The following is a 144179-nucleotide window of genomic DNA, read 5'->3' on the forward strand; positions in this document are numbered from 1 at the left end:
TTATTACTTACAACAGTAAAACACTATTCATATTTCGTGCTCATCTCTCCTGTCTACGCCACAACTCGGATAAGAATCAGAACATGTTTGTATACCTCACCATACAGGGATTGGAAGTATTTATGTCTCTTGATGACGTATCTGGTGGACTCCTGATAGTGTTCACATTGTTTCTTCTCAGCGTCCTGTTTCCGGGTGTAACAGCCATAGAGTAGAGTGGTGTAGAGTGCATTGGTTTTGAGTAAAGTGGTGAAGTGTATCAGTGTAGAGTGTAGTGATGCAGAGTAGAGTGAAGTGGTGCAGAGCAGAGTCGAGTGCAATGGTGCTAAGTGCAGTGGCATAGAGTAGATTGTTTCAGAGTACTGCACGGTAGAGAAGAGTAACTTAGAGTAGAGTAACGTACAATGCAGAGTAGATTGGAGTGGTATAGAGTGGATTGCCATAGACTGCACTGGTGTAGAGTGGAGTGGTACAGAGTAGAGCGTATTGGCGTAGAGTGCAGTGGCATAGAGTGCAGTGTTGCACAGTAGAGTGGCATAGAGTGGAGTGGTGCAGAGTGGAGTAATGTAGAATGCAGTGGCAAAAAAGGCTGTGTTGCGTAGTAGAATAGTGTGGGGGTAGAGTGCATTGGCATAGAGTAGTGGAGAAGTGTAGAGAGGCGTAGATGGAGTTGTGCCGAGTAGAGTGCAGTGACGCAATGTGGAGTGGCATGAAGTGGAGTAGCATACTGTGTAGTGTTGCAGAGGAGAGTGGAGCGGTGCAGAGTAGAGTGCAATGACAGTGTGGAGTGGTGCAGAGTAGACTTCAGTGTTGTGTAGTGGTGCAGAGTAGAGAGGAGTGGGGTAAAGTATGCATGGTATGGTAGCATTACAGACAACACATCTTCAATTGAAATGACCAATACATTTGCACAGACATACAGGTTTAAAAATATACGTATACAGTGCACAAACGATAATGTGTGAAAATGTTATCCCTAGTGTGGTGATTAATTTTGATCATATTAAAATATTTGTTTATATTGCACTTCAGAATTGCCAAAAATTTGCTTCATTTGTGCTTTTCTAATTCTGATATATCTTCACAGTTCATTTACAGACATTTAAATTTGGTTGTGTGTCCCCCCCCCCCCCCCCCCCAATAGCTAGCATGATTGTTATACAAATCCTCTCACTTTAAAGTCAGAGAAAGAAAAGTAAACACCAAGCTCCCTAGAAGACAGCACCTGACATTTGATGCTGCCTTTGAATGCGCAGCAAATGTGACAAGATAAGAGCAGGATTTAAAGGCCTGGAATGGTGGAAGAATACAGTAAATGGGCTTTGGAGAAGGGACAAACTCAAGCTGACTCAAGCTGGACAGTCTAAAACCAACAGAGCCAGCAAATAGAAAGCAAGCAAATGTGAGTTACAAACCACGAGGCCAATAGTGAGCAATGATGTCTCCAAGATGTGGTTAGCAAACCAGATGGAAATGTAGTTCCCTAAAAGTGAGCAGTGGAAGTAAGAAATCAGCTAAAACACAGGGATGGTGAAGAGGATATGTGTTGTAATGTGGCACTTGCTTTTAGCAGTGTTTATGCTCCTCTGTGTATGACATACTCTGTGTTCTATTTCATTGTGGTGCTGCGTTTGTGGATCCCACCAACGGCAGTTTGTAATGTGGCTGGCGAAGCTGGGACCACGATCTCTGTGCTCTGACTTCCGATGATTAAAGCTGTACCTCAACGCTTCCTGTGTCCGAGTCATCATCACATTTTTGGCGACGCTTGCCAGCCACGTGTGGTGACTTTATCAGAGCACTACAGGGTGTCCCTTGTGAAATTAGAGGCTGTGGATTTGCCGAGGCGATGGGGGTGCTCACACTGCTGTCCTAAGGTGAGAAGCTGACCCGGCTACTGCGTACCCCTTGCGCTCCCTCCGACCACCCTGAAGTTTCATACCGTGCTTTTCCTGCCTCCTACGGTGCTCTGACACCCATTTGAAATTGAAGAAGGACCTCCGTTCGAACTCGCCCTGCAGAGGACTGAGGTTGTTTCCGGCCTAAAAGAGCCCGTCATCTCAACCCACTATTAGACTTCATTATTGTGTGGCAGTGAAAATGTGCCACTGCTGGTGAAAGTACCCGTTGGCCTTAGTGATCCCTTCACAGCCATCGGGAGCGTCGAACACTCACGTGCTGCTTGCAACGGTCGCCAACCATTGGGAGCGTCGAATGCTCACACGCTGCCTGCAACGCTTACAGTCTAAGTCATTCTCTCCCATGCCTAACCTGTTTGCAATTGTCTTCTCTAACGGCAGCTTCCTCTACCACTGCTTGCTCTCTGCGGTCTTGCGCACTCCTGCCTTGGGTCACATGATCGATTAGAGGAAAGTGCCTCTGTCGAGTGAAGTCTGCTTTCGGCTGCTCACCCCCTGCTAGCCAAGCTTGTATTTGCACCCATTTTTAGTAAAGCAGCTCCATTGTTTTCCAGGATTTTTGTTAAAGTAGCTCCATAGTTTTTCAAGACTTATGGCGCTTTTACAGTTTGAGCCCTATCAACATGGCTGTGTCCTCAATAGTCATTCCACCGCCTTTCCTTTCTCAACCAGGCCAACCATCAATGCTTTGGGAGGAATAGATTGACTTATTTGATAATTACATTATAGCCCTGGATGGTCTTGATTTCTCATCTGAAAGGAAGAAAGCTTTGTTACTAGGCACTATTGGTAAAGAGGCTCATCGCATCTTCAAGTACTCGCTCCAAATGTTAGGTAATGACAATCAGCCAGTTGAGGACGTTTTTATGGAAGCCAAACTTCGCCTTGAGAAGAGGTTTGCCAAAGAAGAGAATACTGTTGTGTCCCGTTACAAGTTCTACACAAGGCCGCTAAAACCTGGCGAGACTCTTGCTGAATTTATTTCGGAACTAAGGAAGCTGTCGATAAAGTGCAAATTCGGTCAGATGACAGATGAACTTATCGGGGACTAACTTATAGTTCATTGTCACAGCAAGAAAACTCAAGAACGTCTTTGGGCTGCGAAGAACCCCTCCTTGAAGGATGCCATTTCTATCACAAAAGTTGTTGAGGATTCTGAACGCTGCATGAAAGAAATGAGTAAGGTGAAGAGCTCTGAAAGAGATGTTGCAGCCATTGGGAAAAAGAAGAACCCAGCAAAGCTTTCAGCAACTAGTCTAATCTCAGGCCACAGAAGTCGTCCAAGTCCAAGGGGTGCTCTAGGTGTGGCAGCTCTTATCACTCCAGTGATTCAAAGTGGTGCTTCGCTTCTAAACAAGACTGCAGGAAATGTGGGCGCAGAGGCCACTATGCCCGCATGTGTAGAGACTTCAGTAAATTCAGGGTTGCAGTTACTGAGGATTTCTGTATCAACGGAGACTGTGAGGACTGTGTCTTAATGGTCGTGCCGGACAACAATGGTTCTGAGAGGAAGAGCCGTCCCAAAGCGTCCTTTGTTATCCTGGGCAAACAAGTTGAATTGCTGGTTGACAGTGGTTCCTTGTATACCATTGTGCGGAAGTGGATGTGGGAGAAGGAGTGGCCCCAGGTTCCACTTTTGCCAAAGGACATTGACCCTAGGGGTTACCAAGGGGAGAGGATTGTCGTTCTAGGCTACTTTTCTGCTCCCATTGTGTTTAACTCCAGGCATGTTTAAGGGAAGTTCTTATGTGGCAGAAGATGGCCCGCCCATCTTGGGTTGGAGTTACCAGTTGGATCTTCACCTAGTTATCGATCCACATGCCCTCGATCATGTCTTGTGTGTGCCTGATGTGACTGCCACAGATAAAATCCTGGCAGAAATGGATGATGTTTTCAACAAGAACCTTGGTGTTTTGAAAGGGTACACTCATAAAATTGTATTACAGGAGGGCACCATTCTGATGAAACACAAGTTGCGAAGGGTTCCTGTTGTTGTCAGGGATGACGTTATGAAATTGTTGAATGACATGCTTGAGGAAGGGGTAATTGAACCTGTCGGAGCATCGGAGTGGGTCTCTCCGGTTGTTATCATAAAGAAAAGTAATGGCAAGCTCAGGTTCTGTGTGGACCTTCAGAGCTTAAATCAACATGTGGTTGCCAACACTTTTCTCCTCCCTAACATCAACGAACTGTGGCTTTTGGTGAAGGGTGGTAAGTACTTTTCAAAACTTGATCTAAAAAGTGCTTACCACCAGATCAAACTTCATGATGACTCAAAAAGTCTCACAGCCTTCATAACCATGTAATTTACCTTTTGTTTTATGAGGTTACCTTTTGGGCTGTCCTCCGCTGCCAGCGTCTTTCAGCGGATCATGTCTGAGGTTTCAGGGGCTTGGATAACGTAAACATTTTCCAAGCTGACATCCTGGTATTTGGTGGGTCGGTTGTGGAACACAACAATTCGTTGAAGGAGGTTCTGGGCAGGCTGAGGGAGGTTGGCCTTATGCTCAGGAAGGAAAAGTGTAAGTTTCTTGTGGAGATTGAGTACCTGGGACATACTGTTATATGGCTGTTAGGGTTATTCTCAACATCGCTAAGTTAGCATGAGCTCTGCTGCCTTTTTCCACTGTCTGTATATGATGACATCCCCCTTTATATTCTATGGTATTGTAACAATGCTAACTGTGTTAGGTTTATGCATTTTGCTGCTGGCAGTGGCTTGTATACTGCATTACTGAGGACAATAGTTAAAATAAACATTTTGAACTATACAGTGACTCTGACAATCCTTATTGTGGACAAGTACGAGTGAGTGAGCAAAAGGGTATGTCTTGCTACCGCGATTCCTGAGAGAGTCAGGAGTGTTGTGTTCTGGGTTGTCTAATCATTTGTAGCTTTGTGATAATGTCGGAGAACGAATTAAACACTATAGCTAGTCGGTTTGCGGATTTTGGGTACTAAGGTTGTAGGAAGGTACAACCCCTATACACCGAGGACCCTTTTTCCTGCGCACAGTTCTGTGTATGTGCAGAATCCCCACAACAATACCATCTCTGGGCTGGGTGTCCATCCAAAGTTGGATCTCTTGGAGGCCATTAGAAGTACCCCCGTCTCGTGTGACAAAGACCAGTTGAGGTCCTTCATGGGCCTGATCGAGTATTACTCAAAATTTGTTAAGGGCTTTGCTAATAAGACTGAAGCTCTCAGGACCCTGCTGAGGAAGGGGTGTTCCTTTGTTTGGGGTGATGCCCAGCAAAAAGCTTTTGATCTCATTAGGAAGGATATTTGCAAAGCCAACGTCCTTGCTCCCTTCGATATACTTCTCAAAACCTTCTTGACTGTTGATGCAAGTGCTTGCGGTCTTGGTGCTGTGCTTTCCCAAATGCACATGAGTGGTGAAAGAACTGTGGCTTTCGCCTCGCGCTCTCTGTGCGACTGCAAGAGCAATTATTCGCTCATTGAGCGTGAGGCTCTGGCAGCTGCTTGGTCTGTTGAGCACTTCAGGACCATTTTGTAGGGCGTTGACTTCTGTATTCGCACAGACCACAAACCTTTGGTCAAGGTACTGAGCCCTGGAGGTGCTGGTAAGGGTTCTGCGAGGCTTGCCAGACTTGCTTCTAGGCTCCTGGAATATCGGTACAGTGTCTCACACATTCCTGAGTGGAAGAATGCTCAGGCCGATTGCTTGTCTCGTTAATCTCTAAAGGTCACGGGCGAGGTTGGCTCTGGAGTGTCTGGAGAGTTTGATGGTGCTGTGGCCTCTTTGTGCGATGTTGAGGAGTGTGTTGCCTCTGTCTTCTCTTCTGAAGATTGGAGTAATTTTATGGATCTGGATGTTACCCTTAAATATGTTGAAAAAATATTGGTTCAGGGTGAGCGTAGGGAGAGCACTCTGGCTCCCTCTGTACGACCGTATGTGAAGATCTTGGATGAGCTGAGCATGAGTGGGGCGAAAGTTCTTATGAGGGACGATAAGTTTGTGCCACCTGAGGGCTTGAGGCCTAGGATTATTGGGCTTGCACATGAAGGGCACCTCGGTCAGACCTTGACAAAAAAAAGTGTGTGTGAGGATTTCTGGTGGCCTGGTATGGACGAACAACTCACTTCTTGGGTTGTTGGGTGTGAGGTGTGCAGGGAGAGCGAAAAGAGGCTCAAGACGGGGTGTCATGCCACCCGGGATCATATTGAAGCACCTGGTGTTCCTTGGAGTACTGTTTGTCTAGATTTCATTGGGCCCATGCATGGTGTGGAGGAAAAATTGAGGAATGCCTTGGTTTTGATTGACGTTCATTTTAAGTGGCTCGTTCTCAAGTTTATGTCCGATGTCACCACGAAAAGCACCATTGAGCAGCTAAATGCTATTTTCGACGAGGAGTGTCTTCCCTGCACTCTGGTCACGGATAATGGTACTCAGCTGGTTTCGCATGAGATGAGGGATTTCCTGGCTAAGTGTGGGATTGTTCATCACCGCACGGCGCTTTACAACCCCCAAGCCAATGGCATGGTGGAGGGTGCCAACCGGCTGGTCAAGGGTACCATTTCCATGTCCATTCAGTGTGGTAAGGATGTCAGTGTGATGGTCTGCGAGATGGTTTGGGCTCATCATACAACTGTCAATTGTGCCACTGGGTTTACCACATTTGAAAGAATGCATGGAAGTAAGCCAGGCACCAACCTTCTCCCTGCTTGGCTGGCCTCTTCCAAGCGTACAGCCATTCAGGTGGAGAAGGACAAGTGTGACAGTGGTGGTGTTCATGCTGGTGATTGGGTCAAGGTGAGGAATGGCAGACCTTGCAAAGGCTTGTCTAAGTTTTGGGGCCCTTTTAGGACACAATTATGTACTTCTTGAGAATGGCAACAAGTGGAACAAGTGCAAGGTTGCTTTGTATCATAGAGGGGAGGGTGTGGATCCTTTGGTCTGCGAACCTAGCTCTGTACATTCGGGCAAACATCTAAATGGTTTTATGTTGATGAGTGATGCAGAGTTGTCCTCCGCTGGGTTCCAGGCCAGAAGGGAGACGGGTTCTGGGTATGCCTCCAGTTCTCTTGCCTCTGATCTGCCTTCTGATGTTGGCGTCAGTGTTCCCTGTCCTCCCAGGTTTCGCAGACCTCTTTGTTATTTGGAGGATTTTGTTCAGACTTGATTTCTGTTTCTTTTCTTCTGTTCTGGTGCTTCCTTCTTCTTTTTATCTCTTTTTGTACCTTACTTTCTCTTGTTTGCTTTCTTCTTCTCTCATTTTTTTGTGGGTAGAAGGGAGGCGGGGTGTTGTAATGTGGCACTTGTTTTTAGCAGTGCTTTATGCTCCTCTGTGTATGACATACTCTGTGTATTATTTCATTGTGGTGCTGCCAACGGCAGTTTGTAATGTGGCTGGCGAAGGTGGGATCCCGTTCTCTGTACTCTGACTACCGATGATTAAAGCTGTGCTTCAACGCATCCTGTGTCCGAGTCATCACCACACTGTGCTTCAGGGGAGTATATAATTGGGACAAGAAAGGCCATGCCAATAAGCACGCATACGAGAGTGGCAATATTAAAGTCTTATATTAAAGTCAATATTTTGCAACCTGCGCTGTCTGGTAAATTCGACCTATAGGAACAGTAGGACACCGGTTTCTCCTTCCCGAGTCAATTTAGGTCGTTAGCTTACTGAGCATGCGCAGAGCCTTCGCACATGCTCCTTTTTTCGCGTCACTTATGTATTTTAAATGGTGCCGGTATCGTTTATGAGCACGTTAGCATACTTGAAATTGGCTAAACGTTTACATTATTTAATGGGTCTTGGTCCGTGTTTACGAAGTAATTTTTAATTTTACAGAGCCTGGGGGAAAACCACTTGAAATAATCATGTTTCAATATGGCCGCCAAGTTCGTGTCTGTCTAGGAAGACAATGCGCGCACTTTGGTCCGTTGTCTCTTTCTCAAGCCTAGTTCATGCAAGCGAGGCGCCGGTTTGACCTTCCTAGAAGCAGTGGTGGGCCCGACTAAGAAGATGGCAGCAGCAGCCGGGCTCCAGCAGCAGGTACATAACGGCCACGTAGAGACGGTCGATTAGTTTCTCTTTCAAGCTGAGGGTCTCCTGAACTAAGCATTTCTCGGAGAAGGGCTGGTAAAGCAAAAATGCAAGCCGTCCAATACAGGCAAAGGTGACCTGCTAGAAGGAGTCTGTCATGAGTGACCCCCGCGTTTGCTAGTGGTGTGTTTGCAGGAGATTATCTAATAAGTATGACTAGTTACGTGAAAGTACTTCACTGGCGCTCTGTTGGCGAAAGACCTACCGCCACTAAGTGAGCGGCCTCCATGGAGCCAAGTTCTTAGAAATTATTGGTTGGGCTCGAGTCACGAGACCCATTATTGAGTGTAGATTGGAAAGAATTGCAGCTGAGCAACATGGTGCTCTTGTTCACTTAGGAAATATCAGCACTGTTGTTAGTCGTGAGGGTGGACGTATTTTTAATGTCATTGCCAAATCTATTCTTTTGCCTTCTCTGCACACATTCTGAATTCTCTTACTACTCTTTCTGCTTCCTGCCTCTTCTACTCACCAGTGGTGGCGGCTGGTTCTCTGTGAATGTGTTGGATTGTAATACGTCATGCCAACATACCCCATTTTAAAGTTAACAATTGTTTACTTTAGCTGTCCCTTTCCTAAAATTGCTTCTTTTTCAGTGTTGGCTAATAGGGAAAATAAATTCCCCAGATTCTTATTCTCACTGCCGCCTTTCCAGGGATTTAAGTGGGATGAAATAACTGGGGTGGGGGGGGGGGGGGGGGGCTTTGGGCGTGGCTTCAAAACATGCCAAAATCTGTGCTTATCATAGTGTGCCACCCGACTATTAGTTTTGCTGCTTCTGACATTGCATCCAGATATTTAATACAAGTAACATTACACCCACAAAAATCCTGAACTATTGGCTTGTCAATGGTTGTTAGTTGCACAAGATAAAAAGACAACTATGGCTTCATTGTATTGTAATAATTTTGAAAATGCTTCATTTCTGACATGAGACTGAAAGCACTTTAACAAGGCTCTTCGAAGTTCCATCAAAGGCAGCGAAGGGTGGTACTGCTGCAGAGTTAAGATTTTTTTTTCTACCCTGAGGGTGAGGGTAAAAATGTAGAGCCCGATAGGGACCTGTCTCCGCACCTGTTTTTTAGAACGGAGCTGACCACTGGCAGGACCCGGCCCACTTAACGCCCTGCTCCCTTTCTTTTTCGAAATGTTGGCATGTTTGTAATATTTGTGTCAAATTCTAGTGAGTGAGTTTGAAACAATTGGGTGATATAGTGTATTTTAATGCAGTTTCCACATAAATTTGCTTAAAAAAAGATAGATCAGAAATTCCCGTCATTAAATATTCCAATGGGTGTGCCAAGGAAGCATGACTCTCCCCAGGTGCCATCCAAGAATGCAGTATTGTAGGATCTGAAAATAAAGAATTATCTAAAGATGTGACGCAAGACAATGGGCTACTTTGAAACTGTTTCAGCTTCTGATTTTCGGCCTTTATTCTTGAAAGCAATCAAAGGTTAATCACGTCATTGGTCAATTGGCAGAGTCTGCGCTTCAAAAGCAGATGTTAGGATCCCAGTGCTAGTGGGCACATTCCTCTAAAACACGAGTTTAGAAAATCTTTACTACTCGCCACAGTGAGAGCCCTCGGGCGTGTTGCCCTATGCCAGAGCACCACCTGTTACCTCCACACCTGCTGTCATGCTGTGTAGCAGCTGCGTGAACTGAACGAGTCAGAATTTAGAAAATGAAAGCCTCACTGCTGGTACCTTGCTTCATTTGCAGAGCCTAGGCTTGGGGTACTATAACCAGCCCCGTAGCCTAAATATTGCTGGGTCTCAAGCCCTAGCTCCCCAAAGAAGTTGGTACCTGTGGTACCCTTGTTGGAAAGGATTCACTTGCCTAGAGTTACTAGGTCACAGGGAATCAACTTCTAGTTGTCACATATGGCCAGCCACAGTAGATATGGGTGAGCGCTTTGGATCTGCTTACACGAGGCTAACCGATTACAGGAGATCTATTGACAATAGGTGGTCTGATTGTAGAATGTGTGACATGCTTTCATCATGTTGACTGGACAAGAGTGAATTCCGGTAGCAGGCAGGGTTTGCCATTACAGCCATTGTAAGTGTCCCTTTCACGACCCAGCAGTTGGGGTGCTTCTTACATGGATGTCATATCCTTAAGTAATGGAAATGCTTAGTGTTGCTGTGGACGAATTTGACATGTTTTGTGCAGATTTTGTGAAGGATAAATTGGAGTGCGTTTGTAACAGCTAAAATAAATTCACTGATAAAGTACTAGAAAGACAAGTGTAAAAGGTGTAATAATATTTTTGTTAAAAAATAGAAAGGGATGTCGTGTTATTTTTATTCAGATTTACATTTTTTATGGAGTGGCATTTTGTAGGTGTACATATTTTTGTCCCTAGAACTGTTATTTCACTGTGACCCTAGACTATTATCAGAAATGGAATTAATTTGAGTTTCCTATATTCATCGTCAAGACTGTCAGGTAGATGTTTCGGGTTGCTCAGGATTTCAAAGGTTTGTCGAATTTAAAGAAGTCTGTGGTAAGCCAGAGGAACATTGGCCGATTGATTCCGAATTTAAATTGCTACTGATGGTTTCCAGCTAGCTTCATGTCTGTAATAGTGTAGTCCAAACATAGACCCTCCAGATCTGTAGCAGCCTCGTGCAGTACAGTGACGTGGACGTGGGTTGATGGCTACCTGCCTACTATCCAATGCCTGAAAGAATAATATGCAGAAGTATATGTTCTGCAGCAAATGACCTATTTCGAACCCTCTTTCTCCCAGTATATTTCTTACAGAGTATGGTCGCTTGCTGTGAAGTCCGTAAAAAATAGAGACCCTAGGAATAGCAAGACCGAACAGTCAGTTAAAATGGGCAGGAGGAAGTCTCGTGCCAGACAGAACAAACCAGTATAGTTTTGCATGTAAACGAGATAGAAAAGAACAGGACAAAGCCACGTTGTCCATTTGTGAAAGAACATGAAGAGGACTAGGTAAAAATGCATGTTGCGATGTGGTGTATGTAATTGTTTTGTGTGTGTGTATGTATGTATGTATGTATGTATGTATATATATATATATATATATATATATATATATATATATATATATATATATATATATATATATATATATATATATATAATTTCATTAGAATCTGGTCAAACAAATAGGTTCATGTCCCAGCAAAGGTGGTTAAGTAAGCAAGAGTCGGTATGTTACAAGAGGACAGGTAAATACAGGTTACAGGCAATAATTAGCATGTTTAGTGCACAAGCCAGAATGTATTAAATATTCTAGTCTATTTTCAACTAAGTGAGACTCCCAATTTGGGTTGTCCATAGTGTGTAATCGCCAAACGCACCTAAGCATGGTCACAGTACTTATAAAATAGGCATCATGTTCCATGGGGCCCAAATGACTCTGGGTCAGGAGTGAGGGAAGGGGGAAACAGTGGAAGTGGTAAAAGTAACACTCACAAAAAAAGGGAATAATCAAGGTGTCTCAGGGTGCGTATGTCCTAAATAGTAAGAGGGAGGTTGGAGGAGGTGTAGATAATCGGGCATTAGCGGGCTGTGCGTCCAGAGCCCCAAGGGGTGGATTCTCCACATCGGGGGGGAGTGGGAAGAGGTAGGATGTAGGGGGCACAGGGGAAGGCATGCAGCACAACATGGGGTGGTGCCATAACTCAGAAGTCGAGGGGTCTGGTCTCTTCAGTGGGCATTCGCTTCCTCTCTTGCTCCAGGGTCTCCATCTTGGTTGCCCTCTTGTTGTGAGTCCGTGTCTCCTTCTGGATGTTCCCAGCTCTCCTGCACCTCTGTCCACAGACCAGCTATAGGGCGTCTCTTCTCCTCTTCTTCCCCCCCCCCCCCCCCCCTCCTATATGTATGTAATTGTGAGAAAATCTGGGGAGATGAAGTCTATTCTCTGGACTGTATGCTGCTTCAGTGGTATATTTGCATGCTGTCAAAATGAAGAGGTGAAAAGGAGCGGTGTAGCTGGCTTGCACTTCAGTGGGTCCTGAATGCCATTGTAAAAATCGATTTAGAAAGAAAAGCAGGTTAATAGTAGTGGGCTGAACTGTGGAAGGATTCTTTGAGGAGAATAAATATTCCAGTTAGATGTGGAAAAGGTCTTCGGGTGCTATGCTAATAAAAAATGTGACGATGGCCGCTTGCACACACAATGGGGTTTGAATGTTGTAAAGGGAGAGGGCAGTACATATGCAAGATTGAGCATAAAGTGTTGAAAGATATGATTGAAATGTACATGAGCTCTTAAAAGAAGACAGTAAAACTTTGTGTTTCTGATGCATGCATACACGCACCTAGTAGTGCCCCTCATGCTGTGCAGTCAGTACTTGACCACACTTCGACTGGTCCCTTGGTGTTTTCTTTGAAGAAGAGGCATGTGTTGCATCAAGGATCACTGGAAATGGCAGGTTGTACTTCCTTTGGTGTTTTTTCCCACCTCAGTGCTTTAGTTAGTATTTTTCTCTCTCTTAAAGAAGAGACAAATTTGCCACCTGTTTGTGGTCCATATGCGTGGGATTCCTTTAACTTGTTTCTAGAAGACGTGCACTATTATTTACAAATGATTAATTGGTCAAGATGAATGCCGTTTAGCAGTCTAGGTTTTGCTTATCATTCTATGAAAGCAAGTGCTTGAGTTTGAGGGGGGTGCTCTTGGTTAGTGACCTCCCCCAAAGACCATAGTAGGCAGCTTTTGGATTAACGAAAATAATATGCCAGAGATTGTACCGGGCACAAGATTCCCTAAATTGGGTGTTGCCTCAGATGATGGCCGCAGATAGTTGAAGGTTTCTTTCTGTCAACCGAAGACAAGGGCGTTGCACTCTATCATTTGGGAATATTATTTTCTGTTAATCTTATGCAGGGTATCAAACTGCTTTGGCAAAGAAGTCTGACCATATTCTATGTGGTATTTTATTGCCTTGACATGGTGACATTTTAGCTCACACATGGATTTGAAGACTCCACGCATAACTTAATGGCAAATGAAGATATTTGTTACTACTATTGAAACTGGTTGAGTGGTGCAGGGAGCTTTATCCTGCAGTAAAGCTTGAGGCATAACACTTGCACTTTCATTTTGACTTCTGGTGATGTTTTATCAAATGAAGTGCTCACACTTGTAAAACATCAATATCATTTGTGGTTTGCATTTCGTCATGGAAAAAAACAAAACGTATTTCATCACATCTAGATTTTTTTGTTATTTTGGTTATTGATTTTTAAAATTGATCAAATTCGGCATACCAGCAAGCATCTCATATAAAAAGAAAATACAATTCGAATAAGGTTGGTTATGTTTTTTCCTCAAGATGTAATCCAGTAGCACACTGTAACTAAATCATGGTTCAATTGAATTGGAACAAAAAGCCTACCATACCTAAATACAATCATAAGTAAAGGAAATCTTAGGAAAGAAAACGTTGTAAACTGCTGACTCGGGACCATCATGGCACGACCATACAGTTTCTGAAACCTCCCTCTAGGTTTTTTAATAATGGGTGCCTCTAAAACATATGTTTGTATCCAGTAATCTTGCATTGAGATTTGCTATTTTATGAGCTGTTTAGGGCTCATAAGCTCAATAGTATACAATTGTGTACTGCATAGCTAAGCAAATCGTGTATCGCATGTCTATAAAAAGTATCACTGTAAGGATTTCAGGGAGATGGGAAGTTGGTTAGTAATTGAGGATTGCGACCACTGTGTCTAACTTCATACAAGGCCTACATAAAAGAAGTCATTATTTAAAGTTTTACAAAGAGATGTATTTTATTTTCAGGTGCGCAACTTCAGCACCAGCATGGCCATGAATGCTGCAAAATTGATCCGGGTATGTATGTTTTAAAATCGTTTTATCAGTTTAATTCATTTTTCTTTCAAAATGACAGTTTAACCATATTTAGTCTTGATGTTTTAATAGTACTATAAGTGCTCACTTATTTAAATGATCTGAAAACTGGTAGCTGAACATTCGGTGTATCAATCGCTATATTACTGTTAGGATGCTAATGTTGGTACTGCCCTGAACAAACCTATTTTGTATATCACCTTTGGTAAGAAAGGTCTAAAATGCTTAGCGGCATATATGTAACCCCCCCCCCCCCCCCCCCCCCAGACAGACGAGAACTTTATTGCCGGTAAATTACGGAGATGTCAGCACTTCCCATAATCACACTGCTAAGGTAGTACAAAAATTCAATTTAGATCTTACTGTACCTACAGTAAACTAAATTGTGATGTGAACAATACAGGTGGATGGCGAACTTAATATGCTGCTGAGGTCGTAAGATACTCCATCACTAATTTAGTCAACTCATTTTTCAGGAGATTGGTTGCCTATGAGCAACAGTGTATTTCAAAAAACAGCAAAAAGGACTCTATTGCTGCTCACTTTTTAAGAACCTACAGAAACTGTCGAGCTGGATGTTGTAAAACAGAATTACTGACTTTAGAGAATCTTCCAAGAAGGAAAAGTATGCAGTTGCCATCAGCTAAAGATTCAACACGCCTAAGAATTATGCGAAATTGAACTCACTGTCCTCATCTTCAAGCTTTGACTCTTCTTTAGCCTATTGCCTACAGAAGGACATGCTCTGTTGGCGTGTTATCCTCGATTTTATTTTTGAAGCTCCTCTGATCATTCCCCTGAAAGAATCATTATTTCATAAATTATAAACTGCTTGCAAACATTTTGGAATCCTCGCTAACAAGCAAACCGACTGCAACTTGCAGCCTGGCAGCCAATTGGGATTTCATTACAAGATGGGAGGCTACCATTATCCATCACCTTTTATTTGCCACTGCTGAACAGCAGCCCCTTCAAAGAACTTAAATAAATAACAATCCAGAACTGGAATTTTAATAGTCAATAAAAGCCTCCTGCATAGAATGCTCATCCTCTTTTAAATGCTGCGCCTGTTCAGATGAGTACTTTATTCACTTTACTAATATCACCGTGAAACAGTTTGTAGTAGGAAGCTTTCAGTGTATTTGGGTTTAAGCTTCTAATTTTCAGAAGCGGTATGCGTGAGTATGGCTCGTTTTTGTGACTTTGTTGGGAAGTGAACTGATTAGATGTTGTGATAGGCTGGTAGTAGTTTAATAAGAAGCAGAGACTCGTTAAGGTTTTCTTTGACTTTAGTCGTTTTTTTTTCTTTTAGAATTTACGATCGTATTGCTTGTTTTGAATGGTTTTGATTAAGCGAAAGCAAAGCAGGAGTCTTGTGCAGGTTTACCGTTGGATGCACGAGAATCCTGTCGGGGGCGGTGGATGTTGCATGCTTTCTGTCAGATAGTGAACAAACGCATTTCTGCTTGTGTCTCCCTGAGGGGAGCAGGCAGGATTGCTTGAGGGAGCACAAGCTCAGGACTCCATGCCGATGGCGTGACGAGTAATGTGAGGTCACTCTATCGGTGGGGTCCGAAGAAAAGATTGGATTGGCCGCCGTAATCTCTTGAGAGCGACAACCACATTGGATTGGGCTAAAACGGCTTGGTAATAACTAGGAAATGGAAAAAAGACACGCTGATGTTTAAAAATAACAATCGGCTGTGTGAAGAGGACAATTTCGTCGGAGCAGTTAGTTCTGGTTGTGGAGTTAATAGGAAAGTGCATTTTTTGTGTGCGATTTAGGAGAGAATGTCTACTGAGGAAGCTAGTGTGAGTCAGCAGGGTGGTTGAAGAGAGAGTTAGTTAAGAAAGTTTGAGGAGATTGATTCAGTGTGAGATGAAGATTTCTATTGGGGAAGTAGTGAAGATTGTTATGGATAAGAAGAGAAAGGAAGTAAGATCTGAAGATGTTTGGTAAATTTTAGAGGAGTAGGAGGATTTGAGGAGATAGAAGACCGACAAAAAGGGCTAGAAAGACTAAGCATTTGGAAAAGTAAATATGGTTTAAACTACATTAGAAAAAGTGGTGCCCTTGGCGGCACATTAGATTATTCAGATATGGATATTGATGACCAAATAGACAAGATAGGGGAGAAAATGTATGATGAGTTCATTTTTGATGTACAACAGGATGACTATTTAAATGACTATCTTAAGAATGACCAAGCCTCTTCATCCAAGGCTGTGATAAAAGATCCTCTAGGTGAGGAAATGTTTAGTCCATACAAATTAAGGCATCCAAGGAGTGCAGACTGGTGGCCGCTGGATCATGTTGCTAAATTTATTAAGCAATGGATTCGGAAGCCTTTAGAATGAGGTAAGGAAGGTTAAGAGCTGAATGCTCAAGGCCACATATAGATAATAAGGTCTGTTTCACCCTGAATCTAATTTGATATTGTATTTATTTAAAATGGGGAGAGATCCACGGAAGGCCTTGAAAGGTCTTTGAAGCAATGTCAGGACCGTCTGTTAGATATTTTGGGCCCATTGGCGAAAATAATGGACATGGTGGAAGAGGCGTATATTAATGGTGAGCAGGTTTATTTTCAACTGTTAAGAGGATGGAGCCAAAGGCCGATGGTCTTTTTGGGGAATACTAATTCAGGTCTGTTGGCAGAGAGAAGGAAGTCTGTATTGATGAAAATCAGCCCAAAATTAGGAGATATAGCTTACAAAGAGCCCAGTGAGGAGGCAAAAGGATTATTATTTGGTGAAGTATTGGTTAAGAGTCTTGGCAAGCATGTATCTACTTTTACTGTGCTGGAAAAGGCAGAAATATGAGGAAAGTTTTCAGAGGTGTTTTTGGTAGGGCCAGTAGATGGGGGGACTGTATGCTGGCCGGGGATTTCAGAGGTCCCAGTATAACTATGTGTACAGAGGAATTACAAGAGGTTTCCAGGGGACCTTGGGCTTCTTCTCACAAAGAGGTAGATATCCCAGAGACAGAGGAGGTCGAGGAAGAAGGCAGTCGGGTCCAGGATCCCAAGGTGAGTATGCGGAAAACTTATGGTTCTTCCCTATAAAAAGTCGAAGGACACTTGAGGTTATTTCAAGAGGAATGGAAGAAAATAACAAGGGATCCTTGGGTGTTAAATGTGGTACAAGGTTTCGAAATAGATTTGTACAACAATCATTTCAGGTAGTGGAACCAAAGGATTTTTTTTTATTGCAAGCACAGGTAGTAATTGCGGATTTAGAGGTAAAGGAGGTGTTAAAAAAAAAAAAAGGAGCAATTTGTTTGATAGAGGATCATTTGAAAGGGTTCATAAGCACTTTGTTTTTTAGTAGAGAAGAAAGACCAGGGTTGGAGACCAGTGATAAACTTAAAGTTTGATCCGGTCATTGCTTTTCAGACATTTCAAGATTGAAGGCATTCATCTTTTTTAAGAGACGTTACAGTCCAAGGATCGGTTGGTGAAGTTGGATTTGAAGGATGCCTACTTCACTGTTCCGATGAAGGAAAGCAGTCAGAAATGTTTTCAGTTCAGGTGCAGAAACCAATTATATCAGTTTTTGTTTCTCCCTCTTGGTTTGTTTTCTGCACCATGGTGCTTCACAACATTGATGCGTGTAGTTGTGGCTTTTTTCAGAGAAAGAGATTACCGTATGATTGTGTATTTAGACTATCTTATTGATGTCACAGGACTCAGTGGAGTTGATGAGGCAGCTCAAAGCAGTAGTAGCGATGTTGGAGAGTTTGGGATTCTTGATAAACCAAGCAAAGTCCATTTTAATTTCCTCTCAGTTCGGAGTTTCTAGGGATCACAATAGATACGGTTGGAGAGGTGTTGAGGTTACCGGAGAAGAAGGTAAAAATGATAGAGAGGTGTTGAGTCTTGCGGAAGATGTCTTTGACCTTGAGGGATTTAGCAAGGATTCTAGGTTTTTCTTCCTCGATACAGGCAATTTTTCCAGGGCCTTTGCATTATCGTGCCTTGCAAAGAGTAAATGCAAAAAGATCTATTGCTGGACAGAATGCAGAACAATGTCATACATTCACCCCAGTACAGAGATCTGGGCCTAAATCCATCGTTTTTTTGCTCACCATGCTATTCCAGTTTGGACCCAGCCATATGCAAATCAGTCTTGACCCTGTGCCCAATGGGAACAGTCCAGCCCGAACTGCCAAGCCAGGTCCTCCCTGGACTGGAAACAAGCATCCTAGGACCAGTTTCGGGGTTTCACCCCTCTTCAGCTAGGATAGCTTGATTCCAGTGGCATGGCGAGCACGGGACTCGCGTCTGCCTTTACTCTTTTCACCCCGAGTGGGACGGGTATGCTCAGACTCATTGTGAAGAGGTTTATGGTATGGGGACAGAGTTGAGTGTGGATGCGAAGGAAGAATTGGAATGGTAGTTGCACAATTTGGAGGTTTGGAATGGAAGGGCAATATTTGGTTGTATTCCGGATGCTGTTTTGAGACAGATGCCAGTCTATTAGGATGGGGAATGTCGTTTACGGCTCCAGGAGACAGGTGGTGCATGGTCAAGAGAAGGACCTTCGTATAAATTGTCTGGAACTGACTGTGGGGTTGTATGCCTTGAAGAGTCTCTAGGAGAAGTTAGTGTCAGACAGTGCTGATGAAAATGGACAACATATCACAGTAGCTTATATAAACCGGCTAGGGGTTTGCAGATAGACTCATCGGGATGTGGCAAATCAGTTGTGGATGTTCTGTTTGGAGAAGAAGATAGCTTTGAGAGCGGAGTACCTTCCTGTGGTATGGAATGTGGTTGCAGATTACAATTCCAGGCATGTGAAGGATTACAGCAATTGGATGCTGGGGAGAGAGTATTTCAAAAGGATTCAGGATATTTTGGGTCCTTTGTAAGTAGACCTGTTTGCAACAAGATTGACCATCCAGTTGAAGCATTACAGTTGGTTACCAGATCCAGGGGCTGCAGCGATAGACTCCTTTCAGCAGACTTGGTTGAATATGGAAGGTTATACTTTCCCACCTTTTGCAATGATACAGAGGGTAATACTGAAGGTGAGGAGAGAAGGATGTCAGTTGGTTTTGGTAAAGCCTTTTTTGGTGTCGCAGGCATGGTTTTCATTGGTGTTAGAATTGGCATGCGAGATTCCTTTTTTGATGGAAGCAGAAGTTATGCTGGTAAACAAGCTAGGAGAGTTTCATCCTTTGATTTAAAGTGGAATGTTGGACCTTCTTGTTTTTGAAGGTGTCAGGGGAATCCAGTGCATTCGAGGAACTTTTGCAAGAAGCTGCAGAGTTACTCAAGGAATTTTGGGCACCTGGTACTCGGATAAGCTATAGGGGCTGTGGAGATTTTTGGGTACATTGGTTCATGGAAAGGAGTTTGGATCCCGTGGAGGCTCCTGTAGTGGAGATAGTACATTTTTTTAGTGGATCAGTTCAATAAGGGATTAAGCTATAAAACTATCAATTGTTAGAGGTTGGCTATTACAGCAGGACATGTTTTTGTTGGAGGAAGATCAGTGGGTAGCAATGTTTTGGTTTGTAGAGTATTGAAGCGTATGAGATTGAAGAGCCCTAGAGCATGGTATGATGTGTTGTGGGATGTATATTTGGTTTTGAAGTTGTTTAGGTCTCGCGAGCCAAAGGCTCGAAGAGACATTTTATATGTGGGATTTTCAAAGTGCTACCCACAGTTTTGGCTGGACTAAACCTTGAGTGCACGATCACATGCACGTGCACAGCTGCTCCCACTCCCCCCTCCCTTCTAGCTTTCTTTCACTTTAGCCGCTTTGCTCCTCTGCTCCTTCCATTCCCCCCTCCCTTCTCACCCAGCCCTTTGATGCTCTGCTCCATTCGCTGCTCTAGGAGTGACCTGTAGAAAGGGGCCATCTGTTTGTATTTAAAGTCGCCACGCGCGCTTGTTTATATTGCTCTACTCTCACTCCCCTGCCTCTCTCGCCCTCGTTTTCCGAAGCCAGGGCGCATTTCATTTGGAAATAAATTCCAGTCGCCACGCGCGCTTTTATTTTATGTGCGCAAGTGCGTGCTTTCCCGTTCCTTTTGCTCGCGCACGGCGTCTATGATGATCTCAGCTGCTGTTTGTTTCTCCACCACCCCTCATGCCGTGTCTTGTCTGCCTTCTGACCCCTACACAGTGGGATTTCCCCCATCTCTATCAACCCCACTCCGTGTCTTTTCACTTCCCAGCGCTCCTTTTCTCCCCCCTTCCTTGACCCAGCTCACTTTCTTAGCCTTCCCTTCCTCCTGCTCGGTGTCCCCTCTCCCCCGTCTCCTGTCGCTTCCTCCCCCAGCTCTCCCCTCTCCACACTCCCCTTACCTCTAACCTCTCTTCACTTCAGCCACTGGAGCAGAAATTCATTAGCAGCCGCCCTAGTAATGTCCGGCTTCCGAAAATAATTACAACCTTTTTTGAGGCACTGCTCACATACGATTCCTTCTCTCACTTTCGCTCCCTCTGCTTCTGTCTGTCTCTCTTCCTGTCTCTCTCCCTCTCCCTTACCCTCCCTTTCTATCTTGTCTGTCGCTTTTTCTCTCTGATACACAAACACAGGGACTCGGTGTATCTTTGTTACGTTCTCTCTTACCTATCTTTCTCTCTAACGCACACACGTCCTCACTCTCACTTTGTCTTTTTCTCTCTGACACATACTCTCTTCTTTCTCTCCTTGATACATGCACTCAAATTTTCACGTTCTTGCTTTTTCTCACTGACACACACTCCTGTTCTCTCTCTGAAACGCACTCTCTTTAACAAACATGCTCTCTCTCTGTTACTCCCTCACACTTTCTAATTCTCTCTGCCCCTCCTTTTCTCCCTTCTATTTTTCTGTCTCGCTCTCCTTCTGTATATACCTGTTGTCCCACTGAGTTGGAAAGCCTTCTGTGTACTCTGCAGCTGCTGGAGCAGAAATTCATTAGCAGCCGCCCTGGTAATGCCCGGCTTCCGAAATAATTACAACCTTTTTTGAGCCACTGCTCACATACGATTCCTTCTCTCACTTTCTCTCCCTCTGCTTCTGTCTCTTTCTCTCCCTGTCTCTCTTTTTCTGTCTTTCTCTCTTCCCCTTACCCTCCCTTTCTATCTTGTCTCTGTCGCTTTTTCTCTCTGATACACAAACACAGGGACTCGGTGTATCTTTGTTAGGTTCTCTCTTACCTAACTTTCTCTCTAACGCACACACACGTCCTCACTCTGTCTTTTTCTCTCTGACAGATACTGTCTTTTCTTTCTCTCCTTGATACATGCACTCGAATTTTCATGTTCTTGCTTTTTCTCACTGACACACACTCCTGTTCTCTCTCTGAAACGCACTCTCTTTAACAAACATGCTCTCTCTCTCTGTTACTCCCTCACTCTCTCTAATTCTCTGTCCCTTTCTCCTTTTCTCCCTTCTATTTTTCTGTCTCGCTCTCCTTCTGTATATACCTGTTGTCCCACTGAGTTGGAAAGCCTTCTGTGTACTCTGCAGCTTTTCAGAAATCTGGAGATGCGGGAGGGAGCAAAATAAAGACACTGCATATTTTTTTATTTTTATGTTTACATGGGAAGGAACATTAGTGAATGTGCTAACACCATTGCATATATTTGTTACATATTAACAGCGCATATATTTGTTCATACATTACCAGAACGTACCTCTTTTTGAACACGCAATTTTAATTCCTAGAGTTGTATGAATTTGACTGTTTCCTGTCTATAACAAGTATTTGCAATGCACTAGGCCTCACATTTTAGAAACTTTGACCCATTGCTATTGTAAATGGCAATGCCTTTTATTACTGCCGGTTCTTAAAAAAATAAATAAAAGACATTGTTATTTAAAATGCCAATAGCTCAAACTATCGCAATTGCGAGACCTATTGCATTGCAAATGCTTGTTTTGATTGGCCAATGAATAAGTATTTGAGTAATAAGAACCTTTCAGTTAAACTAACAACTCGTTTGTGTTTGATATCATGTAGAAGAGTATCAGATGTCAAGTGTTTGGAAGTTAATAGGAATTTCTGTCCATATGGTGTTTTTGCAATTTAGAAGAGAATGAAGACCATGTCAACTTTGATATTTTATCCAAAATATGAGGCATGCAATAAGTTGTGCGTGGTGGATTGTCTAGAGGAGTATGAGTGTAGAATAGCGAAAAATAAGAGGGATGGTGAACATCGGTTGTTATCTTTTTAAGCCTTACAAAGCAGTAACTACAGCGACAGTTTCAAGGTGGGTGAGATATGCAATGGAGCAAGCGGGAGTGAATATGGACAAATTCAAAGCTCATTCGATCAGAGGGGCTATAGCGAGCAAGTGTTGGAAGTTTGGAAAATATTTTAAAAGCAGCAGATTGGTCTAATGTGGACACTTTTGCAAAACATTATTTTAGACCAATTGAGCATATGTCTGAAGTGGTTTTTAAAGGGGTTTCTATATGCATAATGGTAGCCTCTGGTCTTGTAATGAAATGACGATTCTCAGATTAATATGACTAGAGAATCAGGATTTCATTAAAGACGCAGAGGCTAACATCATCCCGCCCTCCGTGCCCTTTTTTAAGAAGTATAATGGCATTTTGTGTAAGTTTAAAAAAAAAATAAGAAAAAGGGACAAGGGAAATTTATGTGAATAATTATTTGGTATTGCAATTCTTTATTCGTACTGAAGTGACAGGATTGATTTTTTTTTTGTTGATTTTTTTTGTTTTTAAATAAGGTGTTTTTTGATTTCAGAGTCTGGGATGTAGAGCAGTCAGGTTTTCATGGAGAAGGAGAGTTGAAGAAGATTGAAGAGTAACTTAGCAGAATCGCTTTTAAAAGAGGATGAGTTTTCTATGCAGGAGGCATTTATTGACTATTATAGTTCAGTTCTGGATTGTTATTTATTGAAGTTCTTTAAAGGGGCTGCTGTTCAGGAGTGGCAAATAAAAGGTTTTGCATAATGTTAGTCTCCGCGTCTTAAGTTAAATCCTGATTCTCTTGTCATGTTAATCTGAGAATCGTCATTCTTCTGCATGTCAGTGTGTTTCTGCTGTGGATGAATTATCCAGAATGATCATCCACCAGTTCTCTAGATGCATAGTCTGATCATGCTATCTCTTTATTCAGTTTTCGCAGAGAAAAACAATCAATGTAACATACCTCCTCAACTATCGAGGACATGTGAGCAAAACATATAACAATCCTTGCTTAAGTCTTCCCAAGGTCTGGACCATAGCACAACACAAACGGAACATCCAGTCTTTCTCCTTTCTTTTTTCACAGTAATATCAAAACGCCACAGTATCTTGTGGCTCAAGCTCTCCATTAGCAATGTACCTCCCGCTTTTCCTCACTCTTCCCTCATCTCCCTCCAGGGATGTTCTAAATCGTTTTCAGTGCAGATTGGAAGGCTCATCTGAGAGGCTGGAATCATCACAAGTTTGTGGGAAACAATTCGGGCTAATTAGCTTACAGTGCTCCTGGCACAATAGCTGCCTTTATTGAGGTTGTCTTGCCTATAGTAACTTGCTGCTTTAGACCTTGTTGCTATTGCGAAATCCACCATTTCATTAAAAATTAAAAATCTGGCCAAGTTGTTTATGCCTGAGATGTTCAACCAAAGCCAAAAATCTGTCCTTTTAGCATACCTCAAATAGACATTCTCAAGAACTAGTGGTATATTAAAGAAATTTAAAGTACTACTGCACAGGTTTGTGGAAAACTATCACAATGTAGTATACGAGTTGGATAAGTTTGTTGGGCAAGTTTTTAAACATAAAAGCTCTTAAGACTTTTACTTCTCCCCAACAGTCATGTGAACTTTCACTTCTTTAATAAGGTACCTGTGATCCAGAAGAATAACTCCCAGATGTTGTACAGGTGGGGTATTATGAATCTAACTACAGTGGATGATATAACAATCGTCTCACTGTGGAGTCGATCCCTAAAACATCAATTTAATTCACTGGTAGAAGAAAGTAAATGCCTATGCTCTACTGTAAGATCATACCTATCTACTAGGTTTCATTATTTGCGTGCTCGGCGCATCTGCTTGTGACCGGTTTTAATTGATCAGGTCTTGTCTTAGTCAGCACCAGATTAATTCAGTTGCGCTGGTTACAGCACTATTGAAGAAAAACTGTTCTGTCTTTTTTTTTTTTTTGGATCAAAGAAGCTTCTCACTAATGCCATAATTTGCTTATCCTTCTGAACTCCTATAAAGGCGTGCGATCAATTTTTGATGGTTGGTTTAAGCTAATAGATTGTTACACCTCCTCCACAACCCACCCCTTGAGGCTGCAAGCAGGTTTCAGTCCAGTGGTGGAATTGAACAGGTCCTCACATCTGTTCTTGTTGGCCTAAAGATGGAGATGTACGCTGCTGAGTACTGATTTTGTTAAATCTGACACCAGCCTTCATCACAACCAAATTTTGTTGCTTGATTCAGTAGCTGACTTGCTCTACTTTGCCGGATTGTCACTTCAGTGGCGTACGGTTTAGTGAGGAGTGATACAAGACTGAAACATTTTATCTCTTTTACCTAAGCCCTGTTTATGATCTCCAACTACAGTTACCTTTCCTTTTTGTTTTTGCATTATATAACGGCACAGCTTACATCCAGTTTATCTTGTTACTTAATATAAACCACCACTTGGAAGCCACCTAGATTTGCAGCATGTAAGTTTCTGCTTGTGTCAGAATAGCTCAAACCTTAACCCAAATATTTTAGTAGTCTGGGTTTTCCCTGGGACCTAAATTGAGGACATCACACTTATCAATGTTTGCCCAGTTGGCTACCTGTCTCAAGCATTGCTTCTTTAGAGTGGTATGCCTATCTACTCGTACACATTTCCCACTATTCCGTATCAACAAATATAAAAGGTGTATTCTGTCTCAGGAGCTCCAGCTTTCTACAGCGCCTCAGCTACAAGTCAGTTATCAAAGTATATTCAGTAAGCTGCTGTTTTCTTGCAGCCCTACAATTTGTGGAAAACCACACATATCCCAGCAGGAAGAAAGTGACCTGAACTTGTTGCTTACTGTCGATCCACAGTCACCTCACTTTTAGAAAAGCACTAAAGACCTTTTTATTCTGTTTATATTTTCTCTCTGCATCAATGTTTTTGTCGCTCTTCGTTTATCCAGTGTAAGATTTCCTTGTTCATTTAGCTCCAAGAGGCATTTAAAGCACTTTATAACAGTAAAAGCATCATATACAAAACAGTGTGTTTTTTTTTATCAAGTAAAAGTCCCTTCTCTCACTCCAACATTTCTCTAATTAACCTGCCTTCTGATGTCTTAAGAGATACGCATATTAACACAGTTTCAGACTGGATAGAACTTTTAAAAGAAGCAAGTGTTTGGCATGTTTGTAACGACCATGTTACTGTTATTGTATCTACACTACCTAATCTGTTAGACCTGGTCAACTCTGGTATTCAGTATTGGTCTAGTGTAATTAATTTGTCAACCATCAAAACCAGTCCAAGGTTCCTGTGAGATTACCTATAGCTAAGCATAAGATCGCTATCTTTTGATAAAACTACTGTCTATTCTGAGCTTTTGCTTACAATTACTCAAGCTAAGTGGTTGTTATCTGGTCAGCATTTGCATACCAAGAACTTCTGCTTGCACCTAATTCCACCTTGTAATTCCTGGATGAAGGGCCTCCGAGTAACTGATCAACCTTTTTCTAGAAGAATATATTAGTTGTAGTGCTTGTTGCAGTGAAAGGACCCCGCCCATTCAACTTTTATTACCGGTATCAAGATGTAAATTCTTCTTAATTTGAATAATTGTGCCTCGGTTGTTTTTAACTAAGTTCTTCTTGTCCTAAATCCTAAAGGCAGTTCAAACTCATTTCACTAAATATGTATGCAGTGCTTGGTAGTAGTTTTGATGCTTGCTGTATATCGACCCCACGCCTTAAGCACTGTACGGAGTAATTTTGTTAATAAACCGTATCTATTGTGAGGCACGCTTAGATTCTTCAAAACTTGTTCAACTATTTGTGAGTTTGAATTTCTCTTGGGATAGTCATAGTTTTCAAACCTCACTAACCCACACACGTCTATAAGTAACCAGTTTCCATCCATGCCCATCCTCCAATGCTAAACCTTTGAATGTCAAGAGTATACTTAGCGGGATCATACACATCCCAGCATGAAGAGACCTCAGGATGGTAAGAATGTAAACATTTTAATGCTTCATTTTTCTTCCTATCTTGATAGGAATTATAAATTGTAGGTATAACCCGGTTGAGATTGCTTAATCGTGGCTTCCTATGTCCCCCGTTGAGATTGCTTAATCGTGGCTTCCTAAATCTTGTTTTAATCAAAGATCATTCTGCAGAATGTGAAGCATTCATTAAAAAAAAATCTTGAATCTGTCAATGTTTGGGCTTACATTTTTGCTTAGGTACATTTGTTCTACACATCTCGTTATTCAGCGAAAGACACGAATGTGCCTAAATCGACATTTATTATTTTCTAAGCTATATCTTAATGTGACTGATTCGTTTTCTGAAATGCAGTTAGCGGTCCAGCTAATTATTTATCATTCGGGTAGACTCTGGTACTTCTTACCTATGTAGGTAAGTAAGACTGAGGTTGGCAAGGAAGTATATTTAAGCATTTGGACAAGGTGTGTTGCCTCTTTGAAATTTTGTGTTATAAGTAAAGTTGTAATCAGGTTGGTAATAAGAGGCACACACTAGGCATGTTAGTGAAAGTGTTTTCTTGTCTAAAGTTTACAGCCCGGAAGACATGCTGAACAACTTGAGATTCTCAATTGTACCCACTTATATCCTATTTATATATTGTTTGTATGCCTAATGTTTGCTTTTAAATACTGTTAGGTAAGTAACTTCAACAGCTTGCATTTTCTCCACTACTTATTTTTAGGTTATGCCTGAGATAGCGCACATTCTTTCACTTGTGAGACATTTTGTTAGCTTACAGGGTGCCTTGCCATTGGTTGGCTTCATTGTCGCTCTACTTTCCTTGCTTTTGTTTGGTCAGCACTTGCCGGCTTCACTTCCTCTTTGGTCATGCTCCACCAGAGGGCCAGACACACAAAGTACTGCTTCCTTTCCAAGTGAGTGTCCTCCCATTTCTTGCGCTTGCATGGCGGGGTTACTGTTTAGGTCTCGTGCCTAGGATTGCAGTGCGCAGCTTCTCTCGCGCAGCGAGAGACCTCTTGTAGGGGGTTTCGAAACGGACCTAGGAATCGCACACGCTCGTGCGTGTGCTTTTCCTTTTGGCCTACGCTATTGGCCTTTGCGTGTCTTTTTTTATAATAGACAGCACGAAATTGGCCAAAGGCGGTCGCATTGCTCTGCCCATGGCTTGTTGGTGTCTATTACGTGCACCGCTGCCATGTGGTTTCAATTATCGTGCCCAGACACGGCGTAATAAATGAAACCACATGGCTCGCTGTGGCGCGCGCACCACTCGCGGGCTCAGTCTGCTCCCCCTCTCGCAATTAACTTGCAGGGCCGTGCTTGTATTTCAGTGCTTATTTTGTTTCTGCGGCAGCACATGATTTTAAACTTCAGCCGCCCTGGTCCCCCTCAAATGTACATTGTGCCCCCCCTACAAAATATAGGGGGACTAAGTCCCCCAGTCGCAAAACGCGAGGGAAATGAGAAGAATTGAGGCACGATAAAACACCTATACTGGGTTATGTACAAGGCGGAAACTTTACGAACAGTACAACCAGTGGAAATATATGTGTAAGAACTGTTAAATAATACCAAGTACACATCATAGGCCAAAGAAGAATTGTTTAGTTTACACCGAGTTCCAATACATGCAACCTTCATGCGCACCACTCCGATCAAGCCATGCTCACCACACCCCGACCTGGACGACCAAACACACGTGGGGTGGTGCTTGTCACACTGTCCGTAACTCCCTTTTTGTCTATCCTTGCGACCCTCACCGTGCTCGCGGCTCCTCAGCGGTGTACGAGCTAAGCAGCAGCAAACAGTTTCCCACGGCGTGAGCCACTTAAGACAACGACCTGGTGTCTTATGAGCCCATCCCCCAAGGGGCAGGCAAGACCCAATCACAGACAGGGCGCGCGATCCCAAGTGCGAGCTTGAAGAGTTTTTGTGGAGCGCCGCAAGACTTGTGGAAGCCAGGAGCTAACCAGAAATAGAAAATACGGTTGCACTACACTTTTTTTGCAGTTTTATATAGTGTACATTTTTAGGCACAGGGAAATGGAGTGCTTTTCACAGAATTGCAGGATGTTTGAGCCTCCTGCCAGACTCGAATTTTGAAGAGAAGGCTCAGTGTTCCTGGCCGTTCGGGAGAGGCGTGGCAGGTAGAGAAGAGAAATTTGGTACATTACAGAAAGATTTCCTGAATTTGCAACAGAGTATGGATTTCACAGCTCTCTGCATAGCTCATTCACTATAACAAATGCCACAGCCCCAGCCCAATCATCAGGACCAACTGCCCCAGGATTATGCTGTGAAATGGTGGGCGCCACTCCATGTAAAAGCTGATTTGCATCTTCAGTTTAGCTGTCTTCATCTCAATTGTTTGACCCTGCAGTCAAAATCAAACTAGCACCCACCCAAACACTAATTTGTGCAAAAGTAAATCTAGAGCTTCAAGTGGACCGGGTCCTGAAAGTGCTCAGCACCAGCAGGTCTGAAAAGCAGGTGCCGAGACAGGTCACTATCCAGCTCTCCATTTTTGCCCTCACCGTCAATGTGAAAAAATAGAAAAGGAATTCTGCCGCACTAACACCCTCCACTGCCACTGATGTAACTTCATAAATACTCCTTATGTTGCTTTCACAGTCTAAACACATCACAACTTGCAGCATTTTCAATGTTATGTACAACGAAGCCATAGTTGTTGCTTATTTACCTTTTAAGAAGGGTGGTGCTCTGTAGTTGGCGTCGCCTCATGTGGGCTTCCGCATGGACACGGGTGGGGTATGTGGGTGCGACGACACTGATCGCTATTAGAAAAATCCTCAATGTGGGTGCCTCGGAGGGTGCGCAGCGGCCCTATGCTGTTTTTTTCAAGGTTTACGGAGGGATAATTCACTGCATGTTTCCCCAAGTAAATCACCACGGTATTGGCATATTGCAACTACCGCTTTAGGTCAGGAAGCAGGGGAAGTGTTCTATGGCAGATTAGGCATTACAAGCATAAGTGCCCATAATAGTAATGCAGTTCACTGTCAGTGCCTTTTGCTGCGCTCATGTAATGTCACTGAAGTTGTGGCAGGCTGGCTGTGCAGTATTGCCGTGAACTGGAAGTTAAATTTTTGTACTGCGGTATTGTTGTGCACTGAACTTGTTTGCATCATAAGCTCTCTGCACTATTATGCAGTGAACTAAAGTCACATGTGAAACAATGTAATACACTGAAGATGTCGCTGCCGCTACCTACTTGTACAGTAATGCAGCGCGCTGGAAGTGTTTTGAGGTCTAGGCGGTCTGTGCATTAAAGCAGTGCACTGAAGGCACCTGTAAGTTAATGTTGTGCACCGAAGTTTAACGGCGCCATGTGCTGCCTATACAGTCATGAGAGTGCATAGAGGTAGCTATGTCAGACACTCTGTATGCAGTATGGCAGTTCACTGTGGGCCTGTGCTGCAGTAATGTAGTACACCGAAATTGCTTGTGCACGAATGCAGGTGCACTTATGTAATGTATGCCCTAAGCTGTCTGTGCAGTAAAAGCACTGAAGGTGCTTGTGAAATTGTGCTGTGCACCAAAGTTGCCTGTGCAGTAAAAGTGCACCCGAAGTATCTGGGTCATACACTCCATGTGCTGTGTTGCGGTTCACTGCCTGTGCTGCAGTAATGGAGTACATTGATGCTGGGGTGCTGTGCACTGAGCTGTCTGTGCAGTAATGCAGAATACTGAAGGTGCCTGTGGGTTGTGCTGTGCACCGCAGTTGTCTGTGTCCTACACTGTCTAGGCAGTAATGAAGTGCACTGGAGGTATCCATGCCACAAACTGCGGGTGCAGTTATTACTGCTGTGCACTTTCAGTGACTTTTCTACAGTAATTGGTGCTCTGAAGATGCCTGTGCCTGGCACTCTGTGTAGTAAGGCAGTGCAGCGTTGGAGCCTGTGCTACACCAACATGGTCTGTGCATTAATGGAGGGCTCTGATGTTGTCGGTGCCCTAGGCCAAGACCACGGAGAATATTCAACTTCTTGGCTGCGTAGCTGCAGTTAATTTGCTGCATTTACCACTTAATCCATCATCTGTTATATAACTTTCAGACTTGACTAAAAAGAAATGTGTTTAGCTCAAACGGATTAGAGTTTCTACAAACGTGGTGGGATACGTGTTTCCACACAGTGGAAGGCCCTTAACAAAGGTCCCCGTTCAGTACCTTCTTGCTGAATTTGGGTGTTAAGCCGGTACTAATGAGGTGAAACCTTTGCCTATGCAGTGCTGACAAGTGTAATAAATATGACCATATAATGACGTAATACTATCACAAAACGTGCCCCGTTATGCTGCATAATTAGCTCTTTCTTGCCAGATAAATTGGTCAACCCTGCTGTAGTCCTTCCCTGTCCCACAATTCCAGAGGGCATCTCCTAAATCTCGGAGTCTCGGCCCTCAAAGGCGAGGTTTCAAGCTCCAGCAGTGTTGGCATAGGTCAACTGCTGAAAAACCTTTTCAAGCGTGGCCTTTCCGCGGGATTTCGTGTTTCAGGGAAGGGAGGCCAAGAGGATCTACTTGGCTGGATGGGAACCGTTCAGATTGCACAGGGTACTGCCGTACATTATCCTCTCAGAGCGCAGCTACTGTGATGTCCGATTTATCGGTGCCATATGTCTTCCCTCTTCAGGAGGGGCCCGTTAGCACCTCAGATCTAGAGGCATAGTAGAATGTGCGTGTTAGGGTGAGGTGGGAATTGAGTGGGTTCGGCTTCAAGGCAAAAAGTTCTGAGTTTCTGAAGAAGTAGGGGATTGGTACGGAAGCTCTTCAAGGTCACCTGGGCTCGCTGTGAAGCCCTGGTGCAACCCAGGCATGTTCCCAGGCCCAAAACAGATCTTTCCTCTACAGGAAATTAGATTATTTAGAGAATCATCAGACTCTTGTATGCTCCTAGTAAAACTGCAGTATGCAGGCACTACTGGTAGGGGAAACTAGGCCCGCTCCTCCTTCGAACAGCACACAACTCTTGTAGGAATTGGGGGACATATCCACTGGGTGCAGGGTGTGTACACAATCCTTGGGGATGAGGACATGTCCTTCTAGTTAGAAGCGTGTTACACACACTTCTCCCAAGGGAGCTGAGGCTAGCTATTTTGCAAGTATGCAGTGTATAAGTCTTGCACATGGGGAGTTGAGGCCTATATGTTTATACCTATGGCTGCACTCACTGCTCCTGTGGGGGACTTTTTTGTATACTCTGGTATACGGTGTGCACGCACCCCTTGCAGGAGCAGTAGGCCCAGTGTTTCTCGATCTATGCCTTTCCTGTTCAGCTCCGTTCATTGAGGTCCAGCTGGGCAGTTATTTAAGCAAGCATTTGCAATGCAATAGGTCTCGCAAAATCAACGCAAGTTTGTGCTATTGGCATTGTAAATGACAATGCCTTTTATTTATGTTTTGGTTTATAAATCATAAATAAGACATTGTCATTTACAATGCCAATAGCTTAAACTCTCGCAAATGCGAGACCTATTGCATTGCAAATGCTTTCTTTTTGAGCAGGCATTCCATAAGAGTGCATGTGTTTGCAGGCCATCTCCCATCCTGCTTTCCCTCTTCTCCCAATCCCCTTGTCTGCAGCTTTTTACATTTTTGTTTAATGTTTCATGAAATTGGGCCGAAGGCATTGATGCGCTTTTTATAAGAACTAGATTGTGACACTGTGCATTGTAACCTACTGGGTTCGTCAATGTTCAAAGGTTTTTTTTTTTGGTGAGCACTATGAAGCTGCCAGCACTGGCTGCTTCTTGCGCCTTTTTTAAAAATGTTTATTGCTGGTGAGGGACGAGGCAGAAACTATCTACACCCTCCATGTTTTACTCCCTCCAAGGTGTCTCCTGCCAGCAATTTGAAACAAGCATTGGCATAGCCAATAGGTCTTGCCTTTGGGGCCTTATAAGTGTTTAGGCAGAGCTTTTGACTTTGCCAATGTGTTTAAGCTGTGCTGTAAAGAAGTGTGGCTGCTGTGCAGCATGCTGAAAAGTTGTAATAAAGTGCAAGAAGCATTTTTGTTTCCTTATATTTGACCAAGAAGGCATTATGTCCAACAGAACGACCATATTAAAAAATGTATGTACAATAACAAATGTCCTCTTTTTTCTTTTGTTCTTGCAATGCTTGTTAAAGTTTTTTTTTTTGAGGGGGCATAAACAATTGGAGGATGAAGGTTGTGAACTAGTACCTGTATTATAACAGTAGCAGCGGCCAGACGCTAGGGTAGAATCAACAGATGGCAGATTCCGAGAGCAGGCTGAGGTGGTGTTTAGTGATGTTGAGGTGTTGACTGGTGCTGAGGCGATGCTGAGGTGATGCTGAATGATACTTGGGTGTTGCTGGGTGATGATGATGAGGATGTGGTGGTGTACTATTGCAAAGGCGATGCTGAGTGATACTGATGTGATACTGATGTGGTGCCGAATGATGTGGTGGGGCCGTGAGTGATGCTGATGTGGTGCCGAGTGATGCTGTGTTTGGGCCGTGAGTGATGCTGTGTTTGGGCCGTGAGTGATGCTGTGTTTGGGCCGTGAGTGATGCTGTGTTTGGGCCGTGAGTGATGCTGTGTTTGGGCCGTGAGTGATGCTGTGTTTGGGCCGTGAGTGATGCTGTGTTTGGGCCGTGAGTGATGCTGTGTTTGGGCCGTGAGTGATGCTGTGTTTGGGCCGTGAGTGATGCTGTGTTTGGGCCGTGAGTGATGCTGTGTTTGGGCCGTGAGTGATGCTGTGGTGTTGCTCGGAGATGCTGTGGTGTTGCTCGGAGATGCTGTGGTGTTGCTCGGAGATGCTGTGGTGTTGCTCGGAGATGCTGTGGTGTTGCTCGGAGATGCTGTGGTGTTGCTCGGAGATGCTGTGGTGTTGCTCGGAGATGCTGTGGTGTTGCTCGGAGATGCTGTGGTGTTGCTCGGAGATGCTGTGGTGTTGCTCGGAGATGCTGTGGTGTTGCTCGGAGATGCTGTGGTGTTGCTCGGAGATGCTGTGGTGTTGCTCGGAGATGCTGTGGTGTTGCTCGGAGATGCTGTGGTGTTGCTCGGAGATGCTGTGGTGTTGCTCGGAGATGCTGTGGTGTTGCTCGGAGATGCTGTGGTGTTGCTCGGAGATGCTGTGGTGTTGCTCGGAGATGCTGTGGTGTTGCTCGGAGATGCTGTGGTGTTGCTCGGAGATGCTGTGGTGTTGCTCGGAGAGGCACAGTCGGTGGGAGAGGGGGAGAGGCACAGTCGGTGGGAGAGGGGGAGAGGCACAGTCGGTGGGAGAGGGGGAGAGGCACAGTCGGTGGGAGAGGGGGAGAGGCACAGTCGGTGGGAGAGGGGGAGAGGCACAGTCGGTGGGAGAGGGGGAGAGGCACAGTCGGTGGGAGAGGGGGAGAGGCACAGTCGGTGGGAGAGGGGGAGAGGCACAGTCGGTGGGAGAGGGGGAGAGGCACAGTCGGTGGGAGAGGGGGAGAGGCACAGTCGGTGGGAGAGGGGGAGAGGCACAGTCGGTGGGAGAGGGGGAGAGGCACAGTCGGTGGGAGAGGGGGAGAGGCACAGTCGGTGGGAGAGGGGGAGAGTCGAGTCGGTGGGAGAGGGGGAGAGTCGAGTCGGTGGGAGAGGGGGAGAGTCGAGTCGGTGGGAGAGGGGGAGAGTCGAGTCGGTAGTCGGTGGGAGAGGGGGAGAGTCGAGTCGGTAGTCGGTGGGAGAGGGGGAAGAGGTAGGTATATAGAGGCAAATGAAAAGGAAGCTATCGACTTCAGGAATGTGAAAGAAAGCTCTTGTATCATGAAAGCTGATGACCCATGACGAGAGAGGAAAGCCATATGGCGCCTCTGCTCATAAGCGCGCGCACATGCACGCAAGCTGTAGGCTGGCCATGGTAGCATTTTCTGAAGCCCTTACTAAAAGTCTTGCCAGACTAGCGCTTGCGCTGGGTCAGGCGAGACCTAAATAAAAGGTGGCTGGAAAATGTTGAGGAAGCAGCAACAAAATGGCAAAGAGTGGCCGAATCAGTGGCAGTCCACAGATGCCAGGACCACGCTTAATTTTTTTTTTTTTTTTTTTTATTATAAAATAAAGGTGGGGAGGACAAGGAAGCGTGCAAGGAACATGATGTACACCATAATGTGGGTAAACGCAAGTCAAAATATAGGCCACTCATATTAGCAATGGAAGGATTCAATTAGTCCTTTCAGAAAAAATGGAAAGCATCAATGCTCTAAAGTGAGAAACAAGAAATAAGCCAGGGAATAAGGAGCAGGGACAGGACAAGAACGACATGTGATCAAGAGCAAGGGGCTGGTTCAAATACCATTCTAGGTATATCCTATTGTAGAAAAACTGGTCTTCAGCAATATACTATGTTAATAACTAAAACGTCATAACACTTACTGTTCAGCCACAGCCTGACACTATTCAAAGTCAGACACAACCAGGCGCTCTGGTAATCAACAAAAGCCAGTCACATCTCCAATACCTTGAAAGAATGGCATTCACTCCCCAGCAGAATCCACTTTGTTTGCATTATGATCTATAAGGCACTCTATCTGAGTGAACACGAAAATCTTCTCTAAACAGGGGGTGTGGCACTACTAGGATGCCCCCTGACCACTCTAAATCCAAAGGACTTGAAGTTAACCAAGTAGACTTTGTATGCATATTGACTAAGACTCAGGAACTACATCCCCTTGTACTTTAGACTCGCTACTTAGATGTTGCATTTCAAGAAGGATCTCCAACCCCACCGCATCACAATGTTTCTACCAATCAGGAACCTTTTACCTATTCCACTTTGCCCCACTTTCATGTTGTGCATCTAATACACGGAGTTCATTTTAAAGGTACCTGCATGCATCTAACATCATGGAGCAACATGCATGCATGCATCTAACCTCATGGAGCAACATGCATTGTTGTATGTGTAGCACTTTGTTGCCCACTGGATCATGCTTCATATACGCAAATACAATAAATGCATAAAAGGAAGTACTTCACACGTAAACTCCCTGGAGTGGAGCCTGTGGGTTGGGAAGATTTCTATAGGGAAAAGAAGTAGAGAATCACATAGGATTCAGTGTGGGAAGAAAGTAACTAGACCCTACTGAGGGGATAAGGCTATGTGTCTGTGAATGGGATTTTAACTGGTAAAAAATAACTCTTATGAGACCGGATTAGTGAGATTTAACAGAGAAAAGAAGTAATATTGTACCTGGGAAAAGATGGTGTACTACAGGAACTGTGGAAGTGAAAACAGGGTTGGGGGCCAAAAGAGTTGCTCTAGGAATGATAATAGACAGGAGCATGAATGACTCTGAAAAGGGTACGGCCATGTCAGGAAATTATCTCTCAAGAGAGACATTTATGGTAAAAGCCAGTCGAAGGTGGTGAAATGACGAAACCTCTACTAAAATCAACTTTTGGGAACCTCGGAGGTGAAAGGTAAAAACATGGCAACTTTATAGACAAGACGTCGTCGCGTGGGACTCTCGGGCTAAAAAGGCTGGCTACTGGGTTGAAAGGGAGGGCAATGCGTGAGAACCTACGAGATGAGAGGATGATGTTGGACAGATTGCCTTTGGGGGGGAAATACCTGGGATAGGGCAAGCATATCGTTCAGATGTTCTTTAAGCGGCTACTTTTAATTTTTTATTCGAATGCATTTGGAGCTAGCTTGAAATGCCATAGAGAATGTTAGTTTTTTTTTTGTAAACCATACTTAAAAGGAAACAGTCAGCAAACAATTTTACCTCAGTTAGCCACATATATGGCCTCTACAAAAAAAAAGAGGTAAGTGAAGTTTCTGGGGTTGCAGGTAAAGCTACTCTGGAGTCACATGTACTCTATAATGAACGTGTGCAAGTGTACAAACATTCCGTGTAACTGATGCCGAGCTACCGTTGCCGACTGAGGATTGAAGAAAAGCACTCTCCCATACCCTGTCGCAGTTCGGTGCTACATTCAGTCCACTGTCCACTGCTTGAAGTTTCTGTACTTACAAATCAGTTTTGCCAGATTTCTCCCAGCTCTTAATCCAATCGGCAGGAAGCACCACCACTGTCCTCTTCCCCTCTCTAGCCCTCGCTCCGGCCTATGCAGAGAGTTGCACGTCACTTAGGGTCAGAGGGGAAAATGTGCCACACGCAGACAGGTAGGTTTCCGTCTAGTGCGCACTGTATGAAAAGATTAGAGAGGCTCAGTGTGTGCTTGATCATTCTGCTCTTTTATCCGTAGCTTCCTAAGGCGTTTGACTTCGTAATTCTAAAACTGGAGCTGCGTTTTTTTTTTGTTTGCCATGGGCAAGTCTTATTAGTCATTACGCACGATCTAAATTCTTTCCTACTTGACCCTCATATCTATGGTTACATGGAGATGACGTCTTTTACCCAGAGAATAATACCAGCCATATCTTCACGTTATAACATTCAGCAGAGGATTTGGTTTAGCAGTTGGAGCGCCCAATCAGACGATGTGGCTTAACCGTTAGAGCGCCCAACCAACATTGAACCTGGGAACCAGGTTCGAGTCTGGCTGTGGGCCATTATCCTGTGATTCGTGGCAAATCACTTAATCTCCCGAGTGTTTGTAATGCAACTAGTCTTCATGTAAAGCGCCCGGATACCGTCGGGTCGGGTGCGCTATATAAAACAGCAATACTTAATAAAAAAAAAGCGCTAACACGATTTGACTGCCGATCGGCATCGCCTGAGTGACCAAATTCCAAAGAACTGGCTCACGGAGGACATCAAAGCGGCCCTGCAGCCTTGAAAGTGATCGCGATCCAAACATCAAAGCGGCCGTGGGGCCGCGAGAGTGAGGCGCGCCCGCGCACATGCACTGTACCTCAAGCCTGGCCATGGTAGCACTTTTTTGAGCCCTCACAAAGTCTCGCCAGACCAGCGCATGCGCTGGGTCAGGCGAGACTTAAGTAAAGGCCCTCAAAAATAAGGAAGGAACTTCATCAGTAACTCCATCTCCAGTGCAATACCAAATCTCAAAAAAATAATTTATATTCTGGAAAACACGGTGTTAAAACTGCAAATGTTTCAATAACTACATCCTCAGTATGACTTACAAACTCGTCATAACACTGACATTTAGGCCATTTGCACAATTAATTTTAAAATACTTTAAGTAATTTATTTAAGGAGAACGTGATTTTACACTTCTCTTCTGAAATCAATTGCCTCGTTAATTTGCGAGATCGTCTAATTTATGGGGGCTACAGCAGGTTATTTTGCTGTCAATTCAGAATTGCTGAAGACACGCCGATATAAGTCACAACAAATTTATATTAAAGTCAAGATGCAGAATGCACTCATTAAAATGTTCGAAATCTAAAGAGGTGAAAATCATGCACTACGTTTAGTCATTGCCTCTTTGCAAGAGCTCTCCACTTCTCGACCCTCCAAGCACAGTAGCACTGTTACTCCAAAAATGACAGGTGTGAGAGGAAGGGACATCACACAAACTGTCCCGCAAGGTTATTAAGGGGAGGGACATCGGAAACTAAGACCATCATGACCAGCCATTAAACGTTTTTTTCATTTTTTCTTTTTTTTTTTAAATTGAGGTTGCAAGATATTCAAACCAGCAACTAATCTCCTTTTGAAAATTGAAGATGTAACGGTAATTTTAATTTAACATATTCATTCATCCTTAATGTTAATGCTGCACTACAAGACCTGAAGCTGTTTGTAATTGTATTAATTTATAATAAAAGAAATAGAAAATAGATTACATTAACATAAGCTAAAGTAATACTTACTCTAAACATCAAAATACGGATTTAATCGAATGGTTGTAAGCAGCAACAAGAAGGTAGAGACTGCTACTTGCTAATGAGAAGGGGGAAGAAGGACTTGAGGACAGACCTGGGCGGGCTCAGCTGCCTCGTCTCTCTTCTTAGGCCTTCGGTCTGGCTGGCATGCTGAACTTGGCACAGCACATTGCTTTCTGCCCATGGTGACTGAGGTGCCACAGATGACGATGAAATCAGACAAGCTTCTGCATGGAAGCAACTTAAATCCAACGAAACACATAACCCCAAAGACTGCATGAAATGCGAGAACTTACAAGGTTTGTGGGTTCGATTTTATGCATTTATTAAGAACATAACTTGCGCACACTTCAAAGTGTTTTGTTGAAAATAACATTCTGTCAAGCAATGAAAAAGCTAGGGACATAGTTTGAAAAAAGGTTCTGTATAAGGTATACATGACAGAAAACGATGGTGTACTTCTGCATAACACTATTGCTAGTAGAACAAGCGGCCGCGAAAGTGAAAGCGATCGCGATCAAAGCGGCCTTGCGGCCGTGAAAATAATCATGGTAAAGCGCGGCCGAGCACTTGCACTGTAGCTCTAGGCTGGCCTGGTAGCACTTTTTGGAGCCCTCTCAATAAGTCTCGCCAGACCAGCGCATGCGCTGGGTCAGGCGAGACCTAAAAAGGGCATTGAGCATTATTTTTCTTTGAAAACTTTCACCATGCTGCACAGCAGCGAAACTAAAAACTTTAAAAAAGCCAATAGCTTGCATAGGCGATACCTGTTGGCTTTGTCAATGTTTCTCCTTGGTCTTGGATGAATGAAAAATAAAGTTTCTTTATAGAGAGAACAATATATACAGGTTGTGCAGATCTGCGCTGATGCAGGCTGTTGGGACTAGTATTTTTATCATGCCTTTTTTCTATTCCAACTGTGTTTGTTCCTTCTACACAGCCTCCAATCGCAGTCTTTGGCCTGGAAGGTCGCTATGCAACTGCTCTTTATTCTGCTGCTTCAAAAGAAAAGAAACTGGACCAAGTGGAGAAAGATCTCACCAGAGTATCGGTGAGTAGCTAAATCATTACAAATACTCCTTAGTTCAGCTTGTGTGATGGTTGTAATGCAGACAAAATAATTTCCACTCATTTCTGGAGCTATGGGCAATGTCTCTTATTTTTTTCAGTTTTTTGTTCTCCTTATCTGTCTTCTTGCATCCCAGCTGGGTGTTCTTTTCAAGTAATGTAAAAAAAAATTGAAACCCATCACCATGATTTCCCAAACTTGTGATTTTCAGGGATCCAACAAAAGTAAATTGCTTCCATGTATATCTTGGTCCTGCTCCGAATCAGGTTCCACAAAACCTCGCTGATTTCTTGGCTGGACAATTGTTTGCTTGATTTTCTTACATTGTTTTTAAACTGGTTAAGATTCTGCTACAGTAAGTGTGCAGTCATTTAGGGATTTCAGCCTTTGTAAATAATGAAATGAAGACAACCTGCACTTTTGATTCATCCATCCTCAAAGGACAGCAATAAAATATTAGATTACATGTAGATTATCCACTTTGGTCAAAGTTTTACTACAATTATAGGAAGATAAAAGCTGGGAAGTAAAACATGAAAGAAGTTGGATTTGACACATTAAAAAAAAACTGCTAACTTCAAGAGGCAAAAGAAAGTCACTTAGTGAGCGTTTCAGCACCATGTGTTTATTTAGATTGTACCATCGTTATATGCATATACTGACAACCATTTTTCTTCTACTTCTTTAAGGCTTTAGTAAATGAATCCAAAATGTTTGCTATCATTACCAATCCCCATGTGAAGCGTGTACTCAAGCAGAAGAGTCTAAATGACGTTTTAGCAAAAGAGAAACTTGCACCCATCACTGTCAACTTTGTCAGTAAGTATGGTTTTTGAAGTTTGCTGCAAAATCATTTAATATTTTTTCACAGGCATGCCCACAAATAAATACAGTAAGCCTAGTCTACTGATTATTTATAAATTGTTTTAAAGTGAAGTGGTGTTGTAGAAAGTTAAATCATTTTTCTCCTAAGCTCTGTGGGATGAAAATCAATGTACTGCTGAAAAGATGTGACCACCAGCCTATTTTTGCTCTTCTCTTTTGCTTTGTGCCTTTTCTTCAATGATCTCTGCATCTTTGATTCCACCAAGAGTGTTATGCATTTCCTGTTTGCTCCTTCAACAGATCAATAAGTGTGCTCTGAGCAGGGAATGCACCCAAAGTGTACCCCGATCCAAAATCAAGTCACCGTCTTTGATTGCATCAAGAATGTTACAAATGTTTAGTTTGCTCCTTCTGCAGAGCGTAAGGGTGCTCTGAGCAGGAGCTGTACCCAAAGTATAGGGTAGCTCCTGCCACCTCATTGGGTCTCTGAATGCTGAATTACTGGTGCAAGGGTGACAGGACTTTTTATCAGGAAATTTAATTTAGTCCCTCAGTTGCGTTATTGCAGGTCTATTTTGTGTTTGTGTCCTTGTGTTGTGTGTGGCATCACAATAATTGCAGCATTAGATGGAAATTTACCTTCAGGAAAGGTGAAAAGTTTGTAGTCCACCGGGGGAATTGGGAGAAACCACATTTGCGGGGCCTGAGGAGCTGACTTGGGCAGAAAAACTGGCTAAAAGCAGGTTGGGCTGACTACCGAGAGATTGCTTGTTCCAGTGCATGCTCATGTACACACCTGTGTGGCTCTCTCTCTCTGTGTTATGCAAGGATCCACCTGCAAATTTGCTTTGTCTCCAGTGCACATCCTCCCGATCATATGCTGCTGTCCAAACACTAACTGGAAATGTTTTTTGGATATGGCACCCCTTGTGTATGTTCTGACTTCTTACCAGTTGCCCCAGTTTAAGATAAATGCTCAACCTCTGGTGCTGGTAAGTTGAATGCATCCGGGTGTCTTGAGGAACCTTTACAGCACAGTCTGGGCATATCTGACCTGGACTTTGTGGTGCTCGTACTCTGAAAGCTGAGACCAAACCTAAGATATTGTAGTAACCTTTGTGGTGTGTGTCCTGCCTAAAAGACTAGTTGCAGGATTGACTGAGAGGAGAGGACCTTCCATGACCTGTAGATCAAGCACAAGGCTATCCTGACTGAAACCTGAGTAGAAGATGATTTAAGTAAGGGAGCCTGCAGGAACTCTCGAGGACCTGCAGCCCTGCTTGCTGTGCCTGAACTGAATGCATTGCCTGGCCCTGCAGATGTGCCAGGATCAATGCTAGTGTATTGTCTATTGCCTCTTGAAATGACCAACCGTGTGGGAGCCAGTATCACTCTTTACTAATCCACAGAAAAACATAAGTTCCATCCCTTTCACCTTAGGGTCTTGTTGTGATTTAATTGGCGGAGACTTACCACCAGGACTCCAGAATCTAAACTCCAGAGAAATCTAAGTTTAAAGATTTTAAATTCTTATGGATCCTACACGTGTGCTCCCACAGTTTCACATCCAATCCAGCAGATTGAGAATTTCAGTGTTTAAAAGTTCAGAATATGAGAGGATGAATATGGAGAAGAACACAATAATTGCGGCGCAATTTATGGAGATGTCTAGTGCAGCTGTAGCAGTATCTTGACTTGCAAATTGTTGATCCCAAGACCGTGATAGCGGATGTAGATCTATTGGTAGTTAACAGGAGGGTAGGTTATAAGGGAAATGGTCCATAATATACCAAACCAAGTTCAGTAACTTGACCCGAATCCTTCCTGAATGGCTGTGATAATTCTGAGGGCTCCTAGCAGGGCCAGAGCCCATCGGGAATGAATCATAAAGCTGTTGAGAGTGCTCTAAATAAGTAAAGGCAATATTGCTATACTTGTGCTAAAGGACCACTTTAAGCATATAGCAAACTACACTCCATGGCTATTCAATCTACTTCTCCTCATATAGGGAATTGCCTCAGTACCCCTGTGGAAGCAGAGATTGTGTCCTCTGTCTAGAATGTGGACCCTGAGACTGTCTCACAGGTACCTACTATACCTAACTATGTTTACATCAATGACCAGAGGATCATGGTCAATCACTTGTTTGCAGACCCCAAGAAATACTTCCATGGGGTGAAGCTGTTGAAAAGGGGGCAGTAGAGAACATTTTAAGTAGTCCCTTGCAGGTGTGAGAATAACAGATCGGAAACCAAGTGGCTAACGGAGTTTTTGAGGGACACCCTCAGTATGGGCTGTCTGCTCATGGACTAATCTCTTGGAGTTGAGTATGTTCACTTCTCAGAAGACTGAGACCCCTAAGATGGAACTCCCCAAGACAGTACTAACAAGCTCAAACCCTATCGTACACTAATAGATCACAAGTGTGCACCTCATAGATACCTGCCACTTCAGGGATGGAATCTGAGCATCCTTTTGGTGACCAGGTGCTATGGCCAGGGAAACTGCCAGTTCCTAGGAGTTGATAACCATTGAATCAGCCCAGGTGGAATGATTTCCGCAAGTCTCAGTGTGTCCCACTTTGGAGAGAATGCTGTGGAAGGAAGATGAAGCCCACAGGTGGGGAGTCTGGTAGTATCTAGAAGCTTTTCTTTTTTTTATATTCAATCCGTGTTCCGCGATCCTCCTTAGCACTTCATATAACAATTCATCATGATCTTCAAAAGACCTACCCACAACCATAATGTCGTCCTGGAAACACTACCTTTTCCCTGTAAAGTATTCTGCATAATCCTCTGGAACACCGCAGAGGCTGACCCTAATGGCGTTCAACAATAACAAAAGGCCCCTAGCGGTGTAACAAAGTAAGTCCGAGGACGTGATTCCGGATGCAAATTCACTTTGCGATAGGCCGCAGACATGTCTAAAACGCAAAATATTTTTCCACCTCCCATCACACATCTCTGCAATATTTGGAAGTGGCTGACGGTCGACCCATATATTCTTGTTCAAGTCCCTCAAGTCTATGCAAAGACGGATTTTGTTGCCTTCCTTAGGAGCAACCCCTATTGGAGCGAGCCATTCAGAAGACTCAGTGGGTTCAATGGTCTTACCTACTAACTAGTTATCAAGTTCCTTCTGAAGCGGCTCCCTCATTAACCGGGGTATGGACCGAACTTTATGTACTACTGGGATAACACCCTTCTTCAAAATGATGCGATGAGTGAACTTCTTCAGCATACCTAATTCATCTGTAAACACGTGGGAAGGATAACCTTAACTTTTCCCATTCTAAATCGATGTTGCGTACAGGCAACTCTCACTCATGCATAGTTTCCACCACCATCACAGGCTCCTTTCCATTAGGATCAAGAATTATGTTTAAATCTTTTTGGTGGCGCCACCCCAAAAGGTTAGAACCATCTTCCGTTGCGTACACTCTGCCATGTACACTATTACCTTTGAAGAACATATTCATCCATTCCCTCAATGTTAATTGTCTTGCCACCATAACCCACTGCTTTTATATCAGGTTGCTGTAACTTACTCATGTCTTTTTTCTTAACACAAAATTCTCAAACATCTCGAAATTAGTGTGAATAAACTACCTGAATCTACTAGCATCTTGACCTTAGTACCTAAAGTAATATTACAATGAGGCTTTTATAGTTTTCCTGCACTTTCCAATTGTATACTCGTACTTTAATTGCTTTGCACCCTGAAATCTTGGTTAAAACTTTCATATTAATCAATAGATGGCACAATTTCCTCTTGATCTTCTACAAAGTTCTCTACTACTTTCACACTTTAATTATGTACCTTCGATATGCACACCTTAGCTAAGTGTCCCTTCCTCCCACATGACCTACATGTCATGTTTCTTGCCCCGCTTGCAAAGCTAGAAGCAATATGCCCAGGACAACCACACCTGTAACACATAATTTTTCTTCTTTCGCCTACTCTATCTGTATTTGGCTCTGCTACTTTAATAGGCTTTTTCATCTTCACTTCTTGTACGTCAAGTGCAACAACCTTTTTTTTTTTTTTTTTTTTTTTTTTTTTTTTTCTGGAGATTTCACTCAATTTCCCCATATCAATCTCCTTCATCCAAACCGTAGTGTTCTCCCTGCTCCTTGCAATCTGTACTGCCTCGTCCAACGTAGGATCCAAAGATAGAAGTCTCTTTAACTTTCTTGTCTCTGGTACTTCTTACAATTCGGTCACGAATTGGAGATTCCATCAAACCTTGGAAGTTACATGTTACTGCCAGACCTCGTAACGTTGCAACATAAGTCATTATGTCCTCATCATGAGCTTGTGAGCGGCAAAAAAAATGATGCCTTTCAAAAACCACAAGGAGTTTGGGCGTAAAATGTTTCTCTAACATTTGCAATGACATATCATAAATATTTACAGGTTGACCATTACCAACTCCCAAAGATACTTCAGGAAGGTCATTATATATTCTCCTTCCTTCAGTTCCTAAGTGATGCAACAATATTTCTTGCCTTCTCAATGGACCATACTTGTCCCCACCAATAGCCATCAAATACGTGAAAAATATATTATTCAACCTCTTCCAAGGAATACTTGGTGCCCCTGGGACAGCCAAAAAACAGGGTGGGGCAGTCATGCTCTGTTCTGCCATACCTACAATGAATATAATAAACTTAAAATAACTCTGTAGACATAGTTTTCCATCAGTTGTGGTAGATTTCTCTTTTGCACATCAAACCTCTTATTTCCACACTTTGCTCCTTAATGAGTCCTCTTTCTATGTATATTGTTCTAGCTGGGCTAGTCACATGTCCCAGTGACATCTGCTCAGCCGTATCGAGGAAACCGGACACACGTGATGGTGAAGGAGCAGGACAAACGCTATTCGGTAAGCCTTTGGTGTATTTCTTCTTTTTCCACTGTAATTGGCGTATCCCGCTGTAATTAGCAGCCACCAGCACGCCACGTTAAATTATGGCAGAAATTTAGGAGAAAGCACTCTCAGAGCCCAAGTGTTAAACTGCCATGTTGTCCTGACAAGTGTACGCACTTGCCAGACCTTACCCTTCCCTTTCTATGCACATCAGACACCCCTATGGTAGGCCCAAGGTACCCCCTGGGCAGGGTGCAGTGTATGTGAAAGGTAGTACAGGTACTGAGGTGTGTACCATGTCCTGACAGTAGTGAAATACTTTCCATTTCATTTTTCACTGTTGAAAGGCCATCTTGTCCATAGGACAGAATGGGGAGGCTGTGTAATGTTTCCAGCCTATCTTCCCAAAGGCTTAAGATGGAGAGGTGATGTTTAGTGTGTCTGAAGTCACAATTCAATAACACATCTTTTTGTGAAGGTGGTTTTTGCATTGTGTTTAGCAACCACTTTTTTAACAGTGGCTGGGTTTTTGTGCTCTGACATTTCCTTGTCTCTGCCTGGTTGTGGATTGACTGTCTGGATCTGAAAGTGATAGGATCTGGGAAATGCCTTGACCCAGGGGAGGAGGCGAGACAGCAACAGGCTGATCTGCATCTGGAGTGTAGGGGGGGGGGAGTAGCCCCTGGAGGTGAAGAGGCCTGGGCTGCCGCCATTAGACAATGGCGCCATCCCCTGCTGAGTGATTAAGGATCCAGACCCCCACTATCAAAGGAATAAGGCGTCACTGGCAGGGAGACACCCAGAACTGATTTAGACAGGGCTCAGTGCCCCCCTGAACACACAGACTTCAAAGACATTTAAGGGTATAACTAGGAGAGCCGAAAACCCCTGGACTTTGGAATGGAACTGAACAGGAGTGGACCTGTTCAAGACTGTTAAGGACTGAAATTACTTTGTGGTCAAGAGGAACCTCTGCCAAGGAAGAAACCGCTGAATAGACTGTAGGAAAGGACTGTCCCTTGCTGTGTGTTCTGGGGCTGCCAGTGCTTTCCATGCCACTGGAATCAATCTATCCTGGCTGCAGAGGGGTGAAACCCCGAAACCGGTCCGAGGATGCTTGTTTCCATTCCAGGGAGGACCTTGCCTGGCAGTTCGGGCTGGACTGTTCCTATTGGGCATAGGGTCCAGACTGATTTGCATATCACTGGGTCCAAACTGGAATGGCATGGTGAGCAAAAAAACTATGGATTTAGGCCCAGATCTCTGTACTGGGGGGAATGTATGACATTGTTCTGCATTCTGTCCATCAATAGTTCTTTTTGCATTGAAGCCTGGCTGCTCGTGCCAAGCTACCAAGGGGGTGAGCAGGGGTTATCTGAGAAGGTATCCTTCCTTTTCCTGACGTAGAGGCGAGGGTCCCTACTTGACCTAAGGTACCTACCTCAGCCAAATAGCGATCCCGGTTCTAACAGGGTCGTATTAAAGCCACATGGGCTATAATGAAAGAGCACTTACTGGTTACTAGGAGAGTTAGAAAATACTAGTCTTCAAGTCGAGTAGTCCTCATGGCGGACAAACGTTTTTTCCCTACACTGTATTAAAGATCTTCAGGAATGTCTGTTATCTAATAGACATTGGAAATGCCAGGGGTGGGGGCATATTTTGCTTTATGTGAATCTGAAATGCCAGGGGTGGGGGCATATTTTGATTTATGTGAATCTGTTATGCTATGTTTCTCAACAGAAGACCTGCCAGCAATGCAGATGGCCATTGCTCATGTCTCTCCCTCTGAAAAGGATCCTGATCCATTGTTTTAACTATCATTCAGGTTGACTCCGACTACATCCATGATATCTCAGTCGGTTTACCTGTAAAGAGCAAAGTCTACAAGACATCAGAAAAGGTTCGGTATTGCATCAAAGCCAAGATGTTAGTCAGTGGAATAAGAAACATCTTCTAAAGTCCATATACTAGCCTGGTTGTGCTAGATCTACATAAAGGTCAATAGATCTGGGTCTCAGTTAAGTTATCACAACAGACACTGCCCCTGTTTCACGAGATGTCGTGCTGTTGGATACACAAGGAACAACTAAGTTCTTAATCTTCAGCTTCCCCATGGCTCTAGCAGATTGTACTGACTCCCTGGAGCCAAAGATAAGATAGCTGTTTCATCCCCAGGTAGCCTTTACCACTTTTGTTGGATGTCCTTTAGTTTAATGATTTCCCCAGCTAGACTCCAGAGACTGATGGTCAAGGCAATAGCTGAGCTGGAGCGCTTCTGTGACAACATAGCTCTGCTGAAAGACAGATGAAAAGTGTTCCCGGGAGTACTCCAAAGGGTGTTAGAAGTGCTGCTTAAGACCACAGGGACTTTCAAAGCAACCAAGTGCCTCTTAGGACAGTCTCCTGTACTAAAATAATTTTGTACACTGTTGATTGTGAAGATTCGTACCTGAAACCCAGGCTGTGCTGCATTAGGTTTTCTAGACTGCCTAGCACTCAAAGGGTACTGAGGGCATTTGCGCCCAACCTCCGTTACAAAAATTGTCCTGCGAGCTGACCTGACCTTGAGAAAACACTCTTTGAAAGTCCTCTCGACTGCTGCTTGTCTGCAGTCATTTTAGTTCCTGAAGCAGGTGCTTTACATAGAACGTTTACTGCAAGCTCTTGGTGATGGCTATCCGTTTATAGTCTGGGCACCTACATTTATGCGGTAGTGGAGGACCAAATTATGTGGCAAGGTTAAATGTATTATATGGCAAGAAACTAAATTATGCTACATAATGCGACACATTTTGTGATCGTATTATTTTGACATTTTTACGTATGTGAACACCATTTGGGAAAAAGTTTCACCTTTATTACCAGTTGAACACCCAAATACATCAGTAAACATCTAAAATGTGACCAGTCAACCTTTATGAAAGGCCTTTCATTGTGCAGCTAAATGTGTTGCTGCGTTTTAGTAACTTTTTATTTGTTTTGAGCTAGAAACATGTTTTTTGTGAATCTGTAGATTATGCGTCGGGTGATGGGTTATGTGGCTAATGCAGCAAATCCATAATTAAGCAGCAGACCTGCATAATTCCAGTGACACTGTATTTAGTGGAGCGCTTCTGACAAGGTAGGAGGAGCCATTCTGGCTAAACTATAGAATGAAGAATTGCATTTATAGGGCTACCCTGCCTTTTGGAGTTTCTTAGGGAGTAGGTAAAAATTAGACATTTTCAGAGCTACCTTGAGGATGTGGGTGATGCTCTAAGCCTGGATGGAAGGGAATTCCAGAATATACAACATAGAAAGCTCTAGCCCCTTAACTTTTTAGCTTGCATCTGAAGATTGTTATGGCTTCATCTTGGCTATGTAGATTGAGTCTGTCTGTATTGAAAAATGTAGCTAGTTAAATGAATCCTGAACTAGGTGATGGTAACACAGGCCTGTTTGAATATAATCCAGTCATTTACTGGAAGCCGATGCAGAAAGATGGCATCCTTCAATACTTAGTCATGTAGCTTGACACCAACTACTGTGTGTACAGGAGCAATTTTGGGCTCCTGTGACCGCATTATGATGTTGGGTGGTAGACCCGGGAACAGTCCGTTACAATAATGGAGCAAAAATAATTGTACCCACTACTACTGGTTTATGATTGGTGACAGTAAGGATGGAGAGGTTTTACTTTAGCCAGATGATGGAAGCATTTGCCCATCAATTTACCAATCAAAGCCACATATTTTGATCGAAATTGAAAACCAAAAGTTTTACGGAGGTGTACGTTTTTGGGGTTGGGCCGGCTGAACGAGATATCCAGTTCCTAGATCCTCAGGAGCCGTATGTTAACTAGTTTTGTAATGCGCAGCGTGTATCAGACTGTGTCTTGCCGCTGATAGCTGAGGTAGAGTAGAAAGAAGCACAATTATCTGTTAAAAAGCCAGGTCTTACGAAGTTTTCTGATTGCTTGTGAAGGTGTGGATCTAATGTGGAGAGGCAGCGTATTCCAGAGTCTAGTAGCTCCGGTGAAGAAGCTGCTGCCGCCCCAATTGGTTTTCTTGAATCTAAAAAGTCACTTTGTAGGTTCCTAAAGATCTGAGGTTCCTATGGGGAGGGGGGGTTACCAAGAGATGACCGATTTATTTAGGAATTTGGGGCCAAAGCCATGTAGGGCCTTAAGTGAGACAGGGTTTTAAATTTGATTCGATTCCTGATGGTGAGCCAGTGTAGTTCCTTGATAGCAGAAGATCCTGAAGGGTGTTTAGGGAGATCAAGCAGTACTCTGGCGGCTCAGTTTTGGAGGACCTGCAGTTTATTAATGTATTGTTTCTGTAGGTTGATTTATACAACATTGCAATAATCAATTTTGGATAAAATGAGGAAGGACAACTGATTTTCTAGACTTGGAGTAGGTAAGGAAATACTTTTTTGATGGTTCTTAAGGTATTATAGGAGGCAGATAAGGTGGCATTAATCTGTTTAGAGATTTAGTTTATCATCCAGAATCACTCCCAAACTTAACTTTGCGAATTGGCACTGGTGGTGGGCCCATCTCTGAAGGCCAGCAATCAGGAGTCCAAAAGTGGGGATTATTTCCGAAGAAGATAACCTCCTTCTCAGAATTTAGCCTTTAGACAGTGCCCGTCTATCCAAGTGCTGATTTCTTCCAGTTGTGAAGCTGGGAGCTTGTGGGATTGCAGCAAATACCACAATCTGTGTCAACTGCGTGGGAAGTGAGTGAGAGGCCAAATGACTGGATCAGCGGAGCGAGTTCAGCTACATATATATTAAAAGGGGTGGGGCTGAGCGAGGACCCCAGCGCAACCCCCGCATGGTAGCGAGAATGTTTTGGAGCTGAGGTTGTCTAGCCTCACTGTATTTTCCCTGTCCTTTAGGAATGATCTGAGTAGGTCTAGAGCTAAGCCCTTTATGCCAATATTCTCTAGCTGATTGCATAATGTCAAGTGATCTACAGTATCGAAGGCTGCAGATAGGCCCAGCAGGATCAGTGCTGCGTTGCCTCCTTCATCAAGCAAAAGCTTTAAGTTCACCAGTGGCTTTGATGAGCACTGTCTCTGTACTGTCATCTGATCTGAAAACCAAACTGTGTTGGGTCTCACCGATCATACTCTCTGATGAAATGTGTGAGTTCAGTAGTTATGGTTTTTAATGATTTTGGGGAAAAAAAGGAAGTCTTGAGATGGGTCGGTAGCTAGACGGGACGTCGAGTCTAGATTGTTTTTTGTAAGAGAGGAATAATAGCAGCTTTCTTCCAAGACGTGCGAAAGGAGCCTGACCGGGACTTGGAATTAAAGATGTTCGTCTCAACTTTAATTTGTTTATAACCTGAAAGATCTCCCTAGTGGAGTTCTTTGAGTATTCTATTTGGGACGTAAAGTACACTTTTTTTCTTTAGTCAAGAGTTTTGTATTTGGACAGAGCACATCTGTACAGTTCCTTCTTGTGGGCTTCATAGTTGTCTCCAATTCCTCTCTTGCTGTCTACAGTTTTGTTTTTCTAGACGTAGAGCCTATGAATACCAGGGCTCCGAGGGTTTTCTCCAATTTTGTTTAATGGCTTTAGGAGGAGCTAGTTGTGAGAATGCAGCATCTAGCAAATTGGTGTAGTTCTGGGCAGCCTTTCCCGGATCTGGGGAGGAGGGAGGCAGATTTTCTAAAAGCTGAATCTGAAGTTGGCTGAAGTTTAAGTTCTTCCATGCTCTATAGGAGATAGGGCCCTTTTGCTTCTTGATAACTGAAATATATTCGAGGATTTCTAGCTCTAAGAGAATGATGGAATGGTCGGACCATGCGAGGGGTAGGACGTCTAGTCTAGTGAGCGAGTCATTGTTGCTAAAGATGGTGTCCAGTGTGTGGCCTGCTATATGGGTGTGATTCTGCATAGTTGAGTGAGCCCAAAATCATTCATAGTTTCCTAGAGGTCCCTGGTGTCTTTCTACTCCGTTAGGGCTAGATGGAAGTTTAGATCTCCCAGAATTGTGATGTCTGACTTGGATGTCACCCTCTAGGAGAGTGCTAATGGAATTGCAAAACCTACTTTTTGGTCTGGGTGGGTGATAAATAAGCAGCCCTCAAGGATTTATTTTGGGTCAGTTCGAGCCAGAAAGATAGGGCTTCAGTTTCATTAGACATGGTTGTTAATCGAGCCCTGAGAATAATTTAGAGTCCGCCTCCTCTTTTTAGGGGTCGGTCTAGTCTGAAAAGGGTATACCATGGGGTGACTGAGGTAATTGCATCCGGGATGGAGGTACCATAGGCCCATGTTTCGGTGACAAATGTCTCTTTGGTCGGTTTTGATAAAGATAGCCATTTCCATGACATGTTTAACCAGGGACCGGGCATTGACGAGTGCACAACAGTATGAGGGGAGGGGTAGGATTGAGGTGCGTTTTGAGCAAGGTGTGGAGAGGCTTAGCGGGGTAGAGGGGGCTACCAAAGAGAATCTGCATTACTTGCAGCTAGCAGTATTTCCTAACCAAAGGGAGTGCATATTGAAACCGGGACAAACGTTGGTGGATCCTCTGAGGACAAGTAACTCCTTACCTGAGTATCTGATGTGTATTGGTATCTACATTAAAACCGGCAGATGTTCGGACGCAGACAGGCTTGCCTTTGACGTGTGTCCGCACTACACCTAGATTTTAATATCCCTCCATAGGAGGGTGGGCGTGTCTACACGCCAGTGCCGTAGCACGAGTAAGAGATTCCAAACATACTGATGGGGAAGTAAACGGGGGGCAAATCCAGGGCCCAGCAACCTCGCTTTCCTTGCGCAGACTCCAAAGTTATTGGGAAATCAAGATAAACGGAAAGAAAGTTATGAGGAAAATAAACCATAACACTATAAAAAAGTTGAGGGCACTGACCCTTCAAAGATGGCGCCCAACTTGATGGTAGGGAGCCAGGCAACTCCATGAAACCAGCCCCTAGAGCCCAGCACACAGGAAGCCTATAAGAAAATTAAAGAAGGTGAGGTAGGCAACACCGCCTCACAAATGCCCTGCCGACCTCCTGAGAAACCCATCTTCCAGTAGCACACATTCTGCATTTAGAGAACTTAAGTTTGGAGTTGCCAGACGAGGGGAAAGGAATTGGGAATTTTGGTGAAAATTAGCACCTCAGTGGCATTTTTTCATGTTATGGTGAAGCTTCCACTGTTAACAAACTATTACTTTCTGTGTTAACCTTGTTCTAATCTGCAAGTGATGTGTGTTCTTGTAGCCTACTGAGTTGTTGGAAAGTGAATAATTAGAATTAAATGTAATTCGGAAATTGCAGTCAGGCTTCATTTGATTTTCAGTACATTGTATGGGCTAATTTTTTAGAGTAGCTCATTGTGCATATCACCTTACTTTGGGAGCTATGGAGGCTGGCTTGGTGCTTTGACAGCCATCCAGGCTTGTTTGACAGCTATTCAAACAGATAAAAGGAAGCGAAGGCTCTCTTGGGATTAAGGTCAATCTATGTAAAACTGAAAATATTCAAACACCCACAGTCAACAAGCAAACAGTTTCAAAATTCACATATACATTACTCTCTGAACCCAAAACAACTGTAATGCACATAAAGGGCAGGGAACTCAAGTCCATATTAAAAAATGTTAATTTATTAATGTACATTGCAATTAAAAACAAAGAAAAAAAGGAATTTTATAATAAAAACATGATTTATAAAATACATCAATCTAAAAAATCAACAAATAAGAACATTGAGAGACAAAACAAAGGTGCAAAGTAATCAATACATCAAGATACCGTTGCCCCAAAAAATCACTAAATGGTAATTTCATCAGTCCATTATGTTATAATATCATTGGACTTAGAAGGGCTCCTTGAATGCAACCAAATAAAGCGTTGGCGCGTTTCAGTGGCGATAAATTATTAGGACACAACCTTCATCAGGACATTAAAGAGATTTGTCTCTTACAGATAAAATGCAATTCACGGATCCTATTGATAGTACCAACGACTACACTGGATTGTTGAGCCCTATTGGGATCCTATAACGATACAGCGATGATACCGTTATTTACAAGCACTTTCTATTAAACATCAATCTATATTTATTCGTTTGCGGTCCCTCCACATCTGTTGGAACCCTGCTGTGTTCAATATTTTCACTGTCTTCAATATCGCGGCACAATCTGTAATGGGATCTACCTCATTTGTATTATATTTTCCAATGTGAATCGTGGCCAGTTGAATTATACTGGTCCTATGTGTCGCGACTACAGTCCTGGTATCTGGAAATATATACCTTTTGCTGTTAGATCGCGTGCGTCCATCACCGTAGTGTCTTTTGCTTCAAATTCGATAGCCGGGGGCGCCTGCCGCTGTTTTGGACCAAAACACCCACGGAGTAACTACCTTATGCCATGTAGCAGTTTCTCTCAGTCATGGAAAGAGTATTAATTTTCAGACATGTACAAAATCAAAAATGATATACCTACTGATCTGATTGCTTAGATCTTAAAGTGGGCCTCGGTATTCAGCTGCACACCTCAAAGGAGTGATGCTGGCAATCTTATGGGATATGAAGCTCTGGAATGAAGCCCTGCTACACAATCTTGCGTTTACATCTGCTATTACTGAGTGTTATGCAAGTAGGTCTTCCAGTATCCTTAGTTTAACAGAATTACTAACAAGATTAGGGTCTAGTTAGATTTCAAGTTAATGTTCTGTGGGTAAAACAAACTATGGAAAGGTTTTGAATCTATTGTTCACAAAACAGTGTTCTCATTTCTATTTTTTAAATGTTATTTGCTCTGATTTTGACTGTTCTTTTAATGTTTATTAGTAGTCTAATTCATTAAGTGATTCTATTTGAAGTGCACAATATATAGATGCTTAGACTAAGCCTTTGGTTTTACCATTATTGGTGTTGGAGGTTCCTTGTATAATTATCTGCAGTGTCTAACTGGTGGTTAGAATGTCTTGTTCAGATATGCTTACTTTCAAATGAGTGGCAGTATGACAAGATATACCTGTGAGTTTCCTTTTCTCAATCACTAGAGTTGGTTGTCTTATGTCATAGACCTGGGCTCCCACTCTCTTGGGCTAAGGAATATAGCCACGATGTGTCCAGCTCCTGGAGAAGGATTGTAGAGTAATGATTCTATACAAATTGACAGGTATTAGTGCCAGAAGTTTCTCCTCAACAAGATGAATGAAAGTAGCAAACATTACTAAAAATAATTAGATAAGCTACAAAGGCAGTATATGGTCTTTTGTGCTTAGTTACTCCAAGGAACTTGGGAGCAAGCTTGTAAAAAGCATGCAAGTTTCTAGACGACTTTAATAAGCGGTATAAAAATTACTACTACAAATGTGAACATTTATGCGTACTAGTGTATATAGGCTCTCTAACCGGTACAGTCCAAGTCTGGAAGCTGTGTACAAATCACTACTATAAAGGTGGACAATCCTGCATACTATTATAAAACCTATATAACTACACAATTGCGCTGAACTTAGTAAAGAACCTGTAAAACAGTATGCATCATAATGCACATATAGTAGTGATTTGTACACCACTGATTGTCTTGTCTAGCAACTTTCGTGATCTTTACAGGTATAGGTTCCTCATATTACCGTATCAATTTCTGAAGAATACTATGTAATTCTCTTTCCTGCTGTAGACCCATTCTTAAATGAGCATCTTTAGGGCTCAAAATATCGACAAACTGTTTAGAATACAAGCTAGAGCCTTCATTGAGGAATAACATCAATGATAGGTCAAATATTTTGAAAACAGTCAGATGTTTACACTTATGCGTTGACTTCGTGCACACTTTCACAGGTTCACTTGTGTAAGTCTCCATCACATACACGTGCTTCTAGGAGAAACGCTGTTATATAGTTTAAGATTATCCATGCCCCTACAACTAGCCTGTGTTTTTGTTTTGAATACTCTTTTTAAAGCCGCATCCAAAATGGCTGCTTAGAATTGTTGAAATAGCACACGAACAAAGGCTGAAACAGGGTAGTCCTGTCTCATTTTGAGACTCCGCTCAAAGAAGTAATGCACCTCCACCGCCAGTTGCTGGACCTTTCAGCCTCAGGCCTTTGAGCCTGAGATCCGACCATCGCAAAGGGATATGTTTTACTCTTGGGTCTCAAAGGGGGTTCCCTCCAAAATGATGGTCTGTTTTCGAGCGACTCAACTGAAGTGGTCTCTGTTGCTTCCAACTGTTGATCTCAACAGAAAGCTCCTTTAAAATATGTTGCCACGTGAGATTTGGATACTCCGATATATACTTTTGTATCATCCAGTAGATCGCATTTTTACTTCAGAGTTAGTGAACAGCTGAAATGAGAGCGCCAAAACCATGTTGAGCAAACATGGCAAAAGAGAGGAGCCCTGAGGGACAACACGTTTTGCAGAGACTGGAGATGAAAAATAGGGTTTGTCTAGTTCATTTAGCTCCAGTTTCTGGGAGATAAGTTCTTATCTCGAGCCCCTGGTCCCCGCGCCCGCCACGACGACCGCCGCCACTACGATGCCAGCACACTGCACGCTCTCAACTCCGGACAGACCTACACCTGCTTCAAGGCCACCCCAAAACACACACACGGTACCTTCACCTGCCGGAACTGCAGCTACACCAGCATCAGCCGCCGAACCACCCGCCAAGAAAGACCTCCACCACCTCCGATGCATCCTACTGAACACCCGCTCTGCCCACAAACACGCCGTCGAGCTCTGGGACATGCTCGACACATCATCCCCGGACGTCTCCTTCCTGACAGACTTGGATGAACGACTCCTCCGCACCCGACATAGCCATCCCAGACGGCTACAAGATCACCCGCAGAGACCGCACCAACGGAGTCGGAGGAGGAATCTCCATCGTCCACAAGAACAGCATCAGGGCCTCGACCAGCACCGACGACACTCTGCACCACCGAACACATGCATTTCCAGATCCACACAGACCCCAACTCCACCCTCGGAGGTACCCTCGTCTACAGACCCCCCCCCCCCGGACCCCGACCCCAGTTCAGCGACTCCATCGCTGACTTAATCAGCACGCACGCCCTTACCTCCACTGACTACATCCTCCTCGGAGACCTGAACTTTCACCTGGAGAACAGCAACTAGACCACCCTGATCGATAACCTCGGACTGAGGCAACTCGTCACAACGCCTACCCACTCCGCTGGCCACACGCTCGACCCAGTCTTCTCCTCAATCCCCCAAATCTCCTTCAGCCCCACCACCGAACTCCTCTGGATCGACCACCGCTGCATCCACTTCCCCTTCCAGAAGCCCACCGCACCCAACAGATACCCAGCTGTTGCTGCTGGAGAAAATTCACCGAAGACCAACTACACGCAAACTTCGCTCTCAGCCCACCCACCGAACCCTCCAACACAGATGACACTGTCCACAGCCTTAGACGCTGGATCGACGACTGCGCCAATACCCTTGCCCTGCCGAAGGCCCTCCACACACACAGACACCAGTGAGAGGGCCAGCTGGTTCACCCCAGAACTCCTAGCCTCCAAGCGAGCCTGCCGGAAACTAGAGAAGAAATGGCACAGCGAACAGACTCCGGACAGCCACGCAGCCCACAAGGACGCAACCACCATCACCTCATCAGGACTGCCAAGAGGATCTCCTTCAAAGACCGCCTCAACAACAATGCACACACTAGCAAGGAGCTTTTCAACATCATGAAGGAACTCTCCAACCCCAGCTCCAACGACATCCCACCGTCGCAAGCCCTGTGCGACTTCCTCGCCACTTTTTTCCACCGCAAGATAGCAGACCTCCACGACACAGCTTCAACACCCAGACAACCCCAACAGACAGCAACACAACAATCTCCGCACACCATCGACCACGACCCCCTACTAGCCTGGGCCAGCGTGAGCATCGATGACACCATCAAGACCATGAGCACAATCCACTCCGGCTCCCCGTCAGACCCATTCCCACACCACATCTTCAACAAAGCCAGCAGCTCCAGCGCACACCACCTGCGCAACGTCCTCAATCTCCCTCGGGACCACGACTTTCCCAGAGAGCTGGAAACACGCAGAGATCAACGCCCTACTCAAAAAAAACCAAGGCAGACCCTAGAGACCTCAACAACTTCCGGCCCATCTCTGCTCCCGTTCCCGGCCAAGGTCATCGAAGATCGTCAACAGACAGCTAACCAGATAGCTCGAAGAAAACCGAATGCTGGACCCCTCCCAGTCAGGGTTCCACAGCTCCGAGACCGCCCTCATCGCAGACATCAGGACCCTGCTGGACAATGGTGAGACCGCAGCCCTCATCCTCCTGGACCTCTCCGCAGTCTTCGATACGTCTGCCACCGCACACTACGCGCACGCCTCCACACCATAGAGATCTGAGACAAGGCTCTGGAATGGACCACCACCTTCCCCTCCGGCAGAACCCAAAGCGTCCGCCTCCCCCATTCCGATCCGAAGCCTCCGAGATCTGCGGCGTACCCCAGGAATCTTCCCTCAGCCCAACACTGTTCAACATTTACATGGCCCCGCTCACACACGTCGCCCGACAGCACAACCTCAACATAATCTCCTACACCAACGACACTCAACTGATCCTCTCCCTCACCAAGGACCCCATCACTGCCAAAACCAACCTCCTCGAAGGAATGAAGGCCGTCGCCGACTGGATGAAGATCAGCCGACTGAAGCTGAACACTGACAAAACGGAGGTCCTCATCCTCTGCTCCAACCCTTCAGCCTGGGACGACTGTGGAAATATGGATTTTTCTGGTCAGTTATGTCCCCTATCTTGGACCCCAACGGTTCTATGTGCATGTCGCAAGTACATGTATGCTCCCTCCAGTTCCAGTAATAATGACGCAAACACATGTGCGTCCATCGTCAACATGTCCTCTGTCAGATCCGCCATAAATGGGCTGGATATTCCATTCCTAAATATGAAAGGCTACCGGCTTTATATGGTTCACTTATGCCATTTTACAGTTCAGGCAAAAAGGCCCTGATTCTGTCATCGAACTCCTTTTGCCTTCTGTCTCTGAAAGCTCCAGTTCAAGCCTGCATCCGTGACCATGAACTTTGTCTCATTCTCTGCGCGGCTCACGAAGCCTGACATCAGCCTATTCTCTGCCAAGAACTGTGTTTCACCTTCGAATTATCTGCTTCCCCCTCAGCCGATGCATTCCTGCCTAGTAGCTTAAGTAAACATTCTTCCAGTTACCAAGCAAAAAGGCCCATCTTCTCTGTCCTCATGCAAGTAATTCATAGCCCTGTTACCATGGAATATTCCTACCCCCTCGCATTCAGTGTAGACACCTAGACGCTTGTACACGCACGCACAGTCAGTATAGAATAGATTCTGTCCGAGAGTCCTTCTTTTGTGGATAACATAGTTCTTTAAACATAGGATGTAGATATGATTTGGGATTAGGTTGACTTGACCCCCCAGACTTCTTGTCTCCACACGTAGAGCTAAATGTCAAGTCCTCGTCACCCCCTAGTTATACGTCAATTATACGTCAGACTGCTGCGCGCGCATCAATGCCAAGTATTATCTTATAGATCCACCTATGTATTACATCATAGCCAATCATGTTCCTTTTTACTCATTATTACACCCATTTTCGGCTACGCACACCAAAACGTCAATGTCCTTATCAATTGTTACGCCTACTGTATTCACTTCATTATGATGTATATATTATAAAAGTTACTGCTTGTCAATAAAGTATGTACTTCACTTCCTGAACTCCCGTGGTGATGGAACTTGAAGCATCCGATTATAATCGCTTATTGGAATAAAGCCCATTCTGAAACTCTAATATCACGGATTCTGCCTCTCATTTCATTGAGCTATTTTATTATGTTCCTGTATCAAATTCAGTCCCGGTAAAGGAGAAATATTTACCACATGATGGCGCCCGAACAGGGACACTTTCTCATCTCCCGCGCCGGCGGTGCGTTGCAGGCCCGGTCTCCTGCCACAGCTGGACGGACAATAACGCGTACCAGCAGGATTTCCTGTATCTCCCTCCGGTCAAGCGGGGGCGACTGAGACTGCAATCAACACCCAGACGAGGCGGTGAGAAGTGCGAAGTATCCCGACCAGAGCCTAGCTGAGAGAGCAAGATCCGAGGTATACAGAGACCCACCAGTACGACGTCAAGCCCAGTGTCCGACGAATCGAGTTGAGTCCAGTCCAAATCCGAGTCAAGTTCAAGTTACTGAGGCCTTCCGTTTCCGAAGCTACCCGGTGAGTACCATTACTGGGGAGGCATTTTCTGACGTGCACATAGGTTGTGCCGGTCAAGACGGGTTTGGGTACACAAATCCGGTCTGCACTGTTTTAGCAGTGTATCTGTACTGTTTAGCAGTATATCAAGTATTCCGAAGTGTCTAGTTATTGTCTAGTTATTGTCGAGAATTAAGCTTGGTGATTAGTCATGCAGACGATCATCATTGTTGTTCCAGTTAAAGGTTTAATGTTAAATGTTTGAAGTGTTTAAGTATATCGTGGTATGAATGACTGTTCATTATCGTGTTTATTGTATTAAGTCTGTTCAAATTCAAGTATCAGGTCAAAATCAAGTATAAGGTCAGTTCTCAATATGCCGCTCTTTTCGAAATTAAGACAGATCACTACCAGAAAAGGGGTTCTCGAAGAAGCCGTCCCTATCCCTCCTAGGGACACCCCAGGGCATTTTATGTATCATAAACATGGATTAGACGCCATATTATTTCTTGATCTATGGGTAGACTATACCAAGGGATTACCAGAAAGTCAGAGGTGGCCCACAGCGGGGACCTGGGATGCAGAGTGCATCATGAAAGTCGAGGAAGAGTTATGGAAAAGGAAAGTCAGACAGTCACAGAAAGACGCCGTTGAATTATGGCGTAAAGAATCACATAGACGAACAGAAAAAGCACGTAGACCGGAAGAAAAGAGTAAAGAGAATTCCACTAAAGTTCGAGAAAATCTATTAATTGAGGAAGGTATCCGAGTAAAATCAGAACAAGTAGACAGACAAAGAAATACCCTTATGAATGGTATGTATCCCCTTCTGGCCGAAGGATTACCTAAGGCTACTCCGGAAACGCCAAAAGACTTGCCAACCCCATTGTTCCCAATAAAGGTACATCCTAAGGGGCATCCTAGAACCGCAGAAGATGTTTTTCTTTCCTCTTATTTAGATGACGCAGCTCCCGAGTATGCCAATTCCGCCCCACGTAGACCACCTACCAGGGAGGTTCAACGCCAAGATCCAGTACCCATATCCCTACGGCAACAAATCGAGTCACAATTTTCTGCAAGCACATCTGTTTCTGTATCCGTTCCTACAGCTACTTCTATGGCTGTGTCCACACCTGTAGTTGCTGTGTCACGTTCAACGAATCCTTTTACACCCGACGCCCCAGATGGAGCCGCGGGAGGAGCTGCCAATGTCTTTTCTACACCACCCAGAATAAATAAGCTTACTTTTCAAGAGTCAGCGCATTCACGTACACCCAAACTCCTTAGTGCCCGTGCGCTTAAAGAACTTCTTATAGATTGTAGATATGACCCGGTGCCTGGAAAAGAGGACGAAATGACCCTAGCATCATTGCGTATCAGACGAGCCGCAGTGTATTTAGCAAAGTTACCAGGAATGACTGCGCATCTAGATAATCTATATCATTTTGTCCAAACAGGGCGAGATCCAGAATGTATTTACAGAGCTAGGGAATACCAGAAAGTAGAGATACAGGGGGAACTGTTACGTTTCCTCATAAACTGTGTGATCAGAAATCAAGACCGACCGGGGGTAGACCCGGAAGCCATGAGAATTCTTACAAGATGGAGCCAGAATATATCAGAAAGGAGAAATATTTACCACATGATGGCGCCCGAATAGCCATGAGAAGGGAGACATGATAAACAAAATTGTATAATAGCCATGTGCCGAAAGATCCGTAAAGAAATAGAACGCCTACACGAAGAGAGATTAGAGACAGACGAGTTCGAACAAAACGAGGAAGAAGGGCCAGGACTGCTCACAGGACAGTCAGACACCATAGCCTATGTAGGTAGAGGAAGATCTTGTAATAGGAATCAGACCAGATATCATACTGACTCAATGCATCCGACGTGTCCAGATAATAGCAGGAATTTTCAAATGCCTATGATTAATATAAGGTCTAACGAGCATTCGTTCCAAACCGCCGACAAACTACTCCAAGAACGAAGGGGTTATCATTTCCTCGATTCTATGGATGAACAAGATTTAGCCAGGGCAGCTGTCCATTGGGTGGACAGTCCCGGAAAATATAGTGATGATACAGTAGTACGCGCATTTTTGAATCTTACCCCAGATGAACAAAGGTTAGCTGGGATTTATATGATCCAACAACTCATTATACTGTATCGGAGTCAGCACTCGGACCCTGGTCCCTTGCCTGACATACTGACTGAATTACTTATGAATAAATGGAGAGGTCCAGGTACTGAATTAATTAAAGAAATTCTAGAATCAAGAAAGCAGTATATTCTTTTCGTGTGTTCAGAACATGTTCCATTGTCCGCCAAGGAAAGAACTACGTACCACATAGATAGACAGAATCCCTTACGAGAAGTGCACCCAATAAAGGGTGAGGACAATGAGTTTAAACGCGTATTTGTATATACGCCTATATCGAAAATAGAATTATTAGAAATGAAGAAAGTAGTACCCAGTCATGACAAGGACCCAGCGGGGTTTCACCGAGAAATTAAAGACATGTTACTCATGGGAGAGTATACCTACCCCGACATTATGACAATATTAAAGGTGTTGATGCCTGCTGGCATTTATGAGAAACTCAAAGAAAAAGAGTGGGAGGTAGGTGATCAAAAGATAGAATGGTCAGCATTAGAAGCAGAAGAAAGGGCCCGAGGTCCAGGTTCGGGGCTTGGGGACAAAACTAAGGCATTACCAGGACTACTAGTACAGGTACTGCCACGATTATTAACTACGAAAAAGGAAGATTGGGGTACAATTTCAGCCTGTAAACAGAAGCAAGATGAAGACACTAGTGATTACTATGCCCGTTTCGAAAAATGTTTTGGTATAAATAGTGGCATAAAAGCAAGTAGCGAATCATACCCACATCTGTTTGTAACAAAATTAGTAGAAAATGCTCTGCCTCCAGTAAAGAATAGAGTATTAAAATTCGAGAGTACCTGGCAAGGTAACACTCCAACACAAATGTTACAAATGTTACAGTACCAGCACAATAGAATTAAAGAGGAACAAGAACATGAACACAGACGCATGAAAGACACAAAAATGAAAATGCTAGTTTCCCAGACGGTCCCAGCCGAAGGACATAAAAAGGGTATGACACATTCCGATTCAGCAGGACCTGTAAAAGGGACATGCAATTATTGTAAAAAGCCAGGCCATTACGTACACGATTGTCCAGTTCTAAAACATAATATCGCCATAGGTAAAACACAAGAAAGATCACGGCCACTAAGACAAGACCAGAATGAACAAGGAGCTATACAGCATGTCCAGGCAATGCCAGCCGCACAACAGCCAATACAGTTTGTACCAGCTGCACCCCCATTACCTGTTGCTGCCACACAAACAACAACACGACAAATGTATCAGACCGCACAGTATGAATATCCCGAGTATCAGCGTTACGCATGAACTAGCCTAGAGAGGGAAGTTGACTTACCCCTTATCGAGATTCCTGTGGATCAAGAAGGACCTTATGTACATAGTAAATTATTAGGTCAAGATAGAAAATTTTTACTCGATACAGGGGCAAGTCGAACAACTATAAAACGTAGTGAAGTTCCAGGGGCACCCCTCTCAGGCTCACAAAATATTTCCCTTGGTTTTTCAGGCAAACCTATTGTTAATGAAGTGTCACAGCCTCTGCCACTCACGATAGGACCTCTGACCCGAACTACAGATTTACTGCTTACTAAATCATGTCCAGAAAATCTATTAGGAATAAAAACGTTAAAAGCCCTAGGAGCTATAATATGTTGTTCTCCGGAAGGAGTAAGATTGTTTTTACGTGATTTTAAAGGTCACTATGTATCTAGAGACATGGATCCCCGACTACAGACTTTACCTACACGTCTATGGGCACAAGGCCCTACTGATGTTGGTTGCATGAATATTACACCATATCGAGTCACACTAAAGGCAGGAGTGGTGCTACCACGAATGCGACAATACAAGTTACCACCAGATGCTGTAGTGGCTTTACTACAAATCATTGACGAGCTCATTGCCCAAGGAGTAGTTGTGGAAACAGACTCCAATATATGTAATTCACCGATAATACCGATTCTTAAACGAACAGATCCGAAGGCCCCGCCAGTATATCGATTGGTTATTGACCTGCGCGAGTTAAACAAATGTATTGTGCCACAATTCCCTGTGGTCCCAGATATCTCGTCATTACTGACAGCTATTGATTCCGAAGCGACATTCTTCACTGTAATCGATCTCAAGAATGCCTTTTTCAGCGTCCCAATAGATCCGGAAAGCCAATATTTGTTCGGATTTAGTTTAAATGGACGTAGCTTTAAATTCTCACGCGCACCTCAAGGATTTACAGAAAGCCCCAGCATCTATAGCCAAGCATTGAAACGAGAACTTGACAGTATCCACATGCCAGTTAACACGGCTCTGTTTCAATACGTCGATGATCTGCTGATCACCGCAAGAAGCGAAGCTGAATGTGAAAAAGCGTCACTGACAGTTTTACAATTTCTAGCCGAAAAAGGACACAAGGTTTCCCCTTCTAAGCTGCAATTCTGTGTCCAGCGAGTTGTTTATCTTGGACACTCGCTGGACAAGGAGGGAAGGCAGCTTACACCCGACCGCATTCAGTTGATAGTTAACATGCCAACACCTAAGACACAAAAGGAGGTGCGGGCTTTCATAGGCCTCACTTCATATTGTAGACAGTGGATCCCGCAATATGCATTCCTAGCAAAACCACTCATTCAGTTGACAACCCAGGAGGCAGCCACATCGACTATTCTCCCTTGGACTCAGGAACATACACAAGCTTTTGAAAGCCTAAAGAAAGCTTTATGTCAAGCACCAGTTTTAGCAACACCATGTTACAGAAAACAGTTTACACTCTTTGTTACAGAACGCGAAGGTACTGCCTTGTCAGTACTCACACAGGAACAAGCAGGAGCACACAAACCATGTGCTTATTTTTCTAGTACATTAGATCCAGTAGCTCAGGCTTTGCCTGCGTGCCTGAAATCAGTAGCAGCGACAGCTTTAGCAATCAGACAAAGCGATGCCATAGTGTTAGGACATCCATTGACAGTTCAAGTACCACACGCAGTAGAGGTTCTTGTAAATAGAACACAAACACAACACTTGACCGTAGCACGACTTACAGGGTATGAACTGACACTGTTTCAGCCGCATATAGAAATAAGACGCTGTAACACATTGAATCCTGCCACACTTTTGCCAGTAATCGGAACAGACCCACTAATCCATGACTGTATTGAAGTCATTACTGTAACGACAAAACCCAGACAAGACTTGACCGATGTTCCATTGTCAGAACCAGACTTAACATTTTATGTCGATGGTTCATGCATGAGAACAAGTACAGGAGAGTTAGTAGCCGCTTATGCAGTCACAACCGATACTGAAGTTATTGAAACTAATCGTATAAATACTTTGTCAGCTCAAGCCGCAGAGCTCATCGCTCTGACACAAGCCTGTATTCAAGCCACGAATAAAAAAGTCAACATATACACTGATTCACGTTATGCATTCGGAGTTGTACATGACTTCGGCGTGCTGTGGCGAGAGAGAGGTTATTTAACTTCCCACGGTGCCCACATTCAGCACGGACCCCTCATTCATGCATTATTAGATGCAATACATCTACCCACTGCAATATCAATTATGAAATGTAAAGCCCATACAAAAGTTACTGATACCATTTCCCAAGGCAATGATCTAGCCGACAGAACAGCTAAACTGACTGCTCAAATTCAAACCCCCGATATGACAAAGACAATAGTCCCGACACCGACACATTGTATGACAGTTAAAGATCCTACTCTTGACGTAATTGACATACAGACACATGCTACACCAGACGAAATAAAGAAATGGACTGAATTAGGAGGGATCCAAACGGACCAGGGATGGATGATGAAGGAAAGGTCTGTGTGGTTCCTCCCTGATTCAATGGTCCAAGTCGTAATCAACACTATACATAGTCCAGCACATCTAGGAGAAAAAGCTATGCTAGATAGCATTCAACACATTTGGTTTAATAAGCATTTACGAGCAGCAGCCAAACAAAAGGTCCGTACCTGTATGATCTGTTGCCAGTTCAACCCGGGAAAAAGTGTTCCCGTAGAACAGGGTGGATTTCAGCCTCCTGATCACCCTTTTGAAGTCCTACAGATGGATTATATCCAGATGGAACGATGTCGAGGATTCAAATATGTTCTCGTGGTTGTCTGCGCTCTGTCCCGTTGGACAGAGGCGTACCCAGTTTCAGATTACACTGCCCCGACTACTGCCAAACAGTTGGTTCGAGAATTCTTCCCACGATACGGTTTACCACGTGTTGTCTACTCAGATAACGGCCAGCCGTTCTCATCCGAATTAATGAAACACGTTTCACTTCTGTTAGGTTATCAGTGGAAATTCCACTGTGTCCGACATCCCGAGGCAGCAGGTCTCGTAGAAAGACATAACCAGACACTGAAAATCAGACTGTCCAAAATATGCAGAGAGAAAGGTGTCCACTGGATAGTAGCATTACCAGTTGCACTCTTTTACATGAGAATGGTAGCACACTCTAGAACAGGGCTATCCCCGTATGAGGTGATCTTCGGTAGACCACCGAATATGTGGGGGACGCCTATACCACGCAAAATAACTGATATTGACTGTAATATGCTGGCAGATTACTTGGCTTCCTTGATGTCTGCACTACAATCTTCTCGTTCACAGGTAGCTGCAGCCTTTCCCGACAACACTGAGGCGAAACCCCATGACGTTGTTCCGGGTAATCTTGTCTTTGTGAGAAATTTCGACAGAAAAAATCAACTGGAGCCCAGGTGGAAAGCACCCAAGTTGGTCCTGTTGACCACAAGAACAGCCGTGAAGATCGAGGGCCGCAAGGGTTGGCTTCATTCAAGTCACATAAAAAAATTTCATGGACTACCTTCAGATATAGACACTGTGCCCTGCACTCCCTCACAGACTGATTCAAAACTTCCTTTGGTGGAAAAAACGGAAAGCGAACTTTACAAACTAAAGCTTAGGCCCACCAAGTCGAGCAATTTGATTGTTTAAGTCCTCTCCAAGGTGAAGCGGTTGAATTGTCTCTGACATGTATCCCCTGGACCTAAGTAGAGGAAATACCGGAAAAATGTTGAAACGACAGGCGTATTGTAAATCACTGCGTAGCCACTGCATAGTGACATTATTAATCTTGTTTTTATTGAGTCTTTTAATAACTATTACAAGTATGTTGTTGCACATATATTACCCTATTTCTAGACATGTTTATAATGTTGCTGCTGAACATTCTTTTAGTGACTTACCTCCGCATGAATTGTCTTATAGACTTGCGCTGCGCAATAACACTTTCATTAGTATGTTACACCATTCCCATCAGACTAGTAACGCCACCAATTGTTGGGTGTGTGGCCGACTCCCTCCCTATCAGAATTATGAAGGAGTCCTGCCATTCTTTCCGCACCCATTTACACATAATGGCTCCTGTGGAGCATGGTTCAGTTTAATTAATTCCATAGACTCAGACACAGCAGTTTACCAAGACCATTGGATATGGGGAAACCTGAACCTAGTTTTACTCAAAGTCTGCTACCCTGACAAGGAGGGTCGCCCCAAAAGAACAGGAACTGATCTAGAAAATGAAGTATATGGATTAGGTAATTTTACACCTAATCTCATGATTCTAAATGTCGTATCCGAAGTTGAGCTAGTCTTACCCACCATGTCAGTATTCCCAGCAAAGGGTGAATTGTGTGTAAGAAAGGTTGGTTCTATACATATGGGCCATAGTAAATGCACTACTACAGTAGAATTCAGTGATCAAGGCAAATCTTCATTCAGAACTTCTCGCCACTCCTACTTTATATGTGGTCAGACTGCATATATGCGTCTACCTCTAGATTGGGATGGTACCTGCTACATAGCATTCCTTTTGCCACCTGTTTTCCTAGCTCCTCCTGATTATTACAGAAATATTCATTTAGTACACAATAGAGAACGGAGAGATCTCCCCATTGTCGATTACACTGAGACGGCATGGGACAAGTATGTAGATTTCAATAAAGGCATCTTTCCCTATATAGGTACTGTTACTAATAGTAAGCTAATACGTAGATTAACTAGAACCCTTGAAGCAGTAGTGAATGAAACTATTTCCGCCTTAGGCAATTTAACAGAAGAACAGTCTGCTATGCGGATTGTTGTGCTTCAAAATCGTCTTGTCCTTGACGTCATCCTGGCTGATAGGGGCGGAGCTTGTAGGGTCATCGGATCAAGTTGCTGCATATTCATACCAGAAAATTCGCCATCCGTATATAAAGCCATCACTCGCCTTCATAAGATAGTAAGCCAGATACACCAGAACCCAGGCACTTGGACTTGGTCCAGTTGGTTTTGGAATACGGTATCAGCCTGGGGATGGAGAGTTCTATCCTTCCTAGGTATAAGCCTTCTCATACTATTCAGTTGCTGTCTATGTCTGCAATGTGGACCAGCAATTTGTGGTCTGTGTGCCACATCGTGCATTCCACATCAAGATTTTCATTCAAGATCCCGGAAGAAGAAAGAAGAACAAATGATGCTATATGAACAGATAAATGGATTGATGAAGATTGATATCTCGTGAAGGGCAAGAAGGGGACAAGGAGGGAATGTGGAAATATGGATTTTTCTGGTCAGTTATGTCCCCTATCTTGGACCCCAACGGTTCTATGTGCATGTCGCAAGTACATGTATGCTCCCTCCAGTTCCAGTAATAATGACGCAAACACATGTGCGTCCATCGTCAACATGTCCTCTGTCAGATCCGCCATAAATGGGCTGGATATTCCATTCCTAAATATGAAAGGCTACCGGCTTTATATGGTTCACTTATGCCATTTTACAGTTCAGGCAAAAAGGCCCTGATTCTGTCATCGAACTCCTTTTGCCTTCTGTCTCTGAAAGCTCCAGTTCAAGCCTGCATCCGTGACCATGAACTTTGTCTCATTCTCTGCGCGGCTCACGAAGCCTGACATCAGCCTATTCTCTGCCAAGAACTGTATTTCACCTTCGAATTATCTGCTTCCCCCTCAGCCGATGCATTCCTGCCTAGTAGCTTAAGTAAACATTCTTCCAGTTACCAAGCAAAAAGGCCCATCTTCTCTGTCCTCATGCAAGTAATTCATAGCCCTGTTACCATGGAATATTCCTACCCCCTCGCATTCAGTGTAGACACCTAGACGCTTGTACACGCACGCACAGTCAGTATAGAATAGATTCTGTCCGAGAGTCCTTCTTTTGTGGATAACATAGTTCTTTAAACATAGGATGTAGATATGATTTGGGATTAGGTTGACTTGACCCCCCAGACTTCTTGTCTCCACACGTAGAGCTAAATGTCAAGTCCTCGTCACCCCCTAGTTATACGTCAATTATACGTCAGACTGCTGCGCGCGCATCAATGCCAAGTATTATCTTATAGATCCACCTATGTATTACATCATAGCCAATCATGTTCCTTTTTACTCATTATTACACCCATTTTCGGCTACGCACACCAAAACGTCAATGTCCTTATCAATTGTTACGCCTACTGTATTCACTTCATTATGATGTATTATAAAAGTTACTGCTTGTCAATAAAGTATGTACTTCACTTCCTGAACTCCCGTGGTGATGGAACTTGAAGCATCCGATTATAATCGCTTATTGGAATAAAGCCCATTCTGAAACTCTAATATCACGGATTCTGCCTCTCATTTCATTGAGCTATTTTATTATGTTCCTGTATCAAATTCAGTCCCGGTAAAGGAGAAATATTTACCACACGACTCCTGGTGGCCAACGGCACTGGGGGCAGCCCCGACACCCACCGACCACGTACGCAACCTGGGAATCCTTCTCGACTCAACGTTATCAATGACCAAGCAAGTCAACGCAATCTCCTCCTCCTGCTTCAACACCCTCCGCATGCTCCGTAAGATCTACAGGTGGATCCCGACAGATACAAGAAGAAGTCACCCATGCCCTCGTCAGCAGCAGACTCCTACCAAAACGCCCTCTACGCAGGAGCCCCAACAAAGCTCATCAAACGACTGCAACGCATCCAAAACGCCTCTGCATGATTGATCCTCGACATACCACGCCACGGCCACATCATCCCCACGTGAGAAACCTGCACTGGCTCCCAGTCAACAAGAGTGTATCCTTCAAGCTCCTCATCCACGCACACAAGGCACTCCACAAGACCGGCCCAGCCTACCTCAACAGACTACTTTCCTTCTACATCCCCAACCGCCAGCTTCGCTCTGCCGACCTCGCACTCGCCACTGTCCCACGCAACCGAAGAACAACCACCAGCGGGATATCCTTCTCCCATCTCGCCGTCAAGACCTGGAACACCCTCCCACTGAGCCTAAGACAGACCCAAGACCTGCTGACCATCAGGAAGCTACTCAAGACCATGGCTGTTTGATCAGTAGCGCCCCTCCCAGCGCCTTGAGAACCTCCCGGGTATGTAGTGCGCTCTACAAATGTTTGATTTCCTATATCATCTCCAGTTCATTTGTCATCTCATGTGGTATCCCCCAGCAGAGCTCTAGTTTAAAAATGACGTGACCCATCTGGTGGCTACCTGCCCAACCAGTCCAACAACCACCAGCAACTGTTGAAGAGTTTAGTGGTTCACTGTTAATTATGTAGGCAGGTGTAGTGTAACCAGGAGACATCCACCCCCAGATCTTCCCACATTAGGGAATCCTCTCTAAATCCTTGCAGCATACTCTGTGTACCATGCCGTGGTCTCATTCCTAATTGGAAAATGTAGACACTTAAAGGTATTTAAATGTTGTTGACGCTGTATTACTACCAATTTTTAAAAGATTTCTGCCAGGACGGGCATGTTGTGATAGGCCTAAAGTGAGGGAGAACTGTAGCATGGAAGTTAGTTTATTTTTTATTTTTTTAGATAGGGCATGATGATTCCAGCATTGGGCGTGAACTAATTTATCCAAGCATGACCATCTGACAGCGGGTAGGGAGAACCCCATTGCTTTTTTCATTAGCAGTCTCTTGCCTAAGGAGTGGAACTGTGCAGCCATTAAATATCTGTCCCAGTTGTCGGAGCTTGTTTGGGATGCATTTTATGGTTTACACCACAGTAGACCTCTCAAGTGGCCGATAACCGTAAGAGGATCACCACATGCTTCTGTGCAAGTCTATTCTTGTTTGTTAGACGTTCCTCTAAAGCACAAATATAATTCCTTCCCTCACATCTAACTGCACAGTCTAGATGCTTCAGAAAAAGCTGTCAACTTGGTTTGGGCATTAAGCCCTTATAAGTGTCTGGGATAGTTCAACCCCGTTAAAATAATAGAAAGTGGTGTTGTCAAGTGTGTTTATAACCCAAAAAAATCTCTAATTTAGGGCTATTTCTTAATATAATTTAGTATGCCTCACTTTTAAAACAAATTGCCTCATACCCCCGCAAATGATTAACAAAGATTTAGGGAAATCAGTAATAGGGAGCTTCTAATTCTATGCACCATCACATTTTTAGAGCTTTGCTGAATGGTAGAAGGGTAGATAAAGTAATTTCCAGAGCCACGGTATTAAAATCTGGTGGAGCAAATATGGCATTGCCAACCTGGATTTGATCCCTTTCAGTAGTAAATTGCCTGCCAAACATGGCCAGCATTGGTTGTTCAACAAATAATCTTTCAGTTAATTGTTGTCGCCATCTCTTTATAATTTAAACCTGTAAGAGAAGGTATTTTAAATTCAGTTTGATTCCTTACTGGTAGTACAGGGTTGTCAGCAGGTGATTTGAGGGGTGTATTGGCTGGGAGTTTGATTCCCTCTTGGCTTTCCCAAAAATAAGTTGTGTAATAGTCTTTCGAAACCGCAGCAGATGCTAAATTTGAAGTGCTGAAAAGGCCACAAAAACGTCACTGCCGTAGCCCAACTAGGACTTGGTGTTTAAGAGCTCCCAGTGGAATTTGTTTCTTTATGTTCTAAATGCAGCAGATTTCATTGTGTTAGACTTTAAATAAAAATATCTTCTACCTCTGCTCTTATTTGGATATTCTTCTTATAAATAATGGTCACTTCTGTGGCAACATTTTCCTAGGATGAAAAAGTTTAGGGCAGGGCATGGTTTTTGCTTACTGGCATTTAGCAGATGTTGTGGGTTAGAAGGTAAACTTTGGCCTTTGATTCATTGAGCTTATGATTGATTTTGCTCATCAGGTCCACATCCAGTTTGAGTTATGCCTATAAGCACATAAAGCTGTGTGGCAACAATGTGCCTTGCACACATGCCATCGTTTTACTTTGTCAGATTTTAAGAACCACTTGTGCCATGTCATGAACAAAGGCCATTGATGGACCATGCACAAGACCAGCATTGTCCACAGTCTTGAGAGCTGTAGATTGAACGTGTAATATGAACATTAAAAGGAACCTCCAATCTGAGCTCCAGTGTCATGCAGTACTTGAACCCAGAGCATTTCCCATCCTGTTTTGGCCTGAAATCAAATTGACAAGTTCTCAAGATGTTTTCATAACCTCAATGGCTTAAAAAGTCTGGCAATTGTCTAGTGGTAGTCCCACCTCTTTAAAGCCAGCGTTATTGTTTTTTGAAGGGGATACTGGCCTGTCTTTATTTTTTGAAGGGGGTACTGGCCATATATATATATATATATATATATATATATATATATATATATATATACATGGGTTTCACACACGTTATAGTTAGCTGGACATTTCACTCATAAAAAACCAATGAAATTCCCCCGTTATAGTTAGTTCAGCTAACTATAACTCGCGCGCCCGCAATGCACTGCTGATGACGTCACATATTACATCACTGACATCACTCATGACATCATCCAGTGAATGTCTGTTTTTCTGAAAATTAAATATGTTTTATATATGTATATCTCAAGGTCGATGGAAGAATAAATGGGTATATAAGTGTCTAAATGGATGATTTTTTTTTGGAAAAATTGATTGTGTAACTGACTGATTAAGTGTATCATAGTGAATACATGGCTTAGTGAGTAATGTTTAAAAATGTAAATATCTGTATCAGTCTCACTTTTTGTGTAAGTGGCTGCATGGGTTGGTGAGTAGCTACATGGGTGTCTATATAGGTTATTAGTTGGTTTTTTGAGTATCAGTCTGAGTGTCTGCATGGTTCGGTGGGGGGCATTACGTAGTGCATAGGTGCATGAATGAGTGACTCACTGTTTGTATGTGTTGAAGACAGCATGTGTGTAGACTGTATGGGTGGATGAGTGTGTGTATGGGTGTGTTAGTGAGTGAATGACTGTCTTTATGAGTAACTACATATGTTTTAAACTAGTATATGTGACTATTGGTGTATATATGTGAGTATATGTGAGAGTGAGAGATTGAAAGAGTTCCTGTATGAATAAGTATGTGTTTCTATAAGTGATTGTTTAAAAGACGAAGTATGTGTAAGTTTCCGTAGAAGTGTGGTGGTGTGTGTATCTGTATGTGCAAGTAAATGTATGTTTGATTCTTTATTAGCATGAGTGACTATGTGTGTGAGTAGCTCTATGGATGAGTGGCATTGTGTAACAGGATGTATAGGTGTATGAGTACATATGATGAGTGAGTACATGTATGAGTGACTGTATAGGACTGTTGGTGAATGAGTTGATGTGTATGTGGATCATAGAATTACTGAAGAGGTTGTTGTAACTGGTATTGGTATGTCCATTGTTTTGAAAGTTATAGTCTCTATTTTTGAATGTGTGTATCAAAGGTTATATTAGGGTGAGAGGTCTGCCACTGTATCACAAGGGTGATGTCATCAGTGATGTCATGAGTGATGTCACTGACCATGTCATGAGTGATGTAATATGTGACTTCATCAGCAGTGCATTGCGGGCGCGCGAGTTATAGTTAGCTGAACTAACTATAACGGGGGAATTTCATTGGTTTTTTATGAGTGAAATGTCCAGCTAACTATAACTTCTGTGAAACCTATGGTTTTTTCAGTGAATTTGCAAGGTTTTTAAAATGCAAATTCCTAACTATAACGTGTGTGAAACCCATGGTTTTTTCAGTGAATTTGTATGGTTTTTTTAAATGCTATTTCTTACATTTTACGTGTGAGAAATTTTTTTTTTTTTTCTTGTTGCAATGTTTTTTACATTTTTGTAAAAATTTTTTATTGTATATTATCTTTCAACACTATGGTATAATTTTTTAAATTCTGCAATATTAAATTTTTCACCTTTTTTTTCAAGCAAACAGGTAAGATATACTAGTATAACATACTGAAACATTTTTTTTTTTTTTTTAACGTGCGTGTACGGTAAGCGCACGTTTTGCTTAACCTACGTAGTAATTGTACTCCGTTTGCATGGGATTACGCAGTTTGCGTAGATGTCCGTATTGCGTACGCGTCGCGTAAGCGCATACGTAATACGCGCACGTTACGCGGAAGTGGTCGAGCGTGCCTGTTATGCGCATGCGCGTGTCCAAGTGTCTTTTTTTCGCGCATGCGTACTTTTATCCTACGTGTACCGTAAGCGCACCATAAGCGTAATGTACGTGCACGGTTGGTCATGTGATCAAGAAACAAAACTTTTGATTGGCTTAAACTACTTTCAGTTCTAGAACCTTCCTACACCACACCCATTCCCCTCATTTCTGCTTGTGATCCCTTAGGAGAAGGCGCTTAGTTGTCTTTGTGATACGATGGCAGAACAGCAGTCCTCTTCTGAGAGTGAGCCTAGTAGCAGCATCATCAGAGAGAAGGAGGAAACAGACTTCTTTTGTATGGGAATATTTCACCTATCCAGAGGGGCAGAAAAAGGTAAATGCTCCTTTAGTCACCTGCTCACTTTGTGAGCGTGTCTTATCTAGAGGGAATCCAAGGAAGAAGTATTCCTTTGGAAATCACTCTATGGTTAGACACATTAAGGATAAACATCCCAGGACTTATGCTAGACATACTGGAGAAACATCTCCAGTAAGTCACCCAAGCACACCTGCAGATGCTCAGCAGAGTACTTCTCCGGCAGCTCAGCCGAGCACTTCCTCTGCGGTGGGAGCATCACCCTTTTCTGGTCCTCTGGATATAAACCCTCGTTTTGGGAGGGTTACAATGAGGTGCACAAGATGTCATGGCCTAATTGTTCATGTGGAGACCAGTGTTTCCCTCATAAACAATAGGATAGACCAGCACATCTGTGGTCCTTGTTAGTATTCCCATTCTTTCTTTCCTCTTTCCCTTTATGAACACAACGGTTCTTTTAAGAGCCAACCTTACTTCTTAACATTTTTTTAAATTTTTAAATTGCCTTTTTTTTTTTTACCGTGTGCGTACGGTATTGTGCATTTTTTTTTTTTTTTTTAACCCCCAAAAATTTAATCAACCTACAAGGTCCATGAGGGACTACTACAGAAATGAAAAAAGCATAAAGAGTAGTGAAAAAAAGTGAGCATTAAAGTAAATGTGTGATAATTCCTGAAATTTCACACTTACCTGACAAAGAAAATAACTAAAAGAAAAATAAGTGATTTATTTTACTTTGTGAAAAGTTTATTTTTATATTTTTCCTTTCTCAATCTGTAAAAAAAGAAAAATGTATTCATATTTAACAATATTTTTTAGAATACAGTGCATATTTTCATTTTTCATTAAACATATTTTTGCCCTTTTTTTGCAGTTTTCAGAATATATTGCATTTTACTGTAAATCGTAAAAGCAATTGCATTAATCACTTAACAGCGGGCAAAAAAAAATAGTAATCACAAAGATTGTTTAAAAAAAAGCCCATAATCTCTTCTCATTAAAACATACCGTAATATAATCCTCACATAAGAACAATCACTAATTTCAGTAAATATCGTCCGAAAATTCTGTTGCATAATCACCAAAATAATTTGTCAAAGAAGTCCACAATGCAAATTATTACCTTTCCGTAAGGCCAAATGGTAATTTTTATAATATTTGACATTTCCGATGGTAATCCAATTAAATGTAAATGTTTTGTACAGATGTTGCAATTTCTGTCTAAAATTTTGGTTGCAGAAAAATTAAATAGGAATTTGCTAAATCAAAAGGCAAACGTTGCTTGAAAACCAACTGAGAATCATTAGTGTCCAGCCTTTTTCACATTTAAGAAAAACTGTGTAATGACCAGAAGTTATAATAGGCCCATCATGGAAAATTATTGCAACTGTGACAAAAGTTTTTCCAGAAATTGATAATTGCTGTCCTGTAAATTTCTTTATTAAAGTGTCCAATTTTGTTCCATCAGCTCTACAACGTTGCATCATTAAAATTACATACTGTCCATATTTCTTTAAAAAATAACGTTGAAAACATGTCTGATTTACATTTAGAACATTCCATGTTGTGATTGGCATCTTTAACTAATTTACTAAAAGTCACTGATTTAGTCTCTGGCAATGTTAAATAGATAAACCTTTCTGAATCAACATTAGAGCTGCATGTGTAGAAACAGTTTTCACAACTATGTTCCCATTTATAAGACAGACCAAACATATTTTCTATTTCTACCCCTTCATCTTCAAGTACCAAAAGAATGTACATGAAGAATTCCTGTGCATCTTGCTGGACATTTTGTGGAAACTGTGTTCGTCCTGAACAAACATCTAATAGATTTCTAATTTCGTTCGTATTTTCTATTTTTGCTTTATCAACACTCAGCTTCTCATAAAGAAGACTTGGCACAGAACAGAATCTTTTTTCATGATTTTCTGTTATCTGCTCAAGCAAACTTTCAAGATAAAAAACATTTAGCACTACATTAGCATAGCAGTTGACACCAGAGCTATTTTCAAAATGGAAACCAACAACCTGTTCAACATTGTCCTTTTTCTTTTTGCTTGCAATCACATGACTCTCTTTTTGTTTTCTCTTCTCTACATCTTCATTACAGATATTCTCAAATCTCCTTTTCCGATAAACACGTTTCTCCAACACAGGATACTGACCTAAATGAGGAGCATAGGTTCTTCTTAATCTATTATACTCCTTTACACAATTTGCAGCTGCACTAACTTTTGAGTCATCAAATTCTATCATGAATGAACCAGATAATGTTTTCACTCGTGACAAAGCAACATATGCCATACCTTCTTTGAACACAGTAGATCCAATGTTTACAAATGCACTATCAACAGTTAATCCTTGACACTTGTGAATAGTTACAGCATATGCTAGAGAAAATGGAAACTGCTTCCTACGTACATATAAGTCTTTCACAAGCAAAAAACGGACTGAACGACAAATGTTTTTTACCTCTTCAATCTGATCAAATTTTATTTTTAAATACTCAATGCCTTCTTTTTTCTGGTAGTTAACAAAACCCACAACTTTACCCATAGCTCCATTTACTAATCCTTTTTCTACATCCAAATTTATCCTTAAAAATACTCGACAGTTCATGCAAAGATGTACATTTTTCTCTAATCCAGCTATTTTCGAAATGTTCTTCTCTAGAGAATCCAGTTTATTTTTCAGTTCGCCTGTTAATGTAATTGTAATTCTTTCATGTTGGATTTTGTCCACTGCTTCCATTTTCTTAATCTCTTCTTTTCCAATTTAAAAAGTTGCTCATTGAATATTGAACATTCACGTAGTGTTGGCATTAAGCAGATTACAGTATTTTTTTCTGCAATGTTCTTGTATATTTTCTCTGCAACTATTTCTTCACTTGGAAATAAATTATGTAGCAATCGACTATGTAAAGCTTTTCTGGCATGTTCGGTGAGTAGTCCAATTCTGATATCTTTTAGAATACTTCCATATTCTTCATCGTTTGCTTGTCTCATATTGGTAGTGAGTTCTTTGTACTCAAAGAATGACCAAATATTCACATTACCAATGCTTCCTAATGACTTCTTCGTGTCCTCATGTGTCACAGTATTAAACACTGGTTGTCCTTTAACTGGAGTGAGCTGCAGTAGATCCCCAAAAACTATAACATGTTTTCCTCCAAATAGCACGTCATAGTCTCTTTTTAGAATTTGCTGCATTCTTAAATGCACAAAGGCAAGCATTAAGTTTGAAACCATGCTTACCTCATCAATAATGAGAACTTGCATCTTCTTCAACACTCTTGAAACTTCGAAACATGCTTCGCTAGTTAGCTTGTGATATTCTATTTTGTTCTCATGCTCCACTGGTAACATTAGCAAGCGATGGAGAGTAATTCCTTTAATATTATATGCTGCTAATCCAGTTGGAGCAGTAACAACACAAGATAAAGTTGAATCAGCTTTTTGCTGTAGGTAGCTTCTGATGACTTTAATTAAGAAACTTTTCCCAGTTCCAGCTTGTCCACTCACATATAATCTAATTGGTTCAAATGCTGTGCATGTGCACTCTTTTATTTTCATGTAGTAATCCGTGATCAATTTTTTTTCTGACTTCATAAATTTGTCGTTCTTCATTCAGTTGTTCCAAATCTGGTAATTCTATTAAATCTTCCTTAGCTTGATTCATAGCAGTTTCCACTTCAGTCATGGCTATTGCGGCTTCATTTTCTACGATTGGTTGTCCTAGGGGATCTTGACTGAGCGTTCCAGAACTTTGGCTGTCTTGAGAACTATCTCTAGCTACTTCAGCTGCAATTGTAGCTTCCTGTTCAATTTCTTCGTTTAACATATGGACATAATTCCTGAAAATACTGCATTCAATGGTATGTTTACATGCATTAAATGAATCCTCATAGCTTTGAAATTCTCCAAGTAGTTCGTCGTCTGTACGCCATGGTTTAAACAACTGTAAAAGTGGCAAGTAGTAAAATTCCTTTTTGTCAGTAGTGTCACAACTCAGCTTCCTGTGATTAATCAAACTTCCTTTTTTTTGCTTCGCAAAACATCCTTCCTCACCAATGACTTTATATTTTCCATTGTTGATGTCTTCTGTGGCTTTCCGTGAAAAAATGTAGTTCTGCAGCACTTCATAGAGACACATGTTCTCAAGATGATGACTTCTTTTTGGGTAATATGTGTCCAACATGTTTGTTTTCAAAATATCTGTACTTTCTGGGTCGTTTTCGGCCAAATATTCAATTTCTCCAACAGATTTCAGTACCCGATTTCGCATTCCTGCAAGGCCTAAACTGACCCAAATTATTCTTCTGGATTTCGAGTAAAGACTTGCAGATGATAACCTATCTGAACATTCGTAGGATCCAATTTCTCGATGCGTTAACATCTTCAAACTAAAACTGTACAGCTTCTTACTGACAGTCTTCTCGTGAGAAATCTCTTCCCACATTTCCTTCAATTCCGTTTTCTCAGATTTAGTAATGTACGATGTGACATACCGAGCAACAGCAATAGAATTGTCTGCCACATACTGAATATCCATGTTAGCATTCCACATGGATAAAATGACTGGGTTGTAGTCATTTATATATTTTGACTTCTTTTCTTCTCAGGTTGTACGTATTTTTGGGAGATTTTCTTGTAATAGTATGTCGCACAGCTGACATAACTGTTGACTCTTCCTTTTAAAAGAACAGGTCTAGGAAATCTAAATCGACATTTTGTGTAGAATTTATCTTTGGTCTTGTACTTCCATCGACAGTATTTTCCACACCGATGACTTTGGAAACGTAAAACTTGCTGTTTTAACTTTTTCTCCTCTGTGCTTTTAGGTATAGCACATGTTGCATATTGTTCAATGAAAGATAACACTGCTTCATCAGCATCTGTTCCAAATTTTGGAGCATCCCTGATCCACAACAGCATATGAATGTGAGGAGCACCTCTTGCTTGGTACTCTTTTCTCCAAAAGAAATCCACTACTTCTCCAAGAGGTGGATTTTTTTTTGTTGCAGATAAAGGACATCATAGCCTCAAATCTATGATTGAATACAAGACAGCAGGAGAACTGTGCTCAGTGGATCCGGTTAATGTTTGCAGATATTTCAATGTTTTTAATGTTTGAATTTGCCTCTCGTAGAAAATCCAGTAAATCATCCCAAGCGTATTCGGCACAGCTTAGGGTTAGGAACCATGTTGGAGTTCCTAAATTCCGTAACATACATTTCAATTCTCCATGGCGTCTGTACCAATATTCATTCGTCCCACGCTGACAAGCCATCAGATTGATCAATTGTGATTCCAAATGATCATCTCGCTGCTGCACTTTGTTCATAAAATCCTTAGCAGACACATTATGTAGATGTGTTCCACTTTTTAAAATGTGGTTTACTGCATAAGATAGTGCAGACAAGTAACTTTCAAATAACAGATGGAACAAATAAGGAATACTTTGACGAAATCTGGGATCTTCTGCATATAATCTTGTAGTCCGATACTCAGAAGCAGGAATCTGGACTGGACGTTCATCATATCGTCCACCTTCTCCTGTAGGAAACAGCTGGGGAAAACATCGAGCTTCCAAACTCTCCTCCCATACACTCACAGGAGTTCCTTGTGCTTTTTTCATTTGAAATAGATCAATGGTGTTTGCCATTACTTCTTTTGAATGAAGAGGATGTATGCTGAAATGTTCATACATTTCTTCTTCTTTTGACTTGTCAACTTTTTCAATTTGCCCAGTTGGTGTGTATGTGTCTCCTACTAATTCTTCTTCATCTTCATCCATATAAATGGCTTCATACCATATATTATTCCTTTTCAAATATAAATTTGCTTTTTGTACTTTCCGAACTTCTACCAATTCCTGCCAAATTTTCTTATTCTTTGTAGGTACACCATTAACCAGAATAAATAATGGTTCAGTTTCCAAATTTTCTGTGTCAATAGTTTCCATATTTTTTTTCAAATCCAACGGCAAAAAGACAACTCTACCTTTTAAACCTCTCTGTAAATCTGAAGGAGGTAATTTGCCTGTTTTTGGCTCCATACGTACTATGGTCTGAAACGGATGGATACATTGAATGAGTATAGACTCATACGTATTTAAATCAGAAAGTTCAGCAGGAACTTCAACCAATTCTAAATTATTATGTACAGCTCTAGCTGGCATTTTATTTTCTTCCAACTTGTTGTAACAGTATTTACAAATACGATGATCTTCACCCAAATCAAAACAATTTTCAAGAAATATATATGTTGCAAAATCCTTCCACTTATAATTATCTTCTTCTTCACTTTTTTTGTAGAGATCAACATTCCTTGTTTGGATTTTGTAATGGCTTCTCCGGCAACAAATACAAGTAATATTTGGTCTTTCATTAGAGATGATAGAAAATTTTGTAATTTGATCTTCAAATTTCTTACGGAGGGTTCTACATCCTCTTCCACATTTTCCTCAATAACTGTGTCATTCCCTGCACTTTCTTGTTCTGGACCAAAGTAACAAAACTGAATCTCATCAGTAACCTTCTCAACATCTGATACAGATCCACGAAACAGAGCCTTATTCAACTCATTTAACTTTAGTGCTGGACTTTTAGCAAAATACAATCTTCTTACAAATTTGCAAATTTCAGTATGATGAACTGCCAGCATCCTAAAATGGTGAAAAACACTTTGACACACTTTCCTAGATAAACAAGCCAGAGAGTGACCTTGCAAACCAGTATTCTCTCACTCTGCATGGATCTAGTCCTTGAAGCACCTTAATCTTCTGTTTTACACTATTTTTACTATATTTTCTTAACTCACGTAATTTATCAATAGATTCCCGTCGCAACGTACAAATACTACTACATTTCCAAGTATACACTGGAGCTTTAGGACGTCTCCCCATAGCCTCCTCTGCAATCACTTCTTCCTCCTTTCTTGGAACCATTTTCTCCTTTTCCATTATACAACCATCCTTAACTTCATATGCTCGACCACTGGTGTCAACTGCATGCAGCAAACTATTACTTTGAAGATAACTCTCTTCATTAAAAACTATGCATCCATTCTCCTAAAAACACTTTACAAAAGTGATTTCTTTTTACTACTCTTTTCTTTTTGCTTTGTGACTTCATTACATTAACTATTTTTTCTAATGTACGCATCCTGTTCAAAATTAAAATGAATAGTTTTCTTTTTAAATTTAAAGCCTTTTCTACAATGGCTTCAATATCTTTTTTTCTCTTTAATAATTTTGCTCTTATATTTTTTCACATCTTTTAGCAAATTGGACATCACTCTTCTCTGAAACATTTTTCTACGGATCTCTTTAAATGCTGATTTTCTTTTCAAGTTAATTATTTTAGCTTCTGCTTGTACATTAGCATTTAGTAAATTTTCTCTATTCTCCTGTTTTCTACTTGAAACAGTTTTTCCAATGGGGGCATTTTTAAAAATTTTCCTTTTTTTGAATATTTTTTAAAAATTCCTTTCTCTGCTTACCAGAAGACTTTTTCTTTTTCCCAACATGAGCATCTTCAACTAACTTGGGTCCTCCAGTTGTCTTCAAATAAACCTTTTTTTCTGTTTTCTTTGTCTTGATTTTATAGGCATCTTTTATTTTCTTCACTGCTCTGCAGCAATGCCTGAAAGAAACTAAAAAAAAAAAGAAACATTTTGTAATTTAAATATATTACTATATTTGTTATGATAATTTCTTTTCAAATAACACAATCTATCTCTTTCCTACAAGTGAAAAACACAAGAAAACCAACATGAATGTAATCTTTAAGATCAATTCCTGTGTGCACACACTCTTGGTGTAATTCTAGACAGAACACGATATTTCTTTTGCAATTCAAAAGCACACTTATTTTTTTTTGCAATTATTAATTACTCTAACAGTCTGACACATTTTCTTTATAGTTTACAGAGGCAAAAAACCGCACATGTGCAATCTGCTTTTTCCGAGCATATACATGTGTAACCTGGCATACTGACGGCACTACTGCAAAGATAATGAACCTTGGTGATGTTGAATGCATTAGCATTTGTCAGGGGGTCCAAAAATGCCATAAAAGACTCATGCTGTGACTTTACGCAGAAAATGAAATTTGCTTGCCAATTTCAAAGCACACTTAGTACTGTTTTTTTCCTGCAAGCGTTAATTACTCTAACAGTTGCATACATTTTCATTACAGTTTTCAGACACAGAAAACAGCACATGTCCAAACAGCTTTTTCAGACCATGAACATGTGTGACCTTGGTGACTGACTACACTCCAGCAAAAGAAATCGGCCTTAGTGATGAATGTATTAGCGTGACTCACTGCTTCCATGAAACACCAGTCTCTTGTGAATACTCAGCCTGATTCTACAGGATAAACTGCTGGGTGTGTGCTAACAGTCTGCTTATGCAGAGTGTGTATTTTCAGTAGCAAGAGACATACGCATGGTTACTTCCCAAAAGAACCAGAGAGACTCCAAATACCTCTGTGACAGCAATTCCACTATGCTCACAGCCTCATGCTGTGATTTTACGCGTAAAATGAAATTTGCTTGCCATTTTCAAAGCACACTTACTACAGTTTTCTGTGTTTTTAGGCTGAAAATGAAATTTGCATGCCAATTTCAAAGCACACTTACTACTGTTTTTTCCTCCAAGTGTTAATTACTCTAACAGTCTGATACATTTTCATTAGTTTTCTCAAACAGAAAAGAGCACATGTGCAAACAGCTTTTTGAGACCATGTACATGTGTGACCTTGGTGACTGACTACACTCTAGCAAAATAAATAAGCCTTAGTGATGTTAAATGTATTAGCGTTACTCACTGCTACCTGAAACACCACTCACTTGTGAATACTAAGCATGATTCTACATGATAAACTGCTGGGTGTGTGCTAACAGTCTGCTTATGCAGACTGTGTATTTTCAGTTGCAAGAGACATATGCATGGTTACTTCCAAAAAGAACCAGAGAGACAAAATACCTATCTGACAGAAATTCCTCTGTGCTCACAGACTCATGCAAAAATCACCACATACATCCCCTCTCAAACTCATAACTCACCTTTAAAATTATTTAGTTGAGAAAGAAATGTGGCACTCAAGCAACTATCAGACTCAGAATATCAGAGCTGTACACCTCTCTCCTCTGAGCAGAACCAATTAATGGCAATGTTTCCCTCTCTTTTTTCACACATATACATGTTAATTACAAATCTCAGTGCTTCCCACTTTTTTTCAAATGAAATCACACTTCTATTGGTTGAAAACTTCAACCCTTTTCCAAAAGTACCCTTCCCCCAACTTGACTTCTGCCTGCTACCATAGCAACAGCTCATAGAACACTGCTGTGAGGAGTCGGGTCAGAAGTTCACCACACAATGTTTCAAATCGAAAGAGCAAGAGTGCTTCACCTGTACAACCTAACGGCAAATCCAAACTATTCTTCTGTGGGAACACAATTTTCTGAACCAATACAAAACATGCTTCTATAAATTTACACATACAGCCTAGTTTTTAGTGTAGAATGGTGTGAAACAGCCAATGAGTTCTTTTTATTTAAAAAAAATATGTATGCCTCCATTTCCAAACTGTCTTTCATTTCATTTTGCCATTCTACTGAAAGACACCTTCAGAGTGCATCCAGATCTCCTTGAAAGATGTTCACAGTGTGGATTGTAGGTCACAGCTATGTCTTCTGGAGTGAAAAATTTGCAGAAAAAAAGAGGTATGGTGAGAGACCTTGGTTTGCCAAATGTAGACATTAAATGGATTGGTCAGAGAGGGTTAAAGTGGCATCTAATGCCTTTGGTGAAAACCTTTCTACATCTCCCACACCCTAACCTTATTATTGTGCACTGTGGTGGAAATGACCTAGGCACTTTAACTGGTGTAGGTCTGGAAATGCTTATTAAGGACACCTTTGTGCAATTGATGTCTCTTTTTCCTCATTCTGCCTTTGTATATTCTAACATATGCCAAAGGCAAAAGTGGAACTGGTCCTACCAATTTTGTCCGCAGATTGACAAAGCAAGGAAGCACGTCAACAAATCTGTTTCTGCTTTCCTCAGACTATGGTATGGGTTCTATATACCACAACTTGCGTTACAACATGCAAGACATTTATATAGGAGACGGTGTACATTTCAATGAAGGGAACAGAGTCTTCCTCTTAAACTTTAGACTCTGCATCGGTACATTTGTGCATAAAAAAAAAAATATATATATATTTTTTTTTTTTATGCACAAATGTCCTGCACGGAAGGAGCACCTTGACAGCTGGTGGAAACTTGCAAGATCAGAAAAATACTGAGTAAATACTGGAGCATACTACAGAAAGATCCTGACATTGGTATGACCATAGGGGACCATCCACGGATATCTCACAAAAGAGCACCGAATCTTTCGGATCATTTGGTACGAAGTCACTTTGTAGCCACAATCTGAAACTTGGCTACAATCAAGATCCAAGGGATTTACCAAATGCATGTCCTGCAAAGCTTGCGAGATTGGCAAAAATCTTAAAAACATTAAAGATCCGACTGGCAAAAGTTTCCAGATAAGAGAGACCATCACGTGTGAATCAACCTTTGTGGTCTACCTACTCCAATGCTTTTGCGGAAAACAGTATATTGGCAGCACAATATGCCCTCTCAAAAGCATATTGGAACATGTGCGTGCCATTCAAAATTTGGACATGACATATGTAATCGCCAGACATATGTCACTGCATGTTGGGAAATCGTGGTTGGATATAAAATACTCCGGACTGATGACAGTGCCTCCAAGTGAACGAGGTGGAAACCGCATCCAGAAACTACGCAGACTGGAGGTGCGACTAATAATGAGGTTCAAAACTAAGCATCCGCTGGGCCTCAATGGGGATGAGGAACTTCATGTGCACCTATAGATACTCCCAACACAATTGACATGTAACAATACAGCATGTGCTTGATGCACCGAAACACTAAGCAATAACTGTATCAGATAACTACTTGCGCAAATATATTCGCATTTTAACATATTTGTGATCTATTCCTCTCATGGAATTCCATACAATCATAAAAAGTTTGTTTGAATCCACACAGACACACATAAGCGCAGGTACAACTGCACACTAACAGGCACTCAGCCATGATTTTCTGCCTAACACTAAGTTAGTCTCCATATTTTGTGACACACGAACACATATTTTTGTGTTAAATGCATTAGGTGCCTTGCATTCAGCAATTAATAATGCACATATACCTAAGTGTTTTATTCAAAATGTCTCTTTTGTCAAAAGTATTGTCATTTTGAAAGGAATGATGTTAATTCCTTATATTTTATACTTTCTGAACTACAATACCCAGAATGCAATAAAATGGCACCTTGTAGCATATGTATAAAGCTAAGAAATGAAAAAAGGACCATTGTAACAATCTACCGTGACCAGGAACTACGGTTCGAAACGCGTAGGGAGGGTTACTCTGAGATTAAAATAACATCCTAATCGTCGAGGAGTGCCGCGCCATTATTAATTTGTGTCCTATATATATATATATATATATATATATATATATATATATATCTCTCACTTAAAAAACCATAGGTTTCACACATGTTATAGTTAGCTGGGCATTTCACTCGTGAAAAACCAATGAAATTCCCCCGTTAAAGTTAGGTCAGATAACTATAACTCGCGCGACCGCCACGCTATCACAAGGATGATGTCATGAGTGATGTAATATGTGACGTCACGAGCACTGGATTGCGGGTGCGCTAGTTATCTGACCTAACTATAATGGGGGAATTTCATTGGTTTTTCACGAGTGAAATGCCCAGCTAACTATAACATGTGTGAAACCTATGGTTTTTTCAGTGAATTTGTACGTTTTTTTTAAATGCTTATTTATTTATAGTTTTTTCCCCGTGCGCGCAATGTGGGCGCGCGGTGCGCACCGCGCGCCCACGTTACGTAATTCGCGGAATTTTTCCGTTTCTACCGTGCGCGTACGCTACGCGCACGCCGCGATTTTTCGTAAAAAAATTAAAATACATTTTTGCCCTTGGGGGTCCTTCTGGGACCCCCTGACCAAGGCTAGGGGGTCAGGAACTGTCCAGCCTGCCCCCCTTTTCACGTTATCCACCTTTGTTTTTCACCCCCTCAGACCGCGAGACACAAAATGGCGACCGACACTTCCTGGTTTCGACCGATTCGAATGTTTACTAAGATCTAACAACCAATCAGAATCGCGCACGGCAGCGTGCGCGTACGGTAAGCTTACTGTACGCGCTCTGAGCGCGCCTATAGATATATATATATTGATTTAAATGCTATTTTCTCAGGAAATACTGAACAGATTTACACCAGACCTGCAAAAGGCACATCCCTGACCTGAGGACTACCTCTCTGCCAAATTTCAAGTAATTCTGTTCAGCCGTTCGGGCTGCAGCTTGGACTAAAGGTCCTATGGAAAAATGCATGGGGAAAACGTGTTTTGGGACCCCCCCTTTTTCTCAGCCCCCGCTTGACGAATCCCCCCGAGACTTTCAGGGAAGGAGCGGAGCGCCCCACCTATTTTGAAAATTTCGCGAGAATTCGTCGACCGGCGCCAAAGTTATTCAAAATAGAATGTTGCGGATTTCCTATGGAAACACGGTCCTAACTATAACTATCTACTGGCGACTGCCAGTAGATAATACATATATATGTGTGTGTGTGTGTGTGTATATATCACTGAAAAAACCATAGGTTTCACACACGTTATAGTTACGAATTAGCATTTAAAAAACCTTGCAAATTCACTTAAAAAACCATAGGTTTCACACATGTTATAGTTAGCTGGACATTTCACTCGTGAAAAACCAATGAAATTCCCCCGTTAGTGCAGGCAACTATAACTCACGCGACCGCAATCCTCTGCTGATGACGTCAGATATTACATCACTGTATTTAGACACTTATTTACCCATGTCTTCCATTAATCTTTAGCTATACATATATTACAAATATTTATTTTTCATAAAGACACATGTCATCAGTGATGTAATATCTGACGTCATCAGCAGAGGATTGCGGTCGCGTGAGTTATAGTTGCCTGCACTAACTATAACGGGGGAATTTCATTTGTTTTTTACGAGTGAAATGTCCAGCTAACTATAACATGTGTGAAACCTATGGTTTTTTAAGTGAATTTGCAAGGTTTTTTAAATGCTAATTCGTAACTATAACGTGTGAAACCTATGGTTTTTTCAGTGAATTTGTACGTTTTTTTTAAATGCTAAGTTATGTATTTTTTTTTTTTTTTTTTCAGGTTTTCACCGTGCGCGCGCTGTGGGCGCTCAGTGCGCTTCGTGCACCGAGCACCCACGGTGCACCGTGCACGCACCTCGCGATTTAAAAAAAAAAAAAAAATCCGCCCTTGGGTTTCCTTATGTGACCCCCCTGACCAAGGCTAGGGGGTCGGGAACTGTCCACTCTGCCCCCTTTTCACATTCTCCACCTTTTTTTTTTCACCTCCTCAGACTGCGAGAGACAAAATGGCGGCCGACACTTCCTGGTTTCGACCGATTCGAATGTTTACCGACATCTAACAACCAATCAGAATTGTGCTCGGCAGGGTGCGCGCACAGTGCGCGCATGGTGCGCGCGTATAGATATTGATATGCTTTTAAATGCTATTTTCTCAGGAAATACTGAACAGATTTACACCAGACCTGCAAAAGGCACTTCCTTGACCTTATGGCTACCTCTCTGCCAAATTTCACGTAATTCTGTTCAGGATTAGTCAACCGGCGCCAAAGTTATTCAAAATAGAATTTTGGGATTTCCTATGGAAACTAGGTTGTAACTATAACTATCTACTGGCGACCGCCAGTAGATAGATAGATATACTCAAGGAGAGTGATAATCTGCATCAATGAATTACCATATAATGCAGCATGGTTAGCTAAATTATACACAAGAATAATCAAACTTTGTGGTTTAATGCAACACTTTCTTTTTCAATATTTCACTGTTTTAAATGTCTGGGCAAATGATTAATCTTGTTAGAAGCAGTGTAATGCATGAATACAGCTGTTGATCGTTAAGTGAAAGATCACCAAGCTTTTTTTGGTTGAAATCTGTAAATCGTCTTTCAGATGGTGGAAACATGGCACATGCAGTAGATCCATAATTATGTAAAACACATTATTCAAGTGTTTAATGTATGTATACAATTTTTATGTATGATCGATTGATCATATGAAGAAATCTCTTGTTCATTATACATTGAAGATGACTATAGGAAGATCTGTATTTGCATCATTTGTCTCTAAGGAAAAGGGTATGTTGATGAGCTTTGGGGTCCCCTTGTTTGACTGATAATGAGTATTACATGCATCTAGCAATAATTGCTTCAGTTTCTACCACTGCTGACTAGTTCAAAAATGTTTGTTTTGTTTAATATGTGAATAGAGAACCATCAATACTGTTTCTTTAATGTGCAGGGTCACAAAGATAAGTTGAGCATGTTACATACTTTTGCCCAGCAGTGGACATTTATTTATCCACATTCAGTCAACACTTACATCTTGACTTCATTTCTTGGGCAAGGTCTCAGTTTGGTTGAGATTTGTGCACCTTTTATACAGCAAGACACCAATTGCGTTTGTGACTCAAAGCTTACTTAGTTTTTCTTCCCAATGGTAAGATTTTTTTTATCAAAAGCAGAAACTGTTTCCCATCTGACATGATATGCTTACAAGGTGGCTCGAGAATGAAACTAACCTAGATAATATTGAAGGTTCCATCATATGAGAACCTCTTGGTGTGAGGAAATCAATTTCTGTACTATGTGAGACTGCGGCTTGGTTTTGGGGCAGTCGACATTAATCCCCTACAGTCAGTTCTGATGTTGCTTTACGATGTGTTCAGTGAAATAATGGTGGACTACTGATGAGAGGCATATGCCATTATTATTCACGTTGGGGCAACTATTAGCAGCCCTGGATCAGGGAAAGAAAGCAGTCCTGGTGCTATTATACCAGTCTGCGGCCTTCGACATGGTCTCACATGCCATTCTTTTAGACAGTCTCGCATAATCTGGCAATGTCCTAGTGTGGATTAAGAACTTCTGCAAGATCGGCGCCAAGTGATCATGCTAGGACAATATAACTCAGAAGAAAAAGCACTCCTATCAGGGATTGAGCCTGAGCCCGACCCTCTTCAATGTATACATGTCCCCTCTGATCAAGCTAATATCGCCCTTCAAGATCAATACCATCTCATTTGCTGACAATACACAGCTTATCCTGGTCCTGGATAAGGATACTACTGAGGCGGAAGAAAATCTCAAAATGCCTCTCGGCAACCTTCAAATGGATGAATAACAACCATCTGAGGTGTAACTCGTAAAAAGCAGAGATCCTGCCATTTCGCCAACAAAACCCCTTCGTGCTTAAACGTTGGTGGCCAAATAATGCCCCCCCCTCCCCCCCCCCCCCCCCCCACCCCCCAAATACAATAAATGCAGCTAGGAATTTAGGAATAAAGTTTAACAGCACCCTATCCTTCAAACAACAATCCCTGGCAGTTGCGGGCACATGTTTCCATATTCTAAAAAAGTCTAAAGAAATTCTTCGACTTGCTTCCCTATTCAGCCAGGCAAAACTGTTGCTCTTATTACATCTAGGCTCGACTATTGTAACAGCCTTTATGCAGGAACCAACAGAGCAGTTATGCACAAGCGTCAGATGGTCCAGCACGTGGCTGCACGACTGGCACTGAAGTGGCCCAGGAACTAATCTGCCTCGGTGGCATTAGACATCTTGCACTGGCTACCAATTCACAAACGTGTTTTGTTTAAGGTCCTTATCACCTTCAGGGCCTTTCACTTACGAGGCCCCCAATGGCTTCAAGCGCTAAGTTCCCTCCCGTAGCTTAAGATCATCCAACACAAATCTGCTGATCATTCAAACTTTCAGATTGGTGTCAAAGGGGGGGGAAATCACTTGCGGTTATAGGCTCAAAGGCATGAAATAAACTTCCACCTCAGCTTTGCCAGATTGCATCTGAGTCTGTGTTTAGGAAGGCACTTAAAACCTGGATTTATAGTGCACCAGACATACTTTGTAAAACTCTGATTTGAACGCCCTTATCTTTCTGTTAGGAGCAGCGAACCTGCTCGGTTTCCATCTCTGGTTTTTCCATATCCGCGCCAAGCTACTCCTTGGAGTGATAGTTGCGCTATACAAGTACGTTTTTACATTACATTACATATTATTTGGAGATATCAGTTATACTTCAGTAGGTCTTCCTGATTAGAGGCTCAGGAGACTGTTTTGCTGTTTTTGCATAAGCCAGTTACTACAGGGTTGTATGGATTATTTTACAGGTACGTACATTGAGCCTCTTGTTTCAACTATCTACTGACCGGGATACTTTTGATGCCTGCTTTTTGTCTAAAATGTTCAATTGTCATGACAAGCAAAACATGTCCTTCTCTGTATTTCTAAACAGGATGATTGATAATCTGTGTAAATTAATGCTTGATTCTTTTTAATCTGTTTTTATGGTTTTGACTTGCAACGATCAACTTTTCAGCTCAAACACTAGACAAACTTGATTTGTAAAGTATTTAACTGAGCTAGGATTAGTACTGCCATATTCGTTTTTATGCCACAGACTTGTGCTTTGGAGAGTGTGAACCGTGCTGTATATAATTTCATCTAATCTTTGAACTGGGGCTGAGGGATCGTGTCGGGGCTGCCCAATAGGATCTTGTATCATGTTTTAGATTTTCCTGCCAGTAATTCTTAACAAAACTTTTTCTTCTTCTACAGACTTACTGGCAGAGAATGGCCGCCTAAACAACACTGATGCTATCATTTCTTCCTTCAGTAAAATTATGAGCGCTCACCGTGGTGAAGTACTTTGTTCTGTCACATCTGCAAGGGTTTGTTAATGAGTTTTTCTATAGAAAAATGCATCTGTGCTGGTTTCTTATAAGTGCAATTTAATACATTTGTATTTCTTATACAAGCTTTTGTTTAAAGGAAGGGAGTCTCAATTTGTAACTCAGTTATTGTACTTAAATCATCTGATCTGTGTGTAATGCCATTTACTTCTCTTGGGTAACATCTGCGAGTTGTACTGTTGGTGTGCTTTTCATTAATTGTGGACTGCCGCCAAATTACCTATTTTTAGGTCTCGTCTGAGACAGCGCTTTAGCGCTGCTCTGGCGAGACTTATAGTAAGCGAGTTTTGGAAGTGCAAACAGTGCTTTTCAGGCCTCCAAATACAGTGCATGTGCCCTGGGCGTGCGCACCATTTGGCAGCCTGAAAAGCACTGCCTGATCACTTGCTTTGATGTCCTCAGTGAGCCGCGGGGCCACTGAGGACATCAAAGTGCACACCATTTGCCACCCCCTTGTTTTTTTCTTTGATCCCTATCTTTCCCTTCCTCAATCTCACCCTCTCCCTGCCTTTTACAACTGCGGCCCGCACCACTGCGCCCGCCCCCACTCCCCCCTCCCACTCCCTCCTCGTCCGCTTCAGTGCGCTCTTGTTCTGTGCCACTCGTTTTTCCTCGTTTTTTGTGCCTTTCTGTCCTCTGTTACGCTCGTTTTCCCTCTTTTTTTGTTCCTTTCTGCCCTCTGCTCCTCTCATTTTTGTACCCTTCTGCCCTCTGTTCCACTCGTTTTTGTGCCCTTCTCCCCTCTGTTCCACTCGTTTTTTGTGTGCCTTTCTGCCCTCTGCTCCTCTCGTCTTTTGTGCCCTTCTGCGCCACTCTTTTTTGTGCCTTTCTGCCCTCTGTGCCACTCGTTTTCCACTCTTTTTTTTGTGCCTTTCTGTCCTCTGTTCCACTCGTTTCCCTCTTTTTTTTTTTTTTGTGCCTTTCTGCCCTCTGTGCCACTCGTTTTTTTGTGCCCTTCTGCCCTCTGTGCCACTCGTTTTTCGTGCCTTTCTGCCCTCTGTTCCTTTCGTTTTTCTGTACCGGCTTGTGTGGAAACGCATATAATTGGGTGAGTATCTGTGCTTTTATCTGTGTATGCTTATTTTGCTTGCATACCACTTGGTGAATATCTGAGAGTGTGGGTTTGTGTGCCTTTTTGAGCTAACCAGGGACATTTCCACCTTAAAGATCAGGGAAAATATTTTAATCAAGAAATATTTCCATGGTTTGTCAAATGTCCTGGGCATACGCTGGTATGCAGTGAATATAAAAATGTGTGTGCATTGCAATGTTTGTGCAATTATATGCATTTAACAACAAATACATAGACAAAAAGAATGCTCTACAAATAGCAGAACTGTTGCTGCGTAATTGTGCACCGTTTCACACCAAGAACATATCAAATTAACTGCTTGTCTCCAAGCCACGCCCTTAGCTTCGCCCCTTCTGTTACATTTAGTTAGTGCCTGCATTTATTTTTTTTTCCATTTAAAGCACTGATGCTTCCAAGTACATAATTCTCCATTAGTCTGTACACGTTTGCCTAGATCTCTGAATAATAATAGGTTCAATAACTCGAAAGAGAAAAATATACAAGAACAGTATTTCTTACGAAACGTCCCTAAACCTATAAAAATTAGCAGAAAAGAAGTTGGTCATTTAAAGAAGCAGCGAGTGCTTTACTAAGAAGAGCTCTTCAGGAACCAGCCAGCGCCACGTTGACTGCAAGGTGACATGTTTACGTAGGACCACGTTCCCAGAACAGATGGCTGGCTTGTCTTTACCCACGCAGAGGAAAGGAAATTAGGGCTGCACACAGAACAAGCATTTGCAATGCAATAGGTCTCGCATTTGCAAAAGTTTAAGCTATTGGCATTGTTCATGACAATGCCTTTTTTAATCTATTTTATAAAACAAACACATAATGGCATTTATTTATCATTTACAAAGCCAATAGCTAGTGTTGCATTATACTCTGCCACCTCCCCTGTCTGTGACAAATACTATAGACCACCCCTTTATAACTGCCAGCGCTCCTCGCTTAGCGACACAGTATACTAGAGCTGCACTCATTAATTCACGCTCTCTCCCCAAACATAGTCTGGACATCAGGGAGAGCATTATTAATCATGAACTGGACATCCTATTCATCACAGAATCATGGGGAGATGATGCATCTGGCCCTGACTTTGTTCAAGCTACTCCTGAAGGTTACAGTGTAGCTAGACAAGATAGAGCCTCGGGGCGAGGCGGAGGCTTAGCCATTATTCATAGGGACACTTATCGCGCTAAATTTGAGCCCATTCTAAGTACCAATTGCGAAGCTCTCGCATTTACTATTAATCTTACACACAAACAGGCGTTTAAAGGAACCCTGGTGTACAGGCCACCTGGAGCTCGAACCAAATTTCTAGCTGCACTCATTGAAATTATGGAATCAGCAATAGAATCCCCGACTAATACAATTCTTGGGGATTTTAATTTTCCTTTGGAAAACTTGGAAAACAAAGATACACTCCAACTTATTACTGATATGCAGGCAATAGGACTGCAGCAGCTGGTGAAGGGCCCCACGCATGAAGCCGGACACACGCTGGATGGCCTGTTTACGAATGACCATGGCATTGAGTTGGTAGCAACACTACCTTTGATCTGGTCTGACCACCAAGCCATTATTTTTAGGATCCGGATGCTACCACTCAAACCCCCTCAGACCAAAGATAGGGCACCAGTGGGGGCGCGGATGTGGAAAAACGCAGACATACCACATCTCTCAAATCTCTTGCTGTCATCTGCTCCAGAAAGCGGAGACAATATTGAAACTATGTCCATTAAATTTCAGGAATGGATTTTAAAAGCAGCGAACGAAGTTGCTCCTGAAAAAACTTATCGCCCCAATAGAACCACTCCATCTGCCCAGTGGTATACAGAAGAGCTGCGACTTCAGCGTCAGTTCTGTAGAAATTTAGAAAGGCGCTGGAGAAAGCACTATAGTCCATTGGCTAAGCAAGAATACAAAAGTGCTTTGGCTATATATAAGAAAGCTATCACCACACAAAAGAATCTTTTCTTCACTGGTCGTATTGAGCACGCCCAGAACTCAGCTAGGATGTTATTTCAGGTGGTGAACTCTCTGTCTAGTCCTCCAGCTGGCTCCACAATAGAGAACTCGCAGGAATTCTGTACCGCCCTAGCCACATTTTTTACTACTAAAGTAATGGATATTTACTCCACTTTTTCTAAAGAGCCGGTAGGAAGAACCACTGATTTAACTATTCAACCAGCACTGAAGCACCCTTCCTTTACCCAGTTTCAGTCAGCTACCGAAGAACAGGTCAACGCACTTGTTGGCAAAATTAAATCAGGCTCTCCGTTGGACCCATGTCCTCCGACCATAATGAACCAACTACACAATGTGGTTACCCAGCCGCTGACCAACATATGCAACTCCATCTTTAGGACAGGTGTCTATCCACAGACCTGGAAGAAGGCTATTGTTAAACCCCTGATTAAGAAGCCATCTTTAGACCCTACCATCACTTCCAACTACAGGCCAATTGCCTGCCTTCCATTTCCTGCCAAAATAGTGGAGGCAATAATGAATAAACAGCTCTCTGAGTTTATTGAACAACATAAGCTCTTAGATGACACTCAGTTCGGGTTCCGGAAGGGACACGGAACTGAGACAGCATTGATAAAGGCCTCGGATGAAATTCGAGAGATCATGGATTCGGGAGGTGCTGCAGTGCTCATCTTATTGGACCTGTCAGCTGCTTTTGACACGGTCGACCACGTCATCTTGGTCGACCGTGTCGCAGCCCTTGGAATTAGTCATCTGGCTAAAGATCTTATAGCCTCCTTCCTTGTTAATCGCAAACAGGCAGTCAATCTGGGCAACTACTACTCGCCCACTTCTGAACTGCCCTGTGGAGTCCCTCAAGGATCCTCGCTAAGTCCCACGCTTTTTAATATCTATGTTGCGGACTTGGCGAGGGTTATTAAATCACATGGGATGCGATTAACTACCTACGCGGATGACACCCAGCTTGTGCTGGCGGTGCATAAGAACGGTCCAGTGGTAGCAGCTAAGTTTCAGGAGGGGTTACTGGATGTACAATCATGGATGCACAGTAACTGCCTGAAACTTAATGCAGAGAAAACCGAAGTTATGACTTTCGGTAAGATCTCCCCCGAATGGTCTCCAACTTGGTGGCCCAGTCAGATGGGCTCCCCCCCCCGATTCCAGCTGTCAAGGTTAGGAATTTGGGAGTGATTTTTGATAACAGGCTATCTTTTGGTTATCATGTCAACAAGGTGGTCTCTGCTGCATTCTTCGTGCTGAAGAAAATAAAAAAACTCATGCCATACCTACCCGCTTCGGCAGGGAAAACACTGATTACCACCTTAGTGTTTTCGAAGCTGGACTATGGAAACGCCCTCTTCCTTAGCACTCACAAATACATCCTGAACAAATTGCAGTCCGTGCAAAATGTGGCAGCACGAATTCTGCTTAATATTCCTTGGCGACACTCTACTTCAGCAGCCATACGCCATCTACATTGGCTAAGAGTGGAGAGCAGAATTAAATTCAAGGCTCTCTGCATCGCCTACAAGGCCATTCATCAGACTGGACCAAAGTTCTTAAAGGAAGCTTTTCAGGTGTACATACCTGGAAAGAATCGAAGATCAGCAGCAAGCCACCTATTGCATGTTCCCCGAACAAGAACGGCCACATGGGGAGATAGACGCTTCCTGGTAGCGACCCCCATACTGTGGAACACACTCCCCTTGTATATTAAAACAGCACCAACACTCATTGCCTTCCGTAAGGCTCTGAAAACTTGGCTATTTAATCAATAAGTTCCTGTCCTCAATTTTGTGTATCCTAGAGAATCTCATTGCGCCTAGACACCCTAGGGTATTAGTTGCGCATTAAAAATCCCATAAATAAAAATAAATAAATAAATAAATTATAATGCGAGACCTATTGCATTGCAAATGCTTGTTTCTATTGCCAAAGGAATCTTCCATTATAGCCAGTCAATTGTTGACATTTGTTTTAAGGTACATCTCTCTGCCTCTCGTTTTTATTCATTAGGCTTGAGACTGTTCACAAATGTGATTGACCTTAGAAGTGAAATAACAGTGCCATAATGCAATCCAACATTAATATCTAACAAAATTAACATCCTGCAAAATATAGATAGTGGTAGAACAATAGATACCATTGCAAGCCTAGGGCGCTTCCCTGTGAAGGATTTTGTTTCCTAACATACATTTGATGTGATTGGATATTGAGGTTTGCCCTCACTTCGAAGGATGAGAAGAGTTCTGCCTGACAGCCTTTCCCATTGTATCACTTGGGGGGCTGGAAAAAGAACTAGGCAGAGAAATACATCCGAGCGTGCTCGCTCTTCACAATGTAGCATGCCCTACTAGGACTACACATGCCTTCTCCTTGTTTTGGATTACTGCCTGAGACTTTCTGGAGAGCAGGGAGGGTGTGGATGGAACTACGATTAGGGATACTATTCTATATTAAATCTCTGAGCTATGGGTGATTGTTGCTTGAATTGCGAATATTCATGTCTAAATCATCTGTGCCATTCAGACGACGCATACAGCCAATGACAATCGGCAAATATTATGCCTTTAAGGATATCGACTGGATCAACACACTTGGTCCTCTGGGATCCATAGTGGCCTCACCAGTATGTAAGCAGAATCCCTTATACGTCTAACCAGTTTCTCACCCAAAGCAGATACTAAAATAAGAGGCAGGCCTATTTTATTCTGCCAATCATATGCTATATTCTTTCACCTAAGAGATTTACACACACTCCTTTTCTCACGAATGCTAACAGGTACTCATTTTGCAAAGACTTGGTTTGTGATAAGTTAACAGATGGTGTTGATGAGAATATGTTTGCGATTTATGTATGTAACGTGTTTTTAAATGAGGGTCCCCCAGCATAAGACTTGCTCAAGAAGTGCCGCCTTGGAGAGTAAGACCTAAGCCCTTTTTATGAGTACTTTGCCTATGCCAGTTTCGGCAGAAACTGGAGTTTCTCCCTGAATCTGGAACTCAGGATGTGCAGTAATAGCATCCCCTTGGGGTTTTCCAAGGATAAATTGTGGTTGAGTAAATCTGGTGAAATATATCCACGGAAAGCGTCATGGAATGTGCAAACATGCAGAAATTGATGCAGGGGCTCCTTTCCTAAGGGGCAGTTTCATAATGGTGTAGTAATATTACACCCAGAAATTACCTCACCCTGCAGTATTGGGATTTTGTGTGTAGTATTATTGCATCTGAAATTCTTCTGAACCTTGTGAGGTGGTACTAAATAGTGGTCAAATCGTCTAGGTATTAGGAATTGCATTTGATGATTTGCTTGCCTAGATTGCCTTAACCATTCAGGAAAAGATCTTAAGATAGTTCAGTCTATCACATTTTGGTAACCTTTGAAAAGTAAACCTTTTTTCCCCTACTTCTTTTGATGGTCACCTATTGACTTCACCTGCAACTCTTAATTAGTAAAGACGAGATGAATTGGTGTCCGCATGCATGATTAAAAACTGTTTGCAATTTAGACATCAATATATTATTTGGAAAGTCATTTTTATTATTACAGTATCGGAAGCTGAAATGTTCCATTAGCAGTTGACTACATTTTCTTTATTTTTGTTTTAGCCTTTGGATGAACCCACACTGGCTGATTTAAAAACTGCTCTGAATGGATTTCTGGCCAAAGGGCAAGTCCTGCAGCTGGAGACCCATGTGAGTACTTGCACCATTTTCAGCCTCTCTAAGCCAGAGTTTATTTGTATCTGTTCTATAAATACACCAAACACTGCACTATAAATGGTGTGCTGAAGCAGACGCCATTATGTTTTTTCTGTTGTCTGTTTGGACTTTGGTGCAACGGAGCACGCAAAGGCAACTGTGATGTACAGCAGTAAAATATTCACTTCCATTCTGGTCTCCCGCCTGCATTTAATATGGCTGCTGTTGTCGAGTTGCCAGTCCAGCTTTATAAAGAATAGAGAAGCCTGAAGCCTAGGACAGTGTACGACTGGTGGTTAATGTTGTCGACATGACTGAATGGACCAAGACTATACATTTCTCAATGCAGAGAAGGCCTTTGATCGAGTGGATTGGCAATTTCTTGGAGCAGATCTCTCGAATGGCGGGCCTGAGCTCCCTCATTACAATGTATGTGTTAGCCAACTACACTGCACCGGTGACTGCACCGGTGACTTGAATGAGTTAGTGGCACCCTTTTCCCTTCTATTCTTTACTGTAGGGGCACGAGACAGGGGTGCCCCCTAGCCACTTAAAATTAACTTAAACAAAGGTACCACCAGTCCACCACTTAGAAAAAAATCCTGACGTCTGGGGCATCTGGGTTGATGGCAAACCGTGCAAACTAGCCCTGTTTGCTGATGATGTGCTGTTCTTCCTGCTCTGACACGTCCCTCCCTTGTCTTTTATACAAATTGAGGCAGTTTGAAGCCGCCTTGGGGTTTCACATTAACTATGCATAGTCTATAGGTATGGGACCCCACCAATAAGTCTTAACACTTTCTTTCTGCCTTGGCATGTGCAGACACATGTATACTGTACCTAGGTGTCTTTCTCACCAGCATTATCAGTAATCTATAAAGATACAATGTGCAACCCATACTTGAGGCCCTGCTTAAAGACCTCTATCACTGGGGTAAGCTTGGAATTTCCTACCGACCTAGATTGCTATATGTAACACAAACTCTTCCCCAAGGATTCCTAAAGAAACCATCCGTCCGGTGCAAAAACAGCAACTTCAATTTGTATGTATGGAATAATGCTGCGCCATGAGTGCCCAGGGCTCCGTTATATAAGAGAACATCTGAGGGAGGGCTGGGGTTCTGTAAAATGGCACACTACATACATGCTTAACAATTTCAATCAGCACCAATTCCCTTATACTAAACCTTAGGTGCTACTCGAACAGTGCTGCTCCACCCCATCCCCTTCACAACGTCCTGTGAATGAGGCCGGGAGACCGCTTCCTGCCTCCTCTGGCACCCCAATATGCCATGGCCACGCTCCATTGGTATTGTGATAAGATTAATCACCATCATGTAGCAACCATGTATCTCTCCCCATCATTGTACAAAAGTCAGAGTTCCAGCCGGGTACCAAACACCTTGAAAATAGGAAGGGGGTGGGAGGGTTCTACCCCCCCCCCCCCCACCTCTTGGGGGACCTCTATCGTGATGAGGCCACCTTAGATAGGCCCACCTGCAAACAGATCTTCCAACTGACTGGAGCAGATGAGTTATGACTTAATCAACCCCTCCACTGGGTGAACAAATAGTCTGTGAAAGATAAAGGTAGAAGAGCTAAAACACTCTTTGAAACACACAAGGGTGATGGGAGGCTGCTTGCAATAAGTCTAACCACTGGCAATAGCTCGGGTAGCACTCTAAACAATCGTTCTTTTGCTCACCATGCCACTTGAGTTTGGACCCAGCCATATGCAAATCAGTCTTGGCCCTGCTCCTCATTGGAACAGCTCAGCCCGAACTGCCAAGCCAGGTCCTAACGGAACACAAGCAACCCAGGACTGGTTTTGCCCTAGTTATGGGCCCTACTCGGAAAAACCCAAGGCGGACCCGAGGGACCTCAAGAACTTCCGGCCCTGCTCCCGTTCCCAGCCAAGGTCATCGAGGATAGTCAACAGACAGCTAACCCGATACCTCTAAGAAAACAGCATCCTGGACCCATCCCAGTCAGGGTTCCGCAGCAACCACAGCACAGACTGCTCTCATCGCGGCCACCAACGACATCAGGACCCTGATGGACAACGGCGAGACCGCAGCTCTCATCCTGCTGGACCTTTCCGCCACCTTCGACACGGTCTGCCACCGTACCCTACACGCACACCTCCATGACTCTGGGATCCAAGACAAGGCCCTGGAATGGACTACCTCCTTCCTCTCCGGCAGAACCCAGAGAGCCCGCCTCCCCCATTCCGAAGCCTCTGAGATAATCTGCGGCGTACCCCAGGGTTCTTCCCTCAGCCCGACACTGTTCAACATTTACATGGCCCCGCTCGCACGTATCGCCCGACAGCATGACCTCAACATAATCTCCTACGCCGACGACACTCAACTGATCCTCTCCCTCACCAAGGACCCCCTCACCGCCAAACCCAACCTCCATGAAGGAATGAAGGCCGTCGCGGACTGGATGAAGAGCAGCCGACTAAAGCTGAACACTGACCAGACGGAGGTCCTCATCCTCTGCTCCAACCCATCAGCCTGGGACGACTCCTGGTGGCCAACGGCACTGGGGGCAGCCCCGACATCCACCGACCACGCACGCAACCTGGGAGTCATCCTCGACTCGACGCTCTCCATGACCAAGCAAGTCAACGCCGTCTCCTCCTCCTGCTTCAACACCCTCCACATGCTCCGCAGGATCTACAGGTGGATCCCAACAGATACAAGAACAGTCACCCATGCCCTCGTCAGCAGCAGACTACTATGGAAACGCCCTCTACGCGGGAGCCCCGGCCAAGCTCATCAAACTACTCCGACGCGTTCAAAACGCCTCTGCACGCCTCATCCTCGGTACCACGCCACATCACCCCCGCCTGAGAAGCCTGCGCTGGCTCCCTGTCGACAGGAGAATCTCCTTCAAACGCCTCATCCTCGCACACAAGGCACTGCACAAGACCGGCCCAGCCTACCTCAACAGATGACTCCTCTTCTACGTCCCTAACCGCCAGCTCCGCTCCGCCGACCTCTCCCTTGCCACCGTCCCGCGCATCTGAAGAACAACCACCGGCGGCAGATCCTTCTCCCACCTCGCCGCCAAGACCTGGAACACCCTCCCACTCAGCCTACGACAGACCCAAGACCTGCTATCCTTCAGGAGGCTACTCAAGACCCCCCCCTTTTTTTTTTTTTTTTTTCCCAGCGCCTTGAGACCCTCGCGGGGAAGTAGTGCGCTCTACAAATTCTATGATTGATTGATGGGCTAATCGCTGGGTACGACTTGCTTCTAAAATGCTCTGTGAACAGCTTTTCACACAGGATTCCACATAGAATGGCATCACTCATCTCTGTTGCCCTGAACAGCCTCACATAAACATAGCAACATAACTTTCAACTGAAATGGAAGCAGGATCTGCGCAGGACAATTGCAGAGGATACTTGGCTACAGCTTTGGTCGCAAGCTGCCAAGACTTCGATTTGCTTGCAACACAAAGCCAACTCATACAAAAATCTCACATGGCATTGGGACCCGGGGTTCCCATTTCATTATGTGGTGGCAGTGTACACAAGTCAAGTGATTCTGAGTGGAGGTCCGACAGCAGATCTGTTGAATTTGCTTGGTGGCGTAGCCACTGGACCCACTGGTGCTCTTGTTGGGTGAGGCTGGAGAGGATTTGATCTACCCATACGCTACTCCTAGGGGCAAGTTAGTTACTACTTTCCTACTATCAGTAAGACTAACTCCCAAACCTGGAGGAATACTTCCTCCAAGCCTCTAGTTGTGGTCTAAGGTCTGGCATATTGATTCTGTGAAGCAATTGACCACTTTAATCGGTAAAAGGTGGAGGGTTAAAGTAACTCGGACAATGAGGATGGTCCTATATAGGCAGCACTTTGTTACATGACTATCCATGGCTGAGGTCTATTAGTTTTTTGTATTTGAGTCTGTACTGTGATGAATTGTAATATGCCCTGTATTGCCAGCACTGCAGTCCCTATGTATTAGTTTTTCAAATGGCAAATGCTGGGACCAGTTTTTCAATGGGTATCTATATAAATAATGAATCGCTATGTTGCTTAATGCACTTTCAAAGTAAGAGGCTTGTTTTTCTAAATGTGTAATTGAGCAAATGGCATATTAGATGAATAATTAGATGGCTGGCATCCCTCAATGCACAATGCAGAAGTAGGTTACTGTCTGCATGAAAGGGGTGGAAAGGTGCTCTCTAACTCCGGTTTACAGCCCAATACAAGTGTATCACAATACCTGAGTTATAACTCTCTCTGGTGTCAGTGGTAGCTTAACATTTTTGTTTACCTATTTGTGGTTTTGTTACTTAACTTGCTGAACAAAAAAATCTGGTAAGAAAATTGTAGAAAAACGCTCTCCTCGATCCTCCTTCCACACTTAGATGACATTTCTTAATGAGTGCAGAGGCTGAAGCTGGGGGGGTGCACATTTTCACCGAGGAATAGATTGGATGAAGAAAAAAAGTTCTCAATGCTGACCAGCATGAAGGATGAAGATATTGTTTATCTACTACTTAAAATACACTCCGAAGACAATAGCTTCGCTGCAACTTGCTCATGAGCAAAAACAGTTTAATGCATCTGAGTGATATCCTTGAAGGAGTTTGTCATTGGTTGTGGCATTACTTTACCAGTGACTATGCCAGTTAGGTGGACATTGTTCTGGGCTTTTTCATAGAATAATAAATACAAAAATGTTTTTTACCTTTGAAACTTTGGATAACCAAAGCTTCCTGTACCTTAATTCAGGATAAACTATTTTAGTACGAGTGAATTTGTGGTGTTTTAAAGATTTAGGCAAGTGTTGGTCTACCTTCAGTAGCAGAAAACAAAACTGTTCTTCGAATTAAAAATATGCAATTTCTCTTAGTAATTATGTGTCTTCCTCTCTGTAGACTGATCCAGCGATCCTCGGCGGAATGGTTATCAGCATTGGTGATAAATACATCGATATGTCAACGAAAGCCAAAATTCAGAAACTGAGCAAAATTATGAGGGAGACACCATAGGGAAATTTCTGTAAAAGCGATATTTTTATCGCACTTTCACCATGAAGCCCCTACATGTATTGAATCAATAAATATTCCTTCTGAATATCAAGTAATGGTATTTGTTCTTTTGAGTTAAAACAAATTAAACATCTACTTACGGTGCTGTATTTAAGTGTGTCCAGTATGAGGTGACTCATAGCTTTCTGAATGATTTAGATAAAGTTACAAAAGTACAGTTAAAAGAAGCACATCTGTAAAATGCTGACATTGCTGCATTTCAGAAGGAGACAATGGAAGAAGCAAGAGAACTAGACAGACGAGATTAAACCGAAGCAAACCTATTATAAAGACTACATGCTAAAGACAGTCTAGGAGGGACTGGGACATGCAAGCTTCTGCTCGAGATATTTTGTTCTTGTGCCTCCAATGGAAGTGTGTTTCAAAATATGAAAATTGATTGTCTGCAAATTGAACCACCTCTGTTGTTTAATACTGGTTTCATTGGCTCCGTCTAGGTACTGAATCATGAGCTACTCCCAAAAAGTAAAGCAGCTGAATTTATTTTATATATTTGTTACTTCCACTGATGCTACAATACCACCCAAGTCACAAGGAAATTGCAATATTTAAAAGGTTAAAGTGAAAAAATGAATAAAAATGGTTACGTATTTTCAGTGATTACGTTTAATACATAGTTTTTAATGTTGCTGGACTATCTTACACCCTCTAGTTATAAATATTGCTAGCAGGTATTCTCTCTGGGTTTCTACAATTGAGTACATTTGTCATATTGTGCTGCCAACTATTTTACATGCTATGCCATTTGACAGATGATAGTTGATCATAAATCTCCTTACCTCGTGCTAAAGATTTGCATGGAGAGAAGTGAATTGATTATACATAGTTCTCTTAAAAGATTTACATGAACTATGAATTATCCTAAAATCTGTTAAGGGCTTTTTCTTTAAGTCGGCAAGAATGCAGTGAATGGGGGGCGTGGCCTGCAGCCAACAACGATGGCCGCGAACTAAAGGAGCTCCGAGAGCGGCGGAGTTTCCCCTGACTATCTGGCACTTCATCCGTGCACAAATCCTGCCCCAAAGACAGCTATCGGCAGCGGAGGTCGGGAGGCATCGTCCGGTCCGGCCGTAGGTCCGCAATAAGACCCGGAAAGTGACGTGGGGTGTGCAGGAGGACGCGGCCCAGTCCGGCGCCTGCAGCCGGGGCCTGGATTTGCTGGAGACCCTGACCCTCGCGGTGAGGACCGGCGGGGGACGTGAGGTGGCCGGCCAGGAAAAACGTGGAGAGCAGCGGCGGAGGAGGGAGACGCCGGGGGTGTTTACAGCCTGCATCCCGGTGGTGATTACACCAGAAACGCCCGCATTGGCACCCGGTGCATGGGTGCCCGGACGCGTGACCACAGGGAGCCGGCTGAGTCGCGCGCGGCCGAATGCCAGGTACCAAGGAGGGAGCGCACACATAACTGGGCCCTGAGGGTGTGAGGGGGGGATCGAGGCTCGGTCCCCTCTGTGGCCCCCTATGGACTGTGTCCCACCGGGACCGGAGAAGCAATGGAGGGAGCGCGAGACAGAGCGGCCCTGCCGGGTACCTGCAGCCGGGGTCTGTCTTTTGTTGAAAACCCGGATATTGAAGGTGAGGCCCGGCGGGGGATGGGAAGGGATGCCTGAAGGGGGCGCATCGCCGGTGGAGTGGTGAAGATACCAGGACAGATCGCACTGGCATAGGCGAGCAGTGTGCCCTGGAGCACAAACAGAGGGGCCGGGCCAGACGCAGGAGGCCACACGCCAGGCAGCAGAGAGAGGGCGCATAAACAGCTTGGCCCAGACTGCGAAGGTGGGGGGAGGTCGGGTCCTCCCGGGGGCCCCTACGATTTACTGAGAACCGTACGTGGGGGTTCATGGCGGCGCTCAGGCGGGGCTGCGATCCCAACGCTATTCGGTGAAGGGCCTCCACCAGCCCAACCAACGTGGGAAGGATCCGGGAGAGCAGAGACGAGCGTTGGCAGGCGCGGAACTCCAGCGGCGCTGTGACACCCACGATCTCCGGCAAGGGTAGACTCGAACCCCAAGAAAGAAAAGATCTGCTTCTAGCGGCAGGTGGGCGGCAGCGAAGGCCCCAGAACCCACCGACCAGTTATTGCACAGGGAAAACCGAGAGGCCGCGCTGGGCATCGGCTCCAACGGTAGGCGACGGGGATTACCTGGCAGAACTGAACGGACCAGGAGAAGATGGGGGGCAGGGGCCAGCGCATGACTGCACAGGCAAAACTTGACAAATATGCATTCGCCAAAGACTTGCATGGCCCATCGGAGCGTTAGGAACTGTCGGATGGGACCCCGGATTCCAGGGGAACAACCAAGGTTACGCTGGAGGATATGGCAGCTCTTACCAAGGTGCAATCCACGGTGGGTTCGGTCTCCATCGAGGTTTCCCTCCTCCGGGCTGATTTTTCAAAAATGACCGCCAGGGTGACAGAAGTGGAGCAGGTGGCGAAAACCCTCACTAAAGATACCGCCTCGTTGCTCCAGAGAGTTGGTCGGTTGGAGACTGAAAATAGACTTATGTCGGCAAAGTTGGAGGATCAGATAGGGCGCTCCAGGCGGAATAACGTTTGCATCACGGGGGTCCCCGAGAGCGAAGGGGGTCCCGCCATGGATCTTTACGTAGAGGAGCTCATACAGTCGAAGCTTCAACCACAGGGGCTCTCCACCCACTTCTCCGTGGAAAGGGTGCACAGCGTACCGGGGGGCAAGCCCAAACCTGGGGCACCCCCTCGACCCATATTGGCCCGCATCTTCAACTTTCGGGATCGAGACACCATCCTACAAACAGCGAGGGTGGCGCCGCCAGTACGCATTGAAAATTCCCAGATCTCCTTCTTTCCGGATTACACGGCAGCGGTTGCCCAGCGTCGAAGAAGCTTCATGGAGGTGAAAAAGGAACTTCGCAGCAGGGGGCTTCCGTACTCCATGCTGTTTCCGGCAAAACTGAGGGTAGTGGCGGATGGGAAGACGAGTTTCTTTGAAACGCCGGAGGAGGCCTATGACTGGCTTGAGGGTTGGCAGCGAGTGGAGGGTAACGGGAGACAAAGGAGGCGACCGACAAGATAATGATGAGGAGAAAGACCTTAAGTTATCCGGAAGGGAGCGGAAGGAGTCCAATCCTGCAAGTGCGCATGCCGGGGAGCAATAGGGCGAGAAGCTACATTAAGGACGACGATGGAAGGTGGTGAGCCTAGCACGAGGTATGTCTTGACTAAGCGAGGAAGACATGGACATGGCGACCCTCCCTCACAGATTCGGCTCACGATGGATAAGGGTAGCAAGACCAATCGAGAAGATGCACAGCGATCATGGTTGCAAGACTGTCTTTGAGGTTGGGGAGAACTGCGACAGCTCTTTGACTTCTCCCCCCCCTACATGCAAGTACTGTTTATGGGATTAAAGCACTCTGCTATGTTGGGGTGGCGGGTAGTTGGGGATCCGCCTGGCAGGGGAGCAGGGAGGGGGGGGTGATGGAAGGGGGTTGTTTCTTCTTAGTGGATTGTTTTAAGTTTTTTTTGTTTTTTCTTTGTTTTTCATTGTTCAGCAGACACCTTGAGTTTGTATGGGTAAATACAACACGGGATTGGTCTGAGACGCATGGGTGCACACACACGCAATACAAGCAATATCATGACAACGGCGAGTGTACAACAGATTGATCGACAGGTCACGGCCGCCCCGTTGACCGTGTTATCGTGGAATGTAAACGGCCTGGGTCACAAGATTAAGAGGGGGTTGGTGCTACAATACATCAAGAGACACTCGCTGTCCGTGGCTCTCCTACAAGAGACCCATTTGGTCGGCACGGCCGTGAAAGCGCTCGATAGATGGGGCTTTAAAATGATAGCACACTCGGAGTTTACCTCCGGTTCCAGGGGAGTGGGGATCCTCCTCCGTAAAGGCTGCCCCTTGGTGGTGACCGGGACATGGACAGACGACCAGGGACGATTTACGGCGATGTCGGGACAATGGGAGGGACGCAACTTCAACTTCGTTACGGTGTACATCCCCCCCCAGCACTGCACTCGCTGGCTTTTCCGGCTCTGGGAGGTTTCCTTCTGGGCCTTCCCCCTGGGGAACTGATAGTAGGGGGTGATTTCAATGCCACGGTGGATGGGAAGTGGGACAGGCACCCCCCTAGGGGACAGGGTGCTGCTCCCTCGCCATTGCGGGAGTTTATAGATGCAATGGGGCTCCTGGATAGTTGGCGCATGCGATACCCCACAGATCGTCCATACACACATCAAGCTGGCGCGCACAACAGTCTCTCGCGTATGGACTACTTTCTCACCTCCCCTACCTGTATTGACCGAATGCAGGAGATTAAACACCTTCCCAGGGGTATATCGGATCACTCGCCGATGTTGTTCACCTATTCCTCAGGCCTCCCGGAAAAAGAGACGTACTTTCCTGATCCATCCCGGGTACATGAAGGTCCCAAGCGTAAGAAACATTACATTAAACGACAAAACACTATTTCCAGGAGAACATACAGTCTGTCTCCTCGCCCATCGTCCTATGGGAGGCCTATAAAGCTGTACTGCGCGGACAGGCCATCGCAGTAATCACAGCCCATAAACGGGACTCGGCACATCAAGTTCTCAAGCTGGAGGAAACAGTGGCCGCGGCAGAGAGAGAACACGCCAGAGACCCCACCGATGCAAACACGCACACACGCAACCTCGCTCAACAAGCATACAGAGACTATCTTGAGGAGACAGCCCGGATGCGTCTCACAAAAACACAACATACAATATACGAAAATGGGGATAAAGCGGGCAAATTGCTAGCATGGCTCGACAAAAAAGAAAAAGCCAGCCGTTGGGTGGCACGGCTCACACTGACCTCGGAGGTGGTCGTGACGAACCCTGATGACATAGTGACGGCTTGTGCAAATCACTATGAGCAGGTGTACACCTCTGCGGTGGCGACTACCGCTGAGGATAATTTAATATTCCTAAAAGATATACAACTTCCACGACTGACATCGGAAGACGCACTGGCACTAGAAAAAGATCTCAGTAGAGGTCGCCCTAGCAGTTAACTGCCTCCAGTCGGGGAAAGCGTTGGGGCCCAATGGAATTCCGGTGGAGTTGTTCAAACGGGAGGCGGATACGGTGGTGCCGCACTTGCTGAAAATGTATCAAGCCAGTCTGAAAGAAGGCAAACTTCCCCGTGACCTAAGGGTCGCAACATTGGTCACGATACTGAAGCCCACGAAGCCCCCACACAAGTGTACCTCCTACAGACCTATCTCACTTCTCAATGTGGAAGCCAAGATATTGGCTAAAATATTAGCGACCCGAATACAGCCCCATTTGCGAACACTGATCCACCCGGACCAGTCAGGCTTTATGCCAGGGCGCAACACTGCAATGAATCAGACGCTTGCACGGCATATTGGCCAGTGGCCCCTACATCCACGAAGACGCAGTTATCTCGCTGAACGCGACTATGGCCTTCGACCAAATGGAGTGGCCCTTTCTCTTCACAGTGCTCACAAAGTTTGGTTTCGGGCCCAAATTTTGCTCATGGGTGCGGTTGCTATATACAGAACCTCTGGCGCAAGTGGTGGTGAATGGCCGACTCTCGAGAGATTTGTATTGGGGCGAGGAACGAGACAGGGGTGTCCTCTCTCCCCACTGCTCTTTGCCCTAGCGCTGGAGCCGTTGGTGGCATGGGTAAGACAGGATCCAGTTATATCGGGGCTAAGATGGATGGAGAACTGGGGTGACCGTATCTCACTATACGCGGACGATATCTTGGTATACTTGACACTGCCGGAGCCATCCATAGGTAGCCTACTTGACATCTGCGAATCCTATGGTAGATTCTCAGGTTACTCGATCAACTGGGCAAAATCAGTTCTTTACGTCCTACATGGGACCACACCACGGCTCCCTAAGGGTGTGACTATATCGGTGGCAAGGGAGGGTTTCAAGTACCTCTGCATAAACATCATGCCTGATCCGGCACTATTCCTTGAACGCAACCTGCTTCCTCCCTTGAAAAGATTAAAGAGAGACGTCAAGCACTGGCACTCCCTTCCGCTTACGCTGCTGGAGAGAGCGGCATTGTTCAAAATGATGGCTCTACCTCGTTTCCTTTACGCACTGCTGAACGCGCCCATGGTGGTCCCAGATTCGTACTTTAAATCGGTCGAGGCAGAAGTGGGCTGTCTGTTGTGGGAGGGTAAACCTCACAGAATAGCTTTCTGTAAATTGGTGCGGAGTTGGTACGATGGGGGAATCGCTCTGCCTAACATACGTCTCTATTACTGGGCCTCCCAGCTCATAATAGTCAATCAATGGCTTCACATGCCACAAGACGACCCAGCTTTACGTATAGACAGGCACCTGTTGGGACTAATGGGAGTCCTCCACGCCCTATACAACAAAACCAAGAAGAATAGACTGACGGGCCCCACACCATTCAGGTTTGGCACATGGCACAGAGAAGGTTGGGATGGGAGGGGGTGATTACGCAGCAGACGCCGTTGTGGGTCTCCCCTAAGATAGGTATGCTACACTTAAGTAAAGAATTTGCGGGGTGGGACCTCATAGGCATCTCCAGGGTCGGCGACCTCTGGAAGAAAGGGGAGATGATATCTTTCGAAGCTGCAGACAGAGTTTCAGATGACGCGGACAGAACACTTTTGATTTTTGCAAATACAACACGCAATGAAGAGAGCCATACCTAGCGGGACTAAACTACCCGAATCCTCCGTGCTTGAGGATCGATTGCTTACGGACCACCTGACAAAGAAAGCTATATCATTGACATACCGTAAGCTGGTGGACCACCAAAAAGACCCTACAGAGATCCTTAAAAGGAACTGGGAGGTAGAGGTGGGAGCCATGGACTAACATGAATGGCAGGAGGCACTTGCGTCTCCACGGGAGGTGGCGGTCCCATCAAAACTAAAGCTGGTGCAACTTAAAATACTACATCGAGTATATTACACGAGACCCACACTTCACAAAATAGGAAGGGCAGTATCTCCGCTCTGTCTGCGGGGATGCGGCCTGCATGGTACCTTCTATCACACCATATGGGAATGTCCTGACATCGCCCTATACTGGAGGGAGGTTATGGCAACAGTCTCCTGGGTGACCGGGCATGATGTCCCCCCGGAGCCACGGATGTGTCTGCTTAATGTGTGGGATACCACGGATCTTAACCGCGCCGACCAAACCTGGGTGGCCCTCGGTATGGCACTAGCAAAAAAACATTGCACAACAGTGGGGGGCGCAGTCAGCCCCCTCCCCCACGAGGTGGTGTCAGGATCTAGACGGGGCCATGTTGGCGGAAGGGGTGATGTGTAGCAACAGGGGGTGCCCCCGTAGATGGCAGCGGATTTGGGGAAAATGGAACACATTCAGGGGTAATATATGTGAACCCCCTCGGTCGGCCTCAGAGTCCGAACTAAGCGAATAAAGGATGGGCAACATTGCACTATAGAGGTCACGACAGGAGTACAGGAGAGAAGATGGGACAGACAGTAGGATGTGTGAACATGGTAGGCGCAAGGACAAAAGACGGTCAATAGTGTTGTACGATGATAGATTTGATAACGAAATGTGTTATGAGGATGAAGCCTGTATTGCTAAAGGTGTACATTTCTTTCAATAAAAATTGTTTAAAAAAAAAAAAAAGAATGCAGTGAATGATGGATTTGTGCCTGAGCATCCGTAAACTCTTTCTAGATTAGCATTCTTGGCGAATCCTGCAAGGTTATGAAGAGGGAATGTCGAGCAGATCTGGGAATTCAGTTGGGCTATGCAAAACTCTTTAGGCCCAGACTCAGTCTCAGGTCTGCACTTGGTAATGATTGCCCAACTGAAAGAAAGCATTTCCAAAGCTATCCTTCAGGTTCAAGGAGATGCACACATTAAAGAGCATAGCATTCTGTGCCATATAACATCTTTGGTGGCAGTTTGCATTATGCACCATTTCTGGGGACAGAAAACACTTGACAATTCTTTGCTTTTTTGGCTTGTCACGCGAGTATTCTAAGCTAATTTGGATGGCAGCGTGACTCCTAGATAGCAATAGTTGAACTCTAGCTCTTTGATCACCATATAAATGAAGATTGAATTCTCTTTCTGTCAAACACTGACTTTTTAGGTCTAGCATTTGAGACCTCTTGTATATACTTTAGTATATACTTATATATTTTACTATATACTTACATGTGTATGTACTTTGTGGGCTCTGGAGATCAGCCATAGGACTTGTCTGCTTCCGCTTAGGGACTTTTTTTTTTTGTTCAACTGTCTTGATAGAAAGCGACCAGCAGAGGTCAGTAAAATACCAGAATTGCTTTCTGCTGAGGGACTTTCTTTTGTAATTTTTAACATTCGCTAGATTCCAGTCCATAGAAATGGTCTTCCACAAGCACCCGTGGACAATAATATTTTTTTCAAATCTTGTATTTTCAGTGATATGACCACCGAAGGTCTTTTTTTTTTATATTAAAAAAAAAAAAAAAGCTTGGACTAAACCATTTTCTTCTGAAAGGCAATATTTCTGTGTTCCCATACCTGGCGTGTCAAGCAGTTTGGTGCTTACTTTTCCTCCCATGTTAAAGAACAGTAGATGTTTTAGCACCCAGGCTAATGTGCTGCATAGCTAAATACATATAAAGTCCCAAAGGCACGACCAGACAGCAGAGAACATGACCACCCTCAAGAATGCCACCCGCAAACACCACCAGCTGATCCGAAGCACCAAGAAGAACACATTCAAAGAAAGACTGGACAACAACACCCACAACAGCAAGGAGCTCTTCAACATCGTGAAAGAGCTCTCAAATCCCAGCGCCTGCAACACCGACATCACTCCATCGCAAGACCTCTGCGACGCTCTCGCCTCGTTCTTCCACCGCAAGATCACTGACATTCACAACAGCTTCAGTGCACAAACCACGCACCCAACCACCGAACCAGCGCCCCCAACCACCACCACCCTCTGCACCTGGACCCCTGTCAGCGCCGAAGACACCACCCGCACGATTAACACCATCCACTCAGGCTCCCCCACCGGACCCTGCCCACACCACACCTTCAACAAAGCAGACTCCACCATCGCACCCCAACTCTGGAACATAATCAACAGATCCTTTGCATCCGCCACCTTCCCGGAGAGCTGGAAACCTGCCGAGCTGAGCGCCCTCCTCAACAAACCCACTGCGTACCCCACGGACCTGAAGAACTTCCGCCCCATCTCGCTCCTCCCCTTTCCAGCCAAAGTCATCGAAGATCGTCAACAGACAACTCTGCCTTCCTCGAAACCAATGGATCCCTCGACACCCCCCCCCCCTCACAGTCTGGCTTCCGAGCAAACCACAGCACCGATACCGCCCTCATCGCAGCCACAGATGACATCCGGTCCCTGCTCGACAACGGGGAAACAGCGGCCCTCATCCTCCTGGACCTCTCAGCAGCCTTCGACACCGTCTGCCACCGCACCCTGACACAGCGCCTCAGGAACACCAGAATCCAAGGAGCGGCACTGGAGTGGATCATCTTGTTCCTCGCCGGAAGAACCCAGAGAGTCCGCCTCCCCCCGTTCCGCGGCCACCGAAGTCATCTGCGGCGCCTAGCAAGGATCCTCACTCAGCCCCACCCTCTTCAACGTCTACATGAGCCCCCTCGCAGTCATCGCCCGCCAACACAACCTTAACATCATCTCCTACGCTGACGACACCCAGCTGATCCTCTCCCTCACCAACAACCCCGCCACCGCCAGAGCCAACCTCCAGGAAGGAATGAAAGACGTCACGGAATGGATGAGGATCAGCAGTCTGAAACTGAACTCAGACAAGACGGAAGTCCTCATCCTCGGACCATCCCCTTCCGCCTGGGACGACTCCTGGTGGGCCCCTGCCCTGGGCAGCGCACCCAAACCAACGGACCACGCACGAAACCTAGGCGTCATCCTGGACTCCTCTCTCACGATGACCAAGCAAGTAAACGCAGTATCATCATCCTGCTTCAACACCCTGCGCATGCTCCGAAAGATCTTCCGATGGATCCCCACCGAAAAAAGGAAGACTGTCACCCAGGCCCTCGTCACCAGCCGTCTGGACTACGGGAACACACTCTACGCTGGAACCACAGCCACACTCCAAAAAAGACTCCAGCGCATCCAGAACGCCTCAGCACGACTCATCCTGGACATCCTGCGCCGCAGCCACATCTCTGCCCACCTGAAAGACCTACATTGGCTCCCCGTCAACAAGAGGATCCCGTTCAGACTCCTCACCCACGCACACAAGGCTCTCCACGACTTGGGACCAAAGTACCTCAACAGCCGTCTCACGTTCTACACACCCACCCGCCAACTCCGTTCGGCCAGCCTCACCCTCGCCTCTGTCCCAAGAATTCGGAAATCCACCGTCGGAGGAAGATCCTTCTCCTACCTGGCAGCCAAGACAAGGAACTCCCTCCCCACTCACCTACGGCTGACCCAGGATCACCTCTCCTTCAGGAAACAACTCAAGACCTGACTGTTTGAGCAGTATGATCCAGAGACAGAAGATGAAGAAGCCAGCGTCTCCGAAGCCGAGAAATTGAACTCAGAAGATCAGATGATTACTCCAGGTCAACGGAGCTTGAGTACTGCCCTCGACGCCCCTCCCCCGAAAAGACAAAAGGCTCTGGTAACACCTTCACCTTCGGGTCTGGGTCGACACCGAGACAAGACTTCAGATGCCCCGCCTCCAGGCCCAGCTCCGAAGCCCACAAAGCCTTCAGGCAGCTCTCAATCGAGCCAGCCACCCACCCCACGGTGCCAAAAAAACATCTTTGGCACCGAAACATAAACCCAAGGTCCTGTCGACAACAGAATCTTCGGCACCAAAACCCAAGGTACCGGACTCTTCAACACCGAAGCAAACTCGATCCAAGTCTTCGGAGCCGAAAAAACCAACTAAGCCTTCGGAGTCAAACTCCACCTAAGCAGAAGGAAACAAAAACCCCTCCTAAAGATAAAGAAGACAGGCCAAAGGACCTCTTGGAGCCAAAGTCCTCTGCGCCGAAAAAAGACAACGGCTCCAAATAACTTTTTCATCCAGATCCACCGGATTCTAGGCAAAGAACACTCTATATTGACCCTATTATCAGCCAGGTCACTTCTATACCACCTAAGAGGAAATTGGACACCTCAAACACCTGAGATACCCTCCAAGAAAAGACTCCTCTGCCTCACCTATGAGGCCTTTCTCTCCACTTCCAGAGCCTCCAAACATTATACTTTCTCCAGCACACACTCAAGTGCCCCCCCTTTCACCTGCACCACAAGAGGAGGGTGAGGATGAGGACATACACTCACCACACAATACAGATACTGATGATGAAACCCACAGTTTCATGACGATTATAATGTCCCAGATGTACCTGAGCCAGATTTATATCCCTCCAGATGATGTAGGGTTTTTGCAACTGATAAATAGAGCTGCACGATAGCATGGGATTCAACTCCATTCAGACCCTCTAGAGGAGGACTTTTTATTAGAGACATTCTACCAGCCTCAAAAAACAACAAATGCTTTCCCTATGCTCAAAGGGATAATTAAACATGCCCCTGAGGTTTTTAAGGACCCTGTCAGTGCTAGGGTTCTTTTTCCTAGAATTGAGAGAAAAAATACAAGCCCGCTCCAAGCGATCCAGATTATATTAAAGGTCAACTCCTTCTGGACTCATTAGGTGTGGCAAATGCCCGCAAACGGGCAAATGCCCGCAAACGGGCAAATGCCCAAACCACAGGTGATGCCCCTCCGCCAGACAAAGAATCAAAGTTACTGGACGCATGAAAAGCTCATGCAGCACCTTCCAGACGAGCATAAGACCAAAGAAATGATCTCATACAAGAGGGAAAGTTAATCACAAACACCTCAATAAAACGTGCCCTTGATGCAGCATACCGCACAATAAATACAAGTGTTACTGCGTAGATATGCGTGGCTGCGCGTATCTGGTTTTAAACAAGAAGTGCAGTCTACCATCCTCAATCAGCCCTTAGATCAGGAACACTTGTTTGGACCCACAGTGGACACCTCTTTAGAAAAGATGATAAAGGACACCGAGACAGCCAAATCCATGGGGGCTCTACAAGCAACGACTAGTAGAGGTTCTTTTTGTCGCTGTTATAGGGGCGCCTCCAAGACCATTGGTACAGAAACAACCTCTTCCACTTATAAAAGCCCCACCCAAACTTCCCCTAATAGAGGTTACTTTAGAGGAATTTACAGAGGAAATAACAGGAAGAGGGCATGGTTCTAATACCTGCAACTCCCCCACCACAAAACAGTGACTTCCCTCCGACCATTCCACTCGGGGGAAGACTATCTCAGGTCCTACCTGTGTGGAATTCAATCTCCACAGATGGGTGGGTAAGACAAATTATCCAGTATGGTTACTGCCTGGAACTCAATTCTACTGCCCCAACATACCTCCCAAACAACGTCCAATGTCTACAGAACATCTTGCGCTTCTCAAGCAGGAGGTTCTCTCTCTTGCAAAAACATGCAATAGAACCGGTTCCCATACATCACCAAAACACAGGGATTTACTCCCTTTACTTCCTAATTCCAAAAAAAGGACGGCACTCTCAGGCCAATATTGGACCTAAGGCCGTTAAACCGGTACATACAAGCTGACCACTTTCACATGGTCATGCTACAACAGGTCCTCCCCCCTGCTTCAACAAGGTGATTTCCTTACCACTCTAGATCTCAAGGACGCCTACTTCCACATTCCTATTCATCCTGCTCACAGAAAATACCTACGGTTTGTAGTGCACGGACAACATTACCTGGTCAAAATCCTACCATTCGGAGTCACAACAGCACCCAGAGTCTTTACAAAATGCCTTGCGGTGGTTGCAGCCCACTTAAGGAGACAACACATTCATGTTTCTTTACCTAGACGACTGGTTCATAAAAGCCAAGTCACACGAAGCTTAGGTGCAAAACACACACAACACAATCCAGCTGCTACACAACTTAGGATTCACAATATACTTCAAGTCGCAGCTACAACCGTCCCACAGCCAGCAGTATCTAGGTGCGACAATAGATACTTCCAAAACCCTTGCATACCCCAACCAAACCAAGATAGCCAGTATGCAAGCACTCATAACAAAATTTCAGCCGCAACACTCACTACCAGCTCAAGGAATTATGGCCTCCTGCATCTTAATCGTTCCTTACGCAAGGCTCCAGATGCGTCTATTACAAGAATGCCTAGCACAACAATGGAGCCTAGCACAACAATGGAACCAAGCTCTGGGTCAACTTACAGATCTGGTGTTGGTCGACAGCCGCAAATATCGCTCTCTGCAATGGTGGAACACACAATCTTTCCAAGGGGCGGCCGTTCGTAGACCCCGTTCCACAAATAGTGCTAACAGCGGACGCTTCGCTCACTGGCTGGGGAGCTCATCTCTTAAAACACACCATCCAGAGTATGTGGACCCCTCAACAAAAACTCCTCCACATCAATCACCTGGAGTTACTGGCCATATTTCTCATTCCAGAAACATCTCATAAGCAAAGCTGTCCTCGTCCGAACGGACAACATGACAGCAATGTACTATATACAGAAACCGGGCGGAACACACTCTCTGCAGCTTTCGCACCTAGCACAAAGCATTTGGAGATGGGCCATTCCTCAAAAGATATACCTCTTAGTAGAGCATCTACCTGGGATTCACAATCAAATTGACAGATCTGCTCCATCGTCAACAGAAGATTCACGAATGGGAACTTCATCCGCAAGTTCTTCATTTGTTTTCCAAATGTGGGGACACCCAGACATCTGTTTGCCACACATTTAAACACAAAATGCCCAATCTTTGCCTCCAGGTATCCACATCCATTGTGATATGGATGAATTGGTCAGGCAGATTTGCGTACGCTTTTCCGCCTCTCCCACTCATTCCATTACTGGTGCGAAAACTCAAACAGTCTCTCAATGATCCTAGTTGCGCCAACATGGCCCGACAACCACGGTTCATAACACTGCTGGAACTCTCAGTAGTCCCACACCAGAACCAGCGCAACTGAACCTAGCGATCTAGCTCCTGAACTCTTAGAGTTTGGTTACCTCAATCTCCCACCAGACTGCATGAACGTCATTTAAAAAGCTAGGCGTCTTGCCACTAGAGCATGCTATGCAGCTAAGTGGAAAAGATTTGTTATTTACTGCAATAACAATACAATCAATCCACTAGATGCTTCCACTCAAAACATTATTTATTTATCTCCTACATCTACAAAGATGCAATCTGGCATACACATCCATACAATTACATCTTGCTGCTATAACAGCTTACTTACAGAACAGACAACACTTGTCATTGTTCAGGGTGCCTCCTATCAAGGCTTTCATGGAAGGCCTTAAAAGGATTATTCCTCCCAGAATTCCACCCTCTCCCATATGGAATATAAACCTTGTCCAAACAAAACTCATGGGTCCACCATTTGAACCTTTACATAAATGTGAATTACAGTTCCTCACATGGAAAGTAGCTTTCCATGTGGCCATCACATCTCGGGAGAGTAAGTGAACTCCAGGCATTAACCATACAAGAACCATTTTCGCAAATACATCACAACAAAGTGGTTCTTAGGACAAACCCTAAATTCTTACCTAAAGTCATTTCAGCTTGTCACCTTAACCAGTCTGTTGAGCTCCCAGTCTTTTTTCCTCAACCAAACTCAGTAGCAGAACGAGCTCTTCATACACTTGACGTCAAAAGAGCTATTCTGTACTACATTGAAAGGACAAAAAGTTTCAGAAAAACCAAACCCCTTTTCGTAGCTTTTTCGCCACCACATAAAGGCAATCCTATATCAAAATCTGGAATTGCCAGGTGGATAGTTAAATGCATTCAAATATGCTACCAGAAAGCAAAGCGTACATTATCTATTCCCCCTAGAGCGCATTCTACACGCAAGATGGGGGCATCCATGGCATTCTTAGGAAATATTCCCATGGATGACATTTGCAAAGCAGCAACATGGTCTACACCTCACACTTTCACTAAACACTACTGTGTAGATGTGCACGCAAAACAACAAGCAAGTGTGGGCCAGGCTGTACTAAGAACACTTTTTCAAACTACTGCAATGCATTCAGGTAGCTACCGCTAATGGGGTAACTGCTGTATAGTCTATGCAAAAGTATACTATCTACAGTTCGTATGCCTCGAACGGAAAATGCTACTTACCAGTATGCATCTGTTCTTGGCATGTAGAGCTGTAGATCTGCATACGCCCACCCTACTCCCTGGACACCTATATGTGTTGCAGTACTATCTTACTTAGATACATTACACATGGACATCTTTTCTATTTTCTAACTAACTCCATCATCACCCTTCATGGCAAAACAATCTAAGGATGGAGTTGATGCCCCTGCTCACTACTAACCAAAGGAGGAGTCACCTATCTTGTGACTACAAAGACTTCTACAATAACAAAGTGTAAACATCCGAGCCCAACACCAGATGGCGATCTATGCAAAAGTATGCAGATCTTTAGCTCTATATGCCAAGAACAGATGCATACTGGTAAGTAGCATTTTCCTTTTGAGGCATGTGTTTTTTTGGGATGTATTTCCAGTTTTTTTAAATTTTCTTTTGTAGATTAATCGGTGTTTAATTCATTTGAATGTAATCTGTGCATATATCTGTGCTTCCAGAAAGTTATTTCCACATTTAAGCAGATGAAGTAGGTCACAGATGAGGGTAAAATATTGCTAATTCGAAGCATCCTTGTTTCCGCTATGTATATTTATTTTCAGTGAATAAGCCGGTTGCCTCCATTAGAACTTTAATCCATGTTACACTGTAGAGAGGGTAGTAAACCATGACAATAGCCCGGGGAAATGGCTCAGTTTACATTTTTTGCCGAAGGAGTTTATAGTCTACAAGGTCAAATGTGGGACTAAATCCTGTAAAAGAAACACGTATAGTATTTGCCTTTTTTTGGAACATTTGATATTGTAATGCTTAGAGCAAGTGAAGTATCAGGTGTTGACGACGCCTGAAAAACAGGGTTGCCACATATCTTGTCAGCTCAGTTTTACAAATTTTTCTATGGGGTTTGGACGAGTGAAAAATGCTGCACGCTTCTCTGCCTGCCTGCCGGTTATTAACTAACGCAGCGGGGCCCAGACCATTAATTCTGCTCCCTGAGTGCCAGCAGAGCTGTGAAAATTCCCCTGTCCTGCGATGGCCTAGATTTCTGGCGGGTGAGTGAGCAACGAGGTGGTCGAACGCAAGCCGAGCGGTAAGCAAGATGGCAGCTGACCATCTTGGGTGGCCCCACTGAGCGGTAGAGGATAAAGAGTAGCTGCTGCATCAGCAGGACTGGAGATTACTTCTCCCCAGAGCTAGGGAGTGGGCTGCTGACACCCCGGCTTACAAGGGAAGACTGCGGAGCCCTCCCCTGCCAACCAAGGAAGGTGAGCGGTGTTAGAAATGGGGGTCTCTGGTTGGCAGTGTTATGCACCCTGTCCAAGTAGAGGCCCTTCTTTCTAGTCCGGATAAGGGAGTTAAAGACTTTAGATAACCCTTGCTCAGCCCCTTGGTAGCTTGGCACGAGCAGACAGGCTTATCCCAAAGGCAATGTGTATTTGCACCCAGACAGAGTAACAAAGTGAAAACACTACAAATGGACACCACACCAGTTTGGAAGAATAAAGTATCTTTATCTATTCCAAACAAGACAAAAATCCAACGTGCACAATTCAAAATATGACTTTTCAAAGGTTTCAAGCAATTGTGTCCATAGAAAACTAGGGATGTGTGATTTACACAATGTATATTTAGCTGCATCAAATTTCACAAGGCCAAACAGGCGCAGAAAAAGAAAACATTGAAAAATCACAGGTGTGATGCGTGGAAATCCGGGACGCGCTGCAAGTCGAGGCGGCGGCAAACAGGCGCTGCTTCAATTCCTTCAGCCGTCCTCCCACGATGCATTGTTTTTTTTTTTCTTTCCTTCCAGCCGCACAGTAGGGCCTGTGTCAGTCGGTGCACTGGACTCGGCGTGTGGCGGATTTTTCAGTTGCTGACAGGCTCTGCACAGCGGCAGTGTGTAAAATTTCTTCCCGCACAGCTGCGTCGGTGAATGGAAATTCTTCCCGCACAGTGCTGCTGCGTCGGAAAAACGGGTGCTGAAAGGGCCATTCAACGATTTTTCTTGGTTTCTTCAAACTTTTTCAGCTCCCAGCAACAGGAACAACCTCCAGAGGTCAAACCTGGAACAGGCACCTCCTGGCATGTCAAAACTCCCAGTAGTGGAGTTCAAGGAAGCATGTGGTAAAGTCTGCGTCCCTGACACTTCAGAGCAGGAGGCAAGTACACACAAGCCTTTGGAGATTCTTCACAAGTAGGTTCATAGCAAAGTTCCAGTGTTTGTCCTCTCCTTTGCAGAAGCAGCAACTGCAGGCCAACCCAGCAAAGCAACACACAGCCAAGGGGCAGTCTCCTCACCGCTCTTCTTGTTTGGCAGAGGTTCCCATTGATTCTAGAAGTATTCCAAAGTTCTGGTGTTTTAGGTCTAATATTTATACCCCATTTTCTCTTTGTAGTCTTTGTTTCAAGGGTCTCTGAGCTCAGTAAAAACAGTTCTGTTCTCCCTGGTCCAGCTTCACTACAGGAGGTGGAGACAGCATTGTGCAGACAATACACCGCCTATTCAGGTGCTATTAAACTCCTCCCACCACTTTAAATACAGAAAGGTGGATTGAGCCTTGCTATGAGTCCCCCCGGAAAGCCAGGACACACTTCAGCCCCCCTTGTGACTTTCTAGAGTGAATGCACATCCCGTCACTCCAAAACCAGATGATGAATACACAAACAAGCAGAGACACACAGGATGGTTAAACAAGAAAATGCCCACTTCTTAAAAGTGGCATTTTTGAACACACAATTTACAAACAACCTTCACTAAAAGGTGTGTTATTAAATTCAGAGCCAAAACGCCAAATCTGTCTTGGCCCAATGGAAAGTTACACGTGTATGATGTTACAAGGCAGCTCCCATGTTAACCTATGGAACAGACAGCCTTTCAATTGGGTAAAAAATGAAATACACAGTATTTCACTTTCAGGACATGTAAAACACACTTGTAAATGTCCTACCTTTAACATACACTGCACCCTGCCCATGGGGGTACCTTGGGCCTACCTTAGGGGTGACTTACATGCAAGAAAAGGGAAGGTTAGGGCCTTGCAAGTGGGTGCACTTGCCAGGTTCGCATGGCAGTTAACTGCATGCACAAACACTGCAGTGGCAGGTCTGAGACACATTTACAGGGCTGCTCGTGGGTGGCACAACCAGTGCTGCAAGCCCACTTGTAGTATTTGATTTACAGGCCCTGGCGCGCACAGTGCACTTTACTAGGGACTTACCAGTAAATCAAATATGCCAATCATGGATAACCAATCAAAATCACAATTCACACAAACCGCATATGCCGTTTAACACTGATTTAGCTGTGGTAAAGTGCCCAGAGTCCTAAAGCCAACAAAAAAGGGGTAAAAAACAGGAGGTCAAAAAGTCTGAAAATAAACCTGCTAAAAGTGCCATGTCTAACAAGTGGCAGTGCTGGAAACACACATAGACCGGTGGTAGCAGCTGCCCGAAGGCCTTGTGTGCACTGGCCAAGATCACTGCGAGCACTTGGATCAAGTTTCCAGTGGCCTAAGCCCAGATTGCTTCCGTGTGGAGATAACACAAAATGCATCTTACACGTCATAGACCGTGTCCAGAGATCCCAAAGGATGGTCCTACTACTCACAGTACATGCTGAAAAGACATTTGACTGTAGCCAGTGGCCTTACCTTCGTAACATCTGTAGAAACTTTAGCATCAGGGAGTGGTTTTGCAGATGGGTATTCAGCGGGTACAGTGCCCCTTGGTGCAGGTGAACCGAATAACCTCCCATATGTCCCCGCTCCTCTTGCTGCTATATATGAAGCACATGGCACAACGCATCCAAACCGACCTGCACATAACAGGGGTTTGATTTGTTGCCAACATCCATACCATCGGCCTTGATGCGGTCGACATGGTCATGGCCCTATCCGACCCCATGACGTCCCAGCTGGCGCTAATTCGGGAACTGCAGCATTTTGGGGAGGTTTCTGGTCTCAAGATTGTTAGAAATTGGGTCTCTAGCTGGCAGAGGTTTGCATCCTGTCCAAATAGGGACCACAATCCTAGTCAGGGTAAGCTAGATACACACTTTAAATTAACCTGTGCACACCCTCTGGTAGCTTGGCACAGAGCATGCAGGCTAACTTAAGAGGCAATGTGTAAAGTATTTGTGCAACACACACACACACTGAAAACACCACAAAAAGACTCCACGCTGGTTTAGGAATAATAGAAAATAGTTTTTAGTAAATCAAGACTAAAATGACAATCCAATAAGTAGAACCCGAGTTATGAATTTTTAAAGAATAAACCAAAAACAGTGCTTTGAAGTCAATAGCACCAAAAGGTAACAAGGTTGCGCTAGACAGGGGTAAATCCAAAGTTCAAGCTGAACATGATGGAGGGCAGGCTGGCTATAAGCCCCATACAGGGTCCTCTGAAAAAGTACCTTGGATCGAGCAAAGTGTCGTCGAGAGTCTGATGTGTCTGTTCTGATTCACTGTCGGGTCGATAAGTTGAGGCTCACAGTCGGGAACTCTGATTCGACCTGCGTTGTCGCCGAACCTCACAGTCTGGTCCTACCTCGTCGACGAGCTGTGCAGCGATGTCTTCAGATCGGCTCTGCTTCTGCGGCAAATGGCACTACATCTCCACCGGAGAGGGTTGAGGTAGCTGAATCTGGCCATGAACAATAACGCAAAGGACAAGAATCACACCTATAGGTAATAAACACATTCAGCATGATACACAAATACTTACTTGGAGTACAATGTAAATATGTAATTGCCCAATAATATTTCTCAGGTATATCTGTATTCAAGAAAATGTCACAAATGTTGTTCTTAAGGAGTGTCTGGAAGACTTCTTGGAATTACCCGAAGAATTCAACTACAATGATGATCTGCTGTGGGACTGTTGACGCTGTGGTGTTTTCTTGTGTTGCACAACATAAAGATTGGCCTTGCTGTCCCATGTGGCCCTCAGGTTCATCTAGGTGTAGTTGTTGCAGGCTCTGGAGTTGTGCTCATAGACCCCCGGCCACCATATACCTACTTTGAGAGGGTCCGTAACAGACCTCACTTTTCAACAGTCCCTAAATGATTTGAATCCTGTTGTCTTAGGAAGTGACATTTTCCCTTACACACTGGTACATCTTCATGAAATTTGTAGCTTCAAAGCCCAAGAGGATGCTCCAGAAGCACAGAAAGAAAGGAGCTGATGTCCGCGCTCCTGGGTGATGCTTATATGTGGCTCCACGTGTCACTACCTGATCTGCATGATGCTGCCTACTGGAACGCAGGACTACTTCCTTAAAGGTACCAGATTCAGTCTCATGCCTTGGGAATAAATTACAAGTTGAGAAATCTGTGTTTATAAGTATCCATCAGAATTTTTCTTTAGTAGTTTAACTCACGGGCATTTTCATCCACGTTTTAGACTTCTGAATCCATCTGCTTTGTTAACAACTGATTGAATTAAGGTCTCTAGCTGCAAACCCTGATCCTTTGCTCTAGTATATCTTTTGAATAGTGTAGATCTTGAAATTAATTCTTGATTCCACTGGGAACCAATTGCAATCATCAGTGCATTTTTCACATATTTTTCCGAGGTTACAGAATCTGATAGTCTCATTCTGCTCCAATGAAATGTGTTATTAATTATATGATGTTGCAATAGTATATGTACAACAAACGCTCAGGTTAGATGTGCTTTGTTTTTGGTTTGAGGGAGACTCTTCCTTAGCATTGATAGCCAGATGTTGACATCTTCAACTACTGCATTCACATGTACAGCAAAAGATCAAAGAAGGCCTCTAGATGTTTTACTTTCTAGGACGTTAATGGTGGTGCTCCACCACTGATAGGCCATTGAAAGAGTCAGACACAGGAAGAGGCGCCTCCTGCCATGAGAATTTAAATGTTTAGGTAAAATAAGCTTTCTTTCATCACTTGGTGCTCAAAGCATTTGGGTAGCTACCCCAAGCTGTTCTCCAGACCAATAAGAATCTATCATCTGCAAACCTTCGGATATTACTTCATAGTTACTCAAAATAATCTAAGTGGGAGCATGTATAAGTTAAACAGTACTGGCGAAAGACAGGATTTGTAGCATGTTGCATGCGGCCTTACATGTAAAAGAAACCTGCAGATCCAATCCATACCTCTGGATAGTGCTCTGAGAGGAAGGACAATATCCATTTCAAGGTTGTGCCAGTAATAACTGCCCATTCGTCAAGTCTTTTGTGGAGAATGGCGTTGTCCACTTGATTGTATGCTGCCAAGAGGTCTAGGAGTTTGAGGGCTAGTTGTTTTCCTTGATCAAGGTGAGTGAGGAGTTCTCCAAGGTTGGTTACATTTCTTGTAATTGGTCTGAATCCAGATTGTTAGTCATGAGGGTTGATGTTTTGTTCAGGGTGTATCTGAAGTTGTGTAATCTTTCTCTAGATGTTTGCTCAGATGAGGGAGATCTGTAGTAGGAGTGTAATTCTAGAAGACACATGGGTCTGCTGTTAAGTGGTTAATCACTACATGTTTCAGTGAACCTGGAAACATATCTTCTAGAAGTGATTAACTAGGTTTGTGATGTCAGAAGCCAATTTTAAACAAGATGGAGTACAACGTTCCATCGATTATGTGGAAGCTTTGATTTGTTTTATTTTACCCACAAGACCTTTAGATTAATTGCTTTGAAAGATTTGGCTTGTTCAAATCTTGATAAGGAGCAGTGAAGGTCTTGCGGAGAATGAGATATTTGCAGTGTGTGGGTCAGCTTATGATCTTAGTTGGGTTGGTTAATTCTCTGAAAGTGCTAAAGACGTTCTTAGTGAGAGATCGGGCTTCACTAATTCTTCTGCTGAAGAAGGAAGTGTATTGCTATTTCAATAGCCATATTGTAGCCCCTTCTATATATTTCTCACTGTATATTATCAGATGCAAACCATGAGGCAAATTTATCAAGGTTTGGCATTGCCCTTGCACCATGCAAAACCTAAGTGAGATTTATCAAGCCACGCACGGCCACCTTGCGTGGCCCTGCATGGCTTGATAAATATGAAGTAACGCTACGCAGCGCAAATCGCTGCCTTGCATTACTCGCCCTCAGAGAGGCGTTCCATGGGAGGAACCACCCATGGATTTTGGCGCATTCCCAGGTTTACCATTAGTGGTAGACCTGGGAATGCGTCAAAATGCTACACATCTCCAGTGGAGGCACATCGAGGAGAAATATGTGTTCGAAGCATATGAGCTGCAGATTACACACTTTTGCATAGATCGCCATCTGGTGTTGGGCCTGGATGTTTGCAGTTTGTTTTTCCTCTTGGAAAGTCTTTGGAAGTCACAAGGTCGGTGACTCCTCCTTTCGATCGTATTGCGCATGGGCTTCGGCTCCATCCTCAGATTGTTTTTTTTTTCCGCCTTCGGACTCTGATATAATCTTCGCGCTCCGGTTCCGAACAGCTTCCAGTTCGACGGTCGACGTGCAATCCTCACCCCAAACCGCGGTATTGTTTCGATCGCGATCTCCCCCCACTCGACGCGCCTTCTCATCGGCACAGACCTTCGGTTCCAGTCGTCGACGGCGGCCTTCGGGCCTCTCCAAACTTCTGTCCTGGCTAATGGAAAGGACTCCATTTAAAAAGTGCCCTCGATGTGGGTCCAAATTTCCCCACACCGATCTCCACGAGTTATGCTATCTCTGCCTCTCCCCTGAACACGAGGCTCGAGACTGTCCGGCGTGTAAGTCCTTCCGGTCCAAAAAGACTATTCGGGACCGAAGAGCCAGAAGAACTATGGCCACTCCTCGACGCCGATTCCGGACGACATCTTCGGAGAAGGCATCGATGCTCCAGATCGTTACACCGAAGAGGGCCTTGTCAGCGCTTCCGAGGCCGACGACTCAGATGTGGAGGACATCACCCCGGCGCAGAGGGTCGTGAGTACTGATCTTCCACCCCCCCACCCCCCCCCCCCCGCCAAACACCCCTGCCGGCACCGAAAAAGGCTCCGGTCACACCTTCGCCTACGGGCCTAGGCAAGACCAAGGACACTGCTTCCAACACCGCACCTTCGGGCCCGGTGAAGAAGCCAAGCAAGCCTTCCGGCGGCTTGGGCTCGAGCCAGCCTATCCTCGGTGCCGATAAACACGCTTTGGCACCGAAAAAGAAGCCAACCTCCATATCGACACCGAGCCCTGCACCGAAGCACTCTGGATAGAAACCCCGCTCTTCGGCACCAACACCACCTTCGGTGCCGACCAAAGCACACCAGGCCACCGGCACCGACACTTCGAGGCCGAAACCCATCTCGGCGCCGACCAAGCGTCTGGAGGTTCCCAAACAACGAACCGGCGCAGAAAAGCCTAAAAAGCCAACGGCCCGACTCCTCCGGCGCCGACGGACAGACCAGCCTCACCGGACTTATTTACACCGGATCCCTTGCAAAAAACACTCGCCAAGGATCCAAAATCTGGACCTTGAACACTTTCTTCCAAAAAGAGACATTTGGAGAAGCCTGCTCCACCTCCGCCTCCAAAGAGGAAGGACTCTGCTACCTCTCCGTTCAGAATACCTTCCCCACCTCTTCCACCTCCTCCACCTCCACCCCTTCCACCTTCTCCACCCCCAACCTCATCGTTCTCCCACCCCTTCTCCACACGATGAGGATCACGGAGACCCATATGATGACATAGGGGATGTCCCCCAGGACCTACCCACAGGGTACCCCACTCCTACAGGATCCCCAGACCCATGGGACGACTACAATATCCCTGATATCCCCAACGTCCCACAAGATGACCTTTACCCCTCCAGACCATCTCCACCAGAAGACTCATTGGGGTTCCACCATCTACTTCAAAGAGCGGCACACTATCACGGGGGTAGACTTGCATACCGACCCCATGGAGGAAGATTTCCTCCTTGACACATTCGACACCACACATAGGTCTAACTCCATATTACCTATGCTTAAAGGAGTGGTAAGGCATGCGCCAGAAGTTTTTAAGGACCCAGTTAGGGCCAGGGTCATTAACCCGCGCATAGAAAAGAAATGCAAAGCTGCCCCCACAGATCCCTCCTACATCGGAGGGCCAGCGCCACTAGATTCTCTAGTGGCGTCCACTGCACGTAAAAGGGCAAATTCCCAGGAGTCAGGCGAAGCACCACCACCTGACAAAGAGTCAAAGCTACTGTACGCATCAGGAAAGCGCACTGCGTCACAAGCAGCCAATATGTGGCGTATCGCCAATACTCAAGCGCTATTGGCCAGATATGACCGGGCACATTATGACTAGTTAGAAAGCATAATGCACCAACTCCCTGAAAAATATAAAGTTAGGGCCAACGAACTAATTCAAGAGGGTAAGACTATTACTAACAACTCTATACGCTGTGCCTTAGATGCAGCAGACACAGCTTCCAGGGCCATCAATACCAGTGTCCTCCGTCGCCATGCTTGGCTAAGAATATCAGGGTTTAAACCGGAGGTACAAGCCTCCATCCTTAAGCATCCCTTTGACCAGGAACATCTATTTGGCCCAAAGGTGGACGAAGCCCTAGAAAAAATGAAGAAGGATACGGATATGGCAAAGTCCATGGGAGCCTTACAGTCACACCCTCCTAGACGCTCCTTTCGCCGCTCTTCCTTTCGAAGTACATCTAGAGGCTACTCCTCAGACACCGCGTCCACTTCATACAAATCCCCCACTCAGTCCACCTTCACCAGGGGTTATCAAAGAGGCGGCTATAGGGGTAACAATAATAAAGGCAGAGGCAAAACAAACAACGCCCGCTCTGCCACAACGCCTACCCAATGACTCCCCCCCCCCCCCCTGCTTCCCCCAGACCATTCCACTCCGGTCGGGCGCAGACTCCAACATTTCCTTCCCGTCTGGGCTACCATCACCTCAGACAAATGGATAACACAAATAATTCGGTCAGGCTACTGCCTAGAACTAATATCTACCCCCCCAAACATTCCACCCAGGCAGCGCCCAATGTCACAAGAACATTTAATACTCCTAAAGTAGGAGGTAATCTCCCTCCTACAGAAACAGGCAATAGAACCCGTTCCTAACAACCAACAAAACATGGGAGTCTACTCCCTATATTTTCTCATACCAAAAAGGGACGAGACTCTGCGGCCCATCCTAGATCTCCGGCCCCTAAACACATACATACACTCCGACCATTTTCATATGGTAACGCTTCAGCAGGTACTTCCGCTCCTTTCCCAAAACTACTTTTTGACCACGTTAGACCTAAAAGACGCTTATTTCCACATTCCAGTGCACAAAGCTCACCGGAAGTACCTCAGATTTGTAGTGGACGGACAACACTTCCAATTCAAAGTGCTCCCGTTCGGAGTCACAACAGCGCCAAGGGTATTCACCAAGTGCCTAGCAGTGGTAGCAGCACATTTGCGAAGACAACACATCCACGTCTTCCCATACTTAGACGACTGGCTGATAAAAGCCAGGTCATACAATCAGTGTGTACAGCACACGTCTACCACCATTCAACTACTCCACCAGCTGGGCTTCACAGTAAACCACCAGAAGTCCCATCTCCAACCATCCCACATAAAACAATACCTCGGTGCCACCATAGACACCTCAAGAGCTCTAGCCTACCACAATCCTGCCAGGATTGCAAGCATTCAAGCTCTACGCACAAAATTCATAGTACAACACTCCCTTCCAGCTCGAGTGTTTATGCAACTAATAGGGATGATGGCCTCTTGCATTTTCATAGTGCCTCACGCAAGACTCCAGATGCGTCCTCTCCAAGAGTGCTTAGCGCGCCAATGGAACCAGGCCCAGGGTCAATTAACAGATCTGGTGTTGGTAGACGGTTGCTCTCTGCAGTGGTGGAACACAACAAACCTTTCCAAGGTCAACCGTTCCTGGACCCGGTTCCTCAAATAGTACTGACAACGGACGCATCGCTCTCCGGCTGGGAGCTCATCTACTACATCTCACCACACAGGGCAAGTGGACATCTCAACAAAAGTTACTCCACATCAACCATCTGGAGTTACTAGCAATCTTCTTAGCCCTAAAATCTTTTCAAACTCAAATTTCAGGCAAGGCAGTCCTGATCCGAACAGACAACATGACAGCCATGTATTATATTCAAAAACAAGGCGGCACACACTCTCCACAGCTCTCTCACCTAGCACAGAGCATATGGAGATGGGCAATACCCCAGAAAATCTTTCTCCTAGCTCAGCATGTCCCAGGAGTCCAAAACACAGTGGCAGATCTGCTCAGCAGGCAGACACAACAGATCCACGAGTGGGAGCTTCACCCGCAAGTTCTTCACCGGTACTTTCAAATGTGGGGGCATCCACAGGTAGACCTCTTCGCCACCCACGAAAACGCCAAATGCCCAAGCTTCGCCGCCAGATACCCACACCCATTGTCCAAATGAAATAAGATATGGATGAACTGGTCAGGCAGATTTGCGTACGCTTTTCCGCCTCTCCCACTCATTCCACTAGTGGTGCGCAAACTACAACACTCCCTCACACTAATCCTAGTAGCTCCAACGTGGGCCAGACAACCGTGGTATACCACACTGCTGGAACTATCTGTAGTACCGCACCAAAAACTACACCTCTCTCCACACCTCTTAACCCAGAACCATGGATAGATCAAACAAGGGGACCCAGCGCAGCTCAACCTTGCGATCTGGCTCCTGAAATCCTAGAATTCGGGTACCTAAATCTTCCCCCTGACTGTATGAACGTCATCAAAGAAGCTAGAACCTACCACTAGGGCGTGCTACGCCGCCAAGTGGAAACATTTTGTTTATTGCCATAACAACACCATCAATCCACTGGACGTGTCCATTCAACACATCATAGGCTACTTACTCCTACAAAGGTGCAACCTAGCCTACACGTCCATTCGACTACACCTCGCAGCTATTGCAGCTTACCTACAAAACAGGCAACATCTATCACTCTTTAGAGTGCCTGCCATCAAAGCCTTCATGGAAGGCCTTAAAAGAATAATTCCCCCCAGAGTGCCACCCTCACCTGTGTGTAACTTAAATACCGTTCTCACAAGGCTAATGGGGCCTCCCTTCGAACCTCTGCACAAATGCGAACTACAATTCCTAACATGGAAAAACGCTTTTCTTGTAGCCATCACTTCCCTTAGAAGGGTCAGTGAGATACAAGCACTTACCATTAAAGAACCCTTTCTCCAAATGCACCATAACAAGGTTGTTCTCCGTACCAACCCAAAATTCCTCCCTAAAGTCATTTCTCCCTTTCACCTAAACCAAACAGTAGAACTACCAGTATTTTTCTCGCAACCACAGACCGTTGCAGATAGAGCTCTTCACACACTGGATGTCAAACGAGCCTTACTCTACTACATTCAAAGAACACAACCTTTCCGTAAGACCAAACAACTTTTTGTTTCTTTCTCTCCACCGCACAAAGGTAACCCCATCTCAAAATCGGGGATAGCTAGGTGGATTGTAAAATGCATTCAAATCTGCTACCATAAAGCAAAGCGAGCGCTATCCATTCCCCCGAAAGCCCATTCTACATGAAAAATAGGGGCTTCCATGGCATTTTTAGGGAACATCCTATTAGATGATATCTGCAAAGCAGCTACATGGTCAACACTGCACACTTTCACCAAACACTATTGTGTAGATGTGCAATCTAAGCAACAAGCTAGTGTGGGCCAGGCTGTACTCAAAACATTATTTCAAACCACTGCAACAGATACGGATGGTCGCCGCTAATGGTGGGTACTGCTATATAATCTATGCACAAGTGTGTAATCTGCAGCTCATATGCCTCGAACGGAATATGCTACTTACCAGTATGCATCTGTTCTTGGCATGTAGAGCTGCAGATCTACACACGCCCACCCGCCTCCCCGGCTACCTGTATCTGTCCTAGTTTATCTTATTTAGATAGCACACACATGGGCATCTTCACTGTTACTACTATGCTCCATCTTTCCCTGCTGGCGAAAAACAATCTGAGGATGGAGCCGAAGCCCATGCGCAATACAATCCAAAGGAGGAGTTACTGACCTCATGACTTCCAAAGACTTTCCAACAGGAAAAACAAACTGCAGACATCCAGGCCCAACACCAGATGGCGATCTATGCACAAGTGTGTAGATCTGCAGCTCTACATGCCAAGAACAGATGCATACTGGTAAGTAGCATATTCCTTATTTCTTCTAGTTTCCTCTTTCTATGTGTGCTACATTCTGCAGTACACTTACAAAGAGGAACATGCCTCGTCAGCAGATTGTGCACCAGTGCAGGCAGAGAGCAGCAATGCACTGTATAAATTTAAATACGGCACATTCCTGCCCCCTCCTTTTTACGCAGCCAGGTGGCTTTCTGCGTTGCGTAAAATGTCCATAAATTGGGCCCCATGTTCTTATCCATATTCATTCCAGTTCACTAAGTCTCAGATTTGCCAGATTCTTACTGAAAAATGTTTTACTGCAGGCCTTGAAAAATCATAAACATTCTACCAGACCTGCAGATCTAGTGACTCGAATAATCTACTCAACCTAATTGTAATTCTCTTGACCCATAAAGTTATTTCAAATTATGTGATCCTGGGCAAATATTTTAATTCACTGAGCCACCATTTTCTTCAGCATGTCTGCTGTACAAAAAAACTTTTTATTTTTAATAGACTACATTTTTGCTCAATATAGTATACAAAACTTGCCACATATAGTATACACATGATCCCTGACTTGCCTCTTAGTTCATTAACAGCATTGTCATCAGGGCAGGGGCAGGCATATTTCTCAAATCATGTTTAAAACCTATCCCTTTTAATAAATATATAACTAAAACATGAAGTGGTAGCATACTGTCATTTGCAATCACCTGATTTTACATTGAAATGGCCACAGAATTTCCCTCTGACGCAGTTTTACTGATAAAATAAAAGTGTACAAGCAATGTTTGGAAATTGAGTTTCTGTAAATGTTTGTCATTTGCACATCACCAATTAAAGTGTTCTGATTTGTTTTGCACATATTTACTTCTTTGCATCACACTTCTCATTACAAAACAATTGTGCTTTCGTAATTCAGATATATTTTTAAATATTTGTACTATTTATTTACAAGCTATTTAACATCTTACAGCCTTTTGTTGCACAATGATTGTCAGACAGCTCACTTGACAAAAACCACTAACTGTAGTAAGAGAAAGAAACAAACTCCATTTTCCAAATAGCAATTAGTAAAATGCAAAACTGGCTTTTGACATCTTTCCTTGAACAGACAGCATATGAGTCAAGATAAAAACAAGATTTAAAGCCATCTTTATTGCTCATTTACTTTCTGAATGATCAGAACACCTGTTCCATTGCCAGAACGGCAAACAAATGATGGACGGAATGCTGACAATGCAAACATTCTACCCCAGTCAAAGATCTGGGTTAAATCCATTGTTCTTTTGCCCACTTTGCCACCCCAGTTTGGACCCAGCCATATGCAAATCAGTCTTGACCCTGTGCCCCATGGGAAAAGTCCAGACCGAACTGCCAGGCCCGCCCTGGACCGGAAACGAGCATCCTGGGACCGGTTTCAGGGTATGTCCCCCTTCTTCAGCCAGGCTAGCTTAAAATCTACTGGCGCAGTGAGCAAGGGACCCACCTCTGGGCATACCCATCCCACTTAGGGCGAAAAGTGTTACAGCAAACAAATGATGGACGGAATGGTGACAATGCAAACATTCTCCAGAACGGAACAGTAGGTGCTAAAATTAGCTCGTCCTGATAAATTCTGACTTGCCATTGCAAGTGGGTGAGTATATGTTTCGAGGCCTGTACTTGCTTTTATGCCTGATTTAGGTTAACAGGTGCCAAAATGTCCAGCATTGTTGTGCGGTTGCAATGCATATTTTTATGGTCTGGCTTGACAGCGCCGCTATCGCCAGACAATTATGTGAGCATCTCTAGAGAGGGGCTTTGGTTCCCCTCACATGTTGGGAGCACATGTTTTGATTGGGCTGAAGTTGTGCGATTCCATAAAAACGTTCTTGCCATTCACACAGGTACTATTTTGTTTATTTATCCAGCTTTCTGAGCTTACACTTTCAGGAGCACACGTCTGGGCATATTCATCCCACTTAGGGCGAAAAGTGTTACAGCAAACAAATGATGGACGGAATGCTGACAATGCAAACATTCTCTCCCAGTCAAAAGATCTGGGTTAAATCCATCGTTCTTTTGCCCACTACGCCACCCCAGTTTGGACCCAGCCATATGCAAATCAGTCTTGACCCTGTGCCCCATTGGAACAGTCCAGACCGAACTTCCAGGCCAGGTCCTCCCTGGACCGGAAACAAGCATCCTGGGACCAGTTTCAGGGTATTTTTTTTATTATTATTAAAGTTTTAGGGTATGTCACTCTTCTTCAGCTAGGCTAGCTTAAAATCCAATGGCGCAGTGAGCAAGGGACCCACGTTTCGGCATCCCCATCCCACTTAGGGCGAAGAGTGTTACAGCAAACAAATGATGGAGGGAATGCTGACAATGCAAACATTCTCCAGAACGGAACAGTAGGTGCTAAAATTAGCTCGTCCTGATAAATTATGACTCTCCGTTGCAAGTGGGTGAGTATATGTTTCGAGGACTGTACTTGCTTTTATGCCTGATTTAGGTAAATACGTGTCAAAATGTCCAGCATTGTTGTACGGTTGCGATGCATATTTTTATGATCTGGCCTGACAGCGCAGTTCTTGCCAGACAATTATGTGAGCATCTCTAAAGAGGGGCTTTGGTTCCCCTCACATGTTGGGAGCACATGTTTTGATTGGGCCGAAGTTGTGCGATTCCACAAAAACGTTGTTGCCCTTCACACAGGTATTATTTTGTTTATTTATCCAGCTTCCTGAGCTTACACTTTTAGGAGCACACACGACATTGTATTACTATTAAAGTGTCTTAGATAACTAGATAGTTTATGGTGTTTTTTTCTGGCAGCAGCACAGATGGGAGGGCATTCATTAACCCAATGAATGTTTAGGTCTGGCTTGAGAGTTGCCTTGTAACCTACACCAATATTCCACAGTGCTTTCCTTCCAGACAAATACATATCCATTCCCATGCTATTTAATTGTAATGCTTCACATTACCATACAGCATTTCTTTAATCCCAGACCTATTGACTTTGCTTGTTTAAAACTACTTCTGAATCTTGATATGATTCTTCTGAAAATATGATGACTGCAATCAGAAAAGAGAACAATACAGTCTTTGAATGGAGTTTGTTGCGAGTTTGAAGAGGACATTGGAATTTTATTCCCAACGTTTTATGAGAATATCAGATCCATGGTGTGGTTAGCTATAGTGTAGGAGTCAGGCCTGTTACTATTTGAGTAAACGAGCATTTGCATGTTGTACAGTAGTTTAGTTACAGGTGTGGATTATCCACCCGCGAACTGAAATCCCCTTAGCAGGATTTTCTGCAAAAGAGACTGTCTGTATAAGGTATCCAATATCATTTTGAGAGAGGCTGCTCATCCAGTCCTGGAGAGCTTTTGATCATTGCTTTAGACTGAGATCTGTCATCTCTGCCCAAACAGAAAATATTCTGGCTTTCATCAGTAGACATACAGTGGTGGAAGCAACAAAGCCAGATGAGATCCACAGGCGGCTCAACACCGCTGGTCGAAAGAGGCTCTGCCTCAAATGAGACCACCCCCAGATGGAGAGTATCGGCCTGACTGCCCAAGGCTGCTGAAACTGCATTTTGGAGGCTCTCTAAAATGAAAACACACTAGAAACGGGGCTCAGGATAACAACGCAAAAAGCAGGTACACAGCAAATAATGGTGGGAGCAGAGGTACTAGAGTATATGTAGGAGTAGTGATATTTGGTTGTGGGAAGGGGAAAAAGTAATAGGGTATATGTAGACAGGGGCAGAAATATGTGATTTTAACAGGGGGACTGGTACTAGTGTACAAGGGAGGGGAGGGAGTATGGTTTAGGTGATTATAGTTACAAGGGTCCAGACAGATAAGAATTGGTTTAGAATTGGGGTACATGCAATTGAATGGGCAGAGGTTCCCATACTACAAACAATGCAAATGCACGGGGTAAAGATATAAGGTGAGTTTAGTGTATTTCTCTCTGATAAAGAAACCTATGTGATTCTGGAAATAAAGATGGCTGAGAATGTGTCCGATATAAATGGCTTTCTCCACAATTAAATCTACATCCTTGGAATAACATTAATTCAGGAAACGCAGGGAGACCTGTTACTGAGAACTCAACAAACGTCCTAAGTGACCTAAGCCCATATTTATCACGCGAAGCAGCAAGACAACCTGCTGCACTGCATGAAATGGAGAGGGCAGCAATGTGCCATGTTTGCCTTTATATGGCACATTCCTAGCCTCTCCTTGTGCTGGTGCACTCAGTGCAGCCTGGTATCAACGCAGGCACCCTTGCATCATCTGTTGCAGGCAGGATTGTTTTTGTGCAGGAAGGCTCATCTTCCTGCACAAAAACAATCCTTTCAGCCAATTTTCTCTTTCTTAGGGGCATATTTACATTAAAGTCGCGAAGCGTGTCGTTAAGCCAAGAAGGCTAACGACATGCTTTGTCACTTTAGAAACACAGGGTTGCACTATATTTACCGGAATATGGTGCAGCCCTGCGTTTCCCCGTTTGCTGGTGCTAATTTTAGCTGCCTAGCGCCAACGCAGCCACCCTTGCATAGTGCAAGGGTGGCTCTGTTGGGGGAAGATTGTTTATGCGCAGGAAGGTCCTCCTTCCTGTGCATAAATAATCTTTAAATGCCGTTTTGTAACTTCCATGTTTGGTGCTTAATGCAGCTCACATAGAAGTTGCAAAACAGCATTTTTTTAAAAATAATTATTTATGTGCAGGAAGGGGGACCTTCCTGCACATAAACAATCACAGGCAATTTGCTGTTTCTATGTGTGCTGCACAAGGCAGGACACATGGAAACAGCGACAACGAGGAGAAATAAAGCATTTCTCCTAATTTCGCCTGTTTAAGACCAGGTTTTCCCTGGTCTTAATATTAGTGCTGCCTCCTATTTACGCTGCCCTTGTATATAGGGGACAGCGTCAAAATTAATGTATGTTGCTGTAGAACGCCCAACGCAACACCCATTACCCTCACCTTTCACGCTAAATACCGCGTGAAAGGGTGCCTTATTTACAAGGCAGCATTAAGCCACGTTAAGTGGCTTAACACTACCATGTAATTAAGACGAGGCCCCTATCGGCATCACAGCATCACTGAAAGTGACGTGGTGACAATAGGGGCTTGTAAATATGTCGATAGGAGTGCACACAATGGGGCACTAACTTTGGTGGTTTCCGAAGGTTCAGTGGATCTCTTACCAAGATGTCTCATAGGCCATACATACAGGCTTTACCTGAAATGCTGGTGGGGCCACATTGTGAACTCCAATTAAATTGCTTCACTGAAGGTACCCTTCAGAATGTAACATCAGGCTCTTTCCTATCCTAGGGCACCCTTGTGGGCATTGCAACAGCTGGCTACAGCACTCAAGCTGTTAAGTTTTGATCTGGTCAATTGTTATCTTAGATATTTATTTTATTCCCAAGACTGATTAAACTTGGTTGGAGCACTTAACTCTGGTTTCTCCTATTAGGGACTATCTGGGTCTTGACTCTTTTATATGATGTTTTATTGCAATTTCAAGGAAGGCGCCATAACCTGATTGAGTCATTTTAATGTATGTATGTATGTGCTGTGCCTGAATTGTTTTGTTTTGTGATATGTACTTTGATGGTTTTAACTAATCGAATAAAGTTTGACTTGACTTGAGAGAGGGAGAAGATATAATTCTTCTTTGGCATCATTAAGAAGTTTATGTGAGGGTGGTTGGGGGTGTCTTCAAGAAAAGGAGAGACTAACCAAAATCACAGTCTGGAGGACTCATTGGTCCACACCACAGACTTGTGATCAGAAAGTGTCAAGATCTCAGGAGGGTTTGGAGTGGTTGAGGAGAAAGAAGGCTGAGTGTATCCACCCTACCTGAGCTCTTGACTCTATGGGCAAAAAAACGTGCTAGTGAAGTCGCTGCTGTTCCCACTTTGATATGCTTCATTGGTGGTTGTACTATGTGAACTTCCAATACTGCTGATGGAATTGTATCTCAGAGCAAGTAAAACCAGGAGCGGTTTTGTTCCAATACTTCCAGGGCGTTACCTACCCATAACAGCATGTGTAGCAACTGAGATTGCACTTTGCCAGAGAAGTAGGTCACCCTTTTCCACGCACACCGTGGGGCAAAACTGGGCCTGTGCAATGGGAAATAAACGTCAACCATACGAAGGTCTATTTACAGGGCCTTCTTGGAAGCCTCTGCAAGAGGTCAGAAAATATTTCCTAGTGGATTCTAGCAAGCTGGGGCCTGACATGGCAGCCGCCTCCCAAATGGTATGGCAATATCTGTCAAGGAGGTTCTCACCAGCCAAACGCTGTATAACCTTATGATGGAAAGCATTCACCGGCCCCAAAATTGATGGGTAGAAAACGAACCTCAGGAGGCCAGAGTGGAAGGGGGCGGGGAGGGGGTGCCCTCCTTAGGCATGCTTTACAGGGCAGAGGATCATTAGACCTGGCCAGAGCCTGGGAGGACCTAATAGAGGTGATGAGGGAGACAAAGAGGGCGACCAGGTTTCTGGTCCCTGCACAGGCCCCCACTAGGGGAACCGGGGCTTATAGGCCCAGACCTACTACCAAGGTTGGATTGAGTTAAAAAATAGGCCCGGGCACCCTAAAAAAATAAATAAAAATAAGTGTCCCACCTTTGCGGATTGTGCCTTTCTGCAAAACACTGCTTCAGTTTTTTACGTTTTATGAAAAGAAGAGGGTACCTCTAAAGGAGGCATGCTTTCTTAACTTCACTGAGATTAAAATTATGCATGTGTTGCCAGGACTCTTTGTTTACGGATTTGTTCACATGTGTGAACCACACCTTAACATAAGTGAGGCCACTTCTGCTCACTGTTCAGGCGCCCTGCCCAATCTGCATACATTAATGGGCCAGCCAACGAGAAACTGGGAATGACTTCTCTGCCCTGTTGGTAAAAGAGGTAACAGAGGCCCATATGCCTTTAAAAAGGCCGCTCAGGCCCCAACGGGGCGACTGGCGGCATCCCAACAGAAGCACAGACACAGCCCAAATCGGCCTCCATGCTGCCCACAAAAGCGGCCCACAGCTGCAACTCAGATACCGGCCCTGTTAGGCCTAGCAGTGATTACCCCAGACTTTTTGCCTCTACCACCTTTGCATTTAGATGCTTTGGGTACTTTGTCACTGCTGATCAGTGTCAAAGTATAGGAGTTCCCTATGTAGAATGTATGGTGATTGGTTGGCCATGATTGGTATGTTTGCCTTACTAGTAATAAGTCCTTAGTGATGTGCACTGTGTGTACAAGGGCTAGTAATGCAAGGGCGCGCAGAGAAGGGAACTCAGGCCTTCTGTGTAGGGCCTGCACCAGAATGCTAAGTTAGCATGTTGCCCTGACAAGTGCAACTACTTGTCAGGCCTGACTTTCACATACACATGGGGCAACCCCATGGTAGGTCTCAGGCAACTCCTGGGCAGGGTGCAGTGTAGGTAAAAGGCAGAACATAAACTGAGGTGTGTGTTATGTTCTGGCAGTGAAAAACTCTCCATTTCGTTTTTCACTGCTGAAAGGCCATTCTGCCCATAGACCAGAATGGGGGGGGGGGGGCTGGGTGTTGTGTTTGGTAGCCTAGTTTCCTGTCAGTTTATAATGGAGCGGTGAAGTTTGGTATGTGCGAACTCACAGTGTCATAATGCATCTTTCTGTAAAGGTGGTTTTGCCACTGTGTGTTTGTAAACCACTCTTTTAGAAAGTGGCTGAGTTTTGTACTCTGAGCATTTCTGTGTGTTTCTGAAATGTGGATTGTCTGTCTGGAATTGAAAGGTGAGAGGAGCTGGGAGGGGTCTTGACCCAGGGAGGGGAGGTGAAAAGGCCTGGGCTGGTGCTATAAACCAATTGACCATCTCCTGCTGAGTGATTAAGGATCCAGACCCCCAGCATCAAAGGGAGAGAGGTGACACTGGGAGGGAGACACCCAGAACTGATTTAGGGAAGGGTCAGGGACCCCATAGCACATACACACTTCAAAGACATTAAGGGGTATAACTATGAGAGCTGAAACCCCTGAACGTTGGAATGAAACAGATATGGATTGAGACTGAAAAAGCTTGGACCCTTTCTGTGGTCAAAAGGAACCTCTGCTAAAGAAGGAACAACTGAAGAGACTGTGGTGGATAGACCAATCCTTGCTTCGTGATCTGGGGCTGGTCTGCAGTTTGCTGTTCTAACTAAGGAAGAGGCTGTTGGGACTGTGCTTGGAGGTTCTGAGTCCCCCTGCTTGAAGAAGACTGTGCTTTGTGCTGTGTCTTGTAACCCCAAGGGCCCGAGGTGAGCTGGCTCCCTGTTTGGAAATACAGGATCATAAAAGTTTCCAGAGAAGTCCCAAGCAACGCGGTGTGCGTGTGCTTTGTGCCACTTGAGACCCTCAGAAGTTGTGCCTTGTGATCGTGGGCATGCAGCAGACGCGCAGAGTGCGTGTCGTGGTGCAGGCCAAGACATTGGTGAGGAGCGTCTGGTCGTGAAGTGCACAGGGAGACAAAGCGACGCACAGACGTGCAAGAGTGCGTGTTGTGGTGCAGCCAGGGCGTTGGTGAGGAGCGCCTGGACATCGTGTGCACCAGTGGAAGAAGTGAGTCTCGGACACTCTGGGTGCATGTCGTGGTGCAGCCCGGGTGTTGGTGAGGAGCGCCGGGGTCTCGTAGGCACCAAAAGAAGAAGTGAGTCTCCGACGTGCAAGGGTGCGTGTCGTGGTACAGCCAGGGCATTGGGAAAGAGCGCCTGGACATCGTGTGCACCGGGAAGAAGAGGTGAGACTTGGACGCGCAAGAGTGTGTATCATGGTGCAGCCAGGGCGTTAGTGAAGAGTGCCTGGGCATCGTGTACACCGGGAGAAGAGGCGAGGCTCGAACGTGCAGGGTGCGTGTTGAGGTGCTAGCGAAGTGTTGATGAAGAGCGCGGGATCATTGCGAGCACCAGAGAAGAGGCAAGTCTCGGACGCGCGGTGTGCGTGTCGAAGTGCAACCTGAGGTGCTGGTGAGGAGTGCTGGGTTAGGTTGTGCACCGAACTGAAGTAAAGTCTCCACAGTGCTGAGGGCGGGTCTCAGTGTGGACTGAGACTGCCGGAGTGAGGGCCAAGTAATCGGGCCCTCGGAGTCCATCAGTAGTGGCCCGGACTGGCAGCCACGGTAGAGCTGAGCCGCCGGCCCGAGTCCACCAAAGCCTGTGATGGAGTTCTGGATCAAGGCCTAAGTCGCTGACATAGGGAAGGAGAGTGGGATCGCGCCCCCCCAGGTAACGTGGATCAACACCTGGGGTAGGGTGCGGGCCCGGAAGGACACTCTCTCGGCCTCCCGCTCAGTCAGCTCCGCGAGCCGTTGCTTCAGCTAGGATCCCGGCCTGTGCTGACCCAGGACGGGGCAGTACAGGGGCCTGAGTGGGAAGCAGTACTTTGTGTGTCATCATTTGATCCGTAACGGAGGCACTGTTACTGGAGCACGTAAAACTGTCGTATTACACTTTGCATTATTGCTGCTAACAAACTATCGTATGACGCCTGACCTCATTTGTGCCTAACGAACTTTATGCTTGGTGAACTGCGTTATTTCTCCCTTGCTGATTATTTGATTGTAAGGTGGCGCATTGTATGATTTCGTCAGTGCACAGTATCTGAGTATCACGGGGCGCAGTGTATTATTTCTAAATTGCACCGTACAGTATTGTAGCGTGATGCTTTGCTTTGTTTCTTCCTGGTACAGGGCATGCTGGTGGTGATACGCATTGCATTATTCCTTCAATTGCAAAGTACATGACTGTGGCGCTACGTATGGCATTATTTCTCTGTTGCATAGTATAAGAGAATATCGCTACACATTGCAGTATTGTTTCCTTTTGCAACGTGTGTGTTTCTAGCAATACGACTGGTCTAACCTTTTGAGAAACGGTTAGATAAGAGCTTAACTGTAGGTTAGATGCAGTGGTTGAGATTAGAACCTATCAACCCACCGGAAAGAATACTACCCATTCATATATGTTGATTTTGTATTGTGTGGTCGTATCGTATAATTTCTTATATAAAGATTATATTCATTTTATCGATACTCGTGTGGAGTATATTTGTGATGACATCATGGGGTTACTGTGAGCGTGGTTGCACATACTGAACACTCGTGCCTTGGAGATAAGCCTGGCTGCTCGTGCCAAGCTACTAAGGGCCATCTCAGACGATGTCCTTACTTAGCCTAACGTTGAAGCGAGGGGTCGAGGACGCCCGCCTCCAGCATTTGGTGGGGGCGGTAAGCAACAGGGACCTCCACTTCCAGCAGGCCCATTCCCCATCTTACCAATCCGACCCTGCCTATTGCTTCGGGGACTAATCTGAATACCCAAGGGGTTGGTCACAGGTGGGGTGAAATACCTGGTCCTGGATGCGCACCAACATAATCAGTCAATATGCATGTGGACAGGCGCCCCAGCCCTCTAGCCACCCACCTAGTTCCCCGGCCACTAAATTAACAGAGTAACAAGATACCACAATGTTGAGCGGAAGGGAGGAATACAGGAGTGATTTTGATTAAGTAGAACTGATATGTTAACCAGTTTGTGTTCTGCACCTACGAAATGTACACTAATTAAGCACTGCTGTAGTACGGGGGCCATGGTCAGAGTCAGATTGGTAAAACGGGCACTCAGGAGTTGGGCGGGTATATGAGTTGCAGCTGTGGCCACTTTTTTGACCAGCATAATGGCGGATTTTGGCTGTGTCTGTGCTGTTCAGATGCTGCCAGCAGCCCAGTGGGGGCTGAGCGGCCTTTCCGGAGGCCGATGGGCCTCTATTACCTCCCTTTCACTAACTGGGTGAAGGTGTCATTCTTGTTCTCTCACTCGGCCGGCTCATTAACATATGCAGATTGGGCAGGGGGGCCTGAGCAGATGTGGCCTCAAGGGTATGGTTCACCATTGTAAACTAATCTGTGCACTATTCGTCCTGGCAACATATGCATTTTTTTTAATTTTAGTGAAGTTAACAAGACATTCCTCTTTTGAGAAACCCCTGAAGCATTGTATTGTGAAAAGGCACGCTCCGCAAATGTGGGACACTTTTTTTTTTTTTTTTAGGGTGCCCGGGCCTGTTTGTGATTCCTGACCTAGCCTTGGCCATAGTAGTGTAATTAAGGGGACCCATCTCCGGATGCATCAACAGGGTTGCAGTTTATATTTTGATTGTACAGCTAAATAATGTGTCCAATCTTCAGCTTTCTTTGTACCCAGTTAAAGTACAGTGCAAAACTTCAAAATTTCAATAAAATATGTTTACACAAAAGGAGGTTCTCAACACCAACCTACTTATGTGAAAACGGTGCGCCTAAGTGCATTACGTCTAAACTTTTAGCACAAGGCCTGTATCACCAAGTCTTCAGAGTAGGGTGAGCTCATAAGTAGGAAATTCAATGGAGCTGGTCAGCTTTTCTTGGATGTTAATCTAGAAACTTCTATGGCAGAACAAGAATCCATGGTGTAACTGCATACTAACAAGCATTGTCAGAGCCAGTAGGTCTCACCAATGCAAGAGCTATTGACTTTGGTAATATGTTTTAGCCAGACTGTACACCAGCATGGCTAAAAGCTAGTGTCATAGAGTGGGGTGGCATAGCGTCAGAGCGGTGTGTTCTAGACTGGAATGGAGTAGACTACAATAAGTGGCGTGGAGTTTCATAGAGCATAGTGAGATGTCTTCGAGTAGAGTGGCATAGAGTTGAGTGCCACAGAATGAAATAAAGTAGGGTGGGGTGGAGTAGAGTGGAGTGGAGTTGTAGAGGCATGGAGTAATGTACAGTGGAGTACAGTGTCAGTGCAGTGTCGTAGAGTGGTACAGATGGGAGCAGAGTATTTTGGAGTGGAGTGGCATAGACTGGAGTACAGTGGTGTGTTAGCACACTGCCATTACAGAAAACACATTTTCAGTTGAAATAGCCATTACATTTGCACTGACATACAGGGTTACTGATAAAACTATACAGCGTACAAAGGATAAAGTTTGGAAATCGGCATACCCTAGTGTACTGATTTGTTTTGATTGTGATAAAATATTTGTTTCCATCGGACTTCAGATTATAAACAAATGTGCATGATTTGTGCTTTCCTAATTCTGATAATTTCTGAAATATGTGTACAGTTCATTTACTGGCATTTAAATTTTGTTGTGTGCTAGAAAAAAATAAAATCCTACAGCCTTTCTTTTCACAACCCCAGTACCCAGCAAGATTGTCATGTAAATCCTCTCACTTTGCAGTCAGAGAAAGAAAAGTAAAGACAAAGCTGACTTCGAAAATCAGAGTTTAACCTTTGACATCTGTCTTTGAATGCACAACAAATATGACAAGATTTCTTTTTTTTTTTTTTTAAATGTAGAGGCCTGTTTATTATTCATTTGCATGGTTATTTTGGGGAGGATTCAGTTATGCTATTTGTAAACAGCGCTGACCAAAATAAACAAGCTTGTAGACAGAACATTTTGCCTCATAGATTGAGAACCTGGTAGTGATAAAGATAAGTAGAATCAATCAAGCAGAAAGATAGGAGGCAGGTAATCTTTTCAAAGAAATACAGCATGTTTACTGTCTCGTGAAATAGCATACAAGGGAGACAGCTGAAAACACATGTATTCTCATTGAGTGCCTCATGAAAAAGAAAAAAAAGAGTTCCCAGAAAGCGAGCACTCATGGAAGAATACACAGAGCCAATCAGAGAGGTGGTAAACAGGAAGTGCTTCACGGGAGGGACAAAGACATGCCGAACAGCCTAAAGAACAAGTTACTTACCTTCGGTAACGATATATCTGTAAGAAACATTAGTTAGTTAGATTCCTCACCTTAGAATATCCCCAGGCGTCAGGCTGGATCCGGAAAGATTTTTCGTCAGCAATACCTTTGCGCGTCGCTAGGCGTCGTCTGCGGCTCCGCGTCCGTCGTCTGCGTCGTGATCGCTGGGATGACATCTTCGGAGTACTTAGATGCCGCCCTCGCGCGCTGGCGTCAGTTCTTGTACATAGCTTTCCGCGCCAGGAACGCAGAGCCAGTGCCAAAAAATTCTAGGGCCCTGAAAGGGATGACCTCAACCCTAGATATCGGTTCGCAGAACGGGGAGGATGGGTGGGTCGGTGAGGTATCTAACTAACTAATGTTTCTTACAGATATATCATTACCGAAGGTAAGTAACTTGTTCATCTGAAAGAAACACGTTAGTTAGATTCCTCACCTTAGAATAGATACCCCAGCAATACCAACCCAGGTGGTGGGTCTGCGAACCAAGATCACACCAGAAAGTCCTGGAGAACAGAACGGCCAAAGAAGCCGTCTCTCCGAACTTGGCTGTCCAGGCAATAATGTTTGGCAAACGTGTGCAGCGAAGCCCACGTTGCAGCCAGACAGATGTCCTGCAAGGGGACTCCCCGGCCCAGGGCAGTTGTTGCTGCCGTGGCC

General features: G+C 44.2%; 1 protein-coding gene across 1 annotated transcript; it reads left to right on the forward strand.

Annotated features, from left to right (window-relative positions):
* Window positions 1-7882: 7882 nt before the first annotated feature.
* ATP5PO (ATP synthase peripheral stalk subunit OSCP) lies at window positions 7883-102429 on the forward strand. The gene is made up of 7 exons (XM_085621354.1): window positions 7883-7942; window positions 13782-13832; window positions 38705-38815; window positions 39523-39652; window positions 90422-90534; window positions 97229-97315; window positions 102225-102429. Exons 1-7 carry the CDS (start codon window positions 7913-7915, stop codon window positions 102336-102338), a joined length of 636 nt encoding a protein of 211 aa, XP_085477480.1. The 5' UTR covers window positions 7883-7912; the 3' UTR covers window positions 102339-102429.
* The last annotated feature ends 41750 nt before the right edge of the window (window positions 102430-144179 follow it).

This window comes from Triturus cristatus, chromosome 8 (genome assembly GCF_964204655.1).
Source record: "Triturus cristatus chromosome 8, aTriCri1.1, whole genome shotgun sequence".
In the NCBI taxonomy this organism is placed as follows: domain Eukaryota; kingdom Metazoa; phylum Chordata; class Amphibia; order Caudata; family Salamandridae; genus Triturus; species Triturus cristatus.

Bases quoted from the DNA above. Each gene is read 5' to 3' on its own strand.
- ATP5PO (XM_085621354.1), top strand. From the start codon at position 7,913: ATGGCAGCAGCAGCCGGGCTCCAGCAGCAG. The intron at 7,943-13,781 runs GTACATAACGGC...TTTTATTTTCAG, and splicing joins CAGCCGGGCTCCAGCAGCAG to GTGCGCAACTTCAGCACCAG. The intron at 39,653-90,421 runs GTAAGTATGGTT...CTTCTTCTACAG, and splicing joins CATCACTGTCAACTTTGTCA to ACTTACTGGCAGAGAATGGC.